The 140087-nt window shown below is 37.2% G+C and overlaps 3 protein-coding genes across 5 annotated transcripts; 1 reads left to right on the top strand and 2 right to left on the bottom strand.

Annotated features, from left to right (window-relative positions):
* Window positions 1-10210: 10210 nt before the first annotated feature.
* Window positions 10211-20187, bottom strand: LOC123765506 (basic salivary proline-rich protein 2). Its single transcript, XM_045754133.2, has 5 exons — window positions 19968-20187; window positions 17732-17808; window positions 17136-17217; window positions 14665-14925; window positions 10211-12347 (listed from the first exon to the last, which is right to left on the bottom strand). The coding sequence occupies exons 1-5, from the start codon at window positions 20145-20147 to the stop codon at window positions 11199-11201; spliced, it is 1749 nt and encodes a 582-aa protein (XP_045610089.1). The 5' UTR covers window positions 20148-20187; the 3' UTR covers window positions 10211-11198.
* Window positions 20188-40559: 20372 nt separating this feature from the next.
* Window positions 40560-112921, bottom strand: g (adaptor-related protein complex 3, delta 1 subunit-like garnet). Of its 2 annotated transcripts, none has more exons than XM_045754131.2 (26): window positions 112683-112921; window positions 110408-110503; window positions 106823-106951; window positions 106163-106303; window positions 103347-103616; window positions 92122-92195; window positions 87553-87602; window positions 87176-87225; window positions 85928-85976; window positions 67517-67662; window positions 65212-65360; window positions 64819-65052; window positions 62986-63148; window positions 60615-60829; window positions 58440-58590; window positions 56987-57137; window positions 55692-55813; window positions 55391-55524; window positions 54143-54458; window positions 52376-52513; window positions 51129-51371; window positions 50704-50841; window positions 47255-47386; window positions 44058-44225; window positions 43214-43333; window positions 40560-41663 (listed from the first exon to the last, which is right to left on the bottom strand). In XM_045754131.2, exons 1-26 carry the CDS (start codon window positions 112776-112778, stop codon window positions 41568-41570), a joined length of 3771 nt encoding a protein of 1256 aa, XP_045610087.1. In that variant the 5' UTR covers window positions 112779-112921; the 3' UTR covers window positions 40560-41567. The 2 variants fall into 2 exon arrangements, with proteins under 2 accessions (XP_045610087.1, XP_045610088.1); XM_045754132.2 differs by having other exon boundaries at window positions 54143-54425; window positions 112683-112910.
* An 11412-nt stretch (window positions 112922-124333) lies between these two features.
* Window positions 124334-128907, top strand: LOC123765503 (nuclear RNA export factor 1). Of its 2 annotated transcripts, none has more exons than XM_045754130.2 (2): window positions 124334-124442; window positions 126244-128907. In XM_045754130.2, exon 2 carries the CDS (start codon window positions 126267-126269, stop codon window positions 127701-127703), a length of 1437 nt encoding a protein of 478 aa, XP_045610086.1. In that variant the 5' UTR covers window positions 124334-124442; window positions 126244-126266; the 3' UTR covers window positions 127704-128907. The 2 variants fall into 2 exon arrangements, with proteins under 2 accessions (XP_045610086.1, XP_069190021.1); XM_069333920.1 differs by lacking the exon at window positions 124334-124442 and adding an exon at window positions 124703-124822.
* The last annotated feature ends 11180 nt before the right edge of the window (window positions 128908-140087 follow it).

Below are 140087 nucleotides of genomic sequence, written 5' to 3'. Positions count from 1 at the left end.
TACAAAATGGGGCAGAAGAGAAATGACCCCGAATGCAAACTGGAGAGGCTCTGTCAATGCCGCAAGAAGAAATAAGGTGACTGCATGTGGCAGAAGACACTGAGCAAGGAAAAGCCAAGAAAGGACAGAACAGCCAGACAGAAACCGAGAAGCAACGACAAAGAGACAAAATGGAGGAAGAAATGCTAAGCGATGACAAACTGTTGTTGGAAGGACCGCAGGTGGGACACCATTCACAAGCTACCTGATTACCACAGAGAGGGTGATCCACACATGTAAAAACACCAGACACGAAGAGCGGACGAGAAGATTGGAACAGCGAAGTACAATACCAAGAAAATCTATGCTTGGGGGCCTGACAGCTGAGTGGACAGTGCTTTGGATTCGTAGTCCTGAGGTTCTGGGTTCGATCCCCGGCAGATTGGGGAATGGGCAGTTTCTTTCACCCTGATGCTCCTGTTACCTGATAGTAAATAGGTACTGGGAGTTAAGACAGCTGCTATGGGCTGCTTCTTGCTTTTGGGGGGGTTAACAAAAAGGAGGCCTGGTTGAGGACTAAGCTGCGGGGACGCTAAGCCCCGAAATCATCTTGAGATAACCTCAAGATAGATGCTTCGGAGCCGGAAGCATAGGGGGGAGAAGGGAAGAACCAGTCCACCAGGAAAGGAAGAGGAGGGAATCAGTCAAATTGACCAACACCTCCAAATCTGAGTCCCTAAACACCAAGCGGGGCAAATCCATGTTTTGTAAACGCCAAATTCAGTGCAAATGTTGCAACCCTGGTCTTAAAGGCAAACACCACTTGGATAAAATGGGAGACCGAAGCCAGAGAGACTATAACAGGCAACCAGGCACATGTCAGAATAAGAACTGACAGTGGAGGCAGTCAGCTGGCCCGGCCTGCCTCCCTCCTTTCCCCCAAACGATGGTGTGTTCTAGCACTTGCTAGTTTCACAAATTATAAGATAGTTTGTGTACGTTGTTGGGGGAGTGTTTTTGGCAGTTTTGAGGCTATGATCTTTCTAACCATGCAGTGGCCTGTCTTGTTTTGCTGACTTTGTGGGTGCTTTTCTTGGTGGTGACAGACATGAATAACTTTACACGTAAAGTTTTCATAGTGCCACCACTCCCTGCGCCTCTCTGAGGGGGGCCATGTTCTGGCTTGTGGTAGGCCAATAAGAACTGTGACTGATGGCACCTAGTAGCATGGTACTGAATTAGTGTAACAATGTCAGGGAGCCTCATGGGGTTTCCCCCAAAGAGCTTGTATAAGGAGTACATTTATGCATGCATAAACAGTTTTGTTTGATTGCATTTATTTGACCACATTTAAGGTGGAATTGTCCACTAATGTTATTGTTACAAGTTATATCCAGTGAAGAATTTTGTTTCCTTATGTGTTGACTGGAACCTTGTTTAATTTTTTCTTTTTATGGAGATCAAAATATGTATCATACATTCTTGGTTATTTTCAGCATATATATATATATATATATATATATATATATATATATATATATATATATATATATATATATATATATATATATATATATATATATAATGTATGTATGTATGTATGTATGTATGTATGTATGTCGTACCTAGTAGCCAGAACGCACTTCTCAGCCTACTATGCAAGGCCCGATTTGCCTAATAAGCCAAGTTTTCATGAATTAATGTTTTTTCGATTACCTAACCTACCTAACCTAACCTAACCTAACTTTTTCGGCTACCTTACCTAACCTAACCTATAAAGATAGGTTAGGTTAGGTTAGGTAGGGTTGGTTAGGTTCGGTCATATATCGACGTTAATTTTAACACCAATAAAAAAAATTTACTTCATACATAAGGAAATTTGTAGCTTTATCATTTCAAAAGAAAAAAAAATAGAAAAAATATATTAATTCAGGAAAACTTGGCTTATTAGGCAAATCGGGCCTTGCATAGTAGGCTGAAAAGTGCGTTCTGGCTACTAGGTACGACATATATATATATATATATATATATATATATATATATATATATATATATATATATATATATATATATATATATATATATATATATATATATATATATATATATATATATAATATAATATAATATAATATAATATATATATATATATATATATATATATATATATATATATATATATATATATATATATTTATTTTATATACAGTACTGTACAGGTATGTACTTACAATGTTCAAGAACAATCTTAATAGTTTATCTTTGATAAACAGATTTTAATAATATATCTGTTATATTGCTTGACAATTTCAATAAATACGGAATCTGTTACATTAGTCATTGAGAAATCTTCCCAACAAAATTTATAAATGTTTGATAAGCCAAAACAATTAGCAAGAATAGTTTGAAATTAAATGCAAAATAATAAATAGCAATAAATTGGGAAATGTGGTCTCTAAATGTGTTAAGACTACGGAGTGGGGTGGTTTGAGTATTGCTAAAGGAGTTTTTCCATATCTCTTACATTGTATGAGATACTTTGACAATTGACTGTAGTGTCTTGCTCTGCAAGAGCCTTATTTAACAATTATTCACATAAAAAGTGGTCATGAGAGCAGTCACTTAAATTGCTTAGTCTCTTGTTCAATGCAGAAACCAGGCATTATTGCTAAAAACATTGACATGCTCAAATGAGTTCATACCTTGCATTTTTTTAATTCTTTATCTTTATACATTTGCTTGTAAAATTTCTATTGTGTGTTATTAAAGATCATCTTGACCATAATCTGTAATCATGACCTTCGACCAAATTGAGATTATTTATTTGCTAAACATCTGTCCTTAAAATTTGGCAGGTACATTTTTAAGATCTAACATCATTTTAGTGCAAGTGCCATTGGAATTTCATTTTGAAAATTCCCTTTTATGCTCTTGCCTAATGTTGGAAAAACTAATGCAGAGTGATCAAAATCATCCCAGGACTTGAATACCAGAAGATAGTGTGAAAGCCACAGGATAACCAAAACTTCTAACAATTAATGAGAGAAGACCTCGGCAAAACATTTAAGGTACAGTACTTAAGTTTAACACTTACTTCAAGGTGTAAAATGTTAAAATGGCTTCAGATTTGTTTCAAATTCATGCAAAGCAAATATCCATAATAAACCTATAACAGTTTTCCAGCTGAATATATAATAACAAAAAGAGTTTAGCTTCAAAATGCAACAGCAGAAATTATTGTAGTAAATCCACAAGGGACGTGATGCATCACGCTATTGTGATTTCTGTGTGTAATTATTGTAGCAACTTTATATATTGTGCATTTAATCTTTTTCCAAAATAATTTTTTTGTTTCGTTGGTATTTCCTCTTAACTATCAATGTTCAGAGTAAATCCATCATTTAAATATTCATGCACAAACACACATTTTTATTTATTTAGTTCTTACCAAAATAATTACATGGCAGCCCCTCCTATGCCTTTGCTCCTTTGACTCACCTCCCCAAGGCTCTGCATCATACTGGGCTGCACCTCAGTTCTGGTGCCTATCGTTCGTCCTGTATACAGAGCTTATACAGTACTCTCCTTATTGTGCTTGTGGGAGTCCAGCTTTGGCTTTTTGACCTGAAAGGCTTGTGACACCATTTGAAGATACTGTACAATATATTTTCCCAACTGCACTTTTCTATGGAGAGTTCCTCCGGATCCCTGTAGCTATTGGGCTAATATGTGATACATTAGACTAGGGCATTAGTCAATGGATTTCAGCCTACCGGGGACCACGAGCCAGAACCTGGCCCTCTCAGAGAGGCACAGGGAGCAATGGCTCCTGTGGTTGGGGGTTTTCCTAATCTGCCATCGACTGGGGTTAGGTACCCAGAAAGGTAGGCATAACAAAACAGACCCCCAATGGTAAGAAAATTGCAAACAAAAACCAGAGGCAGAAAGAGGCGAAAACCTAACTCCGTCAATTCCCAAGGAAACAAGCAAACGTCACACCTTTTCGCTCCTCCGCACACCCTTCCCCTCTCCAGGAGGGGAATGGGGGAGCCCCAGATACCCAGCAACTCTAGTTTGATGCCTTAGTGGTGTCCTCTGCAGTTCGTGGTGTGATGGCCAGGTGTACTTAAGTGTACCGTGGCTGCATGCGCTTAAGGCAGTCTTCCCTAAGTGCTCTGTGAGTACTATCCTTGGTTGTCAGGGTTCTGTTTTTCCCTAGTGCTTTCGGGACCCCATTTCCATAGGGGTTTTTGTTGCTCGGCATTTACCCTGCCCTTGGGTCCAGCTGAGGTTTCGTGACCCTTGTTTGGCCTTGGGTAGGGAGTGGTATTGTTGCTGGTTGGGGCGTCAAGCCGTTGCGCAGCCAGCTTACCTATGCAGTGGCCGGTTCCTGTTTGCACTGGGGACGTTGTACTTTTGCGGGATTTTACTTTTACTTTTTGTTTCGTTTACCTGGTGTGGCTATAAGACCATTTATAATATTTTGTTGGCCCTCCGCTAGGCCCCCGTGATTGTACATGTCACAGGGGTTTCAGTGTTTTGATCTTTCCCTTATTAGTAACACGTTGCCCGGGCTTCCTGTAGCAGTCAGTCTTGTTCCTTACTGACTGTTCCTTCCCCCCGGTTTCTCTCTGATCCTAGAAGAATTTTATCTCAAATGATACCTTGTATCTGGCCTCCTGCTCCCTCCACCTATCTTCATTACATTACATTTGCTTCGGGTTAAACTCTAACAACAATTTGTTGGACCATTCCTTCAGTTTGTCCAGGTCTTCTTGAAATCTCATGTTGTATTATTCCATGTTTGCATAAGCTAATCTTAAATATTTAAAACCCTTGCATTCATATCCATTTAGTTCTACACTTATAATGTACTTGGTTAGTAAATAATATACTGCATTTACATTTATTTACTTGTATGGGGGAAATTAAAGGTTGTACAATTTTATTTTACTTTAAATACTGTAGTACAAATTGATGCCTGGCAAATATCAATAAGTAATTATAACTGCATTATGTTCAAAGAAATTTAATATTTTTCTTTTTGCAGAATTACTAATTTGATTAAAAGAGTAATGATTAACCAAATTATTGAACATTTTCAATTATAATGCACCAAATTCAATGCAAGTGGGAAAAACAGGCATTTGGCGACTGCAAAAATTATGAACATACAAAGCCAGCACATAGCAAATATTTAAAATGAAATACACGTACTGTATAAATGAACGAGGACTCATTCATTCTACTTACACAATTTCACTATTTTGCCAGCTTAAAGTTATGATACATTCTTCTTTTCACTGTAGAAGAATATTTTGTCTCCTGACGTGACAATACTGTTCAGCCTATCAACACGACCACAAATGCACTAAACATAGCATATGTATCATTTCTTGACTTTGAAAGTCCACAATATTTATGGAATTAAGTGACACTGCAGATTTTGTGTTGTGACTAGTAAAACCCAACTGGCCAATCAGGTTTTTTTTTGGAGTGAAGTTTCAAAATACTGTATCTGCTGCATCTACCAAGGGTGGTGAAAAGTATAATTATAATCCTTGGCTAGTGAGGTTGCATTCCAGTGACTGGGTTTTTTAAATAATGACCACATAAAATCTGAAAATTGTATATACAGTACTGTAATAGAAAATATTGCCAATAGTAAATATTTAATAATACTGTATTGATTAACCAACACTTTTTCATGTTAGTAGTGGGTCAGTTCAATACTGCCATTAGATAAACTAATTCCATAACTAGTAAAATATCATTTTGGCTCTAAAGTTAAAAAAAAAAAATCCTAAAAGTACATTGACTGCATAATACATATGCATTATACAATACAAGAATTAATAACTGTACAATTTAGGTAACATTTTTTAATTATGAGCCAAAGTATGAACAAATTTGGTTCCTTATAAAACTGCAGTGTTAGCAGTAAAGCCGCACTGGTACAAGCTCAATCCTACAATATACAGACACTTTCTTGCGTAAAATTATGCTTCCATATTCTATGACACTTACAGTATTTACCAAAACTGTGTATACATTAGGATGGAATTTGAGAGGTTACACTACTAAGAATAACCACAACTGGCAGACAATGCTACATACAAATCTTGAACAATTCTTAAGAAAAATCATATTACACAGCTGAATGTTTAAAAAACGGAATATGTACAAAATGTACAAGGTTTTCTTGCAGCCTGTCGTCCTAGGGTTTCCCAATGTCAAGCTGTCATACTAACTTGCCCTTATCCAACCCTACCAGAAGACCCCAAAACAGAATACGTGACAATATGTAAATTTTGTGAGCAGCTACCATTTTTCTAGTACGACAATTTTTTGCCTTAGGTAGAGTATACAGTACGTCAAAATGAGACGTTCTATTAGGACAGGCAGTTTCTTGTTATTAACATGTAAAGTTAACTATGTACAGCACAACCCATTTAAATATACCATAAGTATATTAATTTAAAACCTTCATGAGGCCCTTTTACAAAAAATTTATTCATGTTAATCAGAAGCCTTAAAATATGCCACAGATATGATTCTCCTCAACAGAAAAACTTTATTACATTATGTACAGCTACTAAGCATCCATACCGTCAACTTTATATACCTGTGATGCAGGCCCTCTCAACCTCTAAAGCAAGGTAGTGCATACAAAATCTTTGCCAAACATTTTGTTAGTTGTCCACTTACACATTCTAAAGTGAAAAAATTTCACATAGCCAACACCATTATTTTGCTTTAGCTATATTCTATGTACAAATAATAGCCACAGTCTCTGGCCCAATTATAAACTAAGTTCCAGCATACAGTACTGTTGTTTTTCTCTGTTCATTTTTCCATCACTACTTATGCAAGGTAAGGAAAATAATTGCCAAGAGATAGTTTTAAGTTAGCATGACTATATCGACAATATTATGCCAAAAGGTGTGGGCACAATACCATAGAACAAAGCTATACCAGCCTTTCAAACCATGGGCATTTTCCACATTGTACCTTACTACTTATTTAAACACCTTTATAATTATATGCAAATTATCTGCTTTTTTTGAAATGTACATTAATTTTGACCACCAAGAAATGATCAGAAGAATGCACTAAGCCTGACAGATTATTTAGTCACAGAAGTCAAAACTGTCTTAAATATAATTTAGGATGTTCTAACCATCAAAGCAAATAATTCAATTGCAATTTTCACAAACTGGGTGAGTTATGCAGTTACAGTATTCGCATACAGTGGCGCCTCGATGAACGAGTTTAATCCATTCCGGCACCGAGCTCGTCACGTGGAAAACTCGTCTTGTGAAACAACAAAACTGTCGTCGGAGGTGTCCGAGAACCAGCGGGAACACTCGTTAATCAAGCGAAAGCTCGTCAGTCGAGACATATTTTCTGCGAGTGGCTTGCTTGTTACTCGAAATGCTCGTAACTGGAGCTGCTCGTCACTCGAGGTTCCACTGTACTTGCATCCAAGGTTCATAATACTGTATACTGATTTTCCCTCTATACTCAGTCACTTGCCATATTTTTAGTAAACTTAGTGGCTATGTTCTTAGCAAGTCCACAAATTGGATTAATGTAGTCTTCCTCTCCTAGCATTTGCACTGCACAAAGAAATCACATTAACGTGATGTATCGATGAGAAAAACGGTAAGAGCCAAGAGGAGGATTCAAGCCCATGCTCTGGGTACTTCCATGCAAACACTTTAGAACACTCCTCCACAATATGGTCAAAAGTAATGTAACCTGGAATTTAACAGAATTCTCCTAGAGCCTAGGTGAATGGAATTTAACTGAATCCTTTAAGAGTCCCGAGGGTTTGAACTTATGCCTAATCATGCATTGCTCCCATGCACTCTGGTTGTAATCTCTGAGTTGGGGAAGCATTGAAGGTAGAACTCCTAAACTTGTAACCAGAGTGCACAGGGGCGCTGTGTGAAACCCTGATTAGCCTTCAGTAAGTCTCAGAACCCCCCTAGAAGATTCAGTTGAATGCCAGGTTGCATTTTTTTTTTACCATGTCGTGGTGCAGTGGTCTAAGGCATTTGCTTGGGAGTAACCAAAGCATAGGTTTGAAACCTCTCATGGCTCCTACTGATTTTCTCATTATTTGCACTTTTATATTTTGGACATAAAAGTTTGCACACTGCCTTGAAATAAAATCAAAACAAGTTCATAAATATCCACCAAAATAGGGGGATGAAATACTGTACTTTTTTTATCTCAGTGTGAAAGGCAAGGTAATTATCAGGAGAAAGTGCCGAGCCATTACGGCTATATAGCACCTAGAAGGGGTATGGGAATAAAGGATTAGGATAGGATGGAGGGAAGTAAGTAATTATCAAAAGAAGGCACCAAACCAGGAAGGCTATGCAAGGATGGAGGGTACTCAACCCAACCCAAATGGTAGGAATGGTATCCAACCACTTGGAAAGATGGGGATTGAGCACCAACCTGAAAGAAGCAAGACAGTCCTCCTGTCCAGTCCAAATGGTTGGGCACTGTGTGAAGGAATGAGACTTGGAACTATAATATTAAAATTTTCTGAGCTCTAAGCTTAAATAGAAAATGAACCCTTTAAAGTTCTTATTCATCCTAAACAATCTTTAAACGGGAATGACAGCTAGCCATAAGACGGCTTGAACTGAAACATTCCAAATGAGATGAGCTGGAGATAAGGTACCATGCCAAAGCTGGAGAAGCCAAGAGAGCAGAATCTCCAATACCTGTCGAAGGGGCCAGATTCTAATTCTAGTCTTCGGTAGATGTTCATGATTTGTTGGAGCCTGGTGTGACAGCTGTGATTTTAGGACTACGGATGAACTACTCAACGAGATACCGTGGAGAACTTCCCAGAAACTTCCATCTGAGGGGACAGTTACATTAGTAAAACCTATGATAAGTCCTATGTAAGTACCCATTTCTAGCCTTTTTCTGTTTCTTTTAGACTTTCACAAGGTTTTACTGCATATACTATACCACTTTTCTTTTCCAGGATGCTAGTTGCCTTCCTATCACTCTTTTTGCACCTATAAATACTATACTCCTTCCAACCCTGTAAAAAGCCATTCCCAACACCTTTCCATAAACTATTTACCCAGCAATATAAACCAATATGTATTATAAATAAATGTTTAGAAATTACACTATGAAGACCTATGGTCTGCATAATAACTGTCCTCTAAATATGCAAAACATATTTTCATAACAGTAAAGCATAAACATTTTCTTTTTAATAAAACAATGTCACTTTAAAAATGTTTTACAGGGAGGGTAGGGGAATGAGGGAGGGGGGCAATGTCCTACCACTTTGCTATCCAGTACCTAGTAATTACTTCTGATCTAATACTTTGTCACTGTTCGTGTTATTGTGTATATACATACCTATGGTATTTATATTTACCAATGCCTTCTTTAATATTCAGTTTCTTTACTTAGTATACTTGCTGGCAGTAGCCATTACCCTTTATATATTTTTTTAATACATCCAAGCAACTGTCATTTCTTATAATTGATAACTGGATGTAAGTGGAAATCAACTAAAATGGATGAGGATTCTGTATGCATGAATTTATTTTGACAAGACAAAAAGAACCATGAACAAAACTAGGTGGTGCATATAGTTACCACTGTATACTTACCGATATAATATCTGTACAAGGCTCGAGTTACTCCTAGTAAAAAAAACTGATTAAAGTAAGTATTCAAAAGAAGGCACCAAACCGGGAAGGCTATGTAGCACCATCAAATGTGCGGAATGATCAGAGGGCGCTAAATATCACCAAGGATGCCAATACGAGAACAGAAATGCATATAACTGATTAAAATCACTGCCTAAAATTTGCAAGTAAGAATAAAACCACAAATGGTATTGTCGATGCTAATAACCCATATTCCATTTGGCTACTTTAATTGCCTTGGTCAACACAATAACAAGTTTGTACTTTGTACTTTAAAATGGACCCACAAATTCTCACTTCTGAGAAATATGGCAAAACAACAAAGCTAGACTTTTTTTGGCTTCTAAAAAATGAATCGTGACTTTTTAGCTGAACTATACATACTAGTAATATATTTATACTCATTACGAATAATATTCAAGAATAAATGCACTTCATGTAGACAAGTTGCATGTACAGTATATATTTTTTGTGAAATTTATCAGGCACATAATAGCTTTATCTACAGTGTGCATGATATTCTTAACTATTTTACAATTTTTTTTGTTTTGTTTTTTGTTTGTTTTTACTGAAGCAGTGAACACGATCACATAAGACTTCAAAATACTCATTATACAAGATTTGATGGTAAATTACGCTCAAGAAAACATTAATGTAACTTCCTAATTATTAAAGACAGAATTGCATTTAATACTGTAATGGAGGATTGGAAGGCCAGGAAGAGAGTGGATGGACATGTTGTGCGTGTGTGTACGAGGAAGAGGGGACCGAGTGTGGACACCACACAAGATATGAGCAAGGTCAAGGCTGGGTGGAAGCAGCTTGCAAGAACAAGAATAAATGTATTTGCAGATACTGTAAGGTGCATTACAATTCACAAGGATCACTGTTAACCTGGTCTTATGAAGCAGTAGTGTGTTACTGTGGATGACTGTTGGAGTGTGGTAGCATTCATTTTATCCGTGAATTACTGTATATCATTAATGGAAAAGTGATAATTTAATGTTTTACTAATTTAAAATCTATAACCTTATTTTATCCTGGCTGATACCTCCCACCCCATGAAAATGTTAAAATGGATGATGAAAAAATGTAAATATATTCATTACAAAAAAATTGATATTCTGGGTAACAATTAGGCATTGCTACTTCTTGACAGTATTACAGATTCAACTTTAACACCCAATTTTTTTTTTTATTCATCACTTGCTAGAACATCTAAATACTTTATGTAGATATGTCAGATTTATGTAAAATCATGGAATTTTAACCCTTATTGAAATCAGTCGTTTACTAATATTCATTATCTGTTAACAGGTGTGAGCCATCGACATTAAATTTAAAATTCACCGAAATATGAAAACATTTAAATTTTTTAGTGTACTGTATGTGTATATGATCTGAGTATACTAGTGTACTAATTTCCCCCATTATGTAAAAAAAATTTAAACTTGAAAATTAGTTAATTACATATACTAATTTAGTAAAAAAATGAAAAGTATCTATAAGACAGGCACACAAATGCTAATGTGGAGCAGAAGGAGGGCCTGAAGGTGGTGGTGGTGGTTGATAACCTGGGTAACGGCTCTGATCATATCCAGGAAACTGTCCCTGAGGAGGACCTTGGCCAGGTGAAGGCCTGTACTGTGCATATTGTCCCCCAGGAGGTGGAGGATAACCTTGCCCATATCCTGGTCCTGAAGGATGCTGGTATCCAGGTTGAGCATTAGGCATAGGTGCACCATAGCCAGGATGGCTTCCAGGTGGTGGTGGGTAAGAGCCATAGGGTTGTGGGTATGGCTGTCCACCAGGATACTGACCTGGTGGTGGGTACCCTTGAGAACTAGGTGGATACTGGCTAGGAGGATAGGCTTGATGATACCCTTGGCCTCCACTACCTGGATACTGCTGAGAAGGGGGTGGATAAGGGCCAGGGGCCTGTTGTGGTGGTGGGGGAGCCTGAGTGGGTGGCCCTGTCTGAGATACAGGTGGAGGTGTACCAGTATAGCTTTGAGATGTAGGTGGCGTTGGTGCTGAGGCCGGAACAGGCGGTGGGGGATTTGGTGAGGTAGTTTGCTGTGGGGGTTGTGGTTGTGTAGGAGGATGTTGAGACTGTGAAGTTTGTGGAGGTGGCTGTGATTGGGGTGGTGGTTGTGACTGTTGTGGAGTTGGTTGTTGAGGTTGTCCACTACCATACATTGATGTAGGTCCAGTGGGTGCAGTTGAAGTTATTGGCCCACCTGATGATGATGATGTAGGGGGAGTTGATGTGGACTGTGGTGGACCTGACATTGTTGATGAGGTTGATGTAGGAGGAGCAGAGGATGGTGGCATCTGGTAAGGTTGAGATGTAGGGCCACTTCCTGGATACTGAGATGATGGAACAGAGTATGTTGATGGTGTTGATGGTGTTGAAGCTGGAGCAGATGTGAAAGTAGGTGGTGTACCAGAGAACTGCTGTGATGACTGGCTGAAGTCAGTGGGATTGTTTGGTGGTGGAGGACCCTGAGCTTGGGAACTTGGTGGTCCTTGAGGGCATTGTGGATAACCTGGGGTGGAGGAAGGGGGTGGCGGTGTTCCATATCCCTTGGCACCAGGTGCAGGTGGTGTGGAAGAACTACCAGGATAGCCTTGGGGACCAGATGATGCTGGTGGGTATCCTCCCTGACCATACTGCAAATAAAGTTAATAATGTCAACAACTGTAACTATTGTGCAATATTTTAGATACAAGTAAAATTGCTAGACTCCTGCTCAAATGGGCAAAAAAGCAATGGAATGTCAAATGCAACAAAAGTATTAAATTTTGTTTCCACATAATTTGTAGGTTGTGTGGGTTCTATTTTCTCCTATTCCACAATTCATGACATGGCATTTATTCACATTAAATTCCATTTGCCAAGTGGTGATCTATATACTTATTTTGTCTAGGTCTTCTTGAAGGGCATGACAAGCATAAGTTTCTTATCTTCCCTAATATCTTAGCATCATCAGCAAACATATTCGTATAATTCTGTATACCTTCTGGTAGGTTGTTTATGTAGATAATGAACATTACCGGTGCAAGAACTGAACCCTGTGGTACTCCTGCTTGATGGAGTTCTGGGAGTTCTTCTACTCCCCAAGCCCAGCCCGCAGGCCCACATACCCACCACAGCCCAGTTGGTTCGGCATTTTTTTTAGAAAACAGTCTAGTTTTCTCTTGAAGATATCCACGGTTGTTTCGGCAATAATTCTAATAGTCGCTGGTAGGATGTTGAACAACCGTAAACCCCTGATGTTTATACAGTGTTCTCCGATTGTGTCTATGGCACCTCTGCTCTTCACTGGTTCTGCATTTTCTTCCATATCGTTCACTCCAGTACGTTGTTCCACTCGTGATATTTCTCCAGTCCGATATATTGCCTCTGATTACTGCCCTTATTTTTCTGTCAGAAAAATTTTCATCCAAGTTAAAAGCATACCTGTCACTCCTCCAATGTGTTCATTTCCAGAACAACCTCTTATGAGAAACTCTGTCAAAAGCCTCTTTTAGGCCCAGATAGATACAGTCATCTGAACCATCTCTTTTCTGTATAATCTCTGGTGGCTCTATCATGGAAACTAAGTAAATTTGTTGCCCAGGATCTTCCAGATCAAAAATCATACTCTTATTATATAATTTTTCTCCAGATGTTCTACCCTATTTCATTTTATTTATTTTCCAATATTTTGACTATTACACTTGTCAATAATATAGTTCTATAATTGAGGGGAAAGGGGTTCCTTTCTGCCACTTTTGTAGACTGGAACTATGTTAGTCTTTATCCACATATCTGCTAGGGCTCCTGTACATAGGGATTCCTGAAAAATCAATTGAAGGAGAATGCTGAACTCGGGTGCGCATTCTCTCAGCCCCCGAGGTGAAACTCCATATGGGCCAACTACCTTGTTCTTACTTAGCCCCTTGAGTATTTTTGTCCACTTTGTCTCTAAAACCTCTATATGCTCTATGTTGTTCACTGGAATTCTTATTGTGTCTGGTTCTTTGGAAACACACTTTGAAACTGTTCGCTTAAGGTTTCACATTTCCTTTTAATTTTCTGTGAATCTGTTTCCCATTTTCTACCACTGAATATTATCCTTTACCAGCAATTTGCTTTTAATGAATTTATAGAATAGACCTGGTTCTGTTTTACATTTGTCCACTATCCCTTTCTCAAAATTTCTTTCTGCCTCTCTACTGACTGCCATGTAGTTATTTCGTGCTGTTTTGTATCGCTGGAATGTTTGAATGTCTGGCCTCTTCCTACATTCACAGAAACAATGGCAATTTTGAGGGTTATTAATCGAATTCTAATTATTTCATGGTTGGGGATGTCAACTCTTTTTCGTGGTCTCTGATTTAAGTGCATCATATTATTTTCTATGGAAGTATCTCCAGGGACACACATGTGTTAACAAACTCTGTAATTTGCTGCAGCTAAAGAACATCATACCAAAAATTAACAAAAAATTACCAAATGTTTTGAATGATTAAAAATGTCATTGAAAGAGCACAGATACACTAGTGCAACAAAAGCAGTCATTTACAAGATTAATTTTCAAGTTTAATTATATTGGATCTCCATTAAATAATAGTGTACTACTGTCTTTAAAGTGTGTGTGTTTTTTATAACATTTTTCAAAAGTTATAGGCAAAACAAATTAGGAAAGTTATTTGTACCCCTTAGGAATGTTATTTGTACCCCATCCTGTATCACCAAGTTCCAAAAATGCAATCAAAAGTTAGAAAACAAAACAATGGATAGAAATTGGAGAAGATTAGATCTGTACAAAAAATATGTAAGCACTAGTCTTGGAAATAATGATTACAGAAAAAGTTAGCAAAAGTAATATTACAGAAGCAAACTTGGTGAAAAGTGTCAGGCACATGGGTTTGTACATGCACTGGGTATGAATAGGAGCTGCCTTGTATGTGCCACTAGGACTTGATCATGTTGAAAGAATACCTGTTGTCCTTGGGGTGGGTAGGGTTGTGGATAAGGTCCTTGGGAATGAGGTAACTGTCCATACGGCATCCTAAACCCTGCAACCCCAGGTCCTGGAGGTCCACCACTCATGCCTGGGGGACCTGGTGGCCTGTAAGGAGTTGGCTGTTGTCCTGGGTATGCTCCTGGAGGGGGAGGATGAGGACCCGGAGGGCCCTGTCCAGGAGGACCACCTTGAGGCCCTTCATTTCCTTGACCCTGTTGCCCTGGCATCTGTGGGGGCTTAAATACAAAGTAATCATTACTATTTTATCATTTTGTTTCCCCCCTTTATAAATTTTTTTAAAATGATACAAGTACATAAAATCGAAATATTTTGAACTTAGTGACTACAAATATTGTGTGTTTTACAAGCTTCTTGGAGTATATTCTTTCCTACAAACGTCCAGCAACTCCTACTGCATAAAAAAAAAAGTAAGGTATTGATGCTGGAAACAAAATCTTGAAGTTCACACAGGCTGGAGAATGGCAACTTGTGCACCTAGACAAAGAGCGGCCAAACCTTGACATCAAGAGCAAGGACAGGAGCAAACAGAAGCCTATTACAAGAGTAGGAACAGCTATAAAAGAGGTGCCTACAAGCAAGACCTGAACAACAATATTAACCTCATTCCACTCAATTGCTTGCATCTATCAAAAAGGCAGTTACTTGACCAATGAAAACAAGGTTATCTGTCAGCCAGGACAGAGCTGGGACCTCATATCACAGCCAGAAATTGGAACAAAGCTATTTTTACTCAATTTCAAACAACGTTGGTTTTGCAGCAAGAACGACTGTAGTCCATTCGAGCCTAACTTAGGGAAAGGTGACACAAAGGAAATGTGTGTATAGGGAAGGTGAATCCAAGCCATGAAATGAAACTCGGAAATGCATTCGTAAGTGTGACAATGTCGACACCATCTGTTGAGCGCACCCAACTCCATTTTCTGTTCCCCGGTGGAAGGCTGTGATCTTATTGATCCCTGTGTAGTTTATTTCTTACTAATCACATTTTACTCTTCAGAAGTGATGTGGGTGGTAACTTGGTCGACAGGAATCGGTTCACCCAGGGCAGTCCTGAACTCAAGACGTGTTCCAGTAGAAACAATTGGCCGAGTCAGTGCAGAGTGTGATTTATCTGTGATACTTAGTGAAGTATTGATGATTGGAGCAATGTATCCTGGGATGGGCCAAGTTGAGTCACGAGATGAAAGTACTGTCCGTCTCTTTAGGCTTGTTATAACTGAAGCCTGTACTCACCTAATTGTACTCACTTAATTGTGCTTGCGGGGTTTGAGCTCTGGCTCTTTGGTCCCGCCTCTCAACCGTCAATCAATAGGAGTGTGGAAGCCTGCCAGGGTGGAGGCCTCCCCTGCCAGCGTGTTTGCTGGAGCCCCCCCCCCCCCCCCTGCCAGCGTGTTTGCTGGAGGCCCCCCCCCCCCTCCTGCCAGCATATTGCTGGAGGCCCGCCCGCCCCCCTCCTGCCAGCGTGTTACTGGAGGTCCCTCCTGCCAGTGTGTTGCTGGAGGGCCCCCCTCTGCCAGTGTGTTGCTGGAGGGCCCCCCTCTGCCAGTGTGTTGCTGGAGGCTCCCCTTGCCAGTGTGTTGCTGGAGGTCCCCCCTGCCAGCGTGTTGCTTGAGGTCCCCCCTGCCAGCGTGTTGTTTGAGGTCCCCCCTGCCAGCGTGTTGCTTGAGGTCCCCCCTGCCAGCATGTTGCTTGAGGTCCCCCCTGCCAGCATGTTGCTTGAGGTCCCCCCTGCCAGCATGTTGCTTGAGGTCCCCCCTGCCAGCATGTTGCTGGAGGCCACCTGCCAGCATGTTGCTGGAGCCCTCCCCCCCGCCAGCTGTTGAGAGGTGGGCCAAAGAGCCAAAGCTCAACCCCTGCAAGCACAACTAGGTGAGTGCACTACTTCCTACACCACATACTACCAAGTCAGGAGTTGGGGTGTGTTTTCCAAGATGCTCCAAGTACTGAACCTCCCCGCTTGGTCTGTAACAGTCGGTGCTGGAGTTTTCCCATGGATTCATCTTCGGAAGCAGTGTCCACTTCCAAGTCTGCTGATGAAGTGAGAGATTTTTCAGGAGCTACTAAGTCCTTGTGATTTCCAATAGGCACTCTTTCTGTCCCTACCATTCTGCCTGTTAGGTTTCTGAATGTTTTCACCCCAGACTCTGTACCATGTCATGGCAAAGAAATCAAACACTTGAAAAGTTGCTGATGGTGACCATTATATAAGAGTCCTCCAGCATATTAGAGAGCATGGTTCATCCATCATATGGTCTGCTAAATTCCATCCACTTGTGAGGTGCATGATTTGCAGTCAGAATATTATGAAGCAAAATTCATGTTTAGGGAAAATTTATGAATCAATAATACTGTGCCATAACAAGAACATAAGGTTTTTGAATGATGGATAGTGCATCACCAGAAAGAAAGAATTAATGTTACTTACTGGTAGAAGCTGAGCCATATTTTGTGATGTGTCTGCCATGGACGCCAAATACATTAGATTTCGATGCAGGGACTGCTGGTACCTAAACAAATAATTTCCATGTTACTAAGAAAAATATAATAATATTGAGTATCAATATACTAATGAAAAATATTTTAACACTGCTGAGTTGCAGCCTGGTTTTTTAAATTAGGAGACGTAAAACTAATTTTGGATATAATTACCAGTATGCAGCCTGGCAAAAAAAAGATTTACACAATATATTACTGTAGCTACATGGAAACACACACGATAGAGCAAGCAAGAGTTGTTTATCTATAAAATGGTACCACAAAAATGTCTGTAGATGTAATATGTATCGAGATTTTAACTAAAATATGCAGGTAATAAAGTGCAGCAAAAATGTGGTATATTATATATATTTTAATTTTGTTATGTAGTCAAATAAAATGATTGGCATAAAAATGCATCCTATTTTTATTATATAATTCTTAATTTGTCCTGTACAGAAAATACTTGATAAATACAGACTAACGATACTTTCACATTCATGTTTCAGCACATTCAGGATATAGGAAAAACCATTCTATACTTACTGGAAGCACTCTTGAGGTTTTCCCTGATTTTGATATTCAGTGATTGTCTTGATCAACTGAGAATTCTCATCCAGCATCTGAAACAATAGACTCAGTTGAAAAGTTACTTATAAAATAGTGCACAATACCTAGTATTGTACTGTACAGGGTACATTATATATACACGTGCTATATCTATATTATAATAATACACACACACACACAATAATCAATATTCGAAGACCTCATCCAGCTCTTCGGAGGTTGGGTGCATGCCCAAAATACAGCACGCATTTCCTCTCTGGACTGTGACACTGAGGTGCTGGAACAAGAAACTGGCCGCTCTTGAGTCTTTAGTTTTCCCAATGAGTTCCTCACCCACCTCCTTTAGGAACCTAAATGCACCCCAGGTGCCCAGGGTTTCAGAGCCTATCGGCCCAAACCTGTAACAACGTTCTAGGTCTCTGTACTTGTTAGTTTTCTGGGTCTCCCTGAAGGTGGCCGCCCCGCCTCCCTCAGCTATACTGCGAGGTAGATATGTATCAGCCAATGTAGACGCACCCGTGTAGTCCCACACGACCTGCTTACCATCCCTCCATGGCATCAGGGTGACTCTGTCTGGGTGTTTGTTACTGTTGTCAGGTCTGCACAACTGAGGTTCCCTTCAAAGATACCATCTCCCAGGATTTTGCAACAAACTGGAAAACGTTATGCTCACCTTTGCACTATGGGTCCATTAAAAAGAAATGGGAAACTTGGAAACATGTCCGATATAAAAGCAGAGAAATTGATGTAACGATGACCAGATTAAGGCTGGGACACACCAAACTAGCAACACACAGCTCTAAGTACAGAACAGACATCAACGAACTCTGTACTCACTGTCAGGTGCCTGAAACAGTCGAACACTATCTCCTGCACTGCTTCCGACATTATAGTGCCAGAGTAAATTTCAAGCAAGTCTTTATCGCACTTAAAATACCTTTCACCATCGAGCATATATTAGGAGGCGGTGACCACTCGTCACAAGAAAAATACCAAATAGTCAAAGCACTGGCTAAATATCTCCAATCGACCAACAAATTGGGTCACATCTGACCCGCGCCACATTTATACCTGGCGCCACCAACAGCTAAACACCGAAAACAACTACCTCGTCGCAACACCAAGGATCAGCTGACGCCATAAACACAACACACCGCCCTACGGTGCGGCAAGTCTCCTTCTAACACACACCTCTGTTTTAATCACCGTTCCTCTATCTACAGCAGAACGCAACAAGCACCTTGGTAGCTCCGATCATCTTCAACATAAACGCGTCCAACAACATCAGTACTGGTGCAGTCATCGGGAGGACAAACCCTTCATGCAAACTGCACCTACTATCAACAAGAAGAAGAGGTTCCCTTTGTGCTGGACACCCAGCTGTAGTCAAACTTCTCTTGATATTATTGACTGCTTCATGTCTGTCAATCTTTCCCGGTGACTTACAACAGATGAGACCTTGGCTGCCCTATTGGTCTGCCCACGCATAGCCACAAATACACCGGTGTTCGGTGGAGACAGGGACGGAAAGGCGCAGGGCAACACCAATACTTGGGGCCCAATGGTCCAGGTGGGAGCCTAAGGCAGAATTAGGGACGGCCAACAGGAAGTCCCCGGCATAAGGAGCTGGCACAGCTATGAGACGCGCTTTGTCCTTCTCAGACGCTGCCTCCAGCAATGCTGTGGCAATATTCTCCATTATGGGGCTGTCCCATTTGGCCTGTTTGCAGTCGTTTGGAAAAGTTGGTCATGGGCAAGGGTTGGCAAGATTGTCCCACTGGCCGGCTCCGTCCGCAAATTTGGGATCACGAATCCAAAATTTGAGTGCGGGGAGTTTGTTGTTTAGTTGTAATCACTTTACCCTGAGAGCAGGCTCAAATTACCACCTTGGTAACCCTTTGGTCAAACAAACATCGACAGACCCAGAGACATTTAAGGATGTTACACGACCAATGACCACATTCACTCCAAACATCTACCACTTACAGGCTACTCGTGCCCGTACCACCTCTTGTGGTGGCATAATCTTTATCAATCAAACAATCAACGATTATGATGCCTTGATGGGATGGAGCGCTTTCTTCCCCTTACCTTAGTACAGCTGTCACCATCCCGGTGCCTTAACCTACTGCAAAACACATACAATCATCCAAAATATATCATTTGTGGGTGCCGACCAGCTAGCGAGGACCGTCGTGGCCCCGGGTGTTACCTTCTGTATCTGGGAGGTGTTGGGTGGCGGTCTGCCGCGCTGAGGCGGCTGGTTGGGGTATGCCATGGTCATAGTGGCCTTGGAGAGAGTGAGGGAAGCACAGCTGGTGGGGTTGTCGAGGGTGTCCAGCGACCTGTCCACCGTCCCGGGAGCCTCGCTGACGCCGCCGCCGCAAAACATAAACAACACCACCGCCACCGCCGCCAGGCTCACCACACTACGCCGCCGCCGTTATTCACTACATCATTCCCCTCTCAAGACTTGCTCAACCTTTTTCCTCTTCAATACACTTATCTTCTCGAATCCTATTTATATTTTTTGTATTCATAAATACATCCTAAATTTTGCCGCTTAAAGCCAAGATTATAAAATACTAATGTGTGTCAAAACTCTTCAACAATGACCGCGCAATTTAAACATGCCGAGAGTTGCGGACTAATGGCTGATAATTATAATTCATTGTGTCCGGGGACAGGCAGCCAGTGTACAATTTTTAGCACAAAATGAAGATAATAAATCATGCCCACAAACTAAAAGATCTCGAGGGATATAACCGAGTATATATATATCTCCAAACCTCGTTATTGAGCAACAAAAAAAAGACAGGGTGTTAAGAGGCAAACTGAAGGAGTTAAAAAACACAGAACAATACAAAAATGCACAAGTTGTTAGCACAAGATCTAGTATGCTGTTACCATGTCAGGGCTCTACCACATGCTGTATGAGGAAGGAGTTCTGCACAAGGTCGAGAAATTGCTCACCTTCTGCTTGAGATGTTAGGTTGATCCACTCTATGGTTTCGTGGTTAAAATCCCCCATTATTAGGGAACTAGCCTTGGAACTCCCTCCCTAACGATGGAAAGCTGTCCAAACTTGCCATATTCAAAGTTAAATAGGAAGTCCCTTTTTTATCCTCTTAGTTTCATCCTAGTGCTCCCCCTGCACTGTTCTCGTGCTACCCACACCACCAATATATGTGCCTAAACCTTACAACTTCCCCACTGTAATAACTTCTTGTTATGTTGAACGCATCTGTCTACATTGTAACTAGAATAACCAACAATTTTTACTACAAGGTACCGGGTGATGATCCTCAAATTTCTGTAAGGTACCTATTATAAATTCTCAACAAAATTTCTTACAATGTACCTGTTAACATAACTCAAATGGTGCTACACTTGCCTACGTAATACTACCTGTTAGATTAAGGAACAGCCCAAAACGTTTTATTTACCATTAATTACCATTACCAAACCAATGTACTCGCGACTCATCTTTTATCATGGTTATGTTGTTTATCTTGGGAGGAACCCCCTCAAAGTAATAGGATTCCACTTCTGACAGTAGCCTTAGTTTACATACCTTTGTTAACTTCTGTAACTCGTCTAACACATAATTAAGACTATGAATAATGGTTACTAAGGATTTAAAGTAATACTGCACAAATGAGTTAAGAGAAGAATGTACGTTTGCTAGATACATGCAAATGACTAAGCTATATATAAATAATTGTAATTAATAACAATTAATAATTTAGTATTTGTAAATTTAATTACATATTAAATAATAAATAAGTACCCCAATCCAAATGCGAGATTTCTTCCAGCACAGTGATATACATACTGTAGCTGCTTTGGAGAAGGCACAACCGCATCCTTTAGTTTAGTTCATTTATTATGCACCCCATACCCATCTAGTGGGCGGTAGTGGAAAGGGTTACAGAGGCACATAATGGGCTCAGGGACTGAACCCCACAATTTATTAGCTAAGCAAATTACAATCTTGATGAGCTAGTTACAAAATTCAGTGTAATTCATACCATAGGTTGAGAGTGTTACGTACCCTTATAAGATACGTAAGTGAATATATTAATATGTACATTTATAATTGTATGTAAATTACAAGCATGTATATTGTTATACTTATGTTCTATGCAAATGCACATTCATGTTACAGTGTTGGCGTTAGGCCCAACGTATCGTGGGAATGATTGTTTATTTCTTTGTGTGATCAGTTTTCCCACGGGAACTAATGATTTATATGTGATCATCAGTGGGTAACAGAGTGAAATAATAATTGAGTGAACTGTATCTGGCAAATTGTCGTGGGATCGTCCGTTGCTGGGGTGTGCATGCCATTATGCTATTCTGTATGCATATTTTAATTACTATGTAAAGAAACACGTACTTTTGTTGTCTATATCAATATGTACTAATTATTCATTAAGTTAGTTTAAGATTACTCTTGTCACAATGTAGTGCTCCATTGTTGAAATAATAAATATTGTAACTTGGCAATTTATTCGCGGGGCGAGGCAATCTCTTTTGATTCTCGCGTGATTTTGTTAGTAGCTGAGCAGAAACCGGGGAGATAACACTTGTTGGAGTTAAGTCATTCTTTTATTCTAGCCATATAATTATTCTTAGTATTGATTTAATGTCTGGAAGTTACAGTGATATTTTTAATGTGATATATTGTGACCATATAATCATCTGTTTGCTTTTGAGATTTATTTAATATAATAGTATATATCTATAATTAGTGTCTTTATTCTTCAGTCCTATGAAGATTCTATTTTGTGCTCAGTACTTATTAAGGGGTTATACTGGTGATTCGCTATTGAGAACAGCAGTTGTGTCGTATCCCTAGACTTATTAAAGTTTGGCTGCTGTAGGATCACGAGCCGTAACGTACGATAGGTAACAAAGAGTTATGGGGGCCTGTGCCGGGAAATATTGTCCCACTTAACTTAACTATGCTAATCTAACCTTGCCTTCCTAGGTACCAGTGTGTCAAGTGTCTCTGTGTGTTTCTTAAGAACTATTCCATGTGCCAAGCAAGCCTTCCTGTGTGTCAAGTAACAACGTTTCACGATTTTGAGGTAAGTCATCCTATATATTTTGTTTGTGCAGTGAGGCCAAGCGAATTTTCAGTGTGGTGACAATTTTACAGTGAAGTGTAGTGCAGTGCCATTGTGTTTAATTATTGTTGTGAATTAAGTGCCAAGTGTTAGTAACGATGGAGGAGAAAGTTGCAGCGTTGGTGGCTCACCCAGACTTTGAAGGGATTCAGAACCTTAAAAAGACTGAGTTAATACAAATGGCAAATCATTTGGATTTGACCGCCAGCAATAGAATGGTTAAAGCCCAAATATTGAAAGTCATTGTGACGCATTTTGTTGAGAATGGGGATTTAGATGAAGAAATTCTAGAAGAGTTAAGAGAGGAGTCGAGTGATCAGATGACGTTAAAGCGTCTTGAGTTAGAAGCTCGCCAATTAGAGCTTGAAGCTCAAAAAGAACAGAAAATATTAGAGGCTGAAGCTCGTCAAAGAGAGATTGAAGCTCAACAGCAACAGCAAATATTAGAGGCTGAAGCTCAGCAAAGGGAGCTGGAGACTAGGCGTTTAGAAATTGCGGCACAAAACCAGAGAGGTTTAATTGAGTTGCAACTTGAAGCCACAAAGAAGCAACAAGCCGAGGAACAAACTAGGCAATTAGAGATTCAACAACAAATGGCTGACACTAACTTCAGGCTTGAATCGCAGCGTATGGCAGCTGGGCATGGAAATACTAGTAATGTTTCAACAAATAGTGATAATAATCCCATCAGGATGAATAAGTATATAGAGTTGCCCAAGTTCAATGAGGAAGATCCTGAGGTTTTCTTTGCACATTTTAATAAAATTGCCATCAGTATGAACTGGCCAAGGGATCAGTGGGTAGCCATTATGCAGTCTCAATTCAAGGGGCGTAGTCAGGAGGTTTTCACATCCCTCCCTGACGCTCATAGTTTTGATTATGACTTTGTAAAGAAAAGCATCCTCAATGCATACCAACTAAATCCAGAGGCACACAGGCAAAAGTTCAGGAACCTAAGGAGAATCAAGGATCAGACAATAGCCGATTTTACTCGTCAGAAGACGAATTTTTGCAACAGATGGTTAGTCACTTGCAGTCACTGATTTTGATGCTCTAAAGAATCTTCTCATAATGGAAGAAGTATTGTCCTGTCTTCCAGACCAGTTGTCTACTTTTATGGCAGAACAAAAGAATGTAACCGATATTGATGAGCTGTCAAAGCTCGCGGATGAGCATGAGTTGCTGACTAAGGCCCCGTTTATGGCCACTTCACCTAAGTCTAGTCGTAGAGTAAATTTCAATGCTCACCGTACTCCTTATCAGTATAAGTCTCCTCCTGGTGCGACAGTTACTCCCGTGAACTCTTCTCTTACTAACCCTAAGATGGTTACTCCATTGCCAGGATCATATAAGCCTAGTAATGCTAATTCTAAACCGGCAGTTGGTTATACCAGTGTGTCCACTGTCAAACATTGTACCCATTGTAAGAGAAGGGGGCATGTGATTTCTTCATGTTTTAGTTTGCATCCTGAACTCCGACCAACTGGTCTTATTATGAGTAAAGGAGTGCAACCTATTAATTCTTCATGTATTACAGTCAGTCCCAATTGGATGGCTGAATTCAAACCCTATATGTCCACAGGTACCTTATTATGTACTAATGGTAGACATAAGACTGTTCAATTACTCCGTGATACTGGAGCTTCACAGTCTCTTATTACCCAGAAGGTACTTGATGATGTTGACACCCGAGATCTGGGTGAAGTTGTGCTTCTCCAGGGTATTGCCGGTAGTGTGCAACCAGTGTCCTTATTGCAAGTTAACCTTGATTCTAAATATACTTCAGGATGGTGTAATGTTGGTGTAAGTAAACAACTGCCCATTCCTGGGGTAGACATTATTCTAGGTAATGATTTTGGCAACCAAATGGTTGTAGGGCCCAAGTGTCCCATCATGTTAACTAAACCCCATAATGTATTAGCTCAACCGGAAGCAGATGATGATATTATTTACCCTGCTTGTGTTGTTACTAGATCAATGGGAAAAACAGGTGAGAGTAATCCTGTCTTCACTAAGGTTGCTGATCCCAAGACCAGGACCCCTTCAGTAAAGGAGTGGGAGGTGGATCTTGAGGATTCTTTTATGACTCGACTGGATGATGAGAGTGAGGCCGTAGTAGAAGCCCCGCCGAACCTAAATCACAAGGAAAGTGAAGGTGAGGAGGCTGAACTATCTGTACCTTGCCCGCTTGTCTCCAGTGCGCCAGTTGTCGAGAGTGAGGCCGAAGTAGCTATGACTCCATTTTATTCTGATCAATCGGGAAAAAGAGATCAAGCTACTAGGTTCTTGCCCGCTCGCTGCTGAGTCTGAGTCATTGCCCTTAAGTGTTGTACAGACTACTGATCCTAGTTTAAGTAAGTGTATTTCTGAGGCTCCTGATAATATTGATGCATTGGAGGAAGGGACGGGTTTCTTCTTCAAGGATCGACTTCTGATGAGAAGGTGGAGACCCAAGGGAACTCCCTCTTCAGAGGATTGTGAGATTAGAACCCAACTCGTTGTCCCCAATGATTATCGTAGGCAGGTCCTGCAGGCTGCACATGATGACCCCATGGGAGGTCATCAAGGTATCACGAATATGTACCATAAGATAAGTAAATATTTTTTCTGGCCAAAGTTAAAGAAAGACGTGGTCAGATATTGTCATAACTGTATACCCTGTCAAATTGTTGGTAAACCAAATCAATCTGTACCTAGAGCACCATTGCAACCTATTGTAGTTCCTGATGAACCATTTACTCATGTTGTAATTGATTGTGTGGGTCCTTTACCTAAGACTAAATCGGGTAACATGTTTTTGTTCACTCTCATGTGTATGACTACTAGATTTCCTGAAGCTTATGCTCTACGGAATACCAAGGCTCATAATCTCATCAAGTGTCTTGAAAGATTCTTTTCGTTGTTTGGAATGCCTAGAGTTATTCAGAGTGATAATGGGGGAAATTTTGTTTCTAAAGTTTTCAGAACTTTTTGCGAATCCCGAGGGATTCGGCACAAATTGTCCAGTCCATATCATCCACAAAGCCAAGGTGGACTTGAACGTTTCCACCAGACTTTGAAACAAATGCTGAAGACAACCGGAGAAACTCATCCACGTAATTGGGATGAGAATCTCCCCTTTGTGTTGTTTGCTGCTAGAGAAGGGCTACAAGAGTCATTGGGCTGTTCACCCTTTGAACTAGTGTTTGGTCACCAAGTAAGAGGTCCTCTTAAAATGCTACAAGAAAAGTTGTTGGGAGATGTCTCTGTTCATCAGAGCGGATTGTACTTGAGCGAGGTCAAGGCTAAGTTGTGTCGGGCTCGTGAGTTGGCGAAAGAACATCTGGGAAGGACTCAACAAGCCATGAAAGTACGATATGACAAGAAGTTCAAGGCTAAGCTAAGGTCGTTTGATGTCGGAGATTTGGTGTTGGTGTTGAAACCTCGTATGGGGACTTCCATGTCCCATAAGTTCGCAGGACCCTACCAAGTGGTAGACAAGGTGGGAGACCTAACTTATAAACTAATTAACCCTAATCTTTCAGAACCCCAAATGACTGTGCACATTAACAGATTAAAAGCTTATGTTGGACCTGGTGTAGTAGCTTGTTTTAGTCGGGAAGAGTTACCACCTGAGGATAATTGTAGTGAGGGACATGATGTTAATATCCAACTTCTCAGTTCCAGTTCCAATGGCAGGGAGATGCTATGTCATTTACAGGAGAAACAACGTGATGAGTTCCAGGTTCTGCTGGACAACCATTCATCTCTGTTTGGGGAGGTTCCTACCCAGACCCACCTCATCACACACGACATTCAGCTCCTGGACAGCACCCCCATTCGACAACATCCGTACCGAGTGAATCCCGAAAAGAGGAAAATTATGCAAGCAGAAGTGGAATATCTGCTCCAGCATGATTTCATTCGGCCAAGTCAAAGTACTTGGAGCTCTCCGTGTTTGTTAGTGCCAAAACCAGATGGAACCTGGAGATTGTGCGTGGATTACAGGAAACTGAACAAGAACACTACAGTGGACGTTTTTCCTTTACCCTTGTTGGAAGAATGTATAGAGTCCATAGGTCATGCCGAATATGTAAGTAAGCTTGATTTGTCAAAAGGGTATTATCAAATTCCATTAACAGAGTATGCTAGAGAGGTTACTGCTTTTGTTACACCTGATGGTGCGTATGAATTTAATGTCATGCCATTCGGTTTGAGAAATGCACCTGCTACTTTTCAAAGACTTATGAATTTCTTACTCAAGGATGTGCCAGATTGTAGGGCCTACCTTGATGACATTGTTTTGTACAGTAAGAATTGGGCCGATCATCTCTTAGGCCTTAAGAACTTGTTTACAGTGTTAGAAAATGCAAAGTTAACCATAAATATGAATAAGTGTAGTTGGGCAAAAGGTACGATAACTTATCTTGGCCACGAGGTGGGACAAGGTAAGATTATCCCCTTACAAGATAAGATTCAAGCCATTGTGGACTACCCAGTGTTGACCAATAAGAAAGGAGTCCAACGGTTTATTGGTATGTGTGCATACTATAGGCGTTATTGTAGAAATTTTTCAACAGTAGCTGCTCCTTTGACAAACTTGTTACGCAAGCAAGTAAAGTTTCAGTGGACACAAGATTGTCAGAATGCTTTTCAGAACCTAAAGGGCATATTGTCCACCTCACCTATTCTTGCTAGTCCCCAATTTGATAAACCATTTATATTACACATTGATGCGTCAGATGTTGGGATAGGTGCTGTGCTTATTCAAGTTGGTTTAGACCAGATTGAGCATCCTGTGTATTACTATTCCAGAAAATTTAATGCAGCTCAGAGAAATTATTCCGTGGTAGAAAAGGAGGCGTTGGGTCTTATATTGTCAATCAAGAAGTTTGAGATTTACTTATCAGGAAATAAAGTGTTAGTATTTACAGACCACAACCCCCTTATCTTTATAAATATGATGAAAGTCAAGAACCAACGAATTCTGCGATGGTCATTGTTTTTGCAGGAATTTAATGTAGAAATCAAACATATTCCAGGCAGACAAAATGTTATTGCTGATGCTTTGTCAAGAAGTTTTGATGTACCATAAATGAAATGTTTCTTTTTACTTAACATTTTTACTTCTGAAAAAATGCCATTGATCTTCAATCCATTGCATTTTTTTTTCTTGGAGGTGGAAGTGTTACGTACCCTTATAAGATACGTAAGTGAATATATTAATATGTACATTTATAATTGTATGTAAATTACAAGCATGTATATTGTTATACTTATGTTCTATGCAAATGCACATTCATGTTACAGTGTTGGCGTTAGGCCCAACGTATCGTGGGAATGATTGTTTATTTCTTTGTGTGATCAGTTTTCCCACGGGAACTAATGATTTATATGTGATCATCAGTGGGTAACAGAGTGAAATAATAATTGAGTGAACTGTATCTGGCAAATTGTCGTGGGATCGTCCGTTGCTGGGGTGTGCATGCCATTATGCTATTCTGTATGCATATTTTAATTACTATGTAAAGAAACACGTACTTTTGTTGTCTATATCAATATGTACTAATTATTCATTAAGTTAGTTTAAGATTACTCTTGTCACAATGTAGTGCTCCATTGTTGAAATAATAAATATTGTAACTTGGCAATTTATTCGCGGGGCGAGGCAATCTCTTTTGATTCTCGCGTGATTTTGTTAGTAGCTGAGCAGAAACCGGGGAGATAACACTTGTTGGAGTTAAGTCATTCTTTTATTCTAGCCATATAATTATTCTTAGTATTGATTTAATGTCTGGAAGTTACAGTGATATTTTTAATGTGATATATTGTGACCATATAATCATCTGTTTGCTTTTGAGATTTATTTAATATAATAGTATATATCTATAATTAGTGTCTTTATTCTTCAGTCCTATGAAGATTCTATTTTGTGCTCAGTACTTATTAAGGGGTTATACTGGTGATTCGCTATTGAGAACAGCAGTTGTGTCGTATCCCTAGACTTATTAAAGTTTGGCTGCTGTAGGATCACGAGCCGTAACGTACGATAGGTAACAGAGAGCAGGACTAATAACACTACAAACCCCAGGCATGACAGGGCGGATCTCACCGAAACTTTAAATACTGGACAACTCGGAGGATATTGATCCAGACATCTCTGAAACTGTTTTTCCTATCGAGTAAAATAGTTAAGTGCAGAGGTTAGCGCCGCTGGCAACGGGTGCATGTCTATCAGAAATTTTAGCCAAATATTCCGTGCATGGAGTGCATAATAAATGCCTACCTAAATTAAGCTAAACTAACCCGAGAGCGGTTCTTAAGTACAGTACTCACATAATAGTTTGACGAAAAGTTAGGCAACTATTGTGTAGTTGTATCTTAGGGAGGGCCTAAGGTTCGGTCTTGATACAAACCTAAAGTTAATTATATATACACAGGCTTTCTGTCCCTAACCAAACTATTATATTTTATTTTACTATATTGAATTATATTCTATTAATTGATTTTATTATATGTATGTATGTATATATTTACCTGAGGGCCATTAACACACTAGTGGCTTTAATGAGGACAGGTGCAGCAATTTTAATGAGTATGACACCGTTTTGAAGTCCATGATAGAAAAGATCCTCAAACTTCTCCTAGATTACTTGGTGGAAACCAGCAATTCTTCGTTAGATATGGAGGACTGTGTCCGCACAATTTCCTTGATTGCTATGCCAGCCTTCCTTTCCTTCCTCTGCACTGAACAATCTAGTAAAAGAAATCTTACAGAACCTTTAAGGAATTCTGTGAGGATGTACGACCGCACTTTCACCGATCCTTCCAATCAGTGGGATGTTCTTGCAGCCCCAGTACCCATACCAGAAAAGAAAAAAAATCCAGTGGGGACAGCCCAGCAGTGAAGAAAAAATGAGGCCTTGCTCAATGCTACACAGAAACAAGAGATAGCTCGCATTAGAGCCTTTTATATTCATTTGCTGAGCATGCTATGTTAATTTTGTCGACACATGAAGTAGCATCAATCCTTTATAATATTTTTGCAGAGTAAATTATTTTTAACAATATATATATATATATTTCCTTTAATCCAAGTGTCCACTGGAATTCAATATAAGTCTACTCTATTCACAAAAAATTACTAGTGCTCATTATTTAATAATAATACCTGCATACATAATAAATTTGGTGCTGAACCCACAATTCATTGACTCCCCTCCATCTAGAGTGATTTCAGAGAAAAACTCAGTTGGATGATAATGATTACATTACACTTATCAATATTCTCTCCCCATGGGTTTGAGCTGGTCATAAAGAAATATAAGGCTTCATGCTCAACACTGGCTCTGTTCAGCATTCTTATTTTGACAGCACTTGCAGACATGGTTTGAAGAAGTATTTTCCATGCTGAGGTCATTATAGTATTTTGCAGGGTGCAGCTGATCTTTACACTTAAGTATATAGTTTTACATCTTACTGAATAGATTTAAGTTTTAGCCAGACAAGAGGGCTGCTATTTATGTTGTATGGTTAGTGAAAATTTATACCATGCATTGGAATTACAAATTATTAGCTTAATGCTTTCAAGATGAAAGGTTTTTCTGTTTTATTGGTACTGTATAATTAAAAGTTTTTATATATAGACATATGCTGTGGTTAAGAAAACATTCTAAATTTAAAATAAATGAATAATTAAAAACTTGACTCTTGCATTAATATTCAGACAATCTATGCAGGCCATTTTTATTTATAACAACTAATATTAAAGATATTGGGTTAATTTGAAAATAAGAACTACCTTTTTTAACATTGAATTATGACATTATGGTTGTGGTGGCAACTTGTGATGTGTTGATCATTTGGGAAGATGTTCCTAGTTTGGGAAAGTGATAGATATCACGTAAAAGCTTTCATTATGTTGGTGGTACACTTACAGAAATTTATTATTTTATTTGCACCCCATTTTTTTTAAATGCATTACAATTTGGGAAATATGGTGCACTTAAACAAGTCTTAAAATGCTGCATTACCAGCCAATAACAGTTTTTGTTAGTTCACAAAAAATAATGGATGTAGAACAAACACAATATGAATTTATCATGAAATATATTTACACTAGTTGAAAATTGTGCCCTCATCTTCATACAAGGCAATGAATTCACTAGGTGTTAGCTCTAAATCCTGAAACTATATTCAGATAGATTTCCTGGCACAAAGTCAGCAGTTGTAGTACATTTAAGTATTAGATCACAGTTAAGTTACAATACATGCAGAATTATGATGTATGAAATATATGATCTACCATGTGCTTTAAGAAAATGTATTTGTGAAACAGGGAGGGAGGGATAGGATTGTGTAAGGATACAGAGAGAAAAACTGGGGAAGGGGAGATAGGATAATAATAATAAAAAAGCAACAGACTAGAGAAGGTAAAATATACAAGGGGAATGGAGAGGGAGAAAGCGAGATATGAACAGGGGAGAAAAAGAGGGGAGGGAATGGAGAAGAGGAAAAAACTGTGAATAGAGAGGGTCAATGTAAATACTGTATAAAAAAAGGCACCAAGCCAGAATAGGTGTACATGTGTTATTAAATATTAAACTTTTTCTAGATATTCAGGATGCCATTAGTGAAGATTTTCATCAAGGGACAAAACACTTCCAATCACTAAAAACCAGGATATCCTACAAGATGGCAAGTGACCCTTAACTGAACACTTCAGTTCTGACACTAATGTGCAGGGTTTTTTTTTTAAGTGCACACAAGTTAATCTTTTGTGGTTAATATGTAACCTAGCCAGAGGCATTTCCCATCACCTACTATGGCAACAGGAGAAAGACCACATCAATAGGTTATATTTGATAGTACAGTACTTAATTTGTTATTTGTAGTATCATGCTCTCTCTCGAAGTCGCAAATCAGGATATGACCATAGAAATTTAAGTAGAGAACTCACTTTATGGGAGACGAGACAAACACGTATGGGTTTAGAATCAGTGTCTGCCAAATTATTGGAAGCAACACCAATATGGCTGGGAACCTAGCAAAAAGTGACTGTCTAATGTTTGCTAAAGATGAGGTACAGTACAACCTGTGTTGGATTCCAATCACATAAGTACACTACAGTATAATTAGGAGACTCCAGGGCCACGAGAGCACAACAAGTCGACTTTAATAACAGGTGATTGTTTGCATATGAAATTTAACATAAGCACAAGTCTTGGAGCACATAAATTGCATAAAGCTCCAGTCTTAGTACTGTACTAGTCTTTGGGGAAAGGTTGCACAAAGGTTTTATCAGGAAAATTTTCGAAGCCAACTCCTCCAGCAAATTTCGACCCAACTGAAATTAGAGTAGTAGTGTGAATGACACTGGATATTTATATTAAAGGAAAAGACATTTTAGGACAGATGGAGGTACAGTATAATCCTTCACTCCTGCATGCATACTATTCTTGTAAAAGAATTAAAATATAAAGATTAAAAATGAATGCACACAGGGCTTTCAATAGAGCACTCATCAGACTGAAGTACTGTACAAGCATTAACAGTGAATTCCGCGAGTTGGCACAAATTATCGAAGGCAATATTGACTGCAGCAGTTTTGAAATGATGGAATATGAGTTTCCACATAAAAGCTCTAGGTAGACAAAGAACAAAGGGCCCTTGAGCTGAGTCACAAGCCAGTGTGATGCAAAGTGCCAAGATAACAAAGAAGTGTAAATGGGGTGTCCATCTATCTGCACCCAGAAGGTATGCAACAGGACTGAGTAAGATAAGGACCTTGGTGCATTTAGTTTGTAGGTAATGGACATGTGATGTCAAAGGTAGGTGGGTATCAAATATCATATATACTATAAAGATAATGCAAAACTCTTATAAGATGACAATCAAAGGGTTAAATGCAATGGCTGTTTACCAGTAAAAGCCATAAGCAGGGAGATGGAAAACAGGAAGAACAGGAGAGAGAGAGAAAGGGGGTGGTAGAAGAAATGACATGTGTATGTATGGAGGATAGAGTAAACACACATGAGCTGTAAAAAGAAAAGAACTACCTTTTTTAACATTGAATTATGACATCATTGTTGTGGTGGCAACCTGTTTTGTGTTGATCATTTAGGAAGATGTTCCTAGTTTGGGAAGAAAGCTCCTAGTTTGCACATCTGGGATCTTAGCCAAACACAACCAATGTGGACCCAAAGCAATAAGATGCTCTTATCTAACAGTATGCATGTGTGATTAATTACCCTCCCAACAGTACTGTTTTCATGGTGTCAGTCTTGCTTGTATACAGTATATCAGAAATATTACAGATTAACGGTATTGATCAAAGCTATCAGTTGACTTGCCATTCAAACAATTAAATTTTTTTATCTATCAATTAACCATTAAAATGCCACCTAAAATAGGAAATGCAGACATTCGCCCTTGAGACATCAAGGATATTTTTTCACCACCAGCAAAGTTGAGTAAATATCCTGCTTTTTAAAATCAAGACTAATATCTCCAAACATTTATATTATTACATGATACAACACACAACATAATTGATGATACATTGTGCAAATTAATAAAATTTAGCTAAATATATGGCACACACCAAGCTTTCAGCAACTCTAATTTTAGCATATTATGTAACTTACTGTTATAAAGGTTTATAAACTGTACAAAACTTATGATTAATGTTTTAAATTGTAAATATGCACTATCATCTTTGGCCTTTCTGCAGAATATACCACATTGGGATACTCTGGGAGTTAAATTCAAGCTTGGTATATTTAAGCATACCATGTTGCTCGTGATACCTACCATTAGCAATTTTTTTTACGACATGCCAGTAAACCACAATAGTAATGACTGACCTTTTCAAATGTAACTTAAGGAAACAATATAAACCCTGCAAGACATTCATACAAAATAAAAGTGGAATAAGACAAAAAGTAAAATACAGCATTAATAAAGAAGTAATTTTATTAACACTGAATTCTGTATTATTGCACTCATTTTTGCATTGAACAATTAATGACTGGACTACAATTAAAAATTTAAATACTACTACTCAATATTTTGAGTGAGGGTTGAAACAGCAGAATGATTACACTCGTGGAAAGCTGTGGATAATGAAGCTGTAAACTTAAGAGAATCTCCATACTACCAAATTCCCAATTACTGCCCTGCCAAGCTTACCATAAACATGATGACTTTTACTTAAGCACATTCATGTATACTGAGGAAAGTTCATGAAATGCATACCTGTATATAAAATGAACGAAGATATAAAATGAAAATTAACAATTACAGTACTTTAAGATAAAAAAAAACTAGCATTATTTTAATCTTGCCTTGTTGTTGTTCTGTTAGGATCAAGCAAAAAGGTTATCAAAATATAACTTATAATATAATAAAATGTTATCCAACACTACCCGCTCCGAGATTTGGGTAAATACTGAAGGTGAAAAATTGCAATTATTTACAATAAAAATGTCGATAAAACTAACAATTTTTCTACAAAAAACTATTGTTTTTCTGAATAAAAATATGAATTTACTTTAACTTTGGCAGTCATAGTACAGTGTAGTACCTTAATTTTTAACTCAAAAAGCAAAACCACAATAGTACTAACTGCTACAAATACTATCACTCACAAAGCAAATGAACATAAGGACAAATTAGAATGCAATTGGTCTAATGGTAGTAAGAAAGAAGGGAGGAGGAAAGAAAATTAAAAAGAATAGTGGACAAATGCAAAACAGAACCCAGTCTGTTCTATAAATTTATAAAAAGCAAATTGAATGTGAAGTATAAAATCCAGAGATTAAAAATGAGAGATTCACAGAGACAAAAGGAAAGGTACAAAACTTAATAAGCAGTTACAAAGTGAGGATTTCAGAGTGTACAAAACACAAACATTAAAGCATAACTTGGAACACTTCTGGGCTTCCAGGACAATGTAAAAAAAAAAAAAAAAATTGCTCAAATTTAGGTAGAACTAGGGCAGTTGGACATGATGAAATTTTACCATCGGTACCAAGACAATATGCTCACGGGCTTATCATCTTGAGGTTATCTTGAGATGATTTTGGGGCTTAGCGTCCCTACGGCCTCAACCAGGCCTCCTTTTTGTAGGTGAACAGGGACATCAGGGTGACAAACTCTGCCCATTTGTTTCCGCTTCCACCGGGAATTGAACCCGGAACCTCAGGACTACGAATCCCGAGTGCTGTCTATTCAGGCCATGGGCTTAGCAATCCACTGCACAATATTTTCCAGGCATTCTAACAAACATTAACACTTGGGAAAAAAAAGAAAGAAAAAAAGGCATATTGAACTATTGACCAGTATCGTTGAAAAGGTAGTGAAATCACCAGAATCAGTAATTGAAAACCCACATGGGTAGAATATCTAGGAAGAAATGTCATAATGAAGAGGTAGTTTGATTTTTGAACTGGAAGGTTATGCCTAACAAATTGGCTCAGTTTTTATGACAGGGTCACAGATCTTACAGGACAGACATTTGGGCAGACTGCATTTATCTGGATAAAGCATTAGAGAAAGTCCCACACAAGATACTGTTCTAAAAATTGGAATACAGAGACAGGGCTGACAAAGACCAATAGCATGGATTAAGAGTTTACTAAAAGATAGAAAAATGAGAGTAGCGGTAAGAGGCAATGAATTAGACAAGTGGTTTGTTACTAGTGATGACCCACAGGGCTATGCACTAGTGCTAGTAATGTTTTTACTGTATATACAAATGATATACCTTGGAAATAATAGAATAACTAGATGACTGCCGTGCCCTTCAGAATGATTTAAGACCAACTAGATAATGGCGTGGAACAATGGGACTATGAATAACAAAATACAGTGAGTGAAACTAGGCTACATTCAACTTGCAAATTATGAAATAACTACCAGTATTGAACTCGGAAAAGGAAAGAATTAGGGAGGGTTCTGGATAGTAAACTGTCACAATTAGCCCACATCAGGGATATATTATGAGGGGCCAACTAATCTGGTAAATTTCAGCATTGTCTTTATATACACAAATGAATAAAAAAAATCAAGATGCACAAGACCAAAAATAGAATATGTAGTTGTATATGGTTGCCATACAGTATCTCCAAAAATAATGATAAAATAGACAAACTGCAGCCATGCTCCCAGATGTTGGAAATGTTAACTATGCCCAAATTGGTAGGCAGATCAGGAAATGATACTAAAAACAGAATACTGTAGTGACATGAATCTACATACCCAATCTTTTTTTTTTAACTATCATATTGATAGATTTCAGAGTCAAATTTAGAAAAAAAAAGATGCCATAATTTTTTGTTAAAGACATTTGCAGAGTAATGATAGAATATATCAAGTGAGTGGCTAGTGCATGCCAAACCATTGGAAGCTTCAAAACTTCATGACATTACAGGGAAGACACCACAAGTGTAGAGTTTATCTTGTATAAAATAATATGCTATTCTGTTCAAGAAATGTGCATTTCATTCAAAATTATATACTACCAGGAATATTGGCCAAATATCCCAAGTTTGCATTCTGTAGGTAGTGCATGCATGTGATTGTAGAATACCACTGCTGCCCACTGGATAGGTGAGGGGCACATAAGCAAATCAAAATTATATGTAACTAGTGACTTCAAATGTAAATAGCCAAGCATAGAAATTCTTGTAGTCCAGTTCTGAAACCCATTAATCTGTAAAGGACTGTTGATATATACTGTACATTAAATTAAGAAACAAGCTTACAAAGACAAAATTCCTTAGCTAAATAAATTATGGGGTTCAGTTCCTCAGCCCATTATGCGCCTTTTCCACTACTGCTTATAGGATGGATATGGGATCCATAATAAATGAGCTATATATATATATAAATTCCAAATTTTGATTCAAATATATATATAATGAACATTTTAATTACATATTTACCGTGAAAAGTTCCCCTTGCCTAAACAACAGTGTGTATTCGCTAATGTCTTTCATTTCCTCACCATGTTACATGCTGTACCAATACAATTACTCTATTCTAAAAACAATGTCTTGGAATAATTTCTATGCCAAAGATTTTTAATTTTAACAAAGACCATAGTGTAAGATGAAAATATGTGGATTAAAAGAATGAGAGCTGTACTGAGACCTACAGTTAAGGCAGGAATGGATGTGCAAATTTGACTACAACTTCATGAATAAGTACACATAAGACCTTAAAAACCTGACACGTCACAGGGGTAACGGTGCATCATATAAATTTGACAAAATTAGCTAATTAATACAAATCTGAAAATAAATATTTTGGACAAGCTTTAAAAAATCCGAGACTCTGTATGCTACTAATTTCAACATCAAAAGTTAAATTTAAATTCTACATACATATTACCTTAATTAACAAATACCATTTTAAAAACGCACTTAACTAGCTCAGATTGGCAATTAGATATCACAGAGCAAGCAAACACAAGGATAAGAAAAAAAGGGTGGGATATGAAAAATAGATTTAAAAGAAAAAAAAATATAAAACAAAACAAAAGGTGAAGCATGCTTGCAATCAAATTTAAGTTATCAAGTGTTATATAAAATGCCCAAAGTGCAAAAAATAACCAAAAGCCAATATTATTACAATCAATAATTGAGCTATATTCCATATTAATAAACAAAATTATTCAAAGCTTGATACATTTGAATTGAGAAGGGCAATCATACTGAAACTAGTTCAAACAGCCAAGGATATGGTTCAACTCTCAAATTGCCCATATTTCTCATTCTCTTATTAATTATTAATTCATTCCCATTATCTCTCTCTCTCGCTCTATTCTGAACTTGGTGAAAAGTCTGTATATTAAATTTAACATAGTACTAACATTGGAATGTCATTAAAAGTGCTACAGCACAGATTTTTAGCTTTGGTCTACATACTGTATTAATGTCTGATATCTAATATGGATCAGCAATTCCAAAGTCTTAATAAGTACTTACTGGAAAAGTTTTAAAATACTTCAACAATTACCATTTAATAAGAATTACAGTGCTTATATAAAAATATTTAATTTAGTACCATAAGTAAAGTTAATTGTACATAAAAATAAGGATATACAGATGGCCACATGCTTTGCGAACCCCTCGGGGCCGAGACCTGCTGGTTAACGTGTTGTGTTCGTACAAGTGGCCTTAAAAATCTAAGGGAAAAAATTGACAGGTTCACAGCATAAATTCGACAGTACTGTACTGTATTTTGTTTGTACTCGCCAATCAGCCCATCCTCCTGTTTTGGTAGTACTTATAGTAACAATGAGGACCATAGTATATATACCGACGGCTAATGAAATTAGAAATCTGCACTATCGAGTTGGACAAATCTGAAAACTTTTTTCACGTGTGTTGCTTTGACAAACTAAACTAACCTAACCTTCCTAGGCCTAATACACGATATCTGAGGCCTAATATAGTACAGTACGTGAGTGGGGTATACTAGGCCTAGGAATATTTAAGTGATTTTTAGTTGCATATATTTTAAAAGAATTCCTCACTAGTCAGTATACTATCATCCAAAAGCTAAGTACAGTATGTACGAATTCGTGACTATTGACTATCGTCGCAATAGGTACTATCTAAACAGGAGGATGGGGTTGTCAATACGATTAGTCCCCATGGTGGTGGATGTTGATGGTGTTGGGTTTACTGAAGTGGAGATTAATGGTGATAAGGTAACCTCAGATGTTGAAGCATTTGGGTCAACATCTAATGAGTCGGGTGCAGGTGGGGCAATGTGAGCTTTCTTGGAAACCATTGCAAAAAGATTAAAGTGATATTCGTTTCATTCATTTTTTTTTTTTTCAAAACCTCGTATACAAATTGTACAGGTTCATTATGTCCTTGGTTTCAAACTTACTCGTTTCCATAAATGCCAGAATGCCTTCTAAAATATTGCTGAAATATTGGTCCTCATGCTTCTGTTTGTACTACTAGTATTGCCACACTGCATTATCAACACTCCACATTTGCTTTACTTACTAACTTTTTATTTCGTATTGTCTTACTGCTTTCACTTCTAAAGAAACAGTAAAAACGATAGGTTTAACCTTAAGAAGCTAAAAAAGTACTCTTGCTAATGCCATATTCAGTGCACAACACTTCTCAGGACTCTGCTCTTCACATTAATTATTTCAACTTTCTTCTCAAATGTCATCACTGACGTCTTTCTTTTACGTATCACGCTTGATGAAGTTTTCACCGACACAATGGGTGCATTTGAAGCTGACATGATGTACAGATGTTCCTAGATTGTGATGATATATCCGACAAAGTCATAGAATGAACACTCCAGTCTCATGACAAGTCAAAATAATTTGAACAATGGGCCGTGAATTTGTGACGTCACAGGGAAGAAGACACTAGAGTGGCACCCAACAGAGTCAATGGGGCAAACTAGGCCCATCTCCCACCCAACAACCCACCACCACCCCGGGCCACAAGGCCTGGCAGACACTTGCTCGATGAGATACCCAAACCTTGCACTTCCCGAACTTGAGTATCCGAACCAATCCCTATCAGAAAACTGGCATTTTTGGATAGACGGCATTCGCGAAGCATGTGGCTGTCTGTATCTAAATGAAGCTGAATAATAGCGATTACAGTAATTTATAAAAAAATAAGTCACTATATGAATGTTATACAGTACATATTGACAACCACTGTATTGTAAATATCATAGTCTATGTATCATTCTATATAACTAGGGGCATTTTGGTCACCAAATTCAAATAACTTTATCAGGCACTCAAAAATTTAAAATTAAATAACCTAGGAATTACTTTAAAATCAGATCTAAAATCTACTTCCTAGCATTTCCCTCCCCCCCCCCCCCTCCCTGATAGAATAGTCAGGGAGTTGGGAAGAGGCATAGCAATAACGGCTTCAATAGTTTATGAACAAAATTCATTTATGGGATTATCTACATCTGTTTAATGGTTTGAAGCTTGATGCAAGCAGGCACAGGAGTGGGTTTGCTCTGGGCTGTGTTCAGATGCCCTCCCTTTAATCTATGGTGTCACTTGGATTACTGCACACAACATTCAAGAGAATTACTGTGGATGACATGATCATCACCAATGCACTATGTGATCTTTAATCCAATACCGACTTTCAAATTACTTTTTTACATAAGGTTCAATATTCACTAAATATATATTAAATATAAAACAAATACTGTATACACAAATATATCCAATTTCTAATAGTGGATAATCATAATCATTTAACCAGATACTCACCCTTCTTGAAAGCCTGCTTTATGTAATGGACAGCATCAAGTTATTTACATATAATAATCATAAGATTATATTTTATCGTCAAAGTCCAGAATAAGTAAAATGGCTAAGACCTAATGGTTAGGTATTAGGATAATGTCTCAAATAGCATCAGGTTAGCATAAGGCAGCCTGTGGCCCATAAGAAGCCCATGCAAGGCACTGGTGATACTGGAATCTACTACAGCCAATAAAAAAACAAATATCTTTTATAGTGAGTCAGGCCAGTTATTTACAAACTGATAGATTTTTTTATATATTACACACATTTGCATGCACTGGCAAATCCTAACTAATGAAGTAAGCAAGCACTTTAACAGTACCATAATTGTAGAATGTACTACAGAATAGGATGACACTTGCAAAGCCACACACACTGGTCAAATTATTTATTTGGCTTTAATTATTTGCTTATAAACTTTTCCCTCAAATTCATTGAAATTTTCTCGGAATATATATACATAATGTAACAGAAGCTCAAACAAAATATGTGCATACTGTTGAAATTGTGTATGAGAATTATTTATTAAATCAGATTTGCTTTTATTTCACTGCAAGGAAGAGTATCCTGATGGCAGCAGCACACTAATATAGTTTAGAAAGATGAGGAAAAAACACCGAGACCACAGTTCTCATTATTTTTAAGAGGACACGAACGTGTTTTGAATTATAGGTATGGCATATAGAGAGCTAATATATAAGAAGAATCATTTAAAACTAATTAATTTAGAGGTCAGAATTTAAATACACAATTTGTTATTTCCATTGAAGACTTTAAAGCTGTCAAAAGTGGACTGCAATAACAGAAAAGCCAAACCTAATTATTTTACTTTGGCACACACACATGGTGAACATAAATGTGTTTTTTCCAATGCATAATTTTAATTTATAGTGAAATGCTACAAAGTACTTGAATTCAGAATAATTACATGGTAATATGACTTCTCACAGCATCATTAATACAAAATTGTCTTAAATTACAGTAATTTTGTAGGTGAATATTAAATTTGGTACTGATGATGGAGAATCAACATACACTTACAGTCTGCTCCTCTTAAAAAGTCAGGTAAAGCCATGCATAATTTCAACAGATAGCAATATTACAAACAAGTTACAGAAAAATCACATGATTAAAGTTTAAGAATTGATATACAGCACTTATACTTGTTTGTAGAAGTATTCTATTATGACTATCCATAAAAAAGGCGTTCCAAAATTAGAATAAAAAAAAATTATACTTTTCTGCTACCAATAATATGTAGGAATGTTTATTTACAGCCTACAACTTAAAATCTGAAGGTGATAAATTTTTTTTTTTGTTATCTAAGAGCACACTGCCAACTTCTCAACTTCCTACTGGGAAGAGCATTGCAACAACTGTACTATTTTTTCATTATTGTAGTTTTTAGGTGATCCAGGGCATTGGAAAGAAGTATTCCATCTGTACTCTTGCCATCAACTGTCAATCGATGTGATGCCTGCAATACAAAGACTATAATTAATATATATAATAACTTGAACAATGCATATAGCTCAAACAGTTTGAGTAATACAGAAGGAAATAACTAGAACTTTCAGGAAAGATGTGCATCTTATTCACTCTGTTTGGTAAGGAGACTCATGAAGTTAAACCTCTGTCTTCATTTACACTTCCAAGAGCAAACTTCAATGAATGTGGTTTCATCTCTCACTAACAACATAATCCATTTGGACTCTTACTCCTTAGCTACTCGGTAACAATACCCCACACATATAGAAAAGCAACATTCTAATTTATTACAATTAAAATTAAACAATTATAAAAAGAAGGCTCTAAACCCATTAGACTAATTAGTCAGTCATAGAATTTTACAAATTCCTAGATATCATTCAGGATGCCAATATTAAGAGCAAAAATAGACATACTGAATTTCTAAAGATCAAGGGTGTCAGATTCACACAGAATTTTATCAAGGGACATACAATTCAAACGAACACTGGGAAAGCAAGATTTCCGAGCATCCTGAAAATCAGGACATTCTACGAGAATGTGCACAACAATGCAGTCCTGACAGTAAGGAGCAGGCTTTTGTTCCATTAGGAGTATTTATCATACATGGCCATTATGCAAACTAGCCAGAGACGTTTCCCCAATTGCCTATTTTGGTGGTTAGGAAGAATGCCACAAGAATGTGCACATTTGAGGGTCTTCGACATTCAAGTCTTCGGAGTCAAAAAATTTATGCATCAAACAGGTGGAGAACCGAGTGATACAGGCACACGGCTTGACTGGAGCAAACCGGGCCAGACTTGTACTCTTTCAGTGCCTTTATCTTGTCAGACTTCCTCACTCCATCATGGCCAAATTAAGTCACACATGATTTTCTTTTCCCCGTGATTAGGGACTTCAATTTGATCTTAAATCAAATATAGCATTTTACCAACATTAGAGGGGAATTTTTTTTCCCCTTGTGCTCCGAGCAGTTATCGGCTACAGTATTAATAGCTGCACAGCCCAGAGGTTAATCATATGTTTGAGGAGCTTACAGAAAAATGGTCAGGACACAAAGGCAAAATACCTAAGAAAGATGTCCTGTGTCCTGGATTAGTAAATAAGATTACTAAATAAGAAAAACTGCCTTAAGCCAGGCCTCGAAGACAGATCACTTATCTCAAATAATGTGTTAGAAATATTCAACAAAACTATTAGGTACATATAGAGAAATGATGTAATATCTAATAGTGAATACCACCTGAACCCACTGTCGTGGAGTGGTAAAAGGAGTGAAGTACAAAAGACGCGAGAAATTCCTGTAGGAGAACCTAAGCTGCAAGCAATGGAAGTTGGAGGGAGGCGAGAACTGGTGCTAGCATCCAAGAATATGAACAGAGATCATTCCTGACTGACACTGGCTTGGCAATAACGTTATTTGAAAATAAAGTCTACACTTATCAAATTTTTCTTTACATGAAATGCTATCTTTTCCGTCTCACATTCTCTTTTAATGTATATGAAAATTTCTGTAATAAATAAATGAAGGAAAACTACCTGGTACTTGACTAGGAGACAAACATGGTGGCCATGGAGGGAGCGACCATATAAGGAAGCAGTTTGATCAACTCTCTCCACCACTGCTAAACTTCTCCCTCGTGTTAGTTTGTCCAGTACCTTGAGAAACAAAATTACAGATTAAACAAGAATCACAAATGCCTCATAGCATATATATTTACACTATTAGTTCATATATAAATATATGGCATATAGTAAATAAATAATCAAGTAAAACATATGAACTTATCATGGAAGAAAAGTTTGATGTTCCAGGTTAATGTGAGACAAAGGCCTTATTTTACTAAATGAAGTGTGCAAAGTTTATAGCAGAACAGTTATTAAATGTGTTTAGGAAATTAGTTAGTGAAGAAGGTAGATTCCATGGTCGAAGAGGGTGTATTAGGTCAGCTATATGCATTGAGAAGGCATGAGAATGCACGAGGTATGAATGGTATATATGGACTTTATGAAGGTGAAACTGCAAATACTTCACCTGCATTTGCAGGATACTATCACAATCTCTGTATGGTAATTACTCGGGACAGACCGTGCATTACCAGCTCTAGGTACAGTATCTCTTCTTCTATTTAACCATTCAGTACTTGCAGATTTAAAATGCATTGCTTTATATAATTTTAATTTTGGAATTTATGTACCAAGATGTGATTATCATTTTAGGTAAAAAAAAATTGAAATTGTATAACATACAAAAAAAAAAAAAAAAAAGTAAAAAAGCAATTGGTGCAATGGAATCCTTGGTAAAACTGTACAGACCTGGCTCCCAATCAGTCTGAGTATGGTAATACTGCATATACAACAGATGCATGAATAAAACAATTACCTCTGGGAAAGACAATGGGCACTCCGGCAGTGTAAAGGAAGATCTTGCAGAAAGTTGACCTGAACTTAACAAATCTGTAAATGTTGCTCGACTTGCTGTCTTGCCAGAGAGGAAAGTTGTGACAGGAAATTCAAGGCGCAAGGATAAATCACTACTGCTGCTGCCATCCTGAAAATGAGAAATCTCATAACACTGTCCATAGGAAAAATATTTCAAATTATTACCCCTCTTATGACTAGTAACCATTCAGTGCATATAGTGACACAGACAAACTGGCATTCTAATGGTCCTGGAATTAATCATAAAACTAGATTGACAATTTCTGAATAGCTTTAAAGAACACAATGGAAAGAATTATCAGAAAAATTATAATGCATGACCTTCCCCCCCCCCTCCTCCAAAGTCAAAATATGCAGCAATGGTTTGGTATCAAAAATTAATAACCAATCAAGTGGTTATTGATTCCAAACCTTTTCTATCCACAGCTTCACACCATTTTCATCCATCTACCCTTTTAGATGGACGTGAATGAACACACCTGCCAGAAATTTTCTTTTGGGCATTAATTTTCTTTTGAATATAACCTAGGTTTTAGCTGTTCCAACAGCCATGCAGGAGAGTACAATACTAAATTTAATTTTTTCACACCTTATACTTTTTAACATGAAAGTTTTTACTCCTTTTATATCTACAGTTTTGTTGCTAAGCATATAGAAATTTACTAGTTTCATTCATATTCCCTATTTGAGACAAAGGAAAAAAATTGTGTTTTCTCAGGCCAATAACAAAAGTATGAAAACATGTAAACTTTGCATCAGAAAGTCTTCTGGTAAGTTTTGGGCTATTGTTGTCTTTTCCCACAACACTAGACCTTTTCTATTCATGAATGTGGTGCACCAACTTGCTGATCCCCAAAGTTAGAGTGACCATTGGCCCAGTTACGGGTATAAATGTGTCTGGCATTTTACTAACAGCATAGCCATTTTGACAGGTTTTCCAGTACCCAATCTGCCACGTGATCTTTCAGTTTTCCCCACATACAAATGCACAATCTTCCTCCAGACACGCACCAACTTTTCACTGACACCAAAATCTCTGGAGGCTGCACAATTATTGGAGCTCTTAACAAATTCTACAATGGTTAGTTCGCATTCACAGTCATACTTCCATCTTTTCAGTGGGTCCCAACTGTGAATTTTTCTGCCGATAATCAGCAGAAAATTACAGTGAGTAAAGTGCCGTGAAGTGAACATCGGTTTACTTCACTGCAGAGACACAGGTAAGTACCGTATACAAATTCGAGCTTGTTAGTATTAATATCAATCAATATCTGGTATAGACTTTAGTGCTAGCTAGCAAGGGAAATTACCTGTAAATGTTAGTAGACTAAAGTAAAGAGAACTGTAGACAGTAAAGACCTTTTGCCTGTGTTACTATTGTAATAAGACAGGTTTATATAGTATGTAAGAATACCAGCAATTATGGTTATGGTAGTTATTGCATCTTCAGTACCTTCTGATGGGAGAGATGTCCTGTATGATAGTTCACCCACATAGAGTTCAACAACTAGCCTCCTGGTGTTGGTGGCACCACTGGTATGCCAATCAGTTGTTGTAAATGGCAAGTTTGCAGGGCTATGTTTTCTAAAACACTTTAGTTGAAAGCGAGTTCTAACTTACAGAGCAAACCAACCACACAATATTAACGAGTCTATGGTAAGCTATCCCACGAATTACGGCAAGTCACTGATATTATTATGCAAGAGTTACGGCAAATGGTGTACAACGAGTGTAAGGCAGGGTGTTTCACTTGTTTATGTTTCACAGTGGTAAAGGTTCACACGTTATATATTCGGTGAACAAGTCGAACCCTGGTTTTGGAGAGAAATTGTTAGGCTTCAAATGTCAACTTATATGCATTACAGAAGATCCCTGACCGTGATATAAATGACCAGGATTCTGATAATAGCAGGATTCTGATAATTTGCTCTGTGCTGTGGGAGGAGTAATGTTGAGGGGAGGGAGGGCTGTAGCATAGTCTGCCAAATCTGTGTGGCCACCTGTTGCTCTTTGCACTTACTATACCAGCTTAGTGGTTCGCTATGGTGAACAAGAATGTAGATACAGTACTTATATAGTGTAATAACACCAAAAGGAGTATTGGGAGAAGCCATTTTGGTGAGGGAGGTGGCAACATCTGCATGACTTGTCACGCTGTGTAAGGGTGGCCACTATGCTCATTGGGCACTATACCAGCTTAGTTGAACAGTTATGGTGAACAAAATATGTAGATACCTATATATAATGTGTGTATATAGTGTAATAACATCACAAATAGTATACTTGAAGGAGAAATGTTAGTGCATCTGGCCTTGAACCATTGAGGGAGGGAACATCAGTTGTGTGTGGCCACCTGTTACTGTCTGCCGTCATCATACAAGCTTAGTGGTTTGCTATGGTGAACACAAATGTAGATACTTATCTATAATGCACATATATAATGTAATAAAAGCAAAAGAAGTGTTGGGAGAAGCCATTTTGGTGAGGGAGGTGACGTCATCTTCCTGACTTGTCATTCTGTGTAAGGGTGGCCACTATGCTCTTTGTTCACTATGCCAGCTTAGATGAACAGTTATGGTGAACAAAACATGTAGATACTTATATATAACATCTGTATTTAGGGAATAAAAGCAAAAACAGTATGGTGGGAGGAGGAAGCAGACGAGTGGAGTTTTTGAGGGAGGGAGTGGTAGCGAGTGGCTGGCTGGCCACTCCTTGTTGCTTTTTGACTCACAATATCAATTTAGTGGTTTGTTATGATGAACAAAACATGCAGATCCTTATATATAACCTATGTATATAGTGTAATATAAAGCAACGAGTATTTGTTTAGTGTTTGTGGCAACTCCTGCCAGACAGCTGTGGCGAAGCAGAACTCCTTCGACGCTTGCTGAGTCAGTGCCTCTTTCTTACCAGACTTATTGCAGCCAAAATATGTCACTTACAATTTATTTTTTATTTTTCCTGTGACCAGGGAACACAAATTAACATGTTATAAGATTTTTTTTTTTTGTGCACCTGTGGGTGAGAGGCCAAATAGCCCTTAGTAGCTTGGGGGTTAAGATTAATGTAAATAATACAACTCCTCACCCAAGATTGCATTAGCTTGGTGCTCAACTTAAATAAGACTGAATATACCTGAATGTATGAAAGAAAACCCCTGAGCTTGTGTGGAATGGTGACATCTTCAGCAGTAAAAGATAACTGGGTCTCCTTGGATTCTCCTGGCTCTAAAGTCCAAGGAAGATTTACCAATTCCGATTGTGGATCCTGAAAAACAGAATGAAAGTAAATAGGTGTCAAAATATAGGGGCTTAATTCATATTAAATATATGCAGAAAAAAATAACTACATATATACATAGCATATTTGTATATATATCACAAAAATAACACCTGATGAATAATGTGAATATATATAATCACAGACGAAAAATGAAACAATAAATTACTTGAGAGCTTTTGTGCAAATCAACTGATGATGTGTTGAGCTGCACGAAAGCACTCAAGTAATTTATTGTTTTATTTTCCATTGAGGTTAAAATGTTTCATGCTATATATGATTCTTTGTTGCTATCTTCTTGAGGTTATCTTGAGATGATTTCAGGGCTTAGTGTCCCCGCAGCCCGGTCCTCGACCAGGCCTCCTTTTTGTTACACACCCCCAGGACAGCTGCCTGTAGCAGCTGTCTAACTTCCAGGTACCTATTTACTGATAGGTAACAGGGGCATCAACGTGAAAGAAACATTTTGCCCATTTGTCTCCGGCTCCACCGGGGATCGAACTCGGAAAATCAGGACTACGAATTCAAAGTACTGTCTACTCGGCTGTCAGGCAGATGCTAGCTGCCAGTTTATAATTTTCTTTATGCGAAACAAAGAAATTTTTGTTAAAGCCCATCAGTTCAAATGTGTATGGTACTATATTACTGTACTGTAAAATACAGCACAGTATTTTGACTATTTCAATCCCAATATGATTAAGAAATACTTGCTCTTCATACAAATACTTGTATAGTGAATTTATCTCCTGAGCAACATATAAACTAGGAACCTGCACTAAACAGACCCAAACCATGTAGTTCAAAACCAAAGGTACCCTGAAAACCTGGATGTGGAAATACAATGCTCTTACAATAGGTAAGGCGAAGGAAAAAATGGAGAAACTTTGAAGACTGACTTCTTTTCAAGGCAAAACCCAATTGCAACAAAGGACCTGTTCTCCACGGAGAACAAATGATAGTCTGCTAGCAAGAAGGAAACTGGGATCTCTTAAAATAAGTGGCAAATAAATTTAATTCTAAAAAATTTAAAGTCCAGTTCAGATGCATGGTCACTGCATAAGAGCAGGAACTGAAGCAAATCCTGCTGAGCCCAAGTTGATGACAGGCAAAATTGCAGAAACCTGCGAAGTGAGGGCAAAGCTAAACCTGTTATTTGGACCAAGAAAAGCACCTGTATGAAAGAGCACCTGAAAAGAGGTACTTGTAGCCGAGCCTAAGCCTAGCAGTGGTAACATCTAGAAGTCTGCTAACCTTATTGGATGACCCTTATTGGATGGCTAAGGAGGCACCAAGCAAACAAGCATAATTCAAACATGGAGGATAACCAATGGCAAAATCAAAGATCAGCAGAGGAGAACTAGAATTTAGCACAAGTCATAAGAATCAGGGGCCTCAAAAATCTCATAGGATGCAAAATCCTCTGCCTCTGCACAGTAAAAAGTCAAGAGCTTTAAAAACCTGTACCGCACAGTATGAGTTTTCAAAACTGCCTCAGCCTGATAAACTGCAGCTCAAGAGAATGTTTGGTCAGAACAAGGTGAAAGAGCCTCTGAACCCAACAGGTGGAATGACAGGCAATAGGATTGATCATGGGTCTAAAAAAAACAAACACTAAAAATCCATCCTTAAAACCGAAAGTGGCCAAGTCTGGCTTTAAATTAGCCGAGTTATCCGTCACAGCCCAACTAAAGGAGGAAAAGAATTAAACAATCATCTTAGGTGAATGGGAATTGGCTTTCAGGACTATAAAGAATGAAGACACACGCCAGGCACAACAGTAGCATAATTAACTATTGAATTCTAAACTCTGTTGGTTAGGTGACAAGAAAATGTATGTTAAGCCATGGACATGATCCAGCTGAAGGTGCAAGGAACGATGAGGGAAAAAGAGTGTGTCGGTGCTAGGCAACCCCCGCTCACAATCTATCAGCTAAATATTGTACTTAAATCCCCATCATCAAGAGGCCTCACTCTAGCAGAAGTCCCCCACACAATCTAGATGCGAGACAATTCAAAAGGATCTGACCCAGAGAGGTATACACCCAAGACAACCAAAGAAAATAAAACTGGTGGGTGAAGGAATATGAAATCCAGTATCTGGTAATAAAAAGCTAAGGGCATGTTATGTGAATGGCCTAAACAAAATCATGAAATATAAATACAAAAAATGCATAAAGCACTGCCCTGCATAGGATGTAAGAAGTCCAAAGAACATCTACACCATCAAGATGTAGGTAGCAGAGAAAGTTCATGCTAAGAAGGCACAAATCTATCAGTACAGTACCAGGAACATGATTGATAGTGGTGATGGTCCTTGGTGACTACCAAGCATGTAGATGCAATGGTTATTTACCCGTTTATCTTATTTTCATTATTTAATTTATTTCCTAAAACAGCACTATTTTGTTTTGCATTTGTCTGTAAATTTGGACTGTTACCTGGATTTTGGGTCTACTTCTGCTCTTCTACTCTCTAATTTTGTTCCTGGCTCAGCAATACTAGAACCATAAGCACTGGATAGCTATAGAGAAGGTCAGCCCATTATATTTGAAGATCTTTGGATTTGGCAACAGCTTATGGTGGAACTACCATAAGGTAAGATAAGGGATACAGGAATGCACACATTGACCAAATTGAATAAGGATACAATTCAAAACTGTGCATGAAAGGCTGCAGATACAACAATATAAACCATCTTTTTAATATATGACAATCATGATGAGATTGTGTGTGTGTGTAATTACCCAAGTGTAGTTACAGGATGAGAGCTACGCTCATGGTTTCCTGACTTTCCAACACTGTCATATAACACTTTGAAACTACCAACAGTTTTGACCTCTACTACATTCTCACTAAACTTGACCTCACTACTACTTTCTCAACTGTCTACCACTCTGTTTGCAAATGAAAACTAATATTTGTTGGCACATTTGTTTCCTTAGCTTGAATGTATGACCTCTTGTTCTTGAGGTTACCAGTTTCAGGAGTTCCTCTTTGTAAGTTTGGTCTATTCCTGTTATTATTTCGTTTGTGGAGATATTGTCTCTTTCTTCTATCTTCTAGTTTTGGCATATTTAATGTCTCTAGCCATTTTTCATAACTTTTTTTTCAGTGTGTTCCTCTGGTGACATTCTACTATCCAGAACCACCCCTAGATTTCTTTTCCCCAAATATTTGTGTGTATGCATGCATGCATATGTGTGTGCACATGTGTGCGAGTGTGTGTAAGCAATGCATATATGTACAAGGAGCATCACTAAAATTAAGATGAAAAATGTACTTTAAAAATACATTAAAATACTTACTGTTCGTATCATCTTAAGGGCACTAGAGTCTGGCAACATTAGCTGTAATTTGCTCACAGTCTTAGAGGACAGATTGGTGAATTTTATACGCACCAGTATTTCACTCATAACATCATCCATGGCTGCAGTTGAATAAACCTGAAACAAATATATTTATATATACTGCATACATTATGACAATTATACTACATGTATACTACATATAATGTTAAGGTTTTATTAAAATATAGGGCCAATTCCCTTCATCCTCAGAAAACCAGACCTGGTTTATTGAAATGTAAAATTTAACTAACTTCTCTCAAATTCAGTCCAGAAATATTCATGAATATATTATATTCCCAAGTAATGTTATACTAACTGCATAATTATCAATGAAAATATTTATTATTACAGTACATACAATAAACAAAATTGAGTTAACTCACCATTCTCATTTGAGAATCCTCAGCTAATAATCTGACATTTGCTTGATCTTCTGCCACCACTAGCTTCTCCTCTACCTCCTGAGTGACAGTTCCATTTGTCTCCTCATATTCATCTCTGTTACGAATTAGTGAATCTATTTCCCCTTTTTCTTTTTTCTTAATCTTCTTTTTATCAGGTTTATCTTTGTCTTTTTCTTTTCTAGCCTTTTTCTCCTTTTTCGTTTTAGTTTTCTTTGATTTATTCTGCAATAGAAATACAGCTTCATTAAAAAAGTTCTGAACATTCTGAAGTTTCTTGCAGTCTTCCATTGTATTTATTCACTCTCTAATCTTTGAATTGGCAAAAAAAACAGAGGAAGGAATCTATTCCCCACTGGAAGGTTGTTCACATAGATTAGGAATAAGATTGGCTCTGGTACTGAGCCTTGTGAGATGCCACTGGTCACCTCTCTCCAATATGATTTCTCTAGTCCCACTGGGACACTCGTGTCTTTATGTAATATGAAACACCCACAGATACTTTAAGCACTGGAATATCTTGTCACTCCTGCCTATTTCTCAATGTTGTGCACTATTCTTCTGTGGGGTAGCATGTGATAGCTTTTTAACAGTCCAAAAATATGCAATCTGCTGACCCCTTCTCTTCCTCGTTTGATTTCAGTTGCCCATTCATAGAATTATGAAGTTCCCAGGAATCAGAAACCTCACTTATGGAAAGATTAAATGAAGCCTAAATTACATTCTATATAAAATTCAAGTATTCTATACAAACGTACAAATATTAATAGGATGCAACTCATAGGCAAGCAAGAACAAGATACAATTAATACAAATTACACAAGTTTAGATCCCAAAAAGACCTAGGTAATTATTGGTTTGGAGATAAAGCTAAAGATTTATGGCATGAATTACCTAGTAATTTATTGGATAAGAGAGTGATGGATTGTTTCAAATACAAGTTAGATGTATGAGCAAGCTGCCCGTATGAGCCAATAGGCCTTCTATCGTTCCCTTTATTCTTATGGGGGGGGGGGGGGGGGGGTGGGAGAAGAGGGCCAAATTTGTATCAAGTTTTCTCCATTAATTACATTTGTAATAAGAAAAAGGTGGACTCTTTCCACATATAACTTGAAAAAGATGAGGCTAGGAGGAAAGATGAGAGTGGAAGAAAGGGGAAGTGGAAGAGAGGAGGTATTGACAAGGGAAGAAATTACACGTTTTTTCCATGGTCTCAATTGTGTACATACATCTATACTTTCCACTTCTCTGGCTGATGGAGGGGTAGATGGAGAAGCCACTTTTGTTGACCCATCCACAGCAGGTTCATGTGATGCCCGTGGCGATGAATCCTCTTTAGACAGCCAGAAATCTAAGTCATCTGTAGGCTGAATAAAGGAAAAGCCAAGTTCAAGCACTACTAATCAGTACTTAACTGAGCATAGTAACTTACGATCCAGCACTAGTGTGGAACCTATTCACTCCAAATTACATAAATAAATTGAAGACACTCGAATGAGATGCAAAAGATGTTCTCCAAGTTGATTGTTGACTGTAAATCTAAAACAAGTTTATTGGATTCGTTCTCAACTCTCAATTGGGAATCCCATGTAGGACAGAAATGATTGGACATGTTTCCTATCACCTAATGCTTCTGTTCACCTTGCAGTAAATAGGTACCTGGGAGTGGTACCTCACAATTTGTTGAGAGGTTGCTACTTGAGGAGGGTGAGTAGTTTGGTCTTGACAGACCTCGATATAAGCCTAACATATACATATACACAGGCTGCTTGTCTCCGACACAACGAATTATTATTACGTTTTGGAGTAAGGAACCATGCATCTCTAGGCAATATCGAGCACAACCTGAACTCCTAAAAATAATAAACTTCAAGTGGCTCCTCTTGAGATAAATGAACTATTGGATTAATTTTCATCAATAAACAATTGTATATCCCCAGTGATAATGGGCAGTGAGTATGCATAAAAATCTATTCATGCCCATCATAGAATGTAACCCAACATTGCCAGAACTTTATAACACACTACCCTGCCAGTTCTATGATCATGCAAGGTGGATTCATTATTAGATTAATTCTATTCACTATCCAGTATTTACTATATTTTGTATTTCAGGTTCTCACAATGTGAATTATATACTTTGAGATCTAATAAGAGGTTAGTAAAATGAATATTAAAAATGCATTCTGTAATTAATCAGTTTATATCTTGGGTTATGCAACTGCCCCCACCTATTTATCCGAGATCTGAGGCCAACACCTGCCCAGAACAGAAAATAATGGCAGATTCAAATGCAATGTGAGAAATAAAGAACAATAGGCTAAAAGCAACAAACATTTTATAGTTTGATGTGGTAGTTTTAATAAATAATAAAATAAAATGATAATGAAGACTGGAATAGAATACATTCGATTCACCAGCCCATCCACCTGTTATAGTATATATATACTGTATATCAACGTACAACAAAATTAGAAAGTAGAAATCGGCACTATTGAGTTGGACAAACCGGAAAACTATTTTCTACTTATGTTGCAAAGACAAACTTAACTAACCTAATCTAGCTACCCTTGGCCTAATACATGCTATCTGTGGCCATCTTTATAGGCAGATAGCCTCAGATAATCCCTTAACATTCAGATATTTCATATTTATCTAATAAAACGCTTATCGAGTGCAGAAGTATCAGCCTGGAAAAAGTGAAAATTAAAACTATTTCATACACAGTACACAAAAATGTCACTAGTTCAGTGATTTATAATTCACACTACAGTACTGTACACATATAGCATCAATGTTAAAATGTAATTTAACATTACCCCGGTACCCATATAACATGTATATATATTAGATCATCAGCCATCTAAAAGCAAGACAAAGAGTACAGTATTTAAAAGCAAGGGTGAAATAACTGCACGGCTTACCATGAAGTTGGCTTGAAATTACAAATGTAACAGTATTAAGAACCAGGTGAAAAATACAAACGAACAACATACCTTTCCTTCATTCTTAGCATTTGTGATTCCATTTATATGATTAGCTGCAGTGGGAATCTTATCACTAATGTCCGTTTCCTTGAGTGGATCAATCAAATCCAATATGATGTTTTTGTTATCTCCACTATGTTTCTTTTTAACCCTTTTTTCTTCTTTCTTTACTTTTTTAGTTTTGTCTTTTTTGCCTTTATTTCTTATTTTCTTAACTGGAGTTCCTAGTGGCATGAAGTTAGCCTCATCACTGCCCTCTGATTTTCTTTGTGTGTGCACTTCATGATGGGTCCTAGTTGGAAGAACTTCATTTGGTGACAAAGGTCTGAAGAAAAACATAGAATAATATAAACAACAATTACAGCATATCAACATCTATCTATAAACACTTAGGCCCTTCACCAAGAACTCTGATGTACTTGTGACAAATTCCAGAATGGCCTACAGAAGTAATTAATCTGACAAAATGTACCTTTTTTGCCAGGATTCAAGCCTCCAGATTTCCCATACAAATATTATTAAATTAATTTAATAAAATTAATTTAAAATTATTACTATTAATTAAATTGTTAAATTTATTAATTAAATTATTGGAACTTCTATGATTAAATTCTCTAAGCCTTACAATAAAACCAGAATGTTTGAACTGTAAGCAGAAAATTATGAGGATATCGACAAAAAATCTGAAAGAAAATGTCAATTGGCTTTTGTTTTAATTATTATTATTATTAATGCTGAAGTCATCAATTTAAATTCAGCCATTTAAAATGCCTGGTATGGATCCTTATCCTGAGTTCCAGTACCAAATTCCTCCTGGACAATCAAGGCTTCTTGATTATTATGATTCAGATTATCAAGGTCACACTATATTATGATTTGGGAAGACTTGCTAAGTCATTGTGCCTCAAGCTAGCAGCAAAACAATAGCAAAATGCAAAATAAAGTAGAGCACTGTACTTGTACTGTAATCTACTGTTCTGCATTGAGTGTGATGACACTCAAGACTTAACTAGACTTAGTAAGAAGTAAGTAAGTAAGTCATTGTGCCTCAAGCTTAGCAGCAAAACAACAGCAAAATGCAAAATAAAGTACAGCACTGTACTTGTACTGTAATCTACTGTCCTGCATTGAGTGTGATGCAGCAACAGCTCCTCAGGGTAAGGTAAATGGAAGTTATAAAATAAGCACCACATATATACCGTATATACTATATTATGATGTATTCCATTTTGGGTTAGAAAAGGATGAAGGACTCACTCATCAAGATTAATATCCAGAGCTCTGTGAGGATCATCTTCTGGTCGATCATCTATTTCATTATCATCAGACAGATGAGCCCCTTCAGGCATCTCCCCAATGTCAGTATTTACTACATGTAGCTGATGAACTTCCTGTTAGATAAAGACAATACATTACATGGTGAATAATTCATCATTGTCTAAAATAATACAAGTTAGACAACATAGGATTACAGAATGCAATGCTTGTGATTTCAATCTATACATTACAGTGGCATACTGTGATGTATAGTATCATCATCACTGTATAGTATCATCACCTCATCACTGCTGGATGATGCCTGTCCTTTCCTTTTACTACGCTTCTTCTGTTTCTTGTGTCGCTTCTTTCCACCATCTTGCCACCCATCAACCACTTGGTACTTATCTAACGATGTCATGCCTGTTAAAAATGAAAAACAGACAGAGATAACAATCATTAAGTACTGTACAGTAGTGTTAAATGGCGTCGTAAGAACAAATTTTCATTTAACATTAGTTTCTATTCTAAACAATAAATTTACTTAAATAAAAATGAATGCCTGGCTTCATATGAAAAATGGGATTTATCAAGCTCATAAATGCAAATTCAAAAACTTTATTTTACTCAATGTACAACAATCTTATAAATTTGAATTGATGAGCTTGATCCATCCCATTTTTCTTGAGAAATTTTCTTTTATTACAAGTTATTTTACCATAAAACCATCTAGAAGCTTCAAATTTCATACAGTAGTCAGTGTCTCTTTCACACGGCTTAAGAACAATACTTCATTATTCACTGCACAGAAAGACAATTTGACAATGTCAATGAGTCCAGTAAATAAACTTTAATACATTATTTGCAAATATTTTGACATCAGAAGAAATTGTTTCATACATAAATTCATTTAACGTTCTAACCACCTCCACTCTTTCAAGCATGCATTCCACAATGCATTTCCATTTAACAACTTTCTAATTTCACATTTACTTAACTTATTTCTATCAACATCCATCCTTGTAATTCTAACTAAATTTAACCCTTATTTTAACACTGGGATGCCAGTAAATTAAAACCCAGGGTTTGATGAAGGATGAACTCAGGAACTGGAAATGTGTGCAAATATCAGAGGCCCAATGAAGATGGGTAATGTCCAGACAGTAACAAGCAACCAACACTGTCAAACTATCAAAAACCTCAAGCCCAATAATAATTGTAAACATATTAGAAAAGAAAGCAGCAATAGCACATTTGTAAACATGTATGTGGATGCACATCATGTTGGCTAAATCGAACTACATGGCATGACCTGAGAAAGCTTAGCTTTGGGGTAGGACACTTAAGTAAAGAAAATTGGCAACAAGACTAACAGCTCGAGAAGCACAAGTTACCATGGTGAAGCATACCGCTTCATCATGGTAACAGAACAAATGACATGATGAACACCTGGCTGACAAACCAACTGTTAACCATGAAAAACAAAAGGCACCATGAAAAACAATCAAATATAGAGAATGGTTTGAGTTCAGTCCTCAAGGGTGGTAATTCCAGGAACAATGTTTACACATTGTAATTAATACTAGCTTAACTAACCTGGTATCTTCAGGGAAACATTTAAGTCTATTGCTGTAACAGGAATTTCATCTACTTGTATACTATTATGATTTGGCCGTGGAGAAGAGAGAGCTGATGATTTAACATAGTAAGGGTTGCTAGCTTGTTCTGCTCTCCTGGCATCCCGAAGCTGAAACAAAGAATTAGTTTTGTTAGTACAGTATATTAAAAATTTGGGATATACAGAATTCATAGAAAATTAATTACACAGCTCACTTTAAACACACACACAAACATTTGTCTTTTCAACTTACCTATAATCATTCCAAACACTAACCACTTCCCTTAACCAGCACACATTGACAAGCCCCACTAAGCACAAATTCTGTTGGTCAGGTTTTAACCCTATGTTTATCTTCCCTGGTAACACACTCATACACAAGACTTGCACAAGCCTTTCCTTCATACTTTTAGACTAAAAATCAGGTAGATGGGAATTCAAAGGAAGCTCACCTTTTGTCTTAATAAATCACATCTTTTCCTGAATCCTACATTTGTCAAAATTGCTGAAATTTTAATGTGCCAACCAATATTTGTTCCCAGCCAAATGGAGTGAATATTTGTACCAAACCACATACGACTATAAAAACATGTCTAATCTATGACAAAAATATCCAAGACCTTAACTATCTTTTCATTTATTGCCAATCCACATTTAGCCAACATGCATTAACCACCACACCAAACCTTCCAACTATAATCTTCACCTTTATATTTCAATATTCAGAATTTCTCTTCAGTATGTCACACCTTTATCTTCATTTTAATGTTAGTGAATGATCCTTAATTCCCTGTTGTGTTTCCCTGTGTTGTATATGTACTGTACATAAAGGAATAATATAAAAGTGCACACACTGGCAGCAAGTGGAACAGTAAATGTTTTCTAAAATTCCCGACGAGTCAACTTACGGAAAAATTATAAAAAATTTCAACAAATTTGGTTATGACTATATTACCTCTCAAAAATGCATTGATGAACAAATATCATTTCACACTTTTCATTTATAACTTCACATTTAACTTCCAAGAAAATATTTAACCTTACCTCAATTGTTTTGTATAGCTTACGACTAATCTCTACACTTGCGACAATTTAATACATTTCTGCATATTACATATTTATCTCACTTTTACACTTTCAACCTAGTAATTTGTTCATTATGTCAACCTAGAAATTTGTTCATTATCTCGCTTTTCCTTTCAACCTAGTAACCAACGTAAATTTTCAACAAGATATAAATCTAATTAGATACTGATTTGTTGCCATATCATCAACATATGTGCCTCTAATGGAGATATTTCTCATAAAAAGTTTATTTTCAGTGAATCACACAGTGAATTCAGCACCAGTGATTTGGTGCTGAAATCAAATTAATCAAATCAAATGAAAATAAATCAAACAAAGCCTTGGCCATCTTGCATGAACACTTACTTTCTGCAGTTCTTCTTCTGAGGGCTCATACTTCTCCTTTCTATTTTTATAGGAAGAATCTGCTTTGACAAATATTTCTTTCTTAATAGTATCATCATTTTCCTCTTCACTTTCTGAAGGTGGATCATTAATCCAAGCATCCAAATCAAGACTGGTAAAAGAAAAGGAATCATTTATAGTAGAATTAATTATCTGAATAAAGTGTAAATGAACACACACATTTGCACATACAGTATTTTTACACACACACACACACACACACACACACACACACACACACACACACACACACACACACACACACACACACACACACACACACAGAAAAATTACATATTTAATATATAGTTTCAATGGATTATGGGGTTTAGACGTAAGTTAAGCACTGAAATACCGAGGTAATTCTGCACAAAAAAATTAAGACAGTTGTAATTAATTTTAATGTTGCACTTCATATTTTTATATATTTTCTCTAACTCCTTTTTTTCTTGAATAATTGCTAGATATTTGTATGATAAAACACAGTTTCCTATCTCCAGTTAGACTGTTTCAAACAACAAAAACTGTTCAACACTGCATTTACACATCCTTCCTGGGGTTTTCCTTCATTAACACCTCGCCAGTCAATGTTCTAATATTAAAGGACAATGATGTAATACTGCATCTGAAATTCAGCCATGTTTAAAGTTTACTATTTTTTATATTAAAATAAAAAGAATCATAAGTGTTTTTTTGTCTCAAAGTATAATATGTGCAAACATGTAAGCTAATATAAAGTTCTTTTGCATTAAATATCCAAAAATAGAAAGAAAACTAAACCAGAAAACTCCCTTGAACAAAAGTTGTTCGAACCGATTCACTGGAGGTAAACTCCACTGTATCAGACATTTAATGTATCAGAAATTTAGGCTTCGAGTGTAAATAAAAAGTTCTATTTCATGCAAGCCACTTGGTAACTACCTTAGGCAAATGTCCAGCTTCTTCCCCAGATATTACTTTACTGTGATCATGCTAAGCATTGCCAAACCGAGTGCACCTGGAATCGTAACTTTACCTAAACAAACGCAGGATCAATGCTCCAGTGAAACTCCAAAGCTAATGCTCCAGGAAAGTAGGATACTACAAATAACTTCAGTACCACCAAAGCAAGATACAGGTAACACAATTATAATCGACCTAAACAAAGGGGGCTCAATCTTAATGACTTGTCCAAGCAAACAACCCAATAGAGTAGGGCATAAATGTAGTACTGTACAATATAGGAAAATATACTGTTGCAGTACAAAGACTAAATGCAACAGAGGCAAACCTAAAAAGGAAGATGTAGCAAGTAAATGAACAAGTATTCAGGTCTCGTCCAGAGCATTAATTGCTATGAGAAGTCAAGAGTTCCCTCCGAAAGAGAAATCTCATGAATGAGCTACCAAGATTGCATAAAGATGATAAGTGCATTACCAGGTGGTGAATGCTCAGGGCACTAGAAATAATGAGAACACCCCCACAAGCATCAACTGAGCAACATAGGCAACAATAAAACTAATTTACACACTGGTCCCCTTGATTGGCAAATCAGAGTAAGTGCCTGGCATATTGAGGTGCCATCCCCAAATGCCCACTAGAAGGGGCAATTACATCTAGTGGTGGGTTGGGATAGGTACCACAAAGCCATTAAACAATTTAGGAAAGCAACACTGGGCAGTCTCTTTAAAGTCAAATCTTGTTTTGAAGTATTGTGTGTTCAATTGAATATACCCTCTGATGGTCATTCCAGGCTAGACTGAATTTTTCAAGACTATCCTTGCTCCCATTCACGTCCTGGAAAAGGTAGCCTGAAAAGATCTCAGAGATATCAGGAATGTGAATGTCACACTGATCAAACTGATCCATTTGCTGAATAGAGCAGTAAAGTGATTCACACTTACAAATTACCTATAACTTATTTAAGAGACAGGAAAAGAAAAAAGCAACCTAGTGAATGGTGGATTGATATTGGATTATATACAGTACAATATGTAGAAATTATAGAATTAAAAAATAATGATTAATTCATACTGCTGATAGAGCCAAGCTTTTCTAATGTATATCAGTCAAATTTTGAGTGAATGATAGGTTAATACTTAGGCCAAAAGAAAACTGCAAGGTAGGCATAAAAACTTTGATATCTATGTTCCTTACCCATCTGGCACAGGTACTTTCTTCTGAGCTTTAGGAGCCACTGGATTAAGTTCACCTGTTATCAGAAGAGTCAGATCTGTTCCTACTTTATCTCCATGCTTGTGGCACTTTTGAACGTAAGTCACAATATGAACAATACAGGATGCGCGCTCCTGAACCTCAAGATCACCAGATGACACAAACACTGGTAAACGCTCCAAGAGTAGATTTGTCACCTATTTAACAGAATAGAGAAAAACATTTATGTATGAGTAATGAAAAATTACATTTACACTGTATATCACAAGATAAAGGTTGATGGAATGTAATACTCTATAACTTACGGAGGAGTGGAGCAAATAAATAAATGACTAAATGTTTAACTGTTCTGCACTATATTGGAAAGTGGGTCAGACTAAAAAATAAAGCAGCAATTTTTGAAGTTACTCATGACTGATTATGAATCTTACTTAACCTAAAGATTGTAAATATGTTGGATACAATACCAATGGGGGGGGGGAAGGGGGGGAGGGAAAAGGAGGGAGGCACACTGCTATTTGTATACAGGTCTATAGGATCCTACACTATTTGGATACAGAATTTTTTCTTTAAATACTCTGTTCATACATGCTCATATCTAAATTTATTGTACACAGAGCAATGCCACACAGACTTCACCTTAACTGGATATACAGCATGTACAGTAATTTTTCTCCTGACAATTTTCTAAAAATTAAAAGATGCATTTCAAATATAGGCTGGAGAATACTATATTTTTATTTATATATAAAAAATATATGTAATTCAGTTATATTAGGTTGTTTCAATCACACTAGAGGAATCCGAGTAATCCTGGGCTAGAATATTGTATCAATCCACCCTGGCTAAGCGCCCTGGAAAGGCCACTCCAGACCGACAACCAGAGCACAACTTCATAATCTCCTGAGACTGACTGATGCCTACTACTACTATATTGTGGGGTATGAACTTGCTGGAGTAAATAGCACTAGCTGGCAGTAGTCTCAGAGGTGGGAAGGTAGTGGGGTGGTGGTGGTGGTATTAGTATGCCATTACATTTCTTTGACATATTTGCTTTCCCAACTGAAACTTGTGTCCTATTGTGTCAATTCAAAGAGGTTGTCCTTTTCTGCATTGCCAATTCCATTGCAAAGTTTGCAATTATATTTCCTCTGCTTTCTCTAAGGGTGCGAAAACGAGTTCCCTTAGTCTGTATATGTAGCTTAGTCCTCTTAACTTAGGCACTAGTCTTGTTACATACCTCTGCACTTTTACAAGTTTACTTTAGTGCTTCAGTAGGTGAGAGTTCTATTCCTGTGCAGAATCTAGTGCTGTTTAAACCAGTATTAGCCTCATACTGGCTATGTAGATGGTTTTAAAAGACCTTATTGAGAATGCTAAATGCAAATCTTGTGTTTGCCAGCATTCCATATGCTGCCAATGTTATGTTTAAACAATGTGTCTCTGGCATTAATATTTAAAATACACAACTCTCCCAAAACACATACGTCCTGTAATTGCCTTCCCCATAAGGCATAAATTCTTCTGGTCTCCTCTCTAATCTTCATTACCTTACACTTGTTGGTGCTGAACCCCCAAGACATATGTCTGCCTCCCACCTGGAGTTTAAGTCCTCCAAAACCACAATACAGTTCTAAGTTTTTACTTTTGTGTGTGTCAACTGTGCACAACATATATGAGCTCACATCCTTCGGATAGGTCTTTTTATGCAAATAAGAAATGGTAAACTAATGATGGTGGTGGGTCAGGTAAAAAAGGTAGGGAGAAGGTTTAAAAAGTGAGAAATACATTTACAGAAGGGTACTTGTACAAGAGAACCTGTGGTAACTGATTATGACAGGCTTCATTCACTAGGGTAAGGTTGCCAGTCACTGAAACAACTTTACGTTATTTGATGTGGAATAAAAATTTGGCTTTTATTGGGTATGAAGTGCCTTTCTGGGCATGATGCTCAGATATTCTCTAATGTAAGCTTATCGAGTGTCCCAGTGAACAGGCTCAAGATGGTCAAGGAAGGGTGACAATCTGCACTGGTACAGTAGGTGGTCTTTTCAAATGTCCAAGCCAATCGTGCAGAAGCTAGGGAGGTACTGGATAGAAACTGAAACCAGCTCAAGTCTCAGCAGAAAACTCACTTTACAGCAACAAATTAGGACAGCCCCCAGCTAGGCATCTATCCCCAATAACCATCCCTCCTTGCTATCCAATGCTCAACCATCACACATACTCAAGCCATTACAAAATGTCAATCTGTTCTATTACAAGCCTGTTTAATCAGACATTTTAAGTAGAAAAGCTCGGAAAAAATTATTCTGACAACTTGGTTAACTTAAAATGATCACATTATTTTTACCTCCTCTATCATTTCTGAATCTTCCTCCTCCTCTGCTGTAGCAATAATATGTGCATAAAGCTTGAGCATGTTGTGAACATATATTGCCTGGATGTGCCCTGGAAGAGACACCACCTTTCCCCTCACCATGGACTCCAGGGTAGCTTTTGGGTTTGCCAACAATCTGTAATAAGTTATGTATGTCACTGAATTTTTAATTTTTATATTCGAAAGCAATATAATTACAGGTAAATGTTTTAAACATTAAGTAAATGCATAAACAAGTACAGTACAACATTTCTTGCTCAATATAAATCATATCAATAATTACTAAGCTATCTTTTAATAATTTTCTATCAAATCTCAATTGTGTTAATATTGATAAGCCCAATATTATATACAGTATATAGATGAATTTCTCCATCAGCAGTCATGCCCATTCTTTGACTTCAGGCTTCAATAGAAAAACCAACCAGTATTAAAACAATACAAAAATATTATACCAGTATTTCACATTCTATCTGAAAGCACTATATAATATCTTCCCTTCACTATACACTATAAACCATTATTTAAACTAAGTGTAATTTAAGTAAATAAACCATTATTTAAAGTAAGTAATCTGCACTAACACCAATATGTACATATATAATATTTCATTCCATTCACCTGGGCTACTACTACTACTACTGAAGCTCAGTAGTAGTAGCAGTAATAGAAGCTCAGTATTTCCACGGAAGTGTAGATGACAATTTATATGACGTGGGCGTGGATCACTAATTCCTTTGAGCTTCAGTAGTAGTCAGGGAAAGTCAAAAATTCCAATTTGGCAGCAGGCTGCTGCTTCTGGAAATTTTCCTTAAGACTACTCATTAGCTCGGTTGATAGAGCTTCGGCCTCACACGCGTGGGGTCCACGGTTCAAGTCTTCTAGAGCCCAGGTGGATGGAATGTTTATTTCCACGAAAGTGTGGATGACAATTTATAATATTTCATTATTCATATCCATAGTTATTCATATCTATAGTTTTGCTATGTCAGCAGAATTTTCTAATTTATAAATTCTCTAAAATCAATACAGTACCTGATGACCAAACCACATACCAGAAGATGAAGAAACAACAAAGTTTTGGTCTGTCCTGGACCAAAGTCGATTCAATCACAATCGACAAAATGTGATTCAACCGAAATGTTGTCATCTCCATCTACTGGCATGTGGTTTGGTCATCATATCTTCAACCACATTAGTGACTCATCGTCTGCACATCAATACCTGCTCTACTCAGAAAGAAGTGACATATTTCACACAGTGGTCCTGCTCTGTTCAGCAATGTCTCTATGTATTATGGCCTATCTAAAGTTAATACACTCACATAATGACTTATATTATTAGAGGAGGACCACAGTAGTGTGTTATATTTACCAGTTTGTTACTGGTTAGGGATCTCCAGCAACTCTTCCATTTGAATTCAATAAATTTTGCAATACTTTCTACGTGTCCATGGGCAAGGTTAACAGTGCACCATGATTGGCTACTCCTTTTAATGCTTTATAAGCATCTTCATTTTCCTGTGCACCAATGTGATTAGGAACCCAACAAAATTGTACTGTCTTGAACAAATGGGTGATGTGGGTAAATTGTTTTTATAAAAATAATAACTGCTTTTTACACAAGTTTCTTACTATTATTACCACCCAATATTGTTGCAGTTCAAACTCTTAGCACTTAAATGTATTCAGCATCTGAACTACAGTTAAAATAAAATGCATAAAATTAAAATTACAATGTACTTACACTATACGTCTTGGTAGAACAATAAAACATAATACTGTACTTTAAATATTTTCCACTCACTTAGAAAACTCGCCACAGATCCAAGCTGCTGCATATAACACCTCTGCAATTGATGACCTGGCTGCAGCAGGCCCAACAATAACATGAGCGTTGTCGAGTAGCAGTGCCATCTGACCAACTGTGAATTCCCTAACAGCAACAACTCGAATAGCAACGTCCATCAGCTGACTGGCGATCAGGCCACCATGTTGGGTTCCTTCCATGCGGCACAACTCCACCAAGACACTTATATACCTAGAGAAAATGTATGAAATTTCACTGTAATGAATTTTTTATAAACAAAATAATATTTGATAACTTTCATATTCCAGCAAGCATCTATGGTGAATATTAAAATAATCGGATGCATGACTGACACCTTGACAATGTACTGTATTAAATAACAAAACTTACCACTCAAAGTTAGTAATATACTGGAAATTGTTCTGTGAACATATGAGTATAATCTTTTGCAGAAGTTCATCACGGTACATAGTTCCCTCTGCTCGATCCATGTGTGTCATTAAACGGCGGACTATTTCCATGACTGTCTTTTTAGTTACCTGAAAATTCAAAAAATATTTTTAGTGCATAAAATTTTAAACTAAACTTTTATGTGCTGATGACTCCCATAAACTGAACTAATTTATATTACAATGTTTATAATACTGCGCTGCACTTCGAAACTGATGTAAATAAATAATTACTGTAATGCTTTCACACACATTACATATTTATATGACTATCTTATGAGTCATAGTTAAAAGGACTAGAATTCTTTCTTTTAAAGCAGGGTAAAGAGAGAAATGTTGTCTACTACATGTTTAAACCCTGTACATCTAATCTCACCTTGCAATGTAAAAACACTATCTTGTTTAATTAAAAGCTATACCTGTATCGTAATGTAAATTACGATTTATATGTATTTAATGTAAATTAAAAGCTATACCTATACCTACTATACTTTATATAGCAAAATAAGAACCAGGTTTGCTGGTTATGTGAGGAGGTTCCCCATAAAGGTTGAACTGCAAGATTAGGCTGAAGCCATGTGCTGGAACACTAGGTATTCAGCATTAATTTAAATTTAATGCATTTATTTACATTGTTGTAAATATATCTCCTGCCATGTAACAAACAATATATTGAGTATATTGTGGCTAGTGCACTATTTTGTACTGGGTATAGGTATCCATAAACTGACAATTCATTAAATATGCAAATTGCTTGGTTTAACCTATTGAAGATATTTGTTGTACGTATTTAAAAAAAAAATTATGTATTAACAAAAGGAAAAATAAAATGGGTTCCTAACCTCCCTGATTTATATGTATACCAGTACAAATTCATATAACAGCAACACTGAATAAAAATTGTGCATGCAGTCATCAACATCACTACTACATTTTCCACCAGGTGACGAGAGAACTATAAAGATGTATGTATAACGATACAAAAATACCAGCCATCCATATAATTCAGCCTATACACTGCAGCATCACACAGAACCAGCACCATCACACTCCAGTAGTATATGCACAGAACCACCAGATCATGTCATACAACAATGTAAAATTTTTCCTGCAAGTTCTCAAATAAAATCAGTCATTCATTCATTCAAACCGATTCTAACCTTATTCCTTATCACTTCTCATATGCTGTTCATATATAAACCCAGCTTCTTAAAAATACACCCACACACTATCTGTCCATCTCTCTAGCCTTTTTCCCTCTCCTCCTACATTCAACTTTAACTGAATATACTTAACCACTATCACCCACTCATTGAAAATAATCAAACTATTTCAGTAAACTCTCCTCAGTCTAATTGTTTACCAACTTTAAACTAGACAATTATTCATGATATATTAATTTCTATTATCTATCCTCCTAACACTACAAATGTATCTCAGACTGATGATATATATTGCATTAATTCTAAGTTTAATGTAAACATGCCAGATCAGCACCACACTGCCAAAGAGAGGATGATGTAAAGTCTTAACTTGGAAGCAATGCTACATGCTCTTTGTAAAGATGGCAGATGATCTGCCCTACAAATCACAAGGTAAAATTATCAAACCTGAAAGTGTTCCTTAAACACCAAAAGCTGACCTTTTATATGAGTAAGGCAGATAAAAGTGGGTTGGTGCACCTGGAGAGAGGGGCCAGAAAAAAGTTGGCCGTGCTTGGGGAGATGAATTCTATCTGGTGATAGAATTCATCTCCCCAATCTGATCTGGTGGTCTGATCTGGCGGATAAACAACTGCTAGCGCTTTCATGGAACAACAATTGTATGTTTCCAAGATAGTCTGTGTCAAGTATAAACATCTAGTCCTGGAGCAAAGCATTAAGAGAAAATGTAAAGGGAAAACCATGAAGTGGAAGCCACAACCAAAACAAACTGAACTTGAATAAAGAAGGGACTGAGTGACTGGTTAAGCCATGTGACACCGAAAGAACTCATCATATATATATGGAGATCAGAGTAAATTTATATAAAAATACATAGCCATATTCAGTACTCACCAAGTTATACTTAAAGGGAATAAGCTACAACTCTAAGTTAGGTATTGCCTCTAAACCCTTAATTAACCGGTTCATAGGTTCTCGAGTCTTATGGGCAATAACTGAATTTTCAAACCAATAATTTTTAATGGAAGATGGAATATAAATAAACTCAATATACTGTTGTAATCTTAAACTTCTACTACTTACCATACCATAAAGGAGATCAAGAGCCCTGAGTCGAATAGATTCATCTTTGTCATCAAGGCACTGAAGGACCAGATCCTTGTGTGCCTGTACTGACTTTGGATGAGTCTTCAGGATTTTTGACATGGCCAGTAGACCCAGGTACTTCACTGTGTGTTACAGGATGACATTAATGGAGGAAAACACGTAAATGAAAACTCAAATTATAATTTCAATCATATGAAATAATTATGAATGCTCAAATATATGACTATGAACTCAACTTTCACAAATATCTCAAAGTAAGATAATTCAACCCCCACTGATTTCCTGTCATGAATTTTTCCACTCGAGTAAAATGCCTTACTTTAACTTTAGCAATACAGTATTTAAATCTTAATTGCCTTGATACTTTCCCACTTGTTAGTAGGTACCTGGCAAATGCACACAACTTTACTAAATTTAAATCCACCTTTATACAATAGATGTGTAATATACAGTATTGTATTACATTCCAAAAAGTATTCTAAGAAGTTAATACCCCACTTTACTTTTATATTGTCATTTTGTAACCAATATGAAAATACAAATACACTAATAGTTAGGAGTTCTTAACACAGTACCATTACTTGAGATGGTTTCCAGCAAGAATAGGGTCTGCAAGTGTACTGATCATGTGTTTTTATGGGGATTTGCAAAGGTAAACCTCATCAAAAATCCAGTGTTGAATGTAATGAAACTGCTCTTCCTAGATGAATCCTGGTGGCTCTCCGGGACCATGCCACCGAGATTGCTATGTGCAAATGGGTCACATCAGGCATGGAAGATCAGTTTGGCCTACTGGGACCAAAGCCAAAACCTTGCCCCTCCTCATAGGGGCACAAAGCAAATGACAATTTGCCACCACACCAGCAAAGCAGCCAGAAAGTCAGACAACTGGAGGGATAACAAAGACCTAAGCTTCAAAATTGTCAGGAAACTTCACATATAATTCATATGGAACAAGAGAAATATTCAAAACTTAAGCAGGGCCATTAGCCAAATACTGGGCTGCCAGGACCCTTTCAGAATGCCAAACCCCTGAGCCCGATTATCAGTCCAGGACATGATGGATTTACCTTTGCATTTAACAACAACAACAAATTATTGGACATTGATGAAAGTAACATTAACATTGGGCAATATATTTATGATATATAACAAAATAGAGCATAATATAATACTTATTATTTGTGGTATTATGTATTACTCGGCAATGCTATAAAGGCACCAGCTGCATATCCACTTTGTGGACACCTCTTACTACTATTCTTCTTTGAGTGTCTGACTGGTGCTTGTATCTCTATTACTGCATTATCCCTTAGTTCCAGAAACTGTTTTCCTTATCAACAAAACGTTCTTTTTTAAAAATTTGTCTAAAATCATTTTCTGAAAATATTTCGATGAAAGTTTCACGACGCTGAAGCCAATAAATTGGAGATTTGTTTAAAATTTTTAAGCTTTTTTTACTTTATTCAAATATTTTTCACTTCCGGGCTCTAAATATGCATGGTTTAAGAGTTAAGTAAAAGAAAGGGATGTCAGCAAACTAGGATGAATTCGAAGCCTCACATTGCTGCCAATAACCTGAGATGGCTCCACACTCAAAAAGAGACCAGATCCACAAACAAAAAATGGTCCGAATTCCACAAGAAGCACCGAAATAAATCTGCATAATCCACCGAGGAAAAACGTGGGAAGAAACTTCTAGAAATGTGGCTATGCTGAGGCACCATATAGGACTCCGGACCTGAACTCAAGGGGAGCAGCCAAACGATCATACTCATACACAGGAGGATACGAAAAGTTATCCCTTTGACACAAAAGACCCTTTGGAGAGGGATACCAAGTCTAAGAATGTTTGAAGGGCACCCATGGACACGCATCAGTTTACCCTTCAGCCCCAGAAACCTACCAGAAAAGCTCCGGAATAGAGCCATAACCTCACCCAACACTTGGGACAGAAAGGCGTCTTAAAAGGAGAAGGCTCAGAGTGTATGGGTCAGTTGTGAAGACAATAGTCCTGAAACCCAGGTGGGACCAGAAGGCTTAACTGCCTACACTGTCAATGTGGATGGGGCTACCCCCTAGAGAAGGCTGAACTACTTCCAGAGCTAAACCCTGCCCCAACTCTGAAACCCTCTGATGTTTCAGAGCCAGAATCAAGGGGGAGGGGGGGGGGGGGGTCAGAAGCAAGGCAAACCACACCTGTAGGGATAAGAAAGAAGAGGCACAGACTTAGTCCAGGTGGAGATCACCAACATCTCCAATTCTGGGTCCAACTCTGGGCTAACCAACCAACCACAATGCCATGAACACCTAACACTTACAAAACCTAGCTCTCAAGGTGGCCACTGCCTGAAATAATTCTACACAAGTTGAATCAGTCAATGTGGAGATCCAAAGAGAACAAACCACACACAGTTCAGGATCATAGGTGTTACCGACCCAACAGGCAGCATGACAGGCAAAAAGAATGACTATCGTCTGGTAACAAAGACAATGATCCCCTTTTAAACTCTCATATGTAGCAAGTGCAGGCTTGATGGGCCAAACCAACCATACCAAAGACCCACAAGGGAATTACCAGGGCCTGAAGGTAGCTAGCCAACCAGGACACCCTGGCACTGTGCCCACTTGCCGGAAGACAGACACCAAGCACAGTCAAAACAACCAGGCTACAACTAGCATCTGCAGTGTGTTGTATAAACAAACAAGCCCCAGTGCTCCAGCACAATCAACAATGCCCACAGCCGAGGCTCCAAGCAGAGGAGCAAAAAACAAGTGAATATCCCTAAGTGACGTCTTCTTTCCAGTGGCCTTGCCTCTCGGAGGATAAACACCCAAACGCATTAGAGAAGATATCTCTGTCAATGTAGGAGCTATGCTAGTGGGCACCCTGGGAAGGAGCTCAAAGTGCATGCACTCCAGAGCATAAAGCCATGCAAGCAGGATAAGAAAAAAAACATGCTTTTAAAGCAAAAACTAAAAAGAACAGTACAAAGCAAATGGACCTCCTCAGGAACAAGTCCATAGACAGCCAACGCCAAGCTTGAAGCAGGCGCTTGCCATGTTTGAAAGACCCAGAACACTACTGTTAATTCATTCATCAATGAATGAACTGGCAAGGAAAATGGCTGCACGCAGCAGCAGGGCTGCCTGATAGTGGCATATGGTACTGTGAGTTTGTGCAAATTCTGAATGCTTCTCTTGATACGAGTGAATCATTTGCAGAGTTGTTTGGCAATTTTGAGGCTTAGGCTTTTATAAGAACTTAAGTCATCCAGTTAGCTGTAACAATTCTCTAACTTTCTGGATGAATTTCCAAGTATAGGAGCAAATTGTCACTTGCTTTGCAGCTCTGAGGAGGCTAGGTTTTTGTTCTAGTCTACCTTTAGGCCAAAATGAACTTCTGAGTCTGAAGCGAGCCATTTGCATGGAGAAATGTCAGCAAGATAGCCTCGGTGTCACCAGGGGCTCCCCCAGAAAAAGTATTTCCAGTTATCTTCAGGTTATCAAATTTAATCAGTCATCATTTAAAATCATTTTAAAGCCTCCATTCACTTTGCATAATTATTGTTGCACTTTTGTAATTGTTGAGTACTTAAGCATTTTTGTAAACATGAATGCTCTAGTGACACTGACTCACTTATTATTAATTGTGTATTTTTCACTACAAAATATATAAGCTCAACATTCTACCAATTTCCATAATCAACAAAATTTCACTCTTTCTGCCAACACATTGTATTGATACCTTATTGACTAACTCAATTCTCATACCACTACTATTGGTCTTTTTGTTTCTAATTGGTGGTTAGTGAACTTTTCCTCTCAAGTCAAAGATTTAACCAAAACTTACAAAATATATTCTCTCTACTATCATATATGGCATTCGCCTTCCTAATATCTGAAGCTACATCTTAAATAATATATATGAACTTTGTAAAGACAAAAATTAACAGACCAAGTCTGCAAAATAATTTTGTTTTCCAACACAAACATATTCCAAGGCATTGCACAACAAGTGTTGCACTCTCATATATATATCCCACCTTTATACATATACATAAACAGTACAGTCAGACCTTACGATGTGAGAGTTTGGTACAGGATGGGTAAAATTCACTGTACACAGAAGGCACTAATGTAAATATTCACTAGAAGCAACGTAAGTTTGCCAAATGCAAGCGAGAGAATACTTTCTTGTACAGTGTTTGCTCAACTTTTTGGAGTATACTGTGACACCTTGGCATTTTGTAACACATGCAATATATACTGCATGCAAGATGCCCACAGCAACAAAAGGTAATGTAAGGTTTACTCTCATTTATGTAATTGATGAGTTTACAAAGTAACTTTATAATATACAGTTTATTTGTGGCATTGGAGTGGAAGGATAACTTTGTAATACAGGTGCTGTAATGTTCTGATGGATGTTTCTAATGAGTGGAACAGTGGACTTGGGGCACATTCTTGAGACCCCCCTTATTTTTTACATGACCTTTATTTTCATTTTTTTTTTTTTGCACAAATTTGCTCAAGAAACTTCCCAGAATGCATCCCTTGTACATAGCGAGGGATAATTGCATACATGGTAATTAATTATAAAACAGAATATATACATTTTCCTGTACTCATTTAATTATGCACATTAACATGCAAGCATGCACTTATCCTCTATTACCCATTTAATTATCACATTCACACCACCAAATCACCAACTTCAAAGTACTATACATGTTTTCTCTCCCTTCCTAAATCATTAGAGTAAACCATCAGTGATTAGTTCTACCTGGGCCAACTCCTCCTCATAACCAAGAGCCTACAATTATTACTCCAAGAGTATACACATATATATATATATATATATATATATATATATATATATATATAAAAAAGGTCTAATATCGCACATACTGAAATACCTGAGCTTGGGTGGGGGGAGGGGGGAGCACATTTACCCAAAGGGAGGAAATACTAGTACATATTAATCAAAGGAATAAATGGGCACCTCCCGTCAAACACACGATGAAACTACGACGTTGCTACAACATTCAACCGAGTTTTAACACTTCCTTAGAAGTTGTAACAACCAATATAACAAGTTGTAACAACATTCTAATACGTCAATAAAAACTTTATAGCAAGATGTAACAACTTTATTTACAAGTTGTAACAAGCGGAAAATAGGGACAGTTGCGTTGTGTGTTTGCAGGGGCTGTGATGAAGGTAACAGCATGCTTATCTACGAAGAAATAATATGCATAAAAACTCACCTTCTGAGTAAAAATGTTTGTACAGTACTATATAATCCTTAATGCTGTATTGTATAAAGAGTAGGTCTATACCGGCACAATACTTGTACAGTATTCATTTAAATTGGCCACCACTTGGGACTTTTTCTTCCTTAACTCGACAGATAATGATTTTTATAGAACACAAAAATTATAATATAAGATTTCTTTTCCTTACCCAATATTTTGATACACGCACGCACACATGCACACAATACTGTATTTACAAGGCCAAAATTAAATTATGCAAATGTGTTCCATCTCTCAAGGAGGCATAAATTAACAAAATAGGAGAGGTACAAGGACATGCTACTAAAAGGCTTCCAGATTTAAAGATCAAGAGCAATGAGAAGAGGCTGGAGGTATTAAACAACACAAAGCTAGCAGATAGAAGGAAAAGGGGGCAATATGATAACCACAGGAATTGACAAAGATGACAAGGAGGAATTTTTAAATTTGTAACTTGAACAAGAGCCCACAGAGTCAAGCTAAGAAAACAAAGGTGCCAAAGAATATATGAAAGTTTTTTAGGAACATAGTTAAGGAAAATTGAAATAATTTATTTGAGATCATAGTGTATGACAAAACCTTCAAACTTCAAAATGTTGTCTAACAGAAATTAGAGAGAATGTAAAACACCACAACCATAGATAGCACAGGCGAGGCCACCTGGGCAATGACCGGGCCGCAGGGAAGGCCAAGCCCCGAAACCAACTCAAGGAACGGTAACTCATCTTCCAACTATATTTTAAAAATCTACACTCATTGCTTCATGCTCCATCATGCTACTTTGTTTCACACCATTGCACGCAAACACTTCCCATATCCCTTGCCACAAAGAAAACATGATTTTGTTCTAGTAAATATATAAATTTACCCTCTACATGTCTTTAGTAATGAAAACTAGTATTACCCTCTACATGTCTTTAGTAATGAAAACTAGTATGATGTATTAAATGTAGTGATACACCTCTTTCTTTGGAGTCCCTGAATTATCCACTTCTGACCTTCCAAACCTTAGGTACTGCATCAGGCTTCAACGAATCACAAGCACCTACTGAAGACCAAGACCAGAATCTGGCCCCCTCAATAGAGGCATAAAGGAGTCTAGGAATACAACCACCCCAGTACCAAAGAAAAGACCATCAGTAATGAAGAACTCTTAAAAAAAAAAAAAAACTGCTTGGACAACATTTGTAACCCTGATTCAAACTATGTATGTTCGCAATTGTTGCCGAGGTCCACAGCTAGTTAGCACCACCCCTTCACCTGACCTTTCTGAGCAGAATCCCAGGTTGTATAACTTATAGCAGGTCAGGGTGGTACAGTGGTAGAGGCCGTGGCTGGCAGTCCATTGGTCACGGGTTCGAATCACTGAAGAGCTTCAATTGACTTTCTCATTGATATATCACGTTAGTGTGACTTCTCTGTGTAATTGATGTTGGGGCATACGGTGTTGACCTATTTTACCCACATTTGGGTGCCTGGGGGTTATACATAAAGCTTGGTACGGCTTCAGGAGAGGCCTCCAGACTTCCTGTTGATTAAGTAGTATCCCAAGTTGTATAAGTTACAAAAGGTCAAGGGTGGTACAGTGGCAGAGGTTGCAGCTGGCCGTCAGTTGGTCACAGGTTCGAGTCACCTAAGAACTCCAGTTGATTTTCTCATTGATATATACAGTATCAGTGTGATTTCTCTGTGAAATAAGTACATTGCAGCATAATACAAGCAGCACCTTAGATACAGTATATAAATTACATTATAATTAAATGACAAGTATATTTAGATTACCATGGATAAGGAGAAGCAATCTGATTTTTTTTAATGCTGTGATTGTAAATAAGTGTTGTGTTAATAAAAAAAATTATATTGCCAATGTAGAGTTTTGAGGTCAAAATTGCCAAATACGCACGCACACAGGCAATGTATCCGACTGGAAGAGTATTACTAGTCGAGTACCACAGGGTTTCGGCTACGTAAACAATTTACCAGAGGAAATACAGATTTAAAGAACATGTATGCAGATGATACTAAGATACTAGGGAAGATAAGATACTTAGATGATTGCCATGCCCTTCAAAATGATCTTGACATGTGGAAATATAGGCCACACACAACCTACAAATTATGTGCAAAGGAATTAAAGATCTCTAACAAAGAAATAAATAGATGGGTGGTTCTGGATAGCACACTGTCATGAGAGGAATACTTAAAGGACGCTATGTGAGGAGAATATGCTATGCTTTCCAACTCCAGACTCGCTTTTAACTACTGTACAGGGATATTGGAATACTAAAGAAACTGTTCATGACTTTTGTGAGACCAAAATTGGAATAAGCAGCAGTTGTATGGTGCCCATATCTCAAGAAGCACATCAATAAACTGGAAACGGTCCAAAGGCATGCTACAAAACGGCTTCCAGAACTGAAAAACAAGTTACGAGGAGAGGCTAGAGGCATTAAATATGCAAAAACTAGAAGATAGAAAAAGAAACGTTATATGATCAACACTTACAAAATAATAGGAATCTACCAAATTGACAAATAGAAATTCCCGAAACCAGCACCTTCAAGAACAAGAGGACACAGACTCAAGCTATGGAAACAAAGGTGCCAAAAAGTATTAGAAAGTTTTCTTTTGCAGAGTGGTAGACAGTTGAAACAAGTTAAGTGAGGAGGTGGTGGAGGCCAAAACAAGTACAGTAGTTCAAAGCGTTTTATGACAGAGTACTGGGAAGACGGGACACCTTGTGCGTAGCTTTCATCCTGCAACTACACTTAGGTAATTACACTTAAGTAATTACACACTATTTTTATGAAAAGATTTACAATGACTAAAATTACTGTAATATAGTATGATCATCTCTAATTACTTGAAGTAGAGCAAATGCATTTGTAAATCTTGTAAATATTTTTACATCTTTTTAGCTGTATTTATAGAGGCTATTAAATGACAAGAGTACTGCATTACCGTTTACACACGGTACATGCCAAAAAATACTTGTATATAATCACAAACTCAAATACTGTAAAAGCTATTGACTGATATACACTACTACACCTTCATTATCCATGAGTATTTATCTTGGCCACTACAAGTGTTTCACCATCCACTGATGCCTCAAAACATTTTATCACAAAAAAACAATATTGAAGGAAGTTGCTTCTTTTAGATTTTAATTAAATAAATATGGATAATTAAGGTTTCTAACTGTAAATGTATAATTCATTCACTTACTGTAATTACATCTTTGAATTAGAACTTTAAAGTAATCAAATACCATGCTTCCTTAAACTAACAAAACATACTAGAGTAAAATGCTACTGAAGATAGGTAAAAACTCTGCAACTGATATTTAAGAAAAACATGCATGCATAAACAAATGTTCCACCACATAACATTAAATAAAATCACAGAAATCTAGCACACACCTACTTTGCCTGTCTGAGTCTGTACTACAGAGAGTTTGGGAAAAAATTTGTTACTAACCGAGATCTTGAAAATGTGGTAAATATTAGTAGGCAATTATTAAATTTACTTGAAGAAAGGGAAATTTGGGTTCTTTAATACAATAAACACTGAGCTTAGTAAAATTTGCAAAGGGTTACAGAAGGAAAGACTAGCTTTCTTACACATGATGCACTACATGACTTACAACAAATCAGAGTTACCATTCCTCTCATATTCCAGCTCTGGTTTGGCATGAGTCAAACTCACCATAATGAATTTCACTTTCACAATGTTTCCAAATGAACAAACATTTATCGATTAGGGTATTATCATACCATACCACAGCTAATTAAACAAAAATAGTAGTAGGAGTGAATCATAGATTCCGGAAACAGTGTACCAGTCTCCTAAACAATAAAGGTCCACGCAGGCAACTGAAGAGTGAAATTGGTACATGGATAATGGATGGCAACATTCAAAACATAATTAAAGTGCAGCTTTCTAGAACTCTCATTAATAGGCTAACATTTTGTATTATTTTATAATGTAATGATTTTCTGCACCTGTTTATGTTTGCATATAAATATGACATTAATGAGGTTATAAATTCCTTGACCTGACCCTGAAAACATAGGACCAAAAATTTGAGAAAATTGCTTTCACTAAACTTATTTATAATATCTATAAATAATGGTAAATGCAAGAATTAAATACAGCACTGTACTTGTAGTTGCAAAAGAAATACAAATAATAATGTACTAAATGTTTTGTATACAACAAGTCCATGACAAACAACCAAAATGCAGAAAATACAGCAAGTGTATATTGTTTACTTTACTAAATCTATATCATGGATGGTGCTGATATAACCCAAGAACATTTATATTTCTTAAAGTTTATATGCAATAAAAAATAAAATTTCTTGCAAGTTGAGTCAAGCATATTATACATATTTATCTTCTCTAATATTCTGCATTGGTTTAACCACTGTGCTGCTTGCCTTCCAAATACGGCACTCCCCATCCCCATGTGCATGAAATAAATTCTCAGGATTTTTTTTTTTTTTTTTTTTTTTTAAATGTTAAATACCCTTTCCTGATCACATATGTAAAAAAAAAATCGAAATTGTAATTACTTTGGCCTCAGTGGGGTCCGGAAAATGGCGCGTGGTGTCACGATTTGGTGGTTCCCCGTGACAGACTCCTGAAGCTAGTCGACCGCCAGCTTCAACATATGCGAGTTGCCACAAACATTTTTTTGTTCATTTTTTGCATACATTTCCAAATACATTTGTTTTGTTTTTCTTGCCAATCCTATGTATAATGCACACTTACACAATATTATGGCAGTAGAACATCCGTACTGTCCCAAGACAGTGTTGTGTGTGTCTCAAATGTGTCCACATATATTGCTCATATATCCAATGTTTCATGGTCATTTATGTATATTTACAACATATTTACACACTATACAGTATCACATACTACATACATTCACCATCAACACGCTCAGAACTCCACAAGTGTCAGCTGCCACACCCAGCCAGCCCTCCCTCCCTCACTCCTTACACCTTACTCACCAACATTGCTCCTCCCACCATACAGTACTGTTATTGTTTTTATTACACTATTTACACACGTTATGTATACATACCTACATGTTTTATTCACCATAACTATGCAAGTAAGCCGGTATTATGTTCAAACAGCACAGTGGCCACCATACACTTCATGAGAAGTCACACAACAGCCAGCAGACGACGCTACGATTACAACGCCGCCTGCCTCACCAAAATGGCTCCTCCCAACATACTCCTGTTGCTTTTATTACACTATATACACACATTGTATATACCCATGTACATGTGTGTTCACCATAGCGAACCACTATGGTGAGCAAAACAAGAGTGGCTGCCACACACAATGACGCTATCTGGATTCCCTCCCTAACCAAACTACTTCCTCCCACAATACTACGCACAGTGCTAATTATCACCATAATCCTGCTATTATCACAATCCTGGTCACTAAATCCTGTAAATGAATAACTGACCACAAGTTTATTTTGTAAAGTAACATATGAAGTCATTTGAAGATTCCTAGACGGATGAAATAATGCTGTGGGGCTGTGGCTAGCGCTGTGAACATCGTGAACAGCATTGGTTCACTGATATTTGAACATAGTACACAGTCATTATCTCACTCAGGCTCTTCTGTAATACTATCATGGCTAAATAATACCAGTTATATATATATTTTGACATTATTAGGTGACGCTGTGGTCACAAGCTGAACAGCAGTGCTATAAGCTCATGCTGCGTGCACCAGCCTTGGTTGCTCACTTAGTACCGAGGCTCTCGCACCCGGGAATGTTACCCATGATTTTTTTTTTAAATGGCGCCTGTTTACAAGAGTCCTGAGGAAGCTGATGTGAACCCCATGTAGCTGCGGGAGTTTTGAATCATACACTAAAAATGTAAGAGCCCGGAGGCGCTTTGCGCACCCCCCGTCGAGGACCCGCAGGCGCGTTGCGCAGTTCAGTGGTTAAATGTTGAGAAAACAGTTTTTTCGAGTAGCGATACTTTTAAAAACATTTTCCAAGTGGCATGGTTTTTCAAGCATTTTACGTCTTCATGACATGTCTTGAGCTAGACCAGCTAAACTGTCAATAAATGTTGCAGTAATAAATGTTAGGTATCATCTTTTAGACTCCACAACTTTGTTTTCATTTTTGGTAGCCATATGGGTAAAAAAAAAAAAAAAATCACTAACAAAATTGTAACATATCACTATATTATTACTTTAAGAACCTCTATGATTTACAAGAGTTGAACATTCATCAGTTTAGCATCTGAGCATACTTTCTCTAGGAATTAACACACAATCACTACCCCTCCACCCCAGCACACAACCACATTTTATCATAAGATTTACAATAGCGGTAGTTCAACCTAGGGTAATTGAGAAATGTAGCCATGGGCAAAATCTCTCACTCGGGATGCAAACAGGGAAAAATAATGAGAACTTTGTGTGCAATGATTACATGGGTGCAGCAATTACAGTAGCTATTACGAGTTCAGGGAGTGTAGTGAGCACGCGAGAACTGATAGGTGCAAGGGATAAGAGGCAGGCTGGTGGTGCTGACAAAGTGAAAGGGACATTATAGTGGCAGATGGCAGTGGTATGTAGTGGCAGCGGTATGTAGTGGCAGCGGTATGTAGTGGCATACGGCAGTGGTATGTAGTAGCAGGTGGCAGTGGTATGCAGTGATAGTCTTGTGTCGTGGCAGTTGGTAGTAGTGCTTACCTATCAGCGACTCTGATAGTCACTGATCTATGGGGAGTGAGATCTAGCTCTCTACCCAGCCTCCAAGCTGTTTATACCCAACATGCTAATTACCCTTGTCTGAATACTGTATTATCATTTTCATAAATTTTTGTTTCATTAAAGTTGTGGATGGAATGGGTTTCAATAACCTCTTCCTTCAGTGCATTCCACTTTCCAACTGCCGGTACAGGGAACGAGAACTTCCTTACATCTTGACTCGATTGTATGTCCAACGTCAATTGATGTCCCTTTGTCCTATCTCGTTTTAATTTATATAAGCTGCTTTGATTACTTTCTCTATTCTATTTCTTCTATCCTCTAAGGTTGAGGATGAGTTCTCTCAACTTGACCTCATAACTGTATTAATCTAGCTGTAAAAATCTGAACTTTTCTCAAGTTTCTGTTTATGCTACACTGACATTGGTACCATTCTGGTGTTGCATATTCAAGAAATGGTCTCGTGTAGCCAGCATGTATGGCTTAGTGCTTTCTCCTGAAATTACTTTACCTCTAAAATGATGTTCTTATGTTTGCTAACTTCACACATGCTGTTGATATCCCATTCACATGAACTTCTGGTGTTAATATTGAAATTATTGCTACTCCCAGGTCTTTTTCTCTTATTGCTTCTTGTAACTGCCTTCTCTACATGGTGTTAAATACAGGTTTCCTATCTCCATTGCTCATTTTCAATGCTTTACAATTATTAGATTGAATTTCTGCAGCCATTTATCTGGCTACTCAAGTTTGTCAGGTCTTCTTGCAGCACCCTACACTCTTCAATTCTTACTCTCCTCATTAACTTTGCATCATCTGCAAACATCAACATGTGGATTACTAGACGAGTACTAGGTGAGTACATGTTTTCAGATGATGGAGCTCACTCCTTCTTTGATGTCATTTACATCAATTAAAAAGAGCAATGGTCCCAAGACAGAGCCCTGTGAACCACTTTCCATTCCTCTCCAGTCTGACATATCCTTTCTGACTATGACCCTTTGTTTCTGGTTCATTAAGTACTGCAGCCAGTTCAATATTTTTCCTGTTATCTCAGCCAGTCTGCATCTTGTGTATTGGTGTTTTATGAGGACCAAAAGTTTTCTGGCAATCTAGGAAGACTACCAGTTGTGATGATGTGTGGTGGTGGTATATTTTGGTGGCAAGACGCAGAGTGTAACTAGCACTTGGAAGGTTCATGTATCTAAGATCATTAAGACTTGCCTTGCATTGGCCAGTTTGGCAGACAGTGCCAACAGAATTCAGCAAATGTGATTCTGGCCATAGCTTTGGAGATATGCCTACTCCTAACCATTTCTAATGCAGAAGCTGCCCTTCATTCTGTAGTGCTTCTCAGTCTTCTCAATATTGTTTTTATCCTCAACTTTGTAATTTAATGGATTTAACTCCAATAGCCATTTTTTACACCAATCTTTTATCTTGTATCTAGTTCACTTTGCAATGTATTGTACCACAACCGTCTGAAGTTTTTTTTTTTAAATGAGGGTTGCATCATAAAACAATGATATACAGCAGCCTATTCTTCTGTTACAAGATCTAGCATGGGGCATATAGAGGCAGAACTGGATCTACAATGCCAATTATTAACTTTAAGTGACTGTGCCACCTGTCTCTTATTGAATGAGGGATCTATATCATCAACTCAAGTTCACCTCATTCCCAGTCGACTTCATGCTTCATGGTGACTGCTTGAATAAGTTCCCTGCTTTCACATGGACTTTCAAGTTGTTTTACTCCGAGGACTTTGTTGAAAAACAACTGAATGGCCCTTCTCAGATATGGCATTTTATATCTATTCTTGCATTTATACAAAACTTCCTAGGGATCAAAAGCAATGGAAACATTGAGAGCACTTATTTTTTCAGATATCACTCATGGTCTTCCCCTTCCCTTCTCAATAATGATACAATGATCCCAATATCTGGCCCAAGGACTACATTAGCACATATTTGTGTGTTGAATGTTTCAGATACAATATACAAAAAGCATTTTCCAGATACAGCACAGATGCCTACAAACATAACCCTGTGAAAACTTAATTGTGTATTTACTGAGGCATTATAATGATTTATTGACAAATAAACAATAGCAAAAATTCAATTTTTACTATTCAACATGCAATAAATTTTGTTCTTTTTTCAGATATGACAGATCATAACATGTTTAAGTTCTCCAAACTTCAAAAATGGTTGCATATGATCTTTAAGGAAAAATTCCTAATAGACATTAAGAGACACGATCCAAAAATTTAGTTACTTTCTTAACATGCTTGTAGTTTGGTATTCATTAGTTACCTAATGAAGGCACCTTCAACGTAATCATCCTGGGAGACCAAAGACTTCTGACAGTTCCTGCAACTAGTGATTCCTTCTAATAATGAACTCTGGGAGTAAAGGAAGTGTAATTATTTGTTTGGACAGGCTGAATGGTCTTAATTCCATGTTTTGAGAAAAACTTTGTTTATGTGTTAAGTCACTTGCTACCAGATCTCTCAAAAGGTACACAGAATCCTTGTGATTTTAAACATTTTACAAAAAGTTGTGGATATTCAAGCTGCAACATCCAGAATGTTATCTCCATTTATCATTTGGTACAACAGACAGTGATACAATGATAAAAACCATTCCAATAGCAATTTGTCTTTAACTGCTGAAGTTCCTGGCTTCCACAGTATGACAATTCACCATGTCACAAGACCTATATAATACATGCTATTGGTACATCACATCACAAAGACTTCAACACTTCAAATATTCATCACACATGATCTGTGATTTTTTTCTTGTTTCTAAATTGTAAGTAACTTTAAGACAAATTTTCAGCTTCCATTGCAATGCATGTAATCTTACAGTCTACAATGAGGACTTTATGAGATGCCAGAAGTTGAAGGAATACTGGCATTATTGTTTTGATTCCCAGGATGATTACTTTAAAAATAACTTCCAAAATTAACTCCTAGATCTCAAATTACAAACATAGTTACCCATGAAGTAAGACTAACAAATCATAACTTAGACATTTTTAAATATAAAAATTAGAAAAAAATTCAAATAAACTACAGTACCTTCAATTAGATAAATCATTCAAATGCGTTTCACACCCAACTAAATACTTGATCTGAACCTCACTCTTAAACCTCATTAATGTCATCTCCCACTCATGCACACAGGTAAACAAATTACTGTAATTATTTTCTTAATATTCTTATTTAATTAAATGTTAGATATAATGCAGAGAATACTTTTCATACTAGAACCTATTCTCTTACAAAAATAAAGTGTTGAATATAATGAAATGCCCTTTTCTGGAAGGCCTCAGTAGACTCCTGGTGTATGGGTTCTGGCACAACAGATACATCCATGAAACTAACAGGCCTCAGGACTTCAGCACACCTACCAAACACCAAGACCAGAATCTGGTATGCTAAAGACAAAGAGAAGTTTAGGGATTCAAGAACAACCTCAAAACTGGGTCAAATCACCTGGAAAGTACATAGCAAAAACTACAACAAATTTTTTAAGAAAATTGGAAACAAGGGAAGTGGTAGTTTTCCAAATGTCAACAAACCATGCACTCGTATCCAAGTGAAATTCCAAACAGAAGCTCAGGTCACCCATCCCATCTTGTGCCACCCCCCTAAAATGCACACCGTCCCTATGGAAAGGAAGAGCAAAACCAAATAGGTGGGCTTGGTAAGCTGAGGCTGCCCAGAATAAGGTTTCACAATATTCAATTCTTGATTTCTTTGTAGGCTCTCTGTAGCTCTATAGTGTATATTCCAAATAACACCTTAAAGGAATCATTGTTGAGCTAAAAGAAACATTAATAAAGGACTAACAGTGATCGAAAGATGACCAATAGGATATGAAGGCCAGAAACCTAGGACTCTTGAGAAAAAAAATGAACTAGGCAACTGGAAAGGAATCCAAGCGTCACATATGCTCAATGAGGATAGGAAACCTTCAAAAGTTAACTAGCAGTACACACTGTTAAACTGCAAGAAACCCAATTACTATCCATAGATATATTAGCAATGAAAGCAGTAATGGCAGCATCCTTATGCACACCATGCACATGCAGATAAACATCAGACTGGCTGAATGAAAACCTGATGGACAACTTGAAAAATGGCCATAAAATGAGATACAAAATGCAAAAGCTCACAAAGCAACTACATTGACAAATAAATCCCACATAACAGTCCATAGCATCGGCATAGATGGCTGGGAAGGAATCTGGGGGCACTGATAACGAAGGTCGAGAGTAAGATCAATGCAGGCTCCAAAACATGAGGTGAAATGTCAAAAACATCCCTCCACCCCAGTCACATCGCTGCTGAAATGCTCCCCACAGATGCATCTCATCACAGTCACTGGAACTTGCCACGAGAGGGTTTATGGGTGAAGCCCTTCCAGCCTCAAAACCTAATCAAATGGTAGTGTGTACCAGAACCCAGACCTCAACCAGGAAATGCAGAAAATGCTGCCAAAAACAGCCAACAGCTATTTCACAGGTAACCATAGAGGCAGAACACAGCCAAAATACTGTAGTTAAAAGATGGGTTGGGAGGACACTCCTACCAAAACTAGTGCTTAATCTACAACTCATGAAGAAAATAGTAGCATAAAAAATAGGGAAGGAAATAGTAAAAAAGAAAATTCAAACCAGCTCCTAAAAATATGACTGCATACCATTAAACTTAACATGAAGCATAATAACCTATCACCTCATCATGAAATAATGGAGTAAAAAGCCTTGACATGGTATCTGCACCAGATACCACAGTAGACAAGAATGAAGAGGATCCCAATTGCAGCAGGTGAACCCATCTCCTTGAGTAATTGTATCGAAAACATTTCAAGTAAGACCCAGAAAACCACTCTTGAAAGGGTTTGAGCCTTGTTTACTACAGTGATTAACACTACCGATAGTTTAAGAAATGCAATACACGAAGCATTCTAAACCAATACTGTATCACATGAAAGGGCAGGAGCAAATAAAACTACATAAGCATATTAGAAAAGGTACTCCTAAAAATACATTAAAGATTTAGGCAACCTCTGACTAATCCAGAAATAAGCCCATTTCTCCAAGAAAAATAATGGATTGTCCGCCAGCCAGGATGAACCTAGGATGTCATAACATGCCCAGGAAACAGCTGTAGAGCCAATCTCCAATGAATTTGGGTCAATTTACAAAGTGGTCCTTGATCCTGAGAAAGAACGTGAGCAAATCACTCCAGGAAGCCTCAGGAAGAACACTCAAACCCCTTAAAGATATAACTGGTGAGGAAACAACAATCAAATGATGTTAGAAAAGGCAACCCCTGAAATAAAGTCACGACAAACTAATTGGCTAAGATCACGCAAGATGGAGAGTATAAACACACTCGTATATTGTAAATGGAAATGTTGAGCATGATGCCCCAAGGAACAACCCAGTTCAAGGAATGCTAATCCCACTTACTCAAAAACAGTAAGGCACACAAACAGGATGAACCCTTGGGTGCTTCCTGTTGCCATTTGGTGGTACACTTTGATTTTTGCACATGGTTTGTTGACATTTGACAAACCTATTGCTTTCATTATTTCCATTTTTTTATCTTTAATCAAGATATGTAGTCTGTTTGGCTTTGCCTGTACTTTCTGGGCAATTTTACCTGGTTTTGAGGTTCTCCGATCTCCAGGCTACTCTTACCTCTATGAGCACACAAGATTCTGATGTTGGCATTTGGTAGGCTTGTGCAAGACCAGACACTAGGTATTTTGCAGGTATGTGGGGTACCAAAACCAATGCATCAGGAAACTACTGAGGGTCAGCCCAGAAAATAATACATAAATTGCATGTATTTATTACTCTCAGTAAATATAATCTGTAGAAAGATCATATTAAAATTGTTTAGCAGATGATTGATTTTCTACACAAATTCACATGGCAATGTAGTTTAGTGCCATTTGTGGATGGAATTGAATGGAAAGATGCATAAATTTAAATTCAGCACATTTGTTCAAAGAATTTAAAATAAAACCATCTGCCAAATTTAGAATATGCTCCCTTAAAAGTAGTTATGCAACACTTGTATTTCTGGTCAAGGCAAGGTGGCCATGAGTGGGAAGGGTGTTCACAAAATAAAAAGCAATGTGCATACCCAAGATACTTCTATAAAAACTACTGCTTTTAATATTCTATGCAAATAGTTGTGCAGAAAATAAATTAATGGTATGATCTGTGGAAAAAGCAGTAACAAAATAAAATATATAAATAATAAGAAAAATTATAATGAAAAACAAACGGAAAATGCTTACAGTTCTGATCGGAGTCTTCTATCAGAATTCTCAGTTTCTGCACACACAACTGTAAAGAAAATTACTTATAAAAACAAATGGTAATGTGAATTAGGGAAGGCATAAGGAGAAGAACGAAAGGGTAGAATGGTATCATTGAACAGTATTACCCTCAATATGGCTCAATGAGATTTTAATGTTTTTCAAAGCTGGATGCTATATTAATAGCAGTAGTAGGGTAGAATGGAAAAGTGACAATAGCTAAAACTAATTTCTAGGTTTGCAAACAAAATTTTTTTTAGGACGACAGCCTACTTTTTTTGGACAATTGGTTTTTGTCAGTCTTGGTGCAGAAAGTGTCCAGAAAGCATGTTGAATGAATATTTTATATAAAATAAGCAACTGTTTCCACTACCAACTCCCCAAAACATTAATTGACCAGAGCAAGTGCAAAAAACAAACAAGATGTGGAGGAAAAACACACACACACACACAGTCTATCCTCAGTAATCCAAATCATATGGGGCCACACCCCTGTTCAAGTTAGCCAACTTTTTTATTAGAATGTCCAAAAAATTTACAAATTTGAATTTAGTCTGCAGAAGCTATTCAGTACTGTGTAGCCTTTCACCCCAAATTTCAATTTGGGTTAAAAGTTCAAAAACTCAAATGTGACTTAATTTGGATTACTCCAATTCAGGTTATAAGAATTCAAATTACCGAGGTCTTACAGCACACACACACTGCCGAGTGACATACTAACATCACTTTTTTGCCTCAATACAGACCCCCACCTGCCGGGCAACAAAATTGGCAACATATGAACTCCACAGCATTTAAACTATGGAACAGAGCCTTTTCCTTTATCATTTCATGCGTATTTAAAATCTAACAAATCTAATGTGAAGTTTGAGGGTTAATAAAGAAAATAAATCAGTTATGTAATAAAATTCTAAATATACCTAACAGACAACATATTATAATTGCAGAAATCGAATCTTCAGGAGTATGCAAAGTATTAATTTGTCACAGATTTAGTAAAAGACCATATGATTTTACATTTTTAAAAATTCAGCCACACATGCGACAAAATGCTTCATTCAAAAGTAAATATCAATATTAGCCTCATGATCAACAATATGTTTTTATGTGCATAGAGATCTTTCAATTAGCATATTTTTTAAAAAGAAAAAGTTAACATTTTCCTCTAAAGCACTATGCCTCAATTTACTTTTGCATAAACTGTACAAAAACATAATGTGATTGTACCTGTATGGAGGCGTTGTGGTTTGGCATCCCGGAAGAAATAGAAATGAGCACTGTGAGAGCACATGGGGAGAGAAAGAGAACACATCAGTACACAAAAACAAGTACTGTATTCTGTTTATTTTGAATACTGTATGAACTGATAAGCAATTTATACATCTTGCAGATAATATTTAAAGTGATTTTATAAATATATTTACAAACTATAAAAAACAGATTTACAACAAACTCCTTTCCCTTAACATATACTGGATTAACCGACACTTAAGAACACTTTTCTTCAAATTCACTAAACAGAAACATGGCACATCCCATGAAAACTACATTAACTAATACAACCAAGCAAAAAGCTACATTAGAAATTTTACACCAAAACATACCAGCAATGACCGTGTTGATGCACTCATAAAGAAGGGACATAGCTGAAGTACTGAAAAAAAAAAAAAAAATTAGTTGGTATACAGTATAATATTAATTGTACTGTAATTATAATTACTGTATATTATAATATTATAATTTATAATATTAATAATTAATAATAATTTATATTTTATATATATATATATATCTATATCTCAAACTATGACCCCTCACTCAGGATTCGAACCCAGGCCACAGCAGGTCTTCCCATCAACAGCACTGGTACTCTGACTACTACACTAGATGATCGCTGGTACAGTGGTCAGAGTACCAGCACCATTCATGGGGAGACTTGCAGTGGCCTGGGTTCGAATCCTGAGAGGTCATAGTGTTGGGGTATAAGAAAATCAATGTGCTAATTTGTAATAAATTACATGATTAATTTAGAATTTAAATCAATTTTGATTAACTGTGTTAAGTGGGCCATGGCACTATCTTTGAAAAGTAATGTTTATGGGCTAAACCAAGCTTTCATAGAAAACATCCTTTATATGACAGTTTGAAGGAAAACATTGCCTATAGGAATAGGAAATATAGGAAGAATGGTACAGTACTCTTAATATGGGACATGTTTTTAAAGATTTTTGCATGTTGGTATAACATTAGAAGTTTAGATCATGAGAAATCCATTGAGCACACTTAAAAGACACTATAGTTGATTTTCACTTCTATCTTCACCTAGATTAGGTAAAGGCTTTCACTAGCACATTCCTATACAAGTTCCCTTAGTATGCTCTTTCACAAAGTTCCAGAAGAAAGCACATTGATAAGGAACTTAGAACAGATACAGTATTCTAATTTTTGTAGAAGAGATCATTAAAAAGGTGAACCACCATTCTTCCACTAATAAAAAAGTCAACACTACAGAACTTGTCCATACAGGAAATTCCTTTCAACAGGCCACAAGAAAGAGAAATGTATTTCCATTACTTATCTTGAAAATATCAGCAAATTTGCTAATGTTGCAGTTCAATCCTAAGTATCATTTATATGCCTAAATATGGTAAACATAGGTCACCATGTATAGCAAACATGTGGGTGGTACAAAGCCACTATGGCTAACCTAGCCAGTCTCCCTTACCTATTTCAAAGACACTAAGTTATACGACTGTAAGGACACTAGAAAATTAAAAATCGGCGTTTCATGTAATTGATACAATTAGTATGGTTGGACTTCCAAATCTTTAGTGGGTACCCTGAAGTGAGAAATGAATAGAATGAATAGAAAGTGTAGTCAGTAGCAGTACAATTGGCTTCATTCTTAACTCATAATCAGGGATAGCGGGTACGATTCCTAAGTGACAAAACAGAAATAGTTGGGCAAATTTTCTTTCACTTAATGCCTCTGTTCACCTAGCAATATACATACACCTGGGAGTTAGGTAACTGTTGTGGGTGGGTTGAACTTGGAAGGGACCTCAACAATCTTACAGCGTATAATTAATACACACACACAATCAACTTCCTGTTGATTGACGGTTGAGAGGCGGGACCAAAGAGCCAGAGCTCAACCCCCGCAAGCACAATTAGGCAAGTACATGCGCACACACACACACACACACACACAGGATTCCAATCCCCAACAACAAAAATATTAGGGAATTAGACACTGATGCACTACACCAAACCAAGTATAATGCAGATATATTTTAATCCATAATGTGTGTTTATCACTATACTATCTTTATACATTGATCCCCTGGGTATTTTAGTTATGAAATGTTAATTTTAGCCATCATTACGTTTTTTTATAAAAATTATGTAAATGAGATTATATAATGCATCATGAAAATCTATTATTTTTAATTGCCTACTATAAATGAGGTTATCTTAAACTACAAGCATGGTGATTATCATCGAATCACAATTTCGTGTTTCCCACCAGTGCTTGAATGTATTTCTGGTTGACATTACCAGACAGAAAAGCACCAAAGGAGTGGGGTTGCATGGCACTTCCTTTGAACTATGCCTGAAATATATTAACATGCAATACAGGTTCTATTACATTATATTGTAATGTAATACAATATATTACATTGTAGGCCTATGTGCAGTACTCAGAATTTGTGTTAATTATATATAAATGAACAAGTCTTAAGTGAAAAGTGAAACTTAAGTGAAAAGGCAAATGCACAATCCTTCTAATATCACAACTCGTTCCTTGAGTTTGATCGAGAAATTTATATCATGACAGTCCATAGACCAAATGACTCCCCTACCCAGCACAATCTTTTGGTGTGCATGAAATGCAAAATAACTTCGATGTGTTTTTTTGCATTTTCCTTAGTTTTGCATGCAAATTAATCACGTTATAAGAATACTTTTTTATATTTTTTTTTTACACCACATATACACACAGTTGCACTTTATTAATCTATATATTTTTTATAAATTACATACAGGTAATAGAGTGCAAGCCAAGTAAATATGTTTGTTGGTAAATAAAGAATAAGGTAGTTCAATCTTTACCATGCTCCACATATTATGTGACATGTTTGGGGATGCTCCACAAGGCACACAACGCTCGAGACCGCTACATGTATTTTGTAATGTCACATCTACGGTTACATTTCCCTAGGTGGCCGGAGCAATCCTCCGCAATATTTGACAAAATTCCTGCATGACCTAGTTGATTCTCTGGTATAATTAAGCAGACATGCATTATTTCTGATGCAAATCTTTACAGCTTAGGTTTGCATTGCTTGCAAGTACTCTAATGGCTATTGACAACATACAGCATTGCAAAGACATTAGAAAAGCTGGAAAATTTTAGTATTAAAAAAGAATGTACAAAATTTCACAGATTGAACGTTAATACAGTATAGCTCATCAGATAATGATGAAAGTAATTTAGACCAGAGACAGTGAGGGCTGCCTGGTAAGATTCTAAAATCCTCATACTAGTATTTGCACCATGCACTTCAACTTCCATCATTTCACACTGTCTTGTGCATCATTTGCAAGCATCGAACAGTAATAACACAATGTGGCTTGTGTGGAAATACTCGCATGTAGTTACAGGATGAGAGCTAAGCTTGTGGCGTGTCATTTTCCCTATAATCAATGCCATTCGCCCTATAATCAGTGCCATTTAAAGTTTTGAAACTGGTTTGGAATACACTATCCCTTCATTCAACTTATTCTATTTACACACGAGAATCTGTGAACATTTTCTTTATTTTAATATATGATATTGTGTTCTCAATGCTTTGAATTTAAGAATTCTTCCATAAAAATTTTGCTAATTCCTGTCACACCTGAATTTGGTGAACAAATTTTGCATAATAAATGCCTCCATCCCGTCTTAGATTGTTTTTTAAGTTTCGAAGCCATTTAATCGAATGTCTTTGTAACTTATACATTTTCATATAGGTCACCAAGCCACTTATTCCTTATTTTGAGGCAATCAAAAATTTTATCTAATTTATCAAAAGCATATTACATCAGGTAATATCTGCATAACCAAAGCAAAAATAATATTCAAAACAACATTTTGTCTTCCTACATTGTTAAAAGCCATGCCATCTTGAGGTTATCTTGAGATGATTTCGGGGCTTTAGTGTCCCCGCGGCCCGGTCCTTGACCAGGCCTCCACCCCCAGGAAGCAGCCCGTGACAGCAGACTAACACCCAGGTACCTATTTTACTGCTAGGTAACAGGGGCATAGGGTGAAAGAAACTCTGCCCATTGTTTCTCGCCGGCGCCTGGGATCGAACCCAGGACCACAAGTCCAGCGTGCTGTCCGCTCGGCCGACCGGCTCCATGGCCGACCGGCCATGAGCACAGGAAAAATATCCCCAAATTCATATAACTTTTTAAGGCGGCAGATGTTTACCGACAGCCTCAAAAACTGGTTGGGAACATTGTGTACCAGAAAGCATTTCAAAAGTCGCAAAGTACATACAACCTCTTAGGGTGTTATCAAACAACTTAGGATGGCAGGCCCATTTCAAGTTATTAGTAGTTAAAAAATCAAATATTCACATCCATGCTCAAATTTACAAAATCAACAATTTAAAAGTGTAAATATTATAAGTACAGTAAATGCAATAAAGAGTGCATTCTCAAGAAAAATATGTGATAGCAATAATGAATTTATGAAAAAAAAATTAAGTTTTAAATTGTGCAAAAACCAGTCAGTAGATTAACATTGTACTTACTTATTATCAACATATACAGTATTGTGCTACTGTTAAAAGTCATAAGCCTCACCAATAAAGAAATATTTCCATAATATACCCAAGGACTGACACTAAATGCCAAATTCATTATATTTCATGAAACTGATGGTATTTGGATTAGATTATATAGGAAATCAACATTGATAAAAATAGCATGCATTAACTTTTTAGTTTTAACACCAAAAAAAGTGAAATTAGTTTCCTATTTGCCTTTACACAGATTTTTTTCAATCATCCAACAAACTAAGCATAGCACAAGCTGCAGTAATTAATAAAAGCAAAAATCTCGTTTTAAATGCAAGCAAAGTCAATGCTAAAACTCATATCAACATTGTGAAAAACGTTTACCTGTGGATCAGATTTGTGAGAGGTTCTATCAGCTTCTTGCCTAATCTGGGCTCTAGAGGGGTCAGAGCACCAAACTGCCAAAGAAGGGAAAGCCTGTTCATTACAAAAGGATATACAGTACACTAGTGCAGATACTTGCCTCAACTTTAAGAAAGGTAAAGTGTAAGGCACAAATATAATGGCCATGAAACTCTAGAAATAATAAGCGTGATATTAAAATAATAGTGATAGTTTTCTTCATGCATGGAAATGAACTGCATATAACATTTTCATATTTACCTACAATACAGTTCTAATATTCAATAAAATAAGAATTAACACTTTCGCGCTATCTGGACGCGCCGGCGCGTTCGGTTTCGTCTAACGTAAACGCATAGTGGACATAAAGTTATGTCAACTTTTAAAATATTTGTATAAAATTCAATTTTTATCCGATTTACTTTGGGTTTGTTTCAAACTGCGCGCTATGAGGCTCTCTTTCTCACCACTAGGCTGCATGGTACAATAAGTTCATGAAAGGTGTGGATAACGTCGATCAAATGGTATTTTGTCCCAAACGGGTTGCAGGTGGGTGACTTTAGCCGTTTATACTGGTAATTCTTCCCCCATATCATGTATTATATGCATATGTCTGTTTAGGGAATTTTATTCCGATCAATATACAACCAAAAATAACTGTGTGCAACAAGTATAATCTTGACAAACATAACAAAAGTAAAAATATTTCGTGTGTGTTTGACGCTCACTGATATGTTCCAGCGTTGTTTTATATTTGTCGCTATTCTAACTTACGCTTTGTTGATATTTTTTACCTATGGGCACATAGAACATTCTATTGCGAATACATTGACATGAAAATGAATGACGTACATAGAAAATTAATGTCATGAGAGTGAAATAAGTATAAACTTTCAAAGCGCTGTGCGTCGTCCCGTCACCGATACCGGGTAACAATTTCACCACTTCCCACACTCTTGCGGGCGGGCTGCATCAATATTCAACGCTTATATTCATATCACCGTGTTGGGAATTTCATTGCGAGTCCATTGATACCAAAATTAACGCTGTAGAACAAGTGTGGAGGTGATTATAATCCCAAGAGTAAAAACATTTTGTTGCTGATGGGCGCTCACGGCGAGTCATCTACGTAGTTATTTATTTGGTGCTGGTATCCCTATATGTTTCGTGACTTATTTTACTAATGTTCTTCTAGAGAATTTTATTGCAAACACGTTGGTGCCAAAATGAAATACGTAGCATGAGAACTAAGGTCAGGAGAGTAAAAAGAGTATACACATTTTTGTTTTTACGCTTAAGCGATAAAAACGCAGCGCGCACATTCGGTTGGCTGAGTGACCTTTGCGGAGAGCGCGAAAGTGTTAATAGGTGATTTCATATCAACGAACAGTGTGAAAACATAGTATAAGCAGCAATGAAATATGTATCAATGAACGTATTTACTGGGTTAATATTCCAAATTGATATCTCCATTCTAAATCTAATTAGCAATCACAGCACACCATATATATATTCATGTAGTAAATAAATTCTTTTAATGAATATCATTATATTACAGAAGAAACTAGACAATGCTGGATATGACAAATTAGTCACAGTATTCATATTCTATACCCAAATAAAACAGGACCTAAAACTGGTAAGATATGTAAACAGGAGAGAATTGTGAACAAACAATTGATTTAATTAATGTTTTTTCCCTTAATTTGCTTGCAACAGGTATTAATATTTGCTTATCAAAAATGTTTGTCAGGATTCTATTTTCCCTCTTTCACCATTGTAAGAATGTTAGTTGCCTGCCCATCAATAATTCCTTTATCGAATATCAAAATTTATTTATCCTATACACGTATGCATTCTCTCTCTACACATTGAGACCACATCCCATGCTTGTCGCTCAATCATCTCACTTTTGTTTAATGCCACTTTGGTTATTTTGAATACCTTTCATGTGGTGGGCTATCCTGAGGATACCCACTCATCTGCACTGGCACTCCCTTCACCAGATTTGACTGCCCAGATGAAATACCAAAACTACCCATGCAAAATCCTCCTCAAAAAGTGTCTGGCCAGCTTTCTCTTGAACCACTGAGTAGCTAGGCAGCCCTTGTTGAACTTCTTTCAGTTTGTAAGCGCGACTGAAAGAGACTTCTTTCAGTTTTCACAGACTCGGCTGACACAAGAATTGCACCCCAAGGCTCAGAAAACCCTAGACCCTTTTACCCCACAATCTGATTCCCAGGAATCCTTAATTTTCTCTAACTTCCACTTTTGAACTGCCAATATTTTTTAATATTGATGTTTTTTAATAATACTGATGTTCACACGGTGTTCTCTGATTGTACCTATGGCATCTCTACTCTTTACTGTGTGTCTTCTGCATTTCCTACCTTATCTTTCATTTAGTATGTTGTTATTTTACCATACAAATTTGGGACTTGGCCTTCCAGAATCTTCATTGTAAATGTGTGATACCTTTGTAGTTTTTTTTTTTTTTTTTTAGAATACACGTTGAGAGCTTTGAGAAGGTCCCAATAGTTTAGGTGCTTTGTGTCATAGCATGCCATACATATTCTCTGCATTCCCTCTATTTCAGAAATCTCTCCTGCTTTGAAAGGGAAAGCAACTACCAAGCTATACTCAAAGCAGGAAAGTACAATTTTTTTGAAAAGTAGGAGCTTCTTATTTAGGCTAATGCCTAAAATTTTATTCAAAATCTCGCTAAATAATGTCTTTATTGACATTATTTATGGGTAGCAAATCAACATACAGTACTGGCACTGGCAAATCAAAGCACAAGTGTGTTAGCACATCAGAAAACCCAAAGGCAATTTTTTTATTTGTATGCTATTTAAAAATATGATAATGCGACCTCATGGGCAGTTGTAGCCAAGGCCAAAGGGCTTCTAAGTGGATTATGAGCCAATCTGATTTTTTCAAAACTGTGACCATCAGACAGCAAATATATGTTTGGGTGGTAAACCATACAAGCTCTTTCCTATTCTGTTGGTGACTATATGGGACAACAATGTAACTCCCCAAAATTCTGATTCTAGAGGAACCACAAGACTACCAAATTAGTAGTGAAGATGCTACAATAATGTGAGATGTACAGCATTGTGAAGATTCTACAGTGATGGCGAATGTGTGTAATGACAATGTAGCCTCTACTTTCCACCTAGACAATACCAAAAAGCTCGGCTAATTTATGAATGTTCTGAATAGTACTGAAATAATTAATCAGGCAAATTTACTGAACATAACCGATTCTCTTTAATTTATGCAAAAATATACAGTGGACTCTTGTTCAAATGAAACCAATTTCTTCAGAAAGTCAGATGCAGCAGGAACAATGAATTATGCTGGTTGACTTTGGTTTCCAAAGAAAAATGATTTTAGTACAAGTCAAGCTAGTACATGTATTTGTGAACCATCACTCGCTGGCATGCACATACAACATACGACCAAATACAATATGCTAAAAATACACATTGCTCTAATGTATACCTCTACCAGAGCAAGTATAATTCCGTATCTAATACAGTAATGGATATAGAACTACATTTCCTTAAGCATTAACCCTTCAACTGTGTATAACAACCCAAGTCATTTCATCGTTATTGCACATGTCAACTAGGGTTGATTTAGGTCCAGCATAAGATTTAAAACTCAAACAGGTACATGGGGCTTACATCTGTGTGAGAGTATGGTCTCTCAAGATGCTCCCACAGATTACCTGAATGGCTCATTGCAGTGTACAGTGCACCTAGCCATGTACAAGGTCCCATCTCTTTTACCTCTGGATGGAAAACTCGTGTTGGGTGTCATTAGTATGTCCACATATTCAGGAATATTTGTATCATACGGAGGTCACTATGTCCAGGCAGAAAGTAGATAAAGGGAAGTTAACCAATTACCCCATACCAAATGAGAGTCTGGGAGTACACAAGTTAAAAGGTGCCAAGCGAGAGAAGAGGGGACGTCAGAGACGGGAGAGATGAGCATGACCTCTGGGGTCAGCCTCAACCGTTGTGATGAACAGTGACGTGGTAATGACATCACTCTTCTACCCATCATGTAAAGATCAATATCATTGGTTCCGGTACCTGCTTTGCAACACCATTGGTCAGTTTGTAGATCTGGTGCCTGTGCCCCGAGGAAGCATGCATCCCCTTGCTACGTTATTCTATTAAGGAAATTCGTATGTGGTGGACTTGTCATTCTAACCTATTGGGCAATAGAGTAGAGCACACCAGCCATTCCTTATTGTCAAGTTAACTCTGCATCTTTTTGATATACCAGTGCTTGATCAAAATTGCAACCGTGATTATATTGTTTAGAAGCCTTCGAGTGACAAAAGGTCTTTGAAATCACCAGAGCGAAACAGACTGGTATCAGGTAACAAAGTGAGAACGAGATCCCTGCGAGTAACTGGTCTAGAGTGAACTAAGTGCCGCCGCCCAAGTAATCCGAGTGTGATTTTACCAGTGTACCTGCATGGTGCAATAACCATAGCCGCCACTGCCTCAGTCCAGAGCGCGTAGCCAGCCGCCGCCACTCGCCCTGCCTCACTGTACTATGTGACATCACCACATGTCACACCTTTACTCACGCGCCAGTGCAATCAAGGGCATCTGTGTGTGTTATAAACATACAGTACGCTCTCCTGCGAGTACCCCACCATGTCAAGTACAGTCATGTTGGGAAAGCCTGCCATCCTATAGTTCTCACGTCATAACGAGGGAGACCAGCTGTCAGGCCACCTACGAGGTCTTGCATGAATGAGCGTGAATGAATGGGAGAGGTAGCCTACCTGTAAGTACACGATCTTGTTTCTTTATTAAGTGTCTTTGTGTGTTGATCCCAGTGGTCAACCACTGTTCTCACTGTCGCAACACCTGACAAGTATAGGTGGAGACCGAGACATCTGATGGTGTATGCGAGTTTATCTGTGTGGTATCACAACATTACACTTGTATGTGAAGCTCACATCCACAGACATCACACATTTTGTTATTCTGTGACATAATTAATGTACATGATTATTGCCTGTCCCGTTGTTGATTTATTGTGCATAATTTTGCCCGAGTATCCTGTTTGGAACTCCTGTGACCCTTTGCACACCGGCACTGTAGGTATGCCATGTTAGTGATTGGCTGTCAATTGTGTTAGGGGTAGGTTTTGTCCACAATTGGATCGGAATCGATTAGACATCAAGAGTCTTGCTAATGCAACCATAGTCTTGCTGATGCCAATCTAACATAAATTAAGCACCCATTGTATTTGTGGTTAAGTTTTGTAAATAAACTACTGTTAAGCATTATGCGGTTACTTTCCTAGGAGTCCCTTAAAGTGTTTCAAGCATTGAGGCGATTCCCACGACCAACGTGGATCAAGACCAGGTGAGGCTATTCTGAGAGGAGACCATCAAGGACTCTTACTCGATCGTGCTCCCAGTATCACGATCCACAGCCACAGCACTTGCTCACATATTTTCTCTGCTGGATTCCGACAGCTTCATGAAGTGTCTACTACATGCACATTGGGGACATTGCACACGACTGCAATCGGGATTAAAGCAAAGAAAACCCCACAATCTGCTTCCTTGCGTCTCCAGTAAACATGCCATTTTGGAAAAAATTGTGGCCATTTCACCATAGTACTCGTCTAGTTGTGCTTGTGGGGGTTGAGCTTTAACTCTGGTCCTGCCTCTCAACTGTAAATCAATTGGTTTACATATTCTGGAGCCTATTGGGTTCAATCAAATCTACATTATAGATCAGGATGTGAATGGAGTCTGCCTCCACCACATCACTGCATAATGCATTCCATTTGTTAATTATACTGACACTGAAAAAAATTCTTTCTAATGTCTTTGTAGCTCATTTGGGAACTAAGTTTCCACCTATGTCCCCTTATTCGTATTCCACCCATGCTAAATAGTTTGTCAACCCTGTCAATTCCCCCGAGAATTTTATAGGTGGTTATCACGTGTCCCCTTACTTTTTTGTCTTCCAGGAACGTGAGGTTTAGCTCTCGCAGCCTTTCCTCGTAGCTCATACCACTTAGTTCTGGGACTAGTCTGGTGGCATACCTCTGAATTTTCTCTAACTTTGGAATGAGTTCCTCAGTACTAACAAAGCAACCATGGGTAGTGCATGCAGCAGTAGTTCACAGTACTGCCATACAGCTCATGCCCACACCATCACTTAATAACGAGGAAATAATCATCTGCAAATGTTTATTGATGAAAATAACACACAAGACCCTGACAGTGATAAAAGATTATACATAAGAATCGGATATCAGTAAACCCGATGCTAGTGATGATGTTCCCAAAGCCAGCCAGACAGCCACAGCACACGGCCGCAGTTTGATATCTAGACATTATGTAATGGGACCTACAGGGTAATGTTCTTTTAGAAATTGAACAAGTGACAAATAATGTAGTTCATTCAGGATTAAATGACCAAGATTATGATGAAAACAAATGTCTTGACGAGAGTACACGATGTGCATAGTACACCAGGTAGTACTTTGTTTTGTCAGGTGCTGGAGGAGTGCATGGTTATGCTGTTCATGAATTAATGGTTACGAGATTATCACATTCAACAAAACTGCTTGGTGCTTTGCATTGGTGCATAAACATGTAGATAATTATATATAACAAGTGAATACAGAGAGATAGCAAAAACAGCATGTTTTATCTTTCTGCATACTGATATCTACACATCCTGTCATATAAATAACATAATTGACAGCCCAATGCATCATTGCACTTAAAAGAAACCATGGAAAAGACATTAAAAATGCAAAGAAAATCAAATGTATTCAATAAGTGTACTTACAACTTGATGCAAAATGCGAGGCTATGTTAACCTTCGATTAATAGTCATGAGATTATCACAGTTGCTCGAACTGCTTACGGGTTCGTATCAGTGCATTAACATGTAGACAGTTACATGTAAAATGTGTATACAGTGTGATAATAAAAACTGTACATTTTATCGTCCAAAGAATGTAATATTGGGCATATATTTGTGATAAATGAATTTGTGTATATTGGTTCCTCATTATAGAAACTTCTCAAATTGCACACTACAGGTGCATTGCATAACTGCCAAAAACCAGTGAACATAAAACAGTGACACTGAAATAAATCGGTATAAATATATTTGCAGTAATTCCCGCCACCCACCTGGCCCAATCAACCTCCACAGGGCATTTCATCCATTAGTGCTCACGAATCAGTGACACCATTGTGAGACTTTCTATGTTACTGTCCCATGATCAGGGAATGCATTTTAACAATATTAGAAAGAAAAAATGTGATTTTTTCTTTTTATTCGTGCTCACCACAAAGATGATGAAACAGGTACGTAGTGCACGGATTACTTTAAGTTCCACACAATTTCATAGAAATTCAAGGAAATTTTTTTATTAGAAAAATCAATGCCCCAGTTTAAAATTAATGCGACTAGTTCTCATATCATTAATATACACATCCTCCATACTTGTATCAGCTGTTTGTCTAGCAAATAATTATTTTAACCATTTGTAATCAAATTTGCCACAGAAGGACATGGGTACTTTATCTGTTCATTGGCGAGTCATGTTCACAGCAATTCTTTACACTGCTGGTACCCACATCTACCTCTGGACAGGTATGCAACTAAAAGTGTTCTAGAATTACCAGCATCAGTGTCTATCTATGAACTTTACAATATACGTGTAGCAAAATATATAGAGCACAGAAAATGCACAACATTTTCAACTATGAAAGTAAATGCAAAGGTTTTGTAACAATTAGCTTCAACCAAAGCAAGTGCTCTATGGAAACTGATAAGCAGTATGGGGGGTAGTATTTAATCAAGACTTGTCAATCCTAAAACTAATCATTTCCTGGCAACTACTAATTTTAAACTAGTTGAAACAATAATCCTCAGCTATAGCAAAATACCAAGTTACATAAAGCTAACAGGGATAATTATAGTTTGAAAACACTGATGAAGCCATACTGCATGTAGCCAGAACTACCTGGAAACAAGCAAACAAATTTTGAAATAAAATTCTGTTATTTAATACCTGCTGATAATCTCAATGAGAGGCTCACTCAGTCTTCGTCCAAGTTTGGGCTCAATGCCTGTGAGCACTCCAAACTGAAAGAACTCTTGTCAAACCACATGGAAATAAACAAAATATATAAAATATAGTGCTTCATGAAAGACAAATTAAGATCACTTCAACCTTTCCCAAAGGTTGAACACACAAAAGTTGCATTTTTATCTAACATTAAAACTTGCTGGCCAAAACAGGGTCAACTTGAACAAGACAGGCTTTCAACCCCTGGTAAAACCACAAGGTCGCTATGCAAACTATATCAAGAAGGGGAAAAGAAGAATAGCAAATTCAGAATATAAAGAACTTCAATGAAAGAAATCCTGTACAGTATAAGCAGACGACGAGTCACAATAACGTGGCTGAAGAAATGATGACCAAATCACAACTCAGAAGATGGAAAAGCGATGACGATAATGGTCTGGGAAGGACCGAAACAAACCATGTGATAATGGTCCATCCTGGACCATTATTACATGCCTATAATGGGCCAGGACAGACTAAAACGTCGTCGCTTCTCCATCTTCCGAGTTACCTGGTTGATACCTGGTCGAGTTGGGTTTGGTCATCAAATGCTGTATGAAGTACACACAATAAAACTAACCACTGGTGTAAAATTTGCCACACAATATCTAAAGGTCAATGTAATGAACTGAAGCTTTGCTATTCAAGAAAATTTAATTTTTTTGGCTGGAAAGGACCCTAACAAAGCCTTACTTATGTTCCATTTTAAGTACTGTAAGTGGAATAATATTATCAAGATGGTCAAAAGGATATACAGTACAAATTAGTATTCTGTAATACATTTAAATTAGTAGCTTAGATGATTTTCTGTCATGGCCACCCCTTCGTAGCTTAATTTAAATCTCGTGTCTTTATTAATAATTAAAAAATTTAATATTTGCTCTAGAAGCTGAGGATGTAGATGTCATCTATGACTTCTTTTACTTTATGTTCACTCAATTAGAGATGTTGCCTTACATTTCTTCACTTCATTTTCAGGAATATGTGGCTGCTTATGATCATTCCCCAAAATGTATGAAAATAGGATTTGGAGAGACCAAAGGGACATTACTTTTTAAAAGGGACAATTACTAGAATCAAACAGGGAAAAGGTCCCGAGAGTGGATTTAACACGAACCTCGGCAACAGAGCCTCATTAACAACAACATATGCTGCAATATGCAAAACTAGCAAACATAAGAATGGCTTTCAAGAACCTGTCCAACAAATCTAACAATGTTATATACAGTGTATGTTAGGCCAGTACAAGAGCATGTAGCATAGCACCAATGAGAGAAATTAGAATGTTAAATGAACTAAAACCTAACACAGGAAGAGGAAGGCAAAAAGCAAAATAGACATTATGTACAAGAAAATGTGGGTACAGATTAAGATCCCTACTAATCATCAATCGTAAATCTCTCATATTCGGACTTCGCAGTTTCAACATGGTCTAACTTGTATCTGGCAACTATTATTATTACTAAAAGCTTAGAATCTTACATTTTTCAGCATTAAAATGCATCTGTCAACCTTCTGTATCTCTAATTTTTTAAATGCTGCTGTTCTATCATATTTCTATATCATTTCTGTATATATATAGTAAACAAGAGGTCCTATGATCTCTTTTTTTTTTCCCCCCTGGGGCACTCCACTTGCAACAGTTTTCTACTTTGACTTAACGTCAATAATATCCCGTTCTCATATTTGCTCCAGAAATCTTCCTCAATTTCATACAGAAAATAACTGAAGCTATAGTATATCACCCTTTGCAGGATTTTTATGAGAATAGAAAAGTGAAGATGATTCAGCACGCTTCCAAACTGACAAACCAGCTCTTCCAATTGGAGAAAAAAAAAATTATCTTCAATAATGGCAAGTTCCAGCTCCAAGAACTACATATAAAACGAATCAAATCATACTATGTAAAGAAAAACCAACATAAATGACTTGGCAATAATCTTATCGGAAGACTACTTTTGTAGAACACAAGTACCAGTCATAACCACAAGAAAAATAAAAGGCTGGATAACCAGAACCTTTCAAGCAAGATATGCCAAACTAATGATGATACGATACATTAAGACTAGTGTGCAATTTATGATGGAAATCTTGTTGCACACTAACAGCCGCATTCAAAGCTGGAGAAGTTGTTAAAATGAGAGAACTTTATTGAATGAATTTGGCCATTGAAACACTAAATTATTGGAACCACTTAAGCTCTCTCAAACTGTACTCCTTCGAATGAGGAGGAATTGTGAACCTATTCAAGCCTGGCCCCCAGGCCGGGCTGAGGCCTGGGGCAATTGTTTATCACTTGTTTCTCTGACAAGTGTGTGTTGAATAGCTTGATAAATCACATAGATAACATTTCAATTGATGATTGGTTTAGCTGGTATAGTTCATTACAACCATATAAAGGATATGAACATAACATTCAATGGTGTTGGGCTCTGGGTGATGATATATGGCCTAACTGGCACCATATGGGCTAGAGCATAGATTGAAAGAAAGGCACAAGTCACCAATGTGCCACCACAGATGATAGGTTCCTAGTACATGTAATGTATGATAATGATTCAATTGATGATTGGTTTATCTGGTATACCTCACTATAACCATACAGAGTTATGAAAACCACATTAAACATCATTTGTACACATGTGTAATTATGATGGAATTTTATACTGGTAACAACCGCATTCACCTAATAGCATTCATAACGATAACCACATTCACATATCAGGATTTTTTCCATGGGTCAAGGTAAACTCCATTTCATCCAGAGAGCTATTACAGTATAACCTTATTTGCCTCATACACATAAAACCCAGACAATAATTGTTTAAATCATCATATGATGATAACCACATTACCCTGTGAATCAACACATGACAATAACTGCTGTTTAAGATATAAACACGACAAGCCAAAAGTGCCAACAAATTTATGACATCTGCCAAATTACTTATTATCCAGAACAGCAATAAATAAAGATGAAAAAAGAGAAAAGATTTAACTTTTATTCCAATAATTGAAAATGAAAGCTTACCTTACAAATAAAATTTAAAATTTATTATACCCACCAGTTTAATAATTTTGATGAGCATCCAGTTGTTTGTAGAGGACGTCATTAGCTTAAAAAATACAGGAGCAAGACTGAGATAGTTCTTGGGATTCTTGCGTGCCAATTCACAGATAACATTAACAGCTGCAGACTGTACACCAGGATCAGGATCTTCAAGTTTTTCTTTCAACCTTGGAAATGCTGGTCTTAGCGCTTCAGGAAACTTTAAAAACACTTTGTAGAGAAGAAGAACTGCCTTCTTCCTCAAGTAGGGCTTTGTTGACGTAAGCTGTAGAAAAAAAAAAATGTAAATAAAAATCTCACTTCCCATATACAGTAATATCACCTACTTCTGTCTGGTGTCATGATTTAGTCCCTCAAAGGGTAGTATTCTCTTTCCAGTACAGTGTAATAGCTGGAACCTTGAATAGGTAGCAAGTACTGTATCTAGGTCTTGGATCTTTCAACACAAGATCCAAGACTTCGACACTACATTTATATAATAAAGCAGAGAGCTATTTATTCTATACTGCCAGAGTACTTTGCCATTCTATTCTATTTCTATTAACCTGCAAACTCATTCTTAGCACATTCAATATGATGATCACACATATAGAAGTTTTTCCTTTTCAAAAGAAGTTTACTGGATTACTGGATTCCTAATATTTACTGTATTTCATCATTACAATGATAAAATCTGATAATCATTCTATGTCATTGAAAAAGTCTACTTTATCATCTTCAAATACATCAGTAATTTCTAAAGTTGCATACACCAAGGGTGTAACTAATGTGACTAATGGGTGACTTCCTTGAGATGTTGCTGCTACAATATTTCTAAAATGCTTAGAAAAATTTATTAATGTTTACATTAACACGAAATGAAGACATTTATAGTAGTTTTAAATTTATTTATTAAACGTGGCTACACATAAATAAATAATGTGAAAGAACTAAAGAAGGAATCTTATTATGGCATGATATTTGTGGCAAAGCTAAGGACTGTTATATCCAAGTCAAAATAACATGAATGTACGTTATTCATGAGAAGATGTGAAAAGACGTATTTTAAAAATATGAATTTTTTAAATATAGTCATTTTAAATTATCAATATAATATATATTTAGTTAGAAATAACTAGGAATAACATGATTCGATAAACTTCAACACAATAAACTTTCAATTTTACACTATTTTGTGCAGATCGCTTTTTATGAAAGGTTAGCGTGTCTAACAATCTGTTCTAGTCTGCAAGGTTATCCAAACTGTCAGTTATATATTTGTTAGAAAATGCATCACTATACATGGCCTATATAAAATTTATTTAGAATTTCAAAAAGTCTAAAAAAAAAAAAAATTTTTTTTGGGGGGTTGTAAAGTTCTTATTCAGTGAAATAATGGCTACAATGCAGAGAATACTTTCACACTATAACCTATTTTTAAAAAAATCATGCCTTGAATGTAATAAAATTACCCTTTCGGTTAGGCCCCAGTAGCTTCCCAGTGCACCAGCTCTGTTACCACAAAGCCACAAATCTATCAACCTTCTGAACTTGTGCCAGCCTACCAAATACCATGACTAAAAACTAGTATGTTCATTGAGGTATGTTCAATGTATGCTCAAAACAACAAACTACAAATCTTGAATAGAGAAAACAAGGAAACAAGGGTAGCAGTAGTTGGCTTAATGTCAACAAACTATGTACTAGAGCACCACCAGGTGGCAGCTCAAGTCACTCAGTGCTCTAGCCTGCCTGCATGCTTTACTAACATGCCACCCCATGACTTGCATGATCACCACAGGAGAAAACACAGGAAGGTGAGTATGGAGAACTACAAAGGCTATCCAGAAAGGGCATTTCATATAGTCACTGCTTGATTTTTGGCCTGGCCCTCATTAGCTCTCCAATGCATAATCCAAATGGCACCTTGGAGCCGAAATAAATTAATGAAAAAAAAAGACGGAGGTGGTAACCCATTGGGTGAAAAGGCCAAAAATCTAGGTCCAAGGACATAACTACAGCAAATAGAAAGGTACCCAAGAGCTACATAAGCCTGATAAAGACGGAATATATAACAGATAATGTACAGCCAACATCAAGTTAGACCTCAAGATACCCCAAGGCCAAATATTAGCTGAAGGCTTATGAACAAAGAAGATAGTAATAGCCGGATACTTGCCTACATGATTCTGGCTAAAGTGGACCATTCAACAAAATCGCACAAACTCCCTCGCATTGATATGCCCCAACCTATAGGCGAGAAATCACAACCACAGGCCAGTGGCGAGTACTGGAAACCAAACCCCTAGCCGAGGCCAGATGTGTTGGTGAATAACCTGAATGACTAAAAGAAAGGGGTGCTACTAGACAGAACCCCCTAAAAAGCCTAAAGAAAATGACAAATCTAGATCTTACATAAAACCCAAAGAGGTCACAAAATGTGACCTCTTTTGGTCACATTTGTATATTTATGCAAATGTGGATGCAAACCACTGACCCTCCTAGAAAGCAGTACACATTCAATCAAATTTGGCTTGACTAGCACGTAGCACAGGGAAGCTGCTGAAGGGCCCTTCTCCCAGAAAATGCTACACTGAAGATAAGGAAAAAAGTTTTGGGAAATGTCCATTAACAGCTAAAAAAAAAAAAAAATGGCACCAGCCCATTTTTTCCATGACAAATCCCTTGCTTTTGTACACTTTTTGACATGATAATGTAACCAAGCGCCATCACATTCAAAACTTACCCAAAATAACCCAGCTCTCTCTAAAGACTTTCCTGTAACAGCTTCATCAAGTCAAAACATTTTAATTCAGCCTTAGTCAAACTTACCAGTGTCATAACATCATTGGCCAAGTCTCTTGCAAGATCCCCACTAATAAAGCATGCTAGACCAGTGAGTGCAGTGCCAGAGTCATACATGTTATGACTATTCAGATCTTTGCGAATCATATTTGTTGTCAGCATAAGGACCTGGAAAAATAATCAAGTCATCTGCTTGTAGCATATACTATAAAAGCAATAATTCTGAAGACAGCATATTATCTGCCACTCAATTTTACACAACATATGTTCAGACAACTTCCAGGTAGGTATTCCTCATATTGTCTATCACACATTAACATGAAGTGCATCATAATTTAAGAAATTCTGCCCACTCAAAATTTTTAATATAATACATACTGTACATACACACACATATATATATCATGTATATTCTTATGCCCAGAAAGTGTATTGTTAATATATAACTTGCACAGAGACATTAATTATTTTCTTTAACTTTTAACAAGCCAGGTTTAAAAACTAACAGAAGCAAGCCTTATGTAACTTGTTTCAGCTAATGATCAGGTAAAATATCTTCCACACTTTAATATATTCACTATATTATTCACCTTTATTCACTGGGCCTCCACACCCAATTAAAATGGCAAAAGATGGAAATGGCAATAATAAACGATAACGAAGATTATTAATGTTTTTGTTACCGACCTCGGTGTCCTGATGGAAGCATTGGGATGCTGATAAGTATCCAATCCTTTTGTAAGTAAATTTTGGAGAGCTCATAACTTCGATGATGTTGAAGCCAGCCCAGCTGATGTCATAGCCTAGCATTTGTAGCTAGAATAAATAAAATTTACCATTAATTGTCTAAATAAAATTATAAAACAAAAATATAATACACAAAATTATAAACTACTGTACTACAAATCTGCCAGGTATCCAAAGTCTGCTTATTGTTGAGTGCATGCATGTCACTGTAACCTTTCCACTGCTGCCCCCTGGATAGGTGTGCCGTGTATGATAGGAAAATTAAAATTACGAGATTAGCTCACCACAAATGTGAAGCTCATTGGGGACCAGTACTTTAATCCATTATGTAAAAAGCCTTTCTGCCATTTACTGACAGAAAAGGTATGGTGTCCATACTAAAAGTTTGACAAACTCTCAATGTCATTTTGACAAACCATGTACAGACTGTTGTTGTATATATAAATTCTCCAACTTGCCAAGTTAAAACGCACAAACCCCAATGTGTGTACAGTACTTTCACAACCGAAGGTACCTTGTATATAAATATACTGTACATGCATTTGGTGAAATCAGGCAACAAACCACCAAACAGTAATTTGAGTCTTGCTCTATTGTTGCAGTTGCTTGTAAAGTTTGACAAGAAAGGAGTGACAAAAGTTTTCATGCCAATAATGTCTCAAGTTGCTCCTGACAGACTGGGTTGCAAAGACTACTTTGCACTACACAAACTTAGTTACATACCAAGTGCAGGAAGACTTGCAAAGGGTACATTCAAGTGCACTGTCTACAAGCACAAACAAAGATGACAAGAAATGCAAAATCAATATGTGCCTGGTGAACAGAATGCAAAGTTCCCTTATGAGCCATCGAGTGCTTCAGTGAATGTCACTCACTCAAGAAGTACCGAGTGTGTACATACATGAAATGTGTGACAATATACTGTACATAAAGTGCGAGACAGTATAAATATTATCATAGTGAAAAATTAACAAGTAATATTGTGACAAACATTTTTAGTGGATACATTAGTGATATGTATCATTATTAACCACAATACACACGTTCTACTGTGTACAAATCATAATTGACATCCAAGTGTATAGGATAAACAAAAAAACAAATATTATTATCTAATAAAAATAACAAGAATATTTGTGGCAACTTGCAGGTTTTGAATTGCTCACGAGACAATTCATGATGTTGCACAACTTCACTTCACTGCAGCCAGAGTGGATTTTTTTTTACATTATATGATCAGGGAGGGGATTTTAACGATACAAAATGCAAAAAAATATTGGGAAGGAATACCCTCTTTTTTTTTTTTTTATTGGCATTACGGAGTTGCCATACAGCACTGAACAAAAGTCAACTAGTTGCCTCTAGGCACTACTCAGCAGGTTTTTTCCAAAATGATTTTTTTAAATATAGTATCTGGCATCAAAAAGCTCCTTTTCATCATGTGGAAAAACTCAGGTTAGAACTATGTTGACGAATGGGAGCCGGTCGGCCGAGCGGACAGCACACTGGACTTGTGATCCTGTGGTCCCGGGTTCGATCCCGGGCGCCGGCGAGAAACAATGGGCAGAGTTTCTTTCACCCTATGCCCCTGTTACCTAGCAGTGAAATAGGTACCTGGGTGTTAGTCAGCTGTCATGGGCTGCTTCCTGGGGGTGGAGGCCAGGTCGAGGACCGGGCCGCGGGGACACTAAAGCCCCAAAATCATCTCAAGATAACGTAATGGAAATACTGTACAAAAAAATCCTGTCTACCTTATTGCTGGCCTGGTGAAGTGTGGAAATCGATGGAAGGAGCCAACCTTTCCTGCTGAATCCCACACTTTACCAGGCCATCATAATGGAAGATAAATTGAGATTGATTTCCCCATTTACTGAATCTTCTATATAATGATAATCTTCAATGCTTACACTGTTCTCAGCACAATGAAATCATTAGTCATGGCTACTGTCATCATGTCATTTGGCCCTTGCCCAAATTGCTAATGATTATCAGCTGGTGTAAGATTGGTGTACCAGCTAATTGGTGTAGCCAATCAGCTTTGGTTAACATGTCTCTGACCTGCCCTCCCTGGCAAAAAAAATCGGTCGTGTTTAAGTATCCCCCAGCACTCAATAAGGCAGACCAACATCTGTCAAGCTGTGTACAGTCTGCTTCACATAAGTTCACACCGACACCATGCACGCTGCAGTGGGTGTTTAATGAAATAAGTGAACAAGACTAATATTTATCTGCATTCCTGCAGTGAAGTAGAGTATAACGTAACAGATGAGTAAATAAGGGATGCTGAAAGAAAAAAGTGTTGGGGTGTTTGGATTGTGACAAGTACAGTTGCTACCACTCAAGTCAACAAGTCAGATAACCTTTAAAAGATTTTGGATTATATTTCTACGGCTCTTACACAGAAATCTAACACTTTAAAAGGGGTTAATATTTTCCAACACAAACTGATATCATCCAAATAAAGCTAATGTGTATGGGTTAAATAAAATAAATGCAATTCTGGCTATCATCACATTCAAATACTGTATGTGCAGGGCTCTCGCATGGTAATGCAAGGTAAACTGATACGACAAAAATTACTACTCTGCCTTTAATTTTAAGGTTAGCTTTAAAATTAAATAAAGCAGCTGCTGATGCTAATTTTGACTTTTTTAAGGGGGGGGGGGGGGGGGTGGAAGAGAATAATCGTAGCTCAGTTGATTAAGGCAGCGTTTGGGATGCTCTCGAACGCAGGTTCGAATCCTCGTCACGGCCCTTGTGGATTTGTTCAAGAGAGAGATTTGATTTGCCCACTCAGTCAAAGCTGTTAAAACTTTGCTTGTATTGAAGCAGAATTCAAATATTCTGGGTTATTAGCATGATGTTAGCATTGATCCACATTGAGCTTAATGGTTATGAAAATATTTTCAAGATTCGTTATTTTTCAATACAGGTAATCAATCATTCCTAAGTGGGGGCCCCTGACGGCTGAATAGACAGCACTCGGGATTCACAGCCCTAACATTCCGGGTTTGATCCCCGGTGAAAGAAGAAACAAATGGGCAGTTTCTTTCACCCTGATGCCCCTGTTCACCTAATAATAAATAGGTACCTGTGAGTTAGACAGCTGCTACGGGCTGCTTCCTGGGGATGTGTAACAAAAAGGAGGTCTGGTCGAGGACCGAGCCATAAGGATGTTAAGCCCAAGATAGCCTAGAGCATCAATAGCCTTTATGTCAAATTATAGAAATTAATTGACTAGTTGTCGAGTTTGGGGGTCTTAATTTCTACTTGCTAGAAAAAGTGCCCCATATTCTTGGGATACAGCTCAAAAGAGATAAAAAGTTAACATTAATATAATTTTATAAACTAATTATGTTATTGTAAAGGTTGATACCATTACAATATTCTATCTTCATTAGTACAGTATATATAACTTAAATGCTCACTTGAGAGTTAATGAAAATCAAGATATGATTGAAGGGGGACTTGAAGAGTATAAAACACTTAAGAAAAAAATTAAAATAGCAACAAACAAATACTTACATAAGTGAGCTTGGCAACAGCGTTTGCCTTTACAGCCAGGTTGTCTTGTCGGAGCTCTGTCTTTATCTCTTCCATACATTGTGAAATGTATTTTGACTGAAAAGGATGCTTACATCAGAAATTATAAACAGAATTTACTATGTTATGCAGTACATAATTTAGCACAATCAAGTCAAATAAGCAGTTTAACAATTTACAATCAACACTTATACAGTACTTCTCATTCTCTAAATTCAGCCACATAAATCACAAAATATTCCTGTACATCTGAGAAGCACTGTAGAGCATTTCACAGATATATGGATCCTTTCTTTCTCTATTGCTATAAATACAAATATTCTATGAAATGAGTGTCATCCTTTAATAAAAAAAAATTCACCAGTTTACAAGAACAAAATTCAATACCAGCACAGGTACTTGTAGACCAGATCACCTACAAATGATATAAATAAATATAAGGTAATTTTCAGGGAAAAGCACCAAGCCATTAAAACTATATACAGTAGCACTTGGAAGGGATACGAGGATAATGATTTGAGAAAACACAAGAGGGAAAGAATGGTGCTCAATCACTTACACAGTCGGGGACTGAATGCCTACTTGCAAGAAGCCAAGTTGCCACTCTTACCGTTCAGTCCAGTACAGTATGAGGTTATTTAATAGAAGCATTCTCTGTAACATGTCTGACAACCTAACATTATAATTTTCAGGCATTTTAGATTACCAGTATTGACTGGGTGAGTGATCAAGAAAAATTTTATGAATGCTTAACTATTTTTATGACCTTTATGATTTCTCTCCTATAATTTGATTTACAACATAACTACTTTGCTCGTCTTCTCAATAAACTACGTAATATAAACCCGATGCATTATCAATATCTTTTCTTTATTACAGTATTTGAAGGCCAATATTGTAAGCAAATGGGGGTGTGAATGTGAAGGTCAATGTCCTATATTTTGCTGGTTTTGATCACTCAATCCCCATAGCACAGTGGTAAAGCACTCACCCGGCACTTGGCGAGTGCTTTGGCTTGGGTTCGTATCCTGACCGGGGAGGATTGACTGGACGCCAATCTTTAACTATAGCCTCTGTTCACCCAGCAGTAAAATGGGTACCCGAGTGGAAAATGATTTGGGGGAGGGGGATCGTATTCCAGGGAAAATTAGGATTAAGGACCTACCTGAAACGCTATGCATGCTCATGGCTTTACAAGAATGTAAGAACTTGTATATATAAATAAAATACAAATAAATTAATCCTGCAACCCATGCCTGCATTCAGTATATTAACAATTTCATGCACTGTTATTCAATAGTAATGTTCTTTACTACCCTTAATGTACTTTTCTAAGTGTCTACCCTTGTCTCATTCTACATTTTAAGGACTGCATATCTGCATGAAAATACAAAATTATATACATTATTGCCTTAAATTTGGCAATTAAAATTATCTTATGATCATGTGTAAGGGTTGATATATTGTGTTTTCTTGAGTATACAGTAAATAGGAACTTCCTCGCATGGACCAATGGGCCTTATGTTATTACCTCTTATGTTTTGTCATTTAGAAAATTACAACATTCAAACTTTCATACTGAATACCTATTTTCTTTCCAAGTTATTAAAACACATTAAGAGTTCTTTGAATTTTTGGGCTTATTCATGTTAGTAGTCAACACTAAGGGTTCATCACGAAGAAAGTTCAATTAACAGTACTACTTAGAATGTACTGTATTTTCTCCAATACAATCTGCTCTCTCAAGATTTGCAGAAAACCTAATTAGGAATCAAAGTGGTCATTGGCTTTTTTAACACAAGAGCTGGTTACTATGCCTATTTAAATACCACACTAATAAACAGTTCTAAAATATCACTTTAAATTTTAAAATAAACAGCAAACTGAAATAGTCTCTGCCAAAACACAGGAAATTGTTATTGTTGATTTTGGGGCAATGACAAGCTATGGGTTGGATGAAAATAGATGCTAGAAACTTTTACTGCGTAAAATTTCAACTAGACAATTCTAGTAGTGTTCTGAAAAAATGAACCCTACCTAAAATGCTCATATTACATAACTTGCCTTTGCTCCATGCCACGATAGAGTTCACTTCGATAATGCTAGGATGGTGGGTATCCAGCATGACATCTATTTGGATGTAATATATAGCAAGGTAGTCATCAGAAGCGAGCGCTAAATACAGTCCCAGCACACTATACCTAATGTACTTCACGTGTAGCACTAGAGAAGCTGAAACAGCAGATGGAACCTTTACCTCTGTCTCCTTGTTGTTGCGAATACCACGAACCAGATCCGTCAAATTCTTGTCAAACATACGCTCTAGGTTCCCTTTTACCTTCCTGAGCGCCATTTTACATAGATTCTCAGGTCTGCTTCTAATGGGAATGCAGTACCGGTACGAGCGCAAGCACAAATCACTACATATTCAGCCCCCCAAGTCTTCAGGTCTGTCACCTCAACAAACAGATGTTTTCACTGATCGGCACAGGTAGTGGGGAAGGTCATGTGACCCGTGACGTCGCAGCTTCCCACAAGCCTCCGCTGCTCTGACACGTGACGCGCGATTTAACCTCAATGGCATATAAAAATAATAATAATAATAATTTATTTAGGAACAGTACATACATAGTTGCAGCGTTACAGTACAAACATTCTGTTAGATTTAAAGATAAAGGTAGTACGTACAATACCTAAAGCTACTAGTACGCATAGCGTTTCGGACAAAATATAATCTTTATTTTCAAAAATATGCAAACAAAATTAATATAGGTTATATACGCATATGCAATACGATCATACTAATACAGTGGATAGTTACAAATTATGTTTGTGTTGGAAAAAGTGTGGATATTATGCTTTTGTAGCTGGTTCTTTTTTACAGTGTATTGGTTATTGCGTACTACAGCATTGGTCATTTACGGTATATGAGCAGCTATCATTTTTCTGATTATTTCCATCTCGTTGGATGGTTAGTCATACATGGATGTGAGTCGAGTTTCGTAGTCTGCATGGCTAGCAATTCAATTTTGGCGCCGGAGGCGGCTAGTTTATTGCGCACCCCATACTCATCAAGTCAGCGGTAGCGCAAAAAGGATTACAGAGGGCACAAGACATCTTTATCAGACCTCAACGGAGATTATTACATTAACAATTACATCTATCTTTCACACCTTATAATTACAGCGTCAGCTAGTTACAGAGAATGTTCTATTTGAAGAGCTATATATTTCCATTAAATCATTATACATTAATGGTAGGTCTTATCGCTAATACATAAATTTGTAAGACTATGATTATTGTTTACTTAAGGATTAAATTCACACTTCACAAATGTGTGCAGTGTGATTGACAAATGTGTCAATCAATCATCGAGACAAATGTACGATTGCGAGTTACATGAAAGTAACTAAGCTATAAATAATTGTAAATCTTAATTAATACTAAATAATATTATTTAATAAATTAGTCCCAATTCAATGCAGAGTTTTCTTCCAAGCACAGAAACTTGCAAATATAAATACAAGATAATAGTTAGATCTATAAATAAATAGACAACTTTCAAATATTGCACCAAGTAATGGCGAGAGGAAAAAAACTAGACAGTATACATTACATTTGAAATTAATAATGGATGAATGGTAATAAATTGGTGTATGTTTGTATGTATACAAGACAAAGTCCATTTAATGGCAGAATTTAGCCATTTTGTGTAAAAACTTTTATATCTCATATTATTAATTATAACAGTAATCGAAAAAAATTATAGTTTGTATATACAAGAGATGAAACAGAGAGCCATGAGCTAGATCGATGTGCTGAGTCCATAAGGAGGCCGAGCTTCCAGAAATACCTTCCTGTGATTGGCTGTTGCGGGGAATACCAACACTTCTTTATGAATAAAATTTAAACTAAGAAATAGGTCCTTGTGCACAACAACAAGGGTGTTGTGAAAAAGAACAATAATTTCTGTTTTGCACCTGACAGAAATCTCCATCTAACTGAATAATTTACTCGAATAAGAGGGCAGAGCAGTGTATCATTATTTGTGTCATGGCAACCCCCAATAATGTCACAAGTTAGGTAGCCAACCCATTTTTATATAACATCTGTTATATCCTGCAATATTTAATTATCACTTTATTAACACTTTAAATAATTAACACTTCACTTTTTGGGTAAATTAAAGTTAAAGCACAATTCCATAAGCAGGACTGGTGGACTGAACAAAGATGATTTACTAAGTGGATGGCACCTATAGCTGATCCCTTCCTGTGATTGGCTGTTGTGTGAATGTCAACAAATAGTTTCTACCAATGATATGCCACCATTTTTTTTCTTATGCACCCCATACCCTATCTTGTGGGCGGAGCGTGGAACCTCCTACCCGAGCACAACAACCCGCCTTATGGGTTGTTGTTTGGCTATTTATAGTGCGATGGAAAAAAAACAGATGGCGTTAGTTGTATTTTGTAGGGTAATTTGTTATAAGTGTAATTTGATGTCAACAGATGGCGTAAGCTGTATCTTATGGCTACTGTTGACCTGCCAGTTGATAGTGTCAACATGTTATCATCCATACAGATTCGAGAACCGCCATTGAAACCTTGCAACAGGAACACCTATGTGATAACATCCATCTGATCACCAATGTCTTATCATTCATGCACACACTCAAACGACAAGGCCGACGGGTACTTATCAACTGGGTGCCAAGTCATGTGGGACTATTAGGTAATGACATTGCAGACGAAGCTGCAAAACTTGCTACTAAGAGGAGAAATGTAGACATTTACATACCACAGAGTCTATCCCAGATGAAGAAAGTGATTCGAAACAGAGCAATGCGAAAGATGTACAGTGACCACAACACAGCAGTTGCAACATCAGGATCTGCGGGTTGGTACAAGAATTCAACCAACTACGAACCACTTAGTTTGATGAAAGGGGGCAGTAGAACAACAGAAGTGCACTTACATCGCATCAGGCTTGGATACCCATGTGCATGGGAAATGGTCACTGCTTCACAAGCGGGGATTTTTCTGGCGGGAGAGAAAGAAACAATTGCGCAGCGCGTCCCGCGGCGTTGCGCGGGCAGTTTGGGGCCGTATAAATACGGGCGCACAATGGGGCTCTGCCTAAAAGACGAAATGTTGTCACAGATCCGATTCCTTGCCTTCACTGCCTAGTCTGGTCATAACGATTTCAATGCCATGCAGCTGGGTCTAGCCCTGGCACTTTACCTCATACTAAAAACCCTTCCTCTCACCCCCACTAATTCTTCCCCTATCCCCACTTCCACGCTCACCCATTAGGGTATCTTGACCTATATTTAATTCATTCATTCATGGCTCTGCCTCACTCCGCCCGCCCTCGCCGCTGCCCTTCTCCTTATCCATTAGGTCTTTTACGGCCTCTTGGCCGGGTACATTACGTGTTATGTGGTCTCTCACTTATTAGTTATTCTTTGTGTCCTGCCTGTTATATCCTAGTGTTATATAATTACTACACATTTGCACTCGGCCTTAATTCTAGTACCAGTTAACCTTTAGGTTTCTGCAGAATTAGTTTCCATGTCACTATAGGCTAAGGTCTCATACTTACTACGGGTGTACCTTAAGTTAAATCTAGGCCTCGGACTTGGAATTGTTACTGTTAATTCTTACTTTATATATTTACTTTATATATTTTGGTATAAACGTTATATATTTACTTTATATATTTACATGTTCAATATTAAGTTTAATATAATATCAACTTTGTTATAAGTCTATAATATAAACCGTGTTTAATATAGACTTTATATAATTACTTACTTTATATTTGAACTTTATATATTTACATGTTCTGCAGAATTTAATCCTCAATAAACTTTAACGCCCCATACTGCCAGTATCTTTCTCCCCCTGGTCAGAAAATAGGCTTACGGGTTCCGGAAGGTGAGAGGAAATGTCAACACTGGAGAATTGCCCGACAGACCACTGGAACATTATCTAACACAGTGCACAGTTACAAACCCGTTAAGATTTCACCTTCGATTCACCAGAGCAGAGGAAGCTGTTAAACACATATGGCAAAATCTTACTGAAGCGACCATACGGGTCATACATACTCATCCTCCGCCCAGGTAAAACAGACACAAGCATCACTTAGTGGGCCAGCCAGAGGCTTAGGGCCCGCGCAGGATTATCCCTGCTGAAAAGAAGAAAAAAAAAAAAAAAAGTTGAGTGTTCTTATCTGCCGACAGATGCCATCAGCTGTATTATTATTATTTTAATAATATTATTAACATTAATAATAATATATTATTAGTACTTTAAACACTGATCTATACGTCTGGTAGCTTATAATAAGGTTTTATACCATGCTGGTATTAGGTAACTAGAATCCTGCAATTACTTTTTTTATCTACTGTTGTGGATATGCAAGACAAATGTAAGGTTTTGAGGCTAAGTAACGAAGATAGTTACAAGATACGAGCTAGATGGTGTTGAGATTGCAAAAGGGATTATGATAAGAACTTAAGCCAAAAAATCAATGCATAAATGTACGCAAATATGAGACTGGGATTTATTTCTCGAAAAGTTAGCAATAAAATACGCTTTCTGGTTCTTTATTTTTAAAATTAAGACCAGGGATTCTGTCTAACGAAGCTGCAAGCTAAAACACCGTTATCCTATAATGTTCATCTGTAGCTTGACCCTAAATACTCGTTTATTAGACGAATTTATTGTTAGAGTTCATTAGGAATCAACTTTGTTGAAGGCAGAGTTTCCAACAAATACCTTCCTGTGATTGGCTGTTGCGGGGAATGCCAACGCTTATATGAATAAAATGCAAAATAAGAAATACATCCTTTTGCTCAATAACCTTGTTGTTGTACAAAAGAACAACAATTTCTGTTTTATACAAGACAGAAATTTCCATCTAACTGAATAATGTAGACCAATAAGAGGGCGGAGGCATTGTATCGCCGATATTATTTGTGTGAGGCAACCCCCACTGATGACGTCACAAGTTAGGTAGCCAGCCCATGTTTCTGTAACACTCGTTACATCCTGCAGTATTTAATTAGCAATATATTAATACTTTTAAATACTTAACATTTCACTTTTTAGGTAGATTAAAGTTGAAGCAGAATGTCATAAGCAAGGATGGTGTGCTGAATAAAGATGATTTATTAAATGGATGGAGCCTTTAGCTGATCCCTTCCTGTGATTGGCTGTTGTGTGAATGTCAACAAAGAATATCTACCAATGATATGCCATTTATTATGCACCCCATACCACTTGTGGGCGGAGCTTGGAACCTCCTACCCGAGCACAACAACCCGCCTTATGGGTTGCTGTTTGGCTATTTATAGTGCGTTAGAAAAAAAAGAGATGGCGCTAGTTGTATTTTGTAGGGTAATTTGTTATAAGTGTAATTTGATGTCAACAGATGGCGTAAGCTGTATCTTATGGCCACTGTTGACCTGCCAGTTGATAGTGTTCTCTTCTGCCGACAGATGGCATCAGCTGTGTTATTATTACTTCCGAATTCCCTTTAAACACTGATCTACAAATCCCTTGGCTTGTGATAAGGTTTAATACGATTTATGATAAGTATTAGGTAACTGGAGTTCCGCAATTACTTTTATTTATCAACTGTTCAGGATATCATCATATAACGTATGGTTAGGACGTACTGCTCTCGATTGATGAAGATTAAGCCACCCAAGAGGTGGCACGGGCATGAATAGCCCGTAAATACTGCTCTCGTAATATTATTCAGGGGGGTGGGGGAACTATCAAGTGAAAGCGCCAAGCCATTACGACTATATAGCACTCCGAAGGGATCAGGATACGAATTTGGGATGGAACGGGGGAAAGGAATGGTGCCCAACCTCTTGGGCGGTCGGGGATTGAACGCGGACCTGTAGGAAATGAGAGCGTCGCTCTACCGTCCAGCCCAAGTGGTTAAGCGTAATATCAAAACTACAATTTATGCATATAATAACAGCATTTCACACTAAAAATACTTGGATATATTGAAATTTGGTATTGAATTCCAATCTAGGAATCTCCTATAACTAAACTGTACTTTTTAATATTTTTTATGTACTTACTACTTATTATTAAATTATTAAGTGCTAACTATAATAATTAAATAAATTATTTTATTTAATATTTAAATTAAATGATAAAATAATAGGTAATAATAAATCATTGTGTAGGGGGACAGGCAGCCAGTGTATATATACCTGTTAGGCTTATACCAAGGTCCCACAAAGGTGCCACAAAGGTGCCAAATCAAAGACTGGGTGCTGCCGGGGCGGGCCCAAGGGCTGCTGGGGCCCTGGCCAGGCTGAACTTCCGCGCCCTTATAATCACCATTGTTTAAATAAATAAATAAATATGTTTATTCAGGAAAGGTACATACATACAAGTGATGTTACATTAATGGTTCGATATATATCTATACTAGCTCTATCTATATATAGATAGAGCTAGTCCATACAATGCCTAAAGCCACTATTACGCAATGCGTTTCGGGCAGGAAAAACATTAATATCTAGAACTTAATACTAATTGAGCATAAAGAATAAAATGTGTTGAGAACAAATACAAATAAAGATAAAAAAAAGGGGGGAACATGACTGAAAAAGCAGCACAAATACAATAGGTTGACAAACAGTGTTGATTAAAAAAAAAATAACAGACATGGGTTGACAATAGAGGGGTAAGGTAGGTTACAGGGAATTTATTAGGTAGTGTCTAGTTTTTATCTTAAACTGGTTGAGAGAGGTACAGTCTTTAACATGGTTGGGAAGATCATTCCACATTCTGGGTCCCTTGATTTGTAGAGCATTTCTAGTTTGACTAAGTCGTACTCTTGGAATATCAAAACTGTATTTATTTCTGGTGTGGCAGAAATAAATACATCCTTGGCATCACAGTTCAGCGTTTTATATATGTATAATATTTATTTATTTATTTATTTATTTATTTATTTATTTATTTATTTATTTATTTATTTATTTATTTATTTATTTATTTATTTATATACAAGAAGGTACATTCTCACAATACACAAGAGAGAATGTGCAGTGACTTAATATCTAACATATTCAGAGATTTGAGTAGGGGTACCGAGTGATGTCTGGGGCCAGAGTAGGATATTGTCCTAATAGCAGCTTTGTGTTGGGTAATTAGAGGACGTAAATGATTTTGGGTAGTAGAACCCCAAGCACAAATACCATAGTTGAGATATGGATAGTAATAATCTATCCATAATAATGGATAGTATATGATATGGATAGTATATGATATGGATAGTATATGATAGTATATGTAATGGATAGTATATGATAATGGATATCCATAATAATATATATTTAATAATCTTCACAGGGAGAAACAACTGTAAATATAGGAATAGTTTATTACAACATACACGGTAAAGAAAACAGCTCGGAAACTAAGGAAATAAAGCTTCCGAAAAAACATTAAAGTCCACTTCAAGTTCAATTATGTTTATTGAGACAATAAAAAAATACATCTCAAAGGGATAGAGTAGCTTAGGCTATTTCTACCCCCCCCCCCACTACTTTAAGTCCCTCAACGGGCGCACAAATTCAGTGAATACAAATACACAAATCACAATACAAGAATCCCATTTAACATAGCAGGTTAAAATAGGAAGCACAGCATATAAGTGTTACAAGGGAACAAGTGAGAAGGCGGTGGAGGACAAAACCGGAATTGCACACTGATTTTAATGCAGATATGTCGTGATTATCGTAATATAAAGATGTTAAGGCACGAAAACCTTTTTATTCGTTAAATTGTATAAGGCAATTAAAAGAACCTAACTCACAGCCCCTCTGTTCAAGTCCCTCAACATGCTAAACATATATCCACTCTACACATTCTCGTGTGCTATCTACATGTACAAAATCCTTGTTCCTAAATGCTAATCTTGATCTGAAACTTTTCCTTGATAGGTGTAATAGAACCCATGAGTATCACCCCAGAAATAAATATCTATTTGATATCCCCAGAGTCAGGCTAAATCTGTATAAACACTCCATGCAAATTAAAGGGGCCCAGTCTTTGGAACTCACTCCCTGATGAATTAAAAAATTGTCCAACCTCTGCCCTGCTCAAAAGTAAAACCAAAAAGTACCTAATTTCATCCTCATAGTTTCCTACTTTGTGCTTCAAACTCACACTATCTTGTACTTCCCCAATATTAGTAAAGACTAATTTAGTACTTAATCTTTACAGTGTAATCACCCCTTTCAATTTATATTGTTGATATAAACCTTACCACAATGTACTTTTTCACCTTACCGTATATGTTAGATTAAGGACCTGCCCGAAACGCTATGCGTGTTAGTGGCTTTGCAAGAATGTAAAAATATTACTAATGTAATATCACCAACCCATTGTAACTTGTAAATAAAATTAATTATTATTATTATTATTATTATTATTATTATTATTATTATTATTATTATTACATATTATTTTGAATTCATGTGCTAATTATATGATAATGTGTCATCTATTTATTCATATTCTTAACTTATTATCAACTTCTGTTGCCTCGATTTTGGTCATAATAGTGTCTTGGAAGACGAGAGACCAGCAGCGAACACAAGCCAGCGCATATGTATATACAAAAGGATTCGTATATACAGTATATATTCTTTTAAACTTTATATAGATTTATATTCTTTTAAACTAAAGAAATTTACATTTAATTTGGAAATATATATTTGTCTGTATCTCAGTTAAATGCATTAATTAAAAAATGGCAACAGTTGCCAAAATCACAGAATACGAAATGTAAACCCAGGTAAGGGGGGTGAGTTGTGACCGGACCAGGGTCGTGTGCGGTCGCAGTGTTGGCGCTCTTGGCGTCCGCTGCTTGGTGGGAGGTGGAGTATTGCCCCACACTCTTCGTTTTTGCACGTGGTGATACAGGATATTGTGAATTTGTTCTCGATTGTTGACAGTGCCTTTGAGTGTCGAGGAAATGGCTGAGGCGGTATGCCTAAGTGGTAGTGAGGAGGACAGACAAGATGATAACAGACCGTTTGAAGTAGTAATGAACAGAAATAAACGGCGAAATATTAATTAAGAGACAGCGAGACAGTGAGAGTGAAGATAAAATAACAAAGAGACCAAAAAATGAGACCGAAATTTCATACAATGTACCTGTTAACATTTTTTCAATTTTGCTAGAAATTACCTACTTAATGTTATCTGTTAGATTAAGGACTTGCCCGAAACGATATGCGTGCTAGTGGCTTTAAAAGAATGTAAAAACATCAATGCTATGTACTCTTATAAACCCAATGTGCCTTCTTGTATATAAATAAATAAATAAATAAAATCAACATTGCCACTCTTCTGGTCAAAAAATGAGAGTGTCCAGCAGCTGGACACCCTCATAAATAATGTCAAGTAGTATAACAGCCCGCGATAGCAGCCTGAAGATTTAAATGCAACCTCAGCACACAGTACACATTCACTCCAAAGAACAAATCTACTACATACGGGCTATTCATGGCCGTGCCACCTCTTGGATGGCTAGCTTAATCTTCATAAATCAATCGGTGGATATAAATAGGAGCTGGCTCTTATCAATAGGCCTTCTGCAGTTACCTTAATTTTTTTTTTATACAAGAGTTCTTACATTCTTGTACAACCACTAGCATAATACATAGCGTTTCGGGCAAGTTCTTAATCCTGTGTTCCCCGGAATACGACCCGCTAAATCGAAGGTCCGACCAATTGCCATGATTACTTTTTTAAGCTGGATTTTAAATCTAGTTTAGTTTAGCTCATTTATTATGCACCCCATACCCATCCTGCGGGCGGTAGTGGAAAGAGTTACAGAGGTAAATAATGGGCTCAGGGACTGGACCCCACATTTCATATTGCTAAGCAAGTTACAATCGTGATGAGCTAGTTACAAAATTCAATGCACATCGTCACATCAACAATGGGCTCGAGACCGACCACAAGTATCTAAGTATCTAAGCAACAGAAAACAGCGAGTAACTGTGAGGGGGGAGACATCAAAATTCAAATTCAATTGTTTATTCAGGTAAAGTACATACATACAAAATGTGATACAAACATTGATGGATTTATTGATAAAGCTAGTACATACAATGCCTAAATTTAAGCCACTATTACGCAAAGCGTTTCGGGCAGTGGCGAGAGTGTCACCAGGGGGGTTCCACAGGGTTCAGTACTTGGACCCATCCTGTTTTTAATACAAGTATATGTAAACGACCTCCCAGAGGGTATAGACTCAGTCCTCTCAATGTTTGCTGATGATGCAAAAATTATGAGAAGAATCAAGACAGTGACTATACAGGACGACCTGGACAAACTGGTGGAATGGTCTAGAAAAGGGCTACTAAAGTTCAATTCAGGAAAGTGTAAACTAATGAAATTAGGCGAAGGGAGCAGAAGGAACACAATGTACCATCTAGGAGGTGATATCCTGCAAGAGTCAAATAGAGAGAAAGATCTGAGAGCTGATATCACACCGAACCTGTCTCCAGTCCCACATAAAAAGGATATCATCAGCGGCATATGCTAGATTGGCCAACACAAGAACTGCCTTTAGAAACTTGTGTAAGGAATCGTTCAGGACCTTGTATACCACTTATATGGAGTAGTAGGTATCAAGTCTCAAGAGACTATGGAGTTGCGCTCTGATGTCGGCCTGGTCTGGAGTGGCCTCACCAGGGCGCAAAGCCAGGGTAGGTTGATTCGGGGGAGAAGCTGTTACCCAGGCAGCAGGTCCCCCCTCTCCACGGCGCTGAAAGTCTCCAATGGAAAGGCATACGCCAATACGATTGGTTCCAGCGCCGTCGCAGGAACTGTGAGTTCCGGGGATGACCTTGAAGTTGGTGAAGAAGGGCACAAGGACCTCCAACCCCGGAGACCGCCATGGTCGGGGTCGGAGAAGAACCACCCCATCAAGGGCTATGAACGACCCCAGCCTCATGAAGGAGAGCCTGGGCCGCACGACCCTCGGGAGGTGGACGTCCCGGTCCCGCACCTAGGGTTCCAGACAATGATCGTCACAGCCCCCTCTCACCCGAGGCCAGCCCCCCCCCCCCAAGACCAAGGAGAAAGAAGAGTGATAATTACTAAATACAATAACTATGAGTGTAATGGAATAATTATAAATTATTTAAATACAATAATTATGAGTATATGGAGTCCATACCTAGTTAAACACAAGACAAAGTTCGAGAAGATTCAGAGGTATGTCACCAGACTAGTCCCGGAACTGAGAGATATGAGCTACGAGGAAAGGCTAAGGGAGCTGAACCTCACATCCCTGGAAAACAGAAGAGTAAGAGGGAGACATGATAACCACCTAAAAACCTCTTAGGGAAATTGACAGGGTGGATAAAGACAAACTTTTTAGCACGGGTAGAACACGAACAAGGGGACACAGGTGGAAACTTAGTACCCAAATGATCCACAGACACCTTAGAAGGAATTTTTCAGTGTCAGAGTAGTTAACAAATAATGCATTAAGTAGTGAAGTGGTGGAGACAGACTCCATACAGTTTCAAATGTAGATTTGATACATCAGTTGATTGACAGTTGAGAGGCGGGACCAAAGAGCCAGAGCTCAATCCCCGCAAACACAACTAAGAGAGTACAAGTACTCAAAGTTTTTTTTTGGCATTTAAGGCTTCGGCGGGTATGCAGTTCCATGGGTTATAGTCCCTATAGGGATTATCAATATAAATTAATAGGTTGAAAAATACTATATAAAATAGATTAATGTATGAAAAAAATATGCTAAAACTAATTTAATTGTATATATATTTAAAGCCATAAAGGTTGTAACTAGTAGTAATACATGATACATATGAGAGTTGTGTTGGCAATGGTGAGCAGCACAGGTAGTGGGTCATCACAACACTGCTGCACTCCGAGCTGGTGTGACGGCCTAGGACATAATAAATAAATAGTTGGCTAAAGCACTGTTGGTGAGTGTACTTATAAGTTTAATGGTTATTAGGACCTTCATATTTACCGAATAGATGAGTGTAAGACTATGGTATTTTATAAATGAAGAAAGGTCGCATGTTCCGGGCTAGTTTTATTAACCCTTTGCTGTGGTAGCGTGCTCAGTCTACACACTGTGTTGCCACAAATTTGACTTCATGAATCTGAAACTGAAGGAAGAATTAAAAATAAACTCGCGAAGAAAGTGGGGGGGGGGGGGTGATTTGCGAGTTTCGTGAAAGATAGTTTCCAAGCGGATTTTTTTTTTTTATGTACGCGTCATTGACAAAATGTGTCAAGACGGGAGACCGAAGGTCAGTTGGTCATGAAGAGCACACAAGAAGAATAGGATGCTGCAGATGTATGTATAGGATGTATATACATCTTATATATCTATATAGTATGTATATACTGTTGGGCAATGCGTGGCAGCTCCTATTTTTGAGCTTGACTGGAGTTTTATGTTTTGGCACACTCTTTGACACATTGACATTTATTGACATATTGACATTTGACACACTAACGATCTCGTGTCTAATTATGTTGAATGATTATTCAACAGGAATTATGAGTTTGACAGCACTCTTCAAACCAGTATTTTCCCAGACTATTTATATAAATTATATACAAAAAATGGCTTGTAATGTTTTAAATTGCCAATAACACTAAACCAGAAGGCAAAAACATCAATAGAGCTAGAGACTACAAGCTGACTTAATACAACAATTCACTGTATTGGAGACAGGTAGCCAGAATGTATGTATGTATACATGTTAGGTATTACTGTACTACTGGGATAATTTTTAAACACCTTAGTGAATATGTAATGAATGGTAGATAAATTTTAATACTGGGTACTGATAAATATAAAGTATTAAATATTGGAAACGAGAATGAAAGTTACTGGATGAACAATACAAAATTTATGAAAGTTAATAAATAAGAGAGACCTGACTGTAACAGCAGTGTGCTGAGGGTGTACAAGCTAACAATGGTAGGTTTCATTAAAAGGGTCCCAATAGTACAGTCAGGTTTGTTCTCGAATTATTAGAAGATCTTTAGGAGAAAAGAGGTCAATTTGCAATGTTTATAAAGCTGATAACAAGAAATACCCGAGATAAAATAACCAGAATGGGGAAACTTTTCGACTCGTGTCGAGGCCGTGGCTGTCACAAGCGATATCGCGAGAACAGTGAGCTTCCAGCATTCACTGGAAGCTCACTGTTCTCTATTAATAACAATTCCAGTTCTCTGGATATCAGGATTACAGAAAGGACACTTGACCATAATTCCATAAATGATGATGCACCTGACTGCTGCAGGTGCATCGGCAGTCAGGAATAGAGGTGACATGGTCAGGTTAAGAAGGATAAGAGGATTGGACCTAGGGTAGCAGCCTCATTAGATGTTAAGATGAAAGTCTCATCCTAACTACACACACAAACCTTGACAAAGCACTCAGGAGAGTGTGATAGACTTGGTGTAATTTCTTTACATAAATTTCACAAATACACAAGTGTGGGTTTTTACACAATTCATGTTTTATTGTGAGATATTCCTGGTGTCTGAAACAGACATGCCTCCTTCAATCAGCTATGGCCAAAACATATCTACAGTAATTGCTTATTACATTTCACTACGTATTTGGTTTCTCAAATACATTCTCTTGTAATAGATGATGGTTGATTGTAAACAAATATAATGGATGAATAGACATACTATTGCAGTCTCGCCTGATGGGAGCATCTGTCAGCCATATAATTATGTACTGTACTATTTCAGGTTACCTGCAACTTTGTAGCAATATGGGGCGGAAATCACGAAGACTTCGGAGAATAGAAAAACCTAATGACATACTCACTGTAAATGATGAAATGATGGCATTGGATATGAGTAGTACTGTCAAACCAAAGAGTGCTAAACAAAGTTCCAAGCTGAAAAAAAAATTGAAAAAGCAATTGAAAAAGCAGTTGAAACAAGAGCAATTGGAACGACACCATGAGAAAGGAAGAGAGAAAACAAAGGCAAGTGTTACATGGCACACAGTGCAAGTGGAAGGAGGAGTAACAGTGGAAAAAAATTTTCTTTTCTCAAGCATTAGTAATTTTTTGGAAGTGGAATTTCAACCACTTGGCTTTCATAAAATGGAATCCAAAAGTTGTTTTTATTTAGAGGCAAATGAACCAGCTGCAACTGCTATTCAAGGCCTTAGTAATCGGGTGCAAGGACCAGATGGTAGTCGTTTGAAAATTACATCATCAAAGTGTGAAGTTCCAGATTTGGTGCTTAACTTGGATCAACTGCAGGTGCTACGTGAGGTCATGTCTCGCCGCTTTAACGCAGCAGTCTGTTTGTTGGATCTAACTGACCTACATCATGACCCTGTACTTATGGAAAAGGATATTCTTGCACCTCTCTGTTCTACAGTTACCATGAAGCAGGTGTTACGACTAATTAAGGAAAATGTTCCGCAGTTAAAAGCTCTAAATCTTAGCAAGAACAACCTTCGAGTAAGTAATTTTAAATTATTCCAAATTATAAAGGTTGACTCCTCACAGCTAACAGCCTTAAATTTAGAACATAATAGAATTGGTGATATACAGGTTTTAAAACACATAAAAATGTTCCCTTTGACTGAACTGAGTTTACAACATAATCCACTTGTAAATGCATATAAAGAAAATCCATTAAAATATATAATGACGGTGAAAAAGGAACTTAAAGCCTTAAAAATGTTGGACACTGTGGATATTGATACATATCTTAGTGAAAATACGAGTTCAGAACATGATAAGGATCTTTGTCTGAATATTCCAAAGCCTGACACAAGTGAAAGCACTTCCAGCAGTAGCTCATGTGTGATGTCTGAGCAAATGGTTCAGAGTTTTTTGGAACAATTTTATGCTCTTATAGATACTCAGCAACGTAACAACCTGGTTGCAGCGTATACGCCAGATGCTGTTTTACAAGTTAAATCTAGTTTAGAGGCAATTGCCAGCCAAGTGTTTGTCGGTCACAGTGAGATAAGTGAGGCTTTGAATACTCTCCCAGGTACCCAGCATCAGCACAACACATTTTCCTTAAATATTCAATTTCCAAATGTCAATATTGCTCAGGCTGTTGTAGGAGGTATGTGCCAAATAGCTGGTGTTGATACATCTGTGACCTTCTCTAGGTCAATGACAATTGTACCTTTTAATACTGGGCTATGTTGCTCACAAGACAATTTAGAACTAAGATGAAAGATGTAATAAATATATACTTTGTGTGTGTGTGTGTGTGTGTGTGTGTGTATACTCACCTATTTGTGCCTGCAGGATCGAGTATTGACTCTTGGATCCCGCCTTTTGAGCCATTGGCTGTTTACAGCAAATACTCCGGTCCTATTTCCCTATGATATCTAGTTTTAAAATTATAAATAGAGTTTGCTTCTACAACCTACATCATAACCCTGTATACATGACCCCCAACACACAGATTGATTGATTTGAGAAAATTCATGTTAGAATCATTCATCTTACCCTTGCATGCATGCATCACGGTTGAGAGGTGGGACCAAAGAGCCAAAGCTCAACCCCCCGCAAGCACAACTAGGTGAGTACATACATACATATATACACACACACACATACATAGTGTATAATGTATACATTAACACAAAAACTGTTATTTGTAAATTTTTAACATTCTTGATATGATATTGACTGAGATGATTAACTTTTGGAGGGTGTTGAACATATGTCATGTTTTTCACTGTTGGATATACAGTCCAGTATTCAACTTTTTTGTGGCTTTGAAAATATCCTCCATTTTAGAAGTTTTATGTAGGTGACATTAAGATGTTGGCTGTGGCACAGCTATTGTAAGACTTCATCTCCCAACTCAGTACCTTATCTTTGACACTTGAGGGTCATCTTTTTGGGTTTTTATTAGCACACACTTGATTTGATATGTGATTGTAAGTACAGTACTGCAATGCCATAGATGTATGGAGATTAAATCCTGCTAAAGGATAAAAGCTGTTTTATCAATAACATCTTTGAAGGCTTTGCTAAAAGTGACATGTACATTCCATATTGCTAAAACATGCTGCTGTATATTTAGTATATTTTAATGGAATGACTGCAATGTGATACTAAGGCAGTCATCAGGCAGTGGCATTGTTGCCTATTATAAAATGTTGCCTATCATCTAATCAAGTGGTGATGTGTGTCCAATAAATGTTAAGTCTGTATTATTAGCTTTCTTTACACAAGATATAATAATGGTTGGAGCGCACATGATTATTTGTTTAGGATATTATGTTGGCATTTTCTTGGAGATTATTTGACTTTTTGTCACATTCTTGAACAATAGGTTTTACTCTTCGAAGAATGTAAACATTGTACATAAGTAGGTTTGATTACTTTCTTGAGAACATGTTAATGAATAAAGTGCTTATGATTATACAGTATAACCATCTTCATTTTCATATTTTATGGTGTATTAAATTATTGCATTGTAATATAGGAGTCTACTTTGACTTAAGTGTCATACTTATGAATGAGAGGGAACATGACCATCAAATTAATTTTATTTGATTATCTACCATAATGTGATTTTTTTATTAATTGAAATTTATAATTACTGTAGTGTTCAGTACTGTGTAATGAAAGGTGAGTTGGTTAACATTCTATACTGAGGTTTGAATACGAGATAAATTAATGGCCTGGTTAATATATACAAGATTAATGGTCTGGTTAATATGAACTGTGTTTTTATCACTGGTCTGGTTACTGTGCATTGTTTCATCACTGGTCTGGTTACTGTGCATTGTTTCATCACTGGTCTGGTTAATTTCCACTGAATTTCATCATTGGTCTGGTTAATGTATGGTGTTTCATCACTGTTACACATAAATTTCACTCAGGCCTTTCCCATATTCTTCCCATATCGAGTCTGGAGTACTTATAAACATCCGTAACTTCTTTATCAATTTAGTTCCATAGCTGATCTCTCTGCATCTGTCTATGGTGCTTTGCTTCCTCACATATCATAGGAATCTCTCCAGATTTGTCAACCACAATGTTTAAGACATTCAAAGGAAGAGTGGATGTATTTCTTACAAGATTTCCCCATGGACACTGCCCTGTCAGGGAATAGGGAGCTTCTTTGCTCTGCTACCTTGAAGGGCATTTGTTTGTGACTACTGATGTTATTCTAACCAAAAGAGTAAGAGTCAGATCAATTGTCCCCCTATTTTATGTTTGGATATAAATGAAAATATTCATAGTAGTGATGCTTTGAAATCTCGGCCCTCTTCCCATGACTGTTGCTTAGGATTACCCTTTTGTCAGTAACCCCTTCAAAATACTAAAACAACCTGAAATAACACCTGAACACCGTTTCAGTTACATGTCTCTGAAAACTAGCCTCTGATCTCATTTGAATCTCATGGTTCCACTGCTACATCTATGGTGGTGTTGTATGTCTTAATAGACATAAGAGTTGTGACAATACACAAGAAACAATTCCCAATAAAGTCGATAATTATGAAACTGTATGTCTCTCTTACAAGAATATTGAAAGCACAAAGTTGGCATTGCTATTTAAAATTAAACAAACTGAATAAATTTGGATTTAGTATTGAAGCCACAAACTAGAACAAAATATCAATCTAGATCATTCAAGCAAATTTTCAGTAGTTGTAAAATTTCACTTTGAATTGCCTGAAATAGTAGTCCTAATGTTATCTTCAATTAGAATATACATAAAACATAAGAATAAAGGCAACTGCAGAAGGACTATTGGTCCACATGAGGCAGCTCATATCTATATCCACCCAACTCATTCATGTACTGTATATATGTCTAACCTACTCTTAAAACAATCAGCAATCCCAATTCTATTACATTACCTGGTAATTTGTTCCATACATCCAAACCTTGTTTGTATATACATCCTTGTTTCCAAACCATTATTTACCAAGCTCTTTCCTGAATCTAAACTTATCCAATTTATAACCTTTGTTTCTTATTCTATTTTGTGTTGATATACAGTCATTAGAACATATTTTTATCTCTAGGTTATTCCTTTTCATCCATTTGTATACTTCAATCATATAACCTTATTTTTTGTCATTGTAGAGAATGTAAATTAGCTTTTTAATTTCTTCATAAGGAAGATTTAAAATTTTTGGGAATAACCTTATTCCCTTTATGCATTCAAGAGAATTTGTCCATTTTATAGTACCAAAACTGAACTGCATAATGTAAATAAGACCTAACAAGGGCAAGATAAAGCTGAAGAATAACATTAGATGTCTTATTACTACTGCTTCAAGAAATGAAACCCAGTACCTGGTGTTCTATTTTCTTCATTCTGTACATTTGTGCTTTTTGGAGGGACTTGAGATCCCTACTTAAAATCCCTTGGAAAGGAGATGAGAAAGGTATCACATAATATGTACTGTACATGGAAAATTTTGGAAGGCCAAGTCCTAAATTTGCAAAGTAAATTAACAACATACTGGGGCAAATTATATGGTAGGAAAGACAGAATAGAGCCAGTGAAGAGTAGAGGTGCCATAAGCAGAATCAGAGAACACTGTATGAACATCATAGTCTGTAATTGTTCAATGTCCTCCCAGCAAGTAATATTGCTGGAACAAAAATGGTAGTCTTCAAGAAAAAACTGGCCAGTTTTCTGCAAGAAGTGTCAGACCTAGGGCCATCTTAACAGCATTATGGGTCCCTATGACAACCACTCACAGGAATAAAAAGTAAATGGTCAATAATATTAACATACAGTATACTGTATTTTATTGGCACTTCAACAAAACTGGCATTAAAACATTAAAAACATGTTGTACAGCAGTAACTAATCAACATGATAAACATTTGAACAATACACAAGGCTTGAAAAACACAATAATACACGGTAAGCTACACAGATTAGATGGCACAATATGAAATTACTACAAACTTATTATAACAAGCATTTGCGGCATTTCTTTCCAGAGAATTGCTTTATTATTGGCTTGAAGTCAATGGTCTTCAGTATGTCATTTTTCATGCACATGAGTGAAAGACAGTTCAAACGATGCTGTTTCATTGTGCTACAAAGCAGATTTTTTTATAAGTTTCAGTTTTGAAAAAGAACGTTCTCCTGTACAGTTGGTCATCATCATGCACATGAACACACTTGAGTGCAATTTCAACATTTGGGAATATAGATTTCAAAATGTCCGAAATTATTTTTCTGTACAGTGCAGTGTCTCAAAATTTTCATTAAGAGTCATGTAGTGCTTGAGATGCTCCCATTCATTTATAAGGTCATCATAATTCAGGTCTTTGTGATACATATTAGCCAGATGTTCACACTTTTTCTTTAGTGCATCAAGCAATGGTTTTCAATTCACTGGAGAAAGAAAACAGATTTCCAATCTGTGAATAAGCCTCTGCACATTTTGTCAGTTCAAAGATTAATGTGTTCAGAATGGGGAGGAAAGTTTCCACCCTTAATTTTTTGGTTTTAATGAGAAATACCTGTTCTTCTGATACATCATACCTACTAAGGCGCACATTTCGTTTACGTTCCCATTTTTCTCATCGCTGTAATCTGTATCTATATCTATCTGAATTCTGGCTTTGAATTCATATTCACTAAATTTGTCTCTAGTTTCCTGGAGATAGGTTTTCATAGACTCAAGAAAATTTGTGGCAGCAAGGATGTTGCAGGACCTTGTATTTTTTGTTTGTTATTTCTAGCGTGTTATTTCAAAGAATTGAGAAAAATTATTTCCAGTTTTTTGCTCAATCCTTCTGCCTCTCACCTTGTTTTCACTTTCATTGTCAGCTGACAGAGAATCCAGTGCATGTTTTATTTTCTCAAAACCCCCATACAGAGCATGAACAGCATCAAAATGTGCTGACGATCATGTGTTAGATGCTTAACCACAAACTTTTCCAAAAGATTGGAAAAAGATTGATGTCAATACATTCCAGCGATGAGTAGAACCAGCAAAAAATTAATACAGATGTTGAACAAAGTCAAAGAATTTGACAGTCTGTAGACAATACTGCTGTTTTTACTCCCACCAAGTTCAGACTGTGTCCAGCACAAGGGACGTAGATGGCAAACTCATTGAGTTGATGAATCTGTACTTGCAATCCAGTATATTGTCCAGACATATTTGATGCATTATCGTATGACTGACCACGGCAGTTTGATAGTGGAATTTTGTTCTCATTAAGAAAATCCATGACAGTGTCTGTTTGATCCTTTGCTCCATGAGAAAAGATGGGGATGAACATCAAGAAACGGTTGACAGACTCTCAGCCTTTAATGTATTGGACAGTAAATGTCAGTTGATCTGTGTGTAAGATGTCTGGAGTGGAATCTACACTTATTGAATAATACTTTGACTCTGTTACTTCCTCAAGAATAGTACAAAGAACCTGTTGTCCCATTAATTTAATAAATTCCTTGCAAATATTTGCAGATAAATATGACAGTTTCCCTTTTCCAGGATTTCCATACTTTTGAGATGTTCTTGTAAGAAAGGGTCAAATTCACTCGGCAGCTCTAGTACAGTACCTGTACAGTATATCTAAATACTGTACTGTAGTTGCAATTTATTGCTGACCCAATAATCAAATTTTCTCCAAATTACAAAGCAAATAACAGAAACTACACGTGTCAACACTTTATGCCAATAATCCTGCTCTGAGCAATGTTGCTCAAGTAATTAAGAATCTACACTTCCAATTTCTTTATGCCTTATCAAATATGCTGTCATGCATTTTTGATGATCTCTATTTTCATGTTCTACAATAACATTGCTGTGCTTCCAGTCACTGAACCCCAATGTAGCAAAGGGAGATTCTTTCTTAGACAATAGGCGACATACAAAGCAGTACAAACAACCTTGGGATGGTGAATAGAGTAGCCATTCACGTTTTACATACTCGCCATTCTGCAGTTCATGTTTGAACATATTGTTTAATTAATACCTTGCCTTCATATTCTCTACTCCAGCTGTTTTGTACACTGCATGAGTTTGAAAGGTTGTTATCATGATGAGGGCCCACTGCGAATCCAGTAATCTATTTTGTTAGTATCATTAATGTTCCATAACCCTGGATCTGTCTCTTGGATTGCAAACTCCTTGACTGTTACAGATTTGATATTTCCTCTTGTAACATGTCACCAGCAGCAGCATCAGGCAATGATGGTATGTCTGCTAAAACTGACTGACTGGTAGCAGGAATGGATGTGTATGCTATATCTGAAAAAACAGTACTGGTGGCTGACATTGCAGGAATGGATGCTATATCTGATGGAATGGTATGAGTGGCTGTCGTTGCACCTCTGTTGAGCCATTATGTTAATTTTGGAAGTTTTCCTATTTTCTCCTCCTCCACGGCAGCTCTCTTCCACTTTTGTGCGCCACTCAAAACATTACATTTCATTTCTCCTGAAAGGGCTATTCACCTGGAAATGTATATAAAATATTTAGTCCCACACCAGGATGAAGGGTAATATTATATAAGTGTGCTTGCAACAAGACCTAAATACTTAAACATTCTGCTTCCATAATGAACCTGTCCTACACTCATGGGGTCTCTGGGCAAGTGTCCATCGTGCCCATGTGGTAAGATGGCTCTGGCCAGACCAACTGGGCTGTAAGCTGCAAGCCACTCCAAGCTTGGAGGCATTGCAACAATTGCCTGTTGGACCAAGCTCTCATAAGTCAAGCTTATGTCAGACTATCAGAATTGTTTTGCAATTTGAACACTGTCCAGCTGATATGTTAACTATTATAATTACCTAAGCTCAGAATTTGACATTTTCAGCATTAAGTAGCATTTGTTAAATCTTTTGTTTATGTTAAGCTAATTGTACTATAGTTTGGCTCAGTTGATATATTGTATCTCCCTTTTTAAATACCAACACATTTCCAACCCTCCAGGACTGCAGTACTCTGACCAGTGATGTGATTCATTACATTCTATAAGAACCCCTGGCAAATACTTTGTCTGGTCCTTTGGGCTTTAGTTTTTTATTTAATAATGCCCTCTCTGGTAACTAGTAAACTTGTACTTTTCACTGCTTAAAGAGATTTGTTCAGCTGCAGGCATAATATCAAGTGCATTCTTGGTAAATAGACAAAATACCTGTTTTAAAATTCCTCCCATTTCTTTGTCATTATCAGTTACTTGACCTGACTTATTTTTCATTAACCCAGTGTTCTCTGTGATCTTGTATAAATACAGTCTAAAGATCAAACAGACCATCATTCAACTAAAAGATTTATGATGCTCAAATTAAGAAGAAAGAATCCCATTATGCTCTGCCAAGGGCCCTTTATAGCAATTAACTTGTTGTAGTTGGCCTTGAGGGCATTGTTTGAGTTCACTAGACTTGGTGGGCTTCTTGGATGCCTGCAGGGGTAGGAGAAAGATCCAAAGCTGTCTGTGGCTTTGTTACCCATGTGTTTACCATGTAGCCATGTGTTCAGATAAAGAAATTCTTTATCTGAAAGTGGAAGCTTCCAAAACAAGCATGTTGCTTCCAGCAGCCACAGTTGCTTTTGGGATCAACATATTGCTTTAGAGAAGAGAGTGGTAAAACAGTGAGACCGTTCAGCCTCCTGACTGGTTACCTGAATATGTTCTGTTACCCAAAAATAGTAGATAAAATTGTTGGGCTAGTGGAAGGTCTTTCAACCAAAGAAAATATCTGCGACTACAGGACAATTGGCAGGTACAAAAAGGAAAAGATTGACCTTTGAGGACCACCCTTAACAGTGCTAAACAGATGGAAGAAGTGCTAAGAATGAAGAAATTACAAAGTTATGAGGAAGGGAAATAATGGTCATTAAGATGAGATCCTTCAAAAAAAAACAAGATAAGCTGAAACTGAACCTTATAGAGGTGAAACTTCTAAATAAGAGCAGGAACGAAGAAGAAATTAAATTTTTTTTCTACTAGGTGATGGGGGGGGGGGGGGGTTAGGCAAACCAGTGAAATGGTACAAAAAGGCAAACCAGCAAAATCACTAGAGAAAGAGTGAGTGAAGAACAAGAGGAGAGAGAATGTGCTGAAAATTGCATACACCAACATAGATGGAATGACAAAACAAATATTGGAGTTAATTGATGTAATACAGCTGCAGATGTCATTGTTACACTCATGAAGACAAAACTCAAAGATGATACTTTAAATGAGGTCATATTATTCATTCCTCCATTCTTGGCCATTGGCAGGGTTGTTGGTCTTCTGTTACTGGTAACAAAGTGCATACAGTACTCTGAAGAGTAGTGTGTCCCTGTGGTCTTCTTTCTACCACTGTAACTGGTGGTGGGAAACAGCTCTGGCAAGGTTGCGTATTGATAATACACGCTCGACTCTCATACACTTAATGGAGCACCATCCTGCTCCTTATTGTCCTAACTGCATTGTCCCTCTTACAGTTGTCCATATCCTTGTTGAATGTCCTGACTTCCAGGACGAGCGTGTCTTGCTTTCCGACTGTCCCCCATGGTCACTTGTCCCTCGATAGAATTCTTGGTGAATCAGATAGTCTTTTTCTTCTATCTTCTAGTTTTGGCATGTTTAATGCCTCTAACCTCTCCTTGTAGCTCTTGTCCTTCAGTTCTCGGAGATACTTGGTAGCATGTTTTTGCATCTTTTCCAGTTTGTTGATGTGCTTCTTAAGATATGGACACCATACAACCGCTGCATATTTTAGCTTTGGCCTAACAAAAGTCGTGAACAATTTCTTTAGTATTTTGCCATCCATGTATTTTAAAAGCAGTTCTGAAGTTAAAAAGTGTAGCATAGGCTCCTCGCACAACGTTTTTTTATGTGGTCCTCAGGTGATGGTTTTCTACCTAGAACCACCCCTAGATCTCTTTCTTTATCAGAAGTCTTTAAAGATTTTCCACATAATTTATAGGTTGTGTGGGGTCTATGTTCTCCTATTTCACATTCCATAACATGGCATTTATGCACATTAAATTCCATTTGCCAAGTGGTGCTCCATATACTTATTTTGTCCAGGTCTTCTTGAAGAGCATTACAATCTTTCATCTGGCAGATCATATATACAATACAATTTTATTTAGGTAAGGTACATACATACAATAAATATTTACAAGGATTGTTTAACTTATAGGTATAGCTAGTACATACAATGCCTAAAGCCACTATTACGCAAAGCGTTTCGGGCATGAAATGTGTAGACAATGAACATCACCGGTGCAAGAACTGAACTCTGTGGTACTCCACTTGTGACATTTCTCCAGTCTGATACATTGCCTCTGATTTCTGCCCTCATTTTTCTATCAGAAATTTTTTCATTCATGCTAGAAGCTTACCTGTCACCCCTCCAATATGTTTCAGTTTCCAGAACAACCTCTTATGTGGAACTCTGTCAAAAGTTTTATTTTAGATCCAGATGCAATCAACCCAACCATCTCTTTCCTGTAAAATCTCTGTGGCTCGATCATAGAAAGTGAGTAAATTCAATACACAGGATCTTCCAGATCGAAAACCATACTGTCTGTCATATTATATCGTTTCTCTCCAGGTGTTCCACTCATTTAGTTTTAATTATTTTTTCCAATATTTTGACTATTACACTTGTCTATAATTGAGGGGGGGTCTTCCCTACTGCCACTTTTGTAGATTGGAACAATGTTAGCCTTTTTCCACACATCAGCTACGACTCCTGTACATGGATGCCTGAAAAAATCAGCTAAAGTGGAATGCTGAGCTCAGGTGCACATTCTCTCAGGACCCATGGTGAAATTCCTTCTGGGCCAACTGCTTTTTTTTTCTTACTTGGCTCCATGAGCATTTTTTTCACTTTGTCTCGAGACACCTCTATGTGCTCTATGTTGTTCTCAAATTCTTATTGTGTCTGGTTCACTGAAGATTTCATTTTATACAAACACACTTTGGAACTTTTCGTTTAATATTTCACACGTTTCATTTTCATTTTCCGTGAATATGTCTCCCATTTTCAATCTCTGAATATTATCCTTTACCTGCAGCTTGTTTTTAATGAATTTATTATAGAAAAGGCCTGGATCTGATTTACATTTGTCAGCTATACCATTCTCAAAGTTCCTCTCTCCTTACTGTCGTGTAGTTGTTTCTCGCATTTTTGTATCGCTGGTATGTTTGGGGAGTTTGGCCTCTTCCTATAATGATTTCATGCTTATGTCTTTTGATCTCTGGCTCTCTCGCAATTTCTGTTGAACCAACCCTGTTTCTTAGGTCTGCATCTCTGTTTTGGTATGAATGTGTGTGTGCCTTCATCGTATATTTTGCAAAATTTGGCACACATCTCATTTACTTCCTTGCCTGGCAACAAGTCTGTCCAATTATACCCATGAAAACATTTTCTAAGTTCCCCCATAGCGTCCTCTCTTGAAATCAAGTTTATCAACTGTTTCAATGTCCCTGTTCTCTACTAGATTATATTGTAAAGCATATTTAATGTCCAACAGGACATGATCACTCTTTCCCAAGGGAGGAAGGTACTGGATGTCAAATACCTGTACCTCCTCCTCTTTCCTGGGGAATATTAGAACCAGTACTGACAGAACATCCCCTTCCTTCATTCTTGTAGCCTGCTTGACGTGTTTATATATGGATGTCTCCAAAATGAGGTTTACAAATCTGTCTGTCCATATGTCCTCCATTCTTGCCTCGTAGGCCTCCCAGTCTATTGTCTTAATGATTTTGTTGATTTGTCTTTGTCCCATTTCACAGCTTTCCAGTCCCTAACACTTCGTATAAAAAAAAGAATTCCTTTCTTCATTTCTATCCCCATTTAGACATTTTGCTTCAATGGGGTTCATTTTCAGCTTTTCTCTGTCATCCTTTGAGAGGTCTTGTCTTATTGACTAAAGTTTGCAATCCTCATCATATTGCAATTTTCTGGCATTTCTAAACATTATTTATTTCTAAGCATTTCTGATTTCCAGGTGGAGGCATTTTTTTCTAATCTTTCTAACGTTTGTGAGACCAAAGCTAGAACATGCAGTAGTTGTATGGTGCCCATATCTTAAGAAGCCTATCAAGGAACTGGAAAAAGTGCAAAGACATGCAACTAAATGGCTCCCAGAACGGAAAGGTAAGAGTTACAAGGAGAGGTTAGATGCATTAAGTATGCCAAAACTGGAAGATAGAAGAGACAAAATAGGATCACTATGTACAAAATAGTAACAGGAATTGATAAAATTGATAGGGAAGAATTCTTGAGACCTTGACCTTCAAGAACCAGAGGTCATAAATTTAAACTAACTAAATAAAGCAGGCAAAAAAAAAGTAAGGAAATTCACTTTAGCAAACAGAGTGGTAGATGGTTGAAACAAGTTAAGTGAGAAGGTGGTGGAGGCCAAAACTGTTGGTAGTTTCAGTGTTATATGACGAGTGCTAGGAAGATGGGACACCATGAATGTCGCTCTCATCCTGTAACTACACTTGGGTAATTGCCACAAGCATAGCTCTCATCCTGTAAATACAGTTAGGTAATTACCACGAGTGTAGCTTTCATTCTGTAAATACACTTAGTTAATTACACACACACACACCTTCCCCTGCACTTCAAGGAGTACAATTTCAAGGATTTTAAGTGCTCCAAATAATTTAGATATTTTATATAATGGGTTTACAGTGAAAGTTCTTGTGTTCTTTAAAGGTAAGGCTTTTTGACATGACTTGCAGTTCCTTTACATTGCTGGTGCTTTTTATCGAGTTGTATAAATGTTTTATTTAATTTCAGTTTTGATTTCTCTGTATTATCCATATTTAAAGAGCTGGAACTTGGCTTCCTTGAAAATTTTTGTTTGTACATTTTCTGCAGCCCATTGCAAAATCAAGTTTACTTCATTTTGGAGACTGTGTCCTCTTGTTTCTATTCTCGTAAAAATCCTAGTCTCATTTGCATAGGATGAGCTATGATTTGTGTCTGTATCTATATCCAATATTCTCAGTCCCTTGAGAAAGATTACTGGCAAGTACTCCATGCAAAGCTCAGTCCCTGGGGAATTGTTTTGCATGGAGCTTGCTTATCAGTGACTGTGGATGAGTGAGATTTAGATTTTTATGATCCATGTCCTAGCCATTCATACCTGGCATGCTAATTACCCTTCTCAATATTATAATTTTCATTGTACTGTATTAATTTTTAAAAGTTGTGGATGGAATTGGTTTCAACAACTTCTTCCTTCAATGCATTCCACTTTCTTACCACCTATACAGGTAATGAAAACTTCCTTGCATCTCTGACTCGCTTGCATGTCCAGCTTCCACTGATGTCTCCTTGTCCTACCTTTTTTAATTTAAATAGGCTTCCTTTATCCACTTTGTCTATTCCCCTCAAGATCTCTTATGTAATTATCATATCCCTCGCTTCTTTTCTCCTCTAAGATTGTGAGGCAGAGTTCTCTCAACCTGTCCTCGTAGCTGAGGCCTCTCAATTATGGTGGTAATCTAGTTGCAAACCTGTTGACTTTCTCTCATTTGTTTCACAAGGTGAGAGTTCCATGCTAGAGCTGCACACTCAAGCATTGGTCTCACATAGCCAATGTGTATGAAACTGAAAGCCTCATCATTGTTATTAATTTTGTT

Source organism: Procambarus clarkii, chromosome 30, assembly GCF_040958095.1.
Source record: "Procambarus clarkii isolate CNS0578487 chromosome 30, FALCON_Pclarkii_2.0, whole genome shotgun sequence".
Lineage (NCBI taxonomy): Eukaryota > Metazoa > Arthropoda > Malacostraca > Decapoda > Cambaridae > Procambarus > Procambarus clarkii.
Note: the sequence above shows the minus strand (reverse complement) of the source record. Positions and strands in the feature narration are given on the sequence as shown.

Coding starts and splice junctions, on each gene's coding strand:
- LOC123765506 (XM_045754133.2), bottom strand. CDS start 20,147: ATGTTTTGCGGCGGCGGCGTCAGCGAGGCTCCCGGGACGGTGGACAGG. Junction 17,218..17,731: donor AAACCTCAAGAGTGCTTCCA/GTAAGTATAGAA, acceptor TTATTTGTTTAG/GTACCAGCAGTCCCTGCATC. Junction 14,926..17,135: donor ATATGGCTCAGCTTCTACCA/GTAAGTAACATT, acceptor TTTGTATTTAAG/CCCCCACAGATGCCAGGGCA.
- g (XM_045754131.2), bottom strand. CDS start 112,778: ATGGCGCTCAGGAAGGTAAAAGGGAACCTAGAGCGTATGTTTGACAAG. Junction 67,663..85,927: donor AGAAGACTCCGATCAGAACT/GTAAGCATTTTC, acceptor TGTAACACACAG/TGAAGTACCTGGGTCTACTG. Junction 58,591..60,614: donor AAAGTACCTGTGCCAGATGG/GTAAGGAACATA, acceptor TTCTTTTACCAG/TCTTGATTTGGATGCTTGGA.
- LOC123765503 (XM_069333920.1), top strand. CDS start 124,732: ATGTACGCGTCATTGACAAAATGTGTCAAGACGGGAGACCGAAGGTCA. Junction 124,823..126,243: donor AAGAATAGGATGCTGCAGAT/GTATGTATAGGA, acceptor GTACTATTTCAG/GTTACCTGCAACTTTGTAGC.